Raw genomic sequence first — 144,179 nt, forward strand, 5'->3', positions numbered from 1 at the left:
ACCCATTGTTTCAGGACTCCAATACCTGCGTGAAGAGGGCTATAGTTGAAAAAATGGATGTGATTATAATGGAGTTCTGCTGCTAACAGGGGTCATCAGCTAGGGCCGGAATTTTCTTTACCCGGGTGGTCACCATGGCGGCTCGCGACCCCGCTCTTGCTTCCATCCCGCGGCAGAAATCGACTTTGCACTAATGGGGCCTATTAAGCCTGAGCCTCCTTTGGCACTGCTGCTCAGTCATGTTGAGGAAGCTCATCCTCTGCCTGTATACCCTGTGTTGGCGGTACCGCCTCCGGTGCGGTGCAGTCCTGCGCTGATGCCCTCTGTCCTGTGGCGCATCAGGTGGTTGAGCAGAAGGTTGGTGGTGTTGTTGTTGGGCTGCTGGTATGCCTGGTGTTGGGGCTCACCGTGGTCCGATTCTGAGGACCAAGGTGAGACAGTATAATCGGCACCCATGCTGATGGAATAGATGGCAGGTCAAGTAGAGATAACAGAAGCAAGCTGTCAATGGTGTGATAGGTTCTACCAATGAGGTGAGACTGGATGGCGACTTTGCTGGAAACACTTGCAGCCTGTAGAAAGCTAAATGTGTGCTGACAATGCAGTCAGCAACAGCTTCTGCCTGAGGAAAGTGACCAGCTGTGAGGTGGGAGCTTTTATAGTACATTTCATGCTGTCATCTAATCAGCTGGAGCAATGGCCACTCAACTCCAGCCTCAGGTTGACAGATGTGGTTCCCAAGCTGTGTGAATAATGTGGTCATGCAGGGAAATTTGAAAGGTGGGCTAAGAAAGGCGCTTAAGTGTCTGACAACAAGCTAATAATGATTTCAATTAGGTCGCCCGCTTCTGCTGGTCGGGTCGCTGCCGCACCGGCAAACGCGCCCGAGGGAAAGGCACGTGGGGACGGGATGACAGCGGGTTTCTGACCCACTCCGGCTTATTTCAAATTTCCCACCCGACCCGACTCCGATCGCGCCTGCACGGACCCCAGAAAATTCCAGCCCAGGTGTGCAGTGGGCAGCCCTGGTCTTCAAGTAACCAGCCTTTAACTTGGTGTGCAGGGACAAGCAGTGGGGGAATGGTTGACTGATGCAATATACAAGTGTCATGGCAGCTTCCAGAAAAGTGGGAACGGACGTGTATAATCCACTGTGGTCATCATACACCAGTCGCTCATTCAAGAAGGTGGTTGCATCATATGAAGGAAGTCACAGGAAGACATGGGTGCAGCCAACAGCACTCTGGACCTGGAGGAATCCTGCAAGTTGTGTGAACCGCAATGTCCTACCCTGCTGCTTTCAGATGTCTGTGGAGAAATTGAATGTTTTGCTCTAGTAAACAAGGCATCAGTCACCTGTTTAATATAAGCATGGATTGTGGACTGGCTGTTGTTGCTGATATCCCCTGCGGCAGCCTAGAAGATGCCGGAGGCAAAAAAGTTAAGGGCCATAATAATCTGATTGTAACAGGTTGTGTTAGTTGTATCAGGTGGTTGCAGGTCTTCTTTCAGGATGTGGCACAACTCTGCCGCAGCCTGCCCTGAAACCTGAAGCCTCCTTAAGCAATGTGAGAACTACAGGTATGTTGTTCTGGGCCTAGGAATTCTATTGGGAGCGTAAGGATTTCTCCAAGCAAACACCCTTCCAATCTCTCTGCCTCCAATTGCAGCTCCGTTTACTTTTTCCTCCTCCTCCCCCCAGAGTGGGATTGCTAGAAGTATCTCTGTGGAGAAACAAATACAATTGAAAAGCCTCTTTATAATTCAAAATAACATACAATAGGGACTAAAAGCAATTTTAATAACTTTAAGACCAAAATGCCATTTCAACCCATTAGCACCCCATTTTTAAGCGCAAATGGGGCGGTAAGTAGGCCAAAATCACCCGTCTTGAGTGCTAATATGTTCTCTGTGGGAGGTTTCTGCAGCATTAAAGTTGAGGACTTTTTATTTAAACTGTGCTGGTGATGCCTTAAAATCTTACGTCATTAAATTTCTAACACCAGGTCTGAAATAAAATGTTCACTTTTCATTTAACTGTGGAATGCTGCACAAGTTCATTCTTCTTCTTAGGCAGTCCCTCGGAACCGAGGATGACTTGCTTCCACACTAAAAATGAGTTCTCAGGTGACTGATGAGTCCAATGCGGGACCTACAGTCTCTGTCACAGGTGGGGCAGACGGTGGTTGAAGGGGCGGGTGGGTGGGGTGCTTGGGTTGACGTGCGCTCCTTCCGCTGTTCACGCTTGGCTTCCGTTTGCTCCCGGCGAAGGGACTCGAGGTATTCGGCGCCTTCCCGGATGCTTCTCCTCCACTTTGTACGGTCTTGGGCCAGGGATTCCCAGGTGTCGGTGGGGATGTTGCACTTTTTCAAGGAGGCTTTGAGGGTGTCCTTGAAGCGTTTCCTCTGCCCACCTGGGGCTCCCTTGCCGTGTCGGAGCTCCGAGTAGAGCGCTTGTTTTGGGAGTCTCGTATTGGGCATACGGACGATGTGACCCGTCCATCGGAGCTGATCGAGCGTGGTCAAAGCTTCAATGCTGGGGATGTTGGCCTGAGCGAGAACACTGACGTTGGTGCGCCTATCCTGCCAATGGATTTGCAGGATCTTGCGGAGGCAGCGTTGGTGGTACCTCTCCAGTGCTTTGAGGTGCCAGCTGTACATGGTCCATGTCTCTGAGGCATACAGGAGGGCAGGTATTACTACTGCTCTGTAGACCATGAGCTTGGTGCCGGGTTTGAGGTCCTGGTCTTCAAACACTCTATTCCTCAGGCGACCGAAGGCTGCACTGGCACACTGAAGGCAGTGTTGGACTTAGTCATCGATGTCTGCCCTTGTTGACAGTAGGCTCCCAAGGTATGGAAAGTGGTCCACGTTGTCCAAGGCCTCATCATGGATTTTGGTCGAACTCCAAACCATCGTTAACACCTTCCACGAAACGTACGAGAGCATGGGCCTTACACTAAACATCCGTAAGACAAAGGTCCTCTACCAACCTGCCCCCGCCACACAGTACTGACCCCCGATTATCAAAATCCATGACAAGTTTTACTGAACCAAACAAGCACAAAACAGATTTATTAATCACTTTTCACGACTGCTTGCTGAACTATTTTTGGAGGGTAGGAATCCTCGGAGCAGCATTGTACACCAATGTATAATCAATTTACTCTTTCGACAAATTTACACATTCTTTACTCGGGTAAAAGAGAAGAAAATACATCTCCCTAGAGGATAAAGGATCTCTTTAAGGACATCGGATAATGCCATAAATCAGGACAATGCTAAAACAATTTATAACGTTGTCCAAACTTCAAGGTTAGATTACAGCCTTGAACTCAATCACTGGAATCATTTTTATCATTTCTCTTTCAATTGTTTGTGACATTTTATCTGCTCTTTTTAGGTGTTTTTCTCCCACTGGCAATTGTCTTGTTCGGCAATATGTCTCATGCCCCTGATGTGTAATGATGTTTACAAAAGATTCTTAAAACTGTGTGACATTAACAGAGGGACAATTTTCTTTCTCCAATTTTTTGTCCTTCATCTCTTCTGAAGGCACTTACTCCATTACTGGGGTTCGGTTGCATGGTGGCATTAGCCCTCTAAAGCCTCACCTGAGAGTCCTTGGCAGTGAGTTTCAGCTCTCTAACTGCACATACATTCTGACTGGGGCTTCATTCTGTCCTCATCCATTGCCAACACACATGCACATCCAGCACGGGAAGCTGGTCAACAAAAGGAGCCTGTACTTTGGCCGATGTTCCCTTCCCTAAACCAGGGGTGTTGCAGCAAATTGTAGCATCTCCATAACTTGCTTGGCCATCAGCTCACACAATAAAAAGAGGTTTAACAAGAGCTTACTGTGTGGTAATCTGCCAAAGTTTATCTGAACTCTCCCATCTGCACCCACCCCTCCCCGTGTATTGTTTTTCAATGCTTTTTTGTTATTTTTTAGTAAACATATGCAAAACACCAACACTAAATTGTTGCACAGCTAAACATGATGGCCCTGAAAATGTGCAGGACTGTGATCCTGACAATTATGCCAATCCATCATTCAGAGAGGCCTAACCTAGAAGCAGCTGCTAGAAGAGGACTCTCACTGTTACAAATTTTGGTCCACCCTAGATGCCTTCTCGGGTTCAGTGGCATCAATCATTCTCTTAAGCATTCTGTGGGTCTTACATTTATGAGAGTTGACTCGCACTACTTGCACAACAACATATCTCATGAGGTGTACCAATAATACGTCTTAATGACCTGTACCTAATATCTGTGTCTTGTGGATATGGACTTCTTCAATCTCCGAGGAGGGAGACTGCGATAACACTTGGTGAGATAAGGCTTGATTTGAAATGTTAAGTTTTATTTCACGGCGAGTGAATGTAGAGCAACAGTTATGATCAGGTTCACCTAGTTCAATCGGTACAACTCATCTTTGCACAATGATCCAAAATAAAGAGCATGCCACAACTTCCCCACATCAGTGGCTCACCTGGCTTGACTGAAAACAAGAGGGGGCCAATTTCAGTTTGGACAAACATCAGGCACAATATGGTGGGCAGGAAGCAGGCACATATTTCTGGCCGGAGGTGCACCACCCGCCATATTGGTGCTTGTGCTGGTATCAGGAACACACATCAGGAACATTCAGAAGTAGAAATAATTTATTTAAAGTAGGGTCCTGCACATCTTGTAGCACCCGTTCATGATTTTCGATGAATTTGCACACCACAACATGGCACTAACTTACAAGAAGGCCCCAGCATTCTCACCTTTGGGTCAGAAGGTTGTGGGTTTAAATCACACAAAATCTAGGCCGAGTCTCCAGTGCAGTACTGAGGGAGTGCTGCACTGTCGGAGGTGCCGTCTTTCGGAAGAGATGTTAAACCAAGTCCCCATTTGCCCTATCAGGTGGGCGTGAAAGATACCACGGCACTATTTTGAAGAAAAGCAGCGGAGTTCTCCCTGGTGTCCTGGCCAATGTTTATCCCTCAATCAGCATCACTAAAACCGATTCTCTGGTTATTATCACATTGCTGTTGGTGGGACGTTGTTGTGTGCAAATTGGCTGCCATGTTTCCTACAATAGTGACAACAACTGAAAAGTACTTAATTGGCTGTGAAGCGCTTTGGACGTCCTGAGGTTGTGAAAGGCGCAATATAAATGCAAGTCTGTATTTTTCTTTTCATACTTACAGGAATGTGGAGTTGGGAGGAGCAGGAGTGATGGTGATAAAGTGTGGCTTACTGCAGTGTTGGAATGCATATGAAGCATGTAAAGAGCCGTTTTCTGAGGGCTTAGCATGCAGCCTTGCCATGGTTTAATAGGGTGAGAGGAAGCTCTCTGTGGTATGCATACTTTTGTCTATCTACTTTGTATAGTAAAATACTGGATAGCCTTATCTTGGAAGACTTTCTGAGGTTGTTAAACTTTTTCATCATCTGCACCCAGATCCTTTGGCTATTCAACGTAACATTGACTCTGTCCCATCACTTCATTCCACAGAGTGTATTGTTTTTCTTTGTGGAAGGGTGAGGCCATGGAGGAATTCGAAAGTGAGGATGTGAATCTTATATCCTCTGGGATATGGGGGGCTAGTGGAACTTGGTATTTGCTGGTGACTGCGTAGAATTATTAACATGCAATTTATCTGATGGTTAAGTCCACTGCCCAATCTGCAATGGAGCAATAAAGATCAAGAAACTTCCCTGGTGTGTTTTCTCACTGTGTTATTTTTTGTTAACCAAAGGTATTAAGAGATATGGGGCAAAGGCGAGTATATGGAGTTAGGTCGCAGATTGGTCATGAGCTCATTGACTGGTGGATCGGGCTTGAGGGGCTCAATGGCCTACTGCTGTTCCTATGTTGAGTTTGATCCTAGCCCAGGTGGTGTAAGGACACTAGTGATCCTGGAGTAAAAAGAGGAAAAATCAGCCATGGCTCCCATTCTTGTTTGCTATTAAATGGCTCCTCTTGGAAAACTGTGCATTGACAGGTGAGGACAGGACTGGATTGGCCGTAATATTTTCCTTGCAGTTGATGGTCACTTTGGTGACATACCAGCTGGTGGCCAGCACCTGTAGGACCGTACCTCATCAAGTCAGGACTTGCAGGAGGGAGGGCAGAAAATTGGAGTGGGGTTGGTTAAGAAAAGTAAACTAATGAACTAATTTATGCACTTCAAAAATCTGAAATAGAAGAGAGTTTCAATTTTTTTCAAGTTGGTTTTTATTTACATTTGAGGAATATGTACAATTTGTTCAGACGAATAAAAAAAACTGCTGAGGTTTACACATACATAATATACAAACATCAAGTATTTAGTAGAGGTATGATACACCATGAACTGCAATATACAGTGCAGGCACTCACTAACCAATCAATGTATCAAGTACACGTCATTCAAAAGCTAATAAAACAATGTGTAATCATGTTATTTTCCACCTACAAAAGGAAACTCCCAAGCACTAACTTAAAAAGTACAACATTTAAGTGAACTACAAAACCTAGCAAAACTAGTTTAGAATTAATTTTATTTAAAAATATTGGTTTTGCTGAAATTATTTAATATCCAAACTCCAACTCCAAATTTCCATAGCCACCAAAACACAATTCCAGAGAAAGGTAGCTTTTTTTTTAAAACTAAACAGCAATATAGCAAAGGTTCCCAAATGGGTCACTTAGAATTTGTGGAACTGAGCCATCGAAGAAGGTCCCAAGTATGACTCCTGGTCTGTGCTGAGCCTGGGAGGGAGTAGGGCATTACAATTGAAAAGAGTCTCCTTGCACTAAAAAGGTCAAAAAAATAAGCCAGCAGTCCTGTTCTTCAACACTGTCCACAACTCCTGTTGGAAAGCACACTTGTATGGACAGGATTGGCTTGGCCAAGACACCCCACCCACAGTCAACTGGCTTGCCAACACTCACTGTGCAGATTCATACATGAAGAAAGGCCATTTGAGTAAGGTACTGGAGCTGCCCATTGTCCATGGAACTGTACCAAGCATATTATCACAGAGTTTCTTTGAGGCTTCTCCTGATTGACATTCATAACTTCGGTGGAAGACCGTTGGAAACCCTGATTACACATGGATCTGGGGTTTCCACCAATTTCCCACCAAAGTTACAGCAGTCAATCGGGAGATATTCATCACAACCAATAATTGTTCCTTTCAGATAGAGATCCTTGAGCTATCTATCATCCTATCACTTCATTGTTAGAACATTACCCTGGTATGTTTCAGGTGATGTTTCTCAGCGACTTTATATGGAATCATCTTCTAGAAAATAGCAAAAAGCAGTTGAATTGGATGGATGGCAATTACAGAAAACATCTAGGACTAAAAATCATTCAAAACAAACCAGTTCAAAACCGTTACTTCACTTTCAAATCTTTTACAATTATGATAAAATCATTCCTAAAAAATTAAGAGTTTGAAGCCTCATGCTTGCGTTACCAAATTGTTGATTCCAGTTATTTTTAAAAAAAACGTTATCATTCAACACCTTTGTATGTGAAAGACACAGCAATATCTCACTCCAATTTTCTCTTTTGTTCAGCCCCTCCCCAAAGCAGTCTGGCTGAGAATGGGAACTCATGATGGAGGAATTGAACAAATGCTGCACTACTTAATGGCACCACTCATATATGCTCCAACATACAAAGCCACTGAATAAGATCATTTTCTTTTAGAATATTGCTAATTTGACGGTCCAATAAATAATTATAAAATCATAGAATGAATCAGTTGGGATGTAACTTTTAAAAATGTTCTATACGATTGCAGTATTTAAATGTTGTCACATAATTGAAATAAATGTATGTTGTGAGAACGATAATATTCTTTAAGGGGTACAGCACAGGAGTTACAAATCCCTTGACTCCAATTAAGCTGACACGAATGAAAAAGAATGGGAAATCCTGCAACATAACTGTCAAAGAAGGTAAAAATGGATTTGCTGAATCTAGAGCAATTCTTAAAAGCGACAAATAGCTAAAAATATAAATGGGGTAAACCCATCCTGTATTGACCACATTATGAAGGCCTGCAACTCTCACTAGCTCTATGGTATCCAACCAACTAATGATACCAGTTACAAATAGTTCAGCTCTGTAGTCATTCACGGCTACAACTTTTAGAGAGGCTGGAATTTTGTGTTCTGATGTGTTGTACTCAGTAACCGTTGAAGGTAAACACGATTGCAATACATTTCGAGGTTTGTTTGATGTTCTTGGCACCACAGGTGAAGCAATTTCATTTTCTGTCACTCCTGCAGCTGTCTGATTTTCCTCGTGTGCTCTGCCTTGCTGCGCAGACACAGTTGAGATTTGTTCTATGTTTGTGAGCACAGGTCCATTGGATGCAAAAACATCATCCCTGCGATTAACTTTGGAACACAGCAAATGTATTAGTAAGTACAGGGTGAACTGAAAGGAAATTAATAGGCTATGATTATTCTACATTATAATTTCTAGTCGCTGCACTGGAGAACTTGATCATTTGTAATACGATGAACTGCAGTTAAAATAATTTTCATTTTTTCCCTTTTTAATCCTCAAGTTTTCTATTAAAAGTTAAAAAAAACTTGACATTTTTCACAGCTGGTGAGTAACATAATGATGATGAGCAGTGGTTTTGATTAACGATCAGTTCATTTCAAAATAAGTTGAAGTGGCTCAGTGTAACATATGAGACACTCTCCTGTAGAGGTACAACAGACTTTATGAAATCCTAAATGTATACAGTTTCCTTGAATGACTGCATGGAATGGAAAAACACTGTCAAGCCTGCTTCTTCCACAGGCTATGTGCAATGCAACCTATCACAGACTGTACCACGTCTCTTTACTCTTCCAGGAGAAAGATCTGCAAAATCAAGCAAGACTTCAGAATACCTCTTCATTGCCTTTCTCCATGTTAAACCCTGACCATCTGTCCTTCACAGGTTACACCTCCACCCCAGCAATGCATCAACCATAAGGTCCAGCCTGTAATGAAGGATTTACTTGGTACATAGAAATGCTTGTCACTGGTTATAGTAGCTAATATATGATTCATTAACAGCCTAGTGTGTTGGAAACATTGTTCTATCCTACCAGAAGGTAGAAAAGTGGCTCTTTGCCATACGAGAAGTGTAGCTGGATACATCAGCACTATGAAGATCTAACCATAGCCCTACAATCATGAATGAAGTTGATTCCAGCTATCCCTGTGTGTCTGCCCGAATTATTTAATGGAGCTGCAAGAGCTCCTAAAGTTAAACACCTGGGGGGAAGAATTTGGTTGGTTAGCGCCTCCCCTTAGCGCCTCTGGGGGGCGCTAACGGGGCGCTAGGAACTTAGCACCCGAGCACGGCGATTTTAGCGCCGCTCACGAAATTGACCAGTCATTTTGCGGCAGCACTAAACACTACCGCCACGATCTCCTGCGCCCGCAGATCGTGACGTCAGTCAAGCGTGCAATGCCCCAGTAGCGCCCCAGACCGGATATTGAGTCACGCCCCCTGCCTTAGCGCCTGCCGTTAGGAACGACAGGTAGAGGGGAACATTTTCAAGTCGGGAAGGGGCTGGGGGAGCGCTAAAGGCGCTTCCTGCCTTTTCTTGTCGGCAAAATTTTTGGTTTTATCACTGTCCTAAGGAGTTTTGGCCCTCAGCACCACTTTTGAGGTTCCTAAGCGCCGAGCTCTTTCCCTGGGCCTATCCATTAGTGCTTCCCACACAATTGCTTTTGAGGTCTCTCCAGGCCGAGATTCAGGGCTGCAATGAGCCGGGTGTGGCTGGCCAGCAAGATGGCTCTTCCCCTTTAAGAACTGGACGGCGCCAGTGTGTCTGGCTTCCATGGTAATTCTTCAGTAGTGTTCTGAGATAACGCCTCGCTCCCTGACATTTGCGCCTTGAGAGGTGTGTAGTGCCTGATTTAGTGCTCAAATCATCTCCAGGGGCGATAAAGGCGAATTTTGCAGTCGGAGGCGATAATTAGCGCTGGGCACTAATCTTTCCACCCGGTCGATATTAGCACCCCAAAATGGGCAACAACCAATTTTTACCCCCTGGAATTTCCAGCAGAAACGGCCTTTATCTGCAGAGTTTCTGCTGATCTTCTTCCGAAGTTAGAGCAGAAATTCTACCCCAAATGCTTTAAAGAGGACACCACTCTATAGTCTATTACTAGTCATATTGGCCCAGATATTCTGATCCCTACGGGTGTGTACGCGCGGTGTACCCACCTGTAGCGACATCGGAAATGCCGGTTCCAGGCATGCACAGCGCATGCGCTGAAAACTGGCATTTCCAATCTGTCAAGAATGGTCTTGACAGAACCTTCGGCTGCCCTGGAGAAGGGCCTCTGCGGGCGGATAGTTCTGCTTTTTGGAGACCCTCCGCCCGCAGAAAACCCTTACAATTCTTACGCCTGGTAAAAGCAGACGCAAGGCCTGCTTTTACCAGGATAAGAGTTCAAAAAAGTTTTTAAAAATTTGTTTCACTGATTTATCATTTAAAAATACTTCAAAAAAAACGTAAGTTTATTTTTAGCCCTGTAAAAAACTAATTTTTTTTTCAAAAAATTAAATTTTTGTTTAAAATACTTAATTTATTGTAATTTCAAGTCATTTTAAAAATGTGATTGTTAAAACATTTATTTAAAGTTTACTTTGTTTTTGGGGTGATCTCCATTCATATATTTGACAGGTCTTCCTGTCAAGTGTATGAAGGGAGATTCCCTTCTGTGATTGGCTCCCCATGGCCCATGTGATCCCAGGGACGCTGCGAACTGCCTGCGCCCCTGAGATACGTGGGCCCTGCTCACTTGGAGTTTGGAGAGGCCCAGGAGCGGAAGCGTGTGCGTCCCGGAGCCCTCAGGTAAGGGCGTAGATTTTTCCAGATCGCAGGCCTCCGCCCGCGGGAGGCCTGTGATCGGAAAATACGGGCCATGATGTTTATGTACTTTACAGGAACTTGTTACATATTTTACATTTTATCGGCCCGGAATTTGCAGTCAGCAGCGAAGTGAAGGCGCTCAGTGCTGGCCCCGAATTACGCCTCACACAAGGAACTCACGATCCCTGTGTCGAGAACTTTGGGTTTTCCGACCTTCAATTCAAATCAACGAACTGTAGTGGGGATCCCCTTGTGCGAACTGCCGTGACGTCAAGAGGCTGTCTAAGCAGCCAATCAAAACGCAGCGAATAAGGAAGTGAGTAAGTTCTTAACATTCTAACTTTTTTAAATAGTTAGAGACAGCAAAACAAAGATTGGGGCTCTCGCATGGAGGAAAGGCAAACCTGAAATAAAGATGGACAAATATAAAAAAAAATGAAAAACAATCTTTGAAAAGTTTCTTAAAAATGTAATTTTTTATTAAAGTGGACAAATCTCATATTGCACAAAATTAAAATTAGTTTTCCAGGCCCTTAACAATTGTTTAGCAGTCCAAATGCTGTTAAAACCCCAGTTACATCTAATCCTTTTAGTGGTGAATTTAACAGCGTAATTACTGCAGAAGAGCCGAAGTTTTAGTCAGTATCCCTGATTTGGCTGATTACACATATTGCCGGCTCTGTTGGTGGTAGTGGTGGGGGTGGGGGCGGTGCAAAGCCCAGCCTGTTTCCGAGCTGTCATTGACAGACCGCAACTTCAGGATTTCCACATGCGCTTGCAGGTGCCAAATCACAAAGCTACAGTCAGTTTCAAAGGTGGAATGATGGCGAACACTGCCAACTACTCCCACCCCCCGACCAATACCACAATGCAGTCCTACAATGATCAAGCCATTCCTCTCGCCCACCACCCCCATCGCTTGAGGTTAAGTAATGTCTCACCATTCACTCCAAGTGACAAAGCCACTTCCCAGGTAGCAGGCAAAAATCGACAAGATGGGAAAGTAATGCAAAGAAATAAATATGTGCGTGTCAGAAATATAACTGAAATTTAACATTAACATTTTGTCAAACACCCATGTGCATACGCTTGTGCATCTATGATTGTGTCTTTTTTCATTTCCGCGAGCTTCTACGAGGTGCAACCCCTGTGGCTTCAGCAGAGGTAGAGGCGGATTGCTCACTTCCCTGCTGTGACTGCTTTGACACTTTTGGCGGATGTCCTCTGGGTTTTGGAGCCTGTGAGGGCCCGGCCAAAAACTGCTCATCCTGCAACTGTGCAGGGGCAGATTCAGCCATTGTGATCTGAGGCAGCATGTGGGGCTCTGACTGAGGGGGAGGTAATGGGGGAGAAGAGTGAGCACTTTGAGCAGAGAGCCCCCACTTCCATGTCCCCTCACCATCATCCCTCCATTGGGCCCCCGCACTTCCCTGCTAGCAAGGAGCTGGAGAGCAACTTGCTACACATCAGTGGGGCGATGAACGCCAAAGTCTATGTTGCTATCCCTCCTCGAGGTGAGGTCAATGAGCCTCTGCAATGTTGTTCACAGCAAGCATGTTCTCGTGGACTGGCGCATTTGCTGCTCCATGCAGGTGGCCATCCTTTCCATGGAACAGCACATCGTCGCCATCGCCTGCAAGATGGTGGTGCTGATGTTGGAGATGGACTCCTCCATTTTCTGTAGAGTCGCACACATCGCAGCTGCCAGTGCCTCACGCATTTGTTGCTTCTCCTCCAAGATCACCCTCTTTCTCGATGGCCCCCGAGGCTCAGTGTCTGCATTCAGATCAGCAGAGCTGGGAGTGTCCTGCGCCCTCCGGCGAGGGGTCTCCACTGCTGTCCGAGTCAAGACCAACTGCTCTTCTTCACTTGTGATCTGTGAGACACCAGGTGACAACACTACTCTATGTCTCGCTGGACCCACCGAGGTGCATGAATCTGCGCTGGTGCTGGGTGCTCGTGGGTCTGGAGACGGTGCACCCTCAGAGAGTGGAGCTTCCTCTGAGGAGTCATCTTCCTCCTGCGGCTGTACAGTGAGGGGACGGGGGCACTTGATGGACCTGTGGGAGAGTAAAGAGATAAATTAGAACTGTTATGATAAGAATGTGTAATGTTACCATTATGCACATGATGACATTTCACTGGCTGCTGACATCAAGTCACCATGAGTGACTGTTGTATACCATGTGGCTGTATGAGATTTAATTCAGTCACCAGGTTGCTGGGAGGTCCCCTCTCTCTCTCCCGTCTCCCACCACCAGTAGCTCTGCAACTCCACAGATTACAAGCACCTCCTCCTCTGCTGGAGTCAAGTTGGTGAATACTGGAGGGTCACCTCCGGTTCTCTGCCTCTCCCTATTGTTGTGTGCACTCTTCTCCTGCAAGGAGGGAAAGAAGAGAACTTTGAGTGAGAGTGATGGAATGAGTGTAAGGAATGAATGGGCGTGTATTATATGTATGCAGAGGGTGCTTATGAGGGAGTGGTGTGACATTGCCAAATGGTCTCCTTCTGTGGTGTTACTTGCTATGATTGCAGTAGGATGAAGGTGACTGACAGTGGTGGTTAGTCAGATGGGGATGTGAGTAAATGCATAGACAGAGATGGATGGGTGGACCTGCAAGGTAGATTGCTGTGAGGAGGGACGTGCAGGAGTAGGCTTGGGAAGGCAGGGCGATGGAGTTGGGGTGACACGCACAGCAGGATGTAGTTGAATGTGGCATTGTACTCACCTTTCCTGACCTCATTAGATCATTAAATCTTTTGCAGCACTGGATCGAGGACCGCCTCATGCCATCCCTGCTGCAGACCTCCTCCTCGATCTCCAGCCACGCCCTCTTGGTGTCTCTGGCTGGTCTTTTGTGCCCATCCCCAGGGAACAGGACTTCCCTGCATGCTCTGACTCCCTGGCACAGCACTTCCAGGGAGGCACGAGGGAATCTGGGCGCATTCTTCTGTTGATGTGATTCCAGGACGCACACAAATCTCACTGATATCCAGCAATTTCCACTTCTCCCAAACACCTTTATCTTTCTGCCAACAACCTTCAACTGAGATGTGTGCAAGGCTGCTTTAAATACCTGTGCTGAAAACGAGTCATCGGTAAGGTCAGCAGACCCGCTCTATTTAATTGGGCCGGGAAACCCGCCTGACTGTTTCAATTGATGTCATTGAGTTAAACGCGCAGTGCGGAATGCGCTGCTAAAAAGTTCGGGATAGTGACCCACACACATCCGCCTCGATGCTCAGATAAAGATTCCGGCCGAAGTGTTCATGGGCAAATTACTCGTTTTAAAGTAAAATTTTACCTTATTTAAACCAATTGACATTTTAATTACTTCAACTGAGGCCCCCTTAACTGTCATTCTTTGCTTGTGAGTTGCTTCAGTCACAGATAATGCCCGTTTAATTTTTTTTCACCATTCAGTTCATTTAACCATTACACATTTTACAAATACTGCAGCTAATACCCACAAGCAATAAAATTTCCCCTCTTGTGTCTTATGGTCAGTTGTCAATTTCACTAAGTAAGATAGCCCATTAGTACTGGAGAAACACAGGTTGCTATTTTAAACAAGAACAAATCATGCAAATGAACTTGCAGTTGCTTACCATTAATTATTCCAGTCAGCTGCCATTTACGGAGGTTTTCAATAATGCTCACAAGAATCAGGCAGGTTATGACCAGGGACACAGGAAGATCTGAGAAGGTTGTGAACTGGGGTAAGCCGTGCTGTACCTTTTGAAAAGAGAATGACAAATCAGCACAAAGTATTGAAGCAGTTGTAATCCCCCTCTGACTGAATGACATTTCTGTATTAATGATGATGTAATCTGCTTTCAGTTCAAGCTTTAGTTTTGAAGTTGGTCTGTTATCTGTGCCAGAATAGCACACAAAATCTTATGCTTAGGGCTTTTCTAAAATGAGCAAGATTTACTTAAATAAAAATTCTAACGCCTGTCCACTATTTTTTTTCCAATTATCTTCTGAAGCTCTCTGGTATCTCACCAAAATTGCTGTTCCTCATATGCAAACAGCGACAGCGAGTGTAGAAAGTATCACAGTCAAACAGGACTGTGTCATCAGCGGACAATCACTGGATTACAATCAGGAGTATGAGCCCTTGCTGATTACACTCCCCCTCCCCTGGTCCATGGCGCTGTAGCCAACTTTAACAGCCCTGCTATAAATCCAGTTGAGATCAGCACAGATCAGAAATCAAACCTGGGACCTTATTGGTCTATATGGCTCAGACCAGGCACTGTATTTACACATTTAACCATTTTTTATTTAATCATTGGGAAAGCTCAGTGTATTACTGTAAGATTTAATAACTTCAAGTGCGTCTCCTTTAGTTTTTCTTAAAGTGTTCAATTTCTATGATCATCTGGTGGAAACGGGAACAGTAGCATAGTGATTATGTTACTGGACTAATGATCCAGAGACATGAGTTCAAATCCCACCACGGCAGCTGGGGAATTTAAATTCAGTTAATTAAATAAATCTGGAATAAAAAGCTAGTATCAGTAATGGTGACCATGAAACTACCAGATTGTCGTAAAAACCCATCTGGTTCACTAATGTCCTTTAGGGATGGGAATCTGCTGCCCTTACCTGGTCTGGACTATATGTGACTCCAGACCCATGTCAATGTGGTTGACTCTTAAATAAGAACATAATAGGATCAGGAGCAGACCATTTGGCCCCTAGAGCCTGCTCCGCCATTTAATGACATTGAGCCTGACCTGATTTTGGCCTCAACTCCACTTTCCTGCCCGCTCCCCATAACCCTTGACTCTCCTGTTGCTCAAAAATCTGTCTATCTCAGCCTTGAATATATTCAATGACTCAGCTTCCACAGCGCTCTGGGGTAAAGAATTCCAAAGATTCAGAAAAAATTCCTCCTCATCTCTGTCTTAAATGGGCGACCCCTTATTCTGAGACTATGCCCCCTCATTCTAGATTCCCTGACATGGTGAAACATCCTCTCAGCATCTACCCTGTCCAACCCCCTCAGGATCTTATATGTTTCAATAAGATCACCTCTCATTCTTCTGAACTCCAAAGAATATAGGCCCAACCTGCTCAACCTTTCCTCATAAGACAACCCTTCCATCCCAGGAATCAACCTATTGAACCTTTTCTGAACTGCCTCCAATGCAAGTATATCTCTCCTTAAATAAGGGGACCAATACTGTAAGCAGTGTGGTAAACCACTTTTACCGTTCACTATCGTTACACTATAGTTATCACTGTTAGATCGTTTCCCTATAGTTATCACTGTTCACATTGTTGTATCACTGTACGAGGTCACCTCTTGTCACGCTGCTATACCTGGGCTGACCACTGCCGACTCCGCCCATGGCTCCACCTACCTGCCCAGGTATAAAGGTGGTCGACTGGCTGGTATTCCTCCTTCTTGGATCCGATCACCCACGAGGGTGGGCTCTGTTATTTAGTCAATAAAAACCTATAGTTACTTTCTTAACTCGTCGCTTTTCATTGGACGAATTGATAGGTATATCAATTTTATTGACTAAATTTTAAAATGTCGTCACTTGAGCAGCCAAACAACCAGTCAACGGAGCAGCCAAACGACCAGCCAGACGCCCAGCTACAACAGCCACAGCAGCCGGCTTGGCTGCGAGCCCTCAAACCACCGTACCTGGATCTAAACCCACAAGCAACAAACGCAGCCCTCGACTTCAAACACTGGCTGTGCTGCTTCGAATCCTACCTGGAAGAATCCGGCGTCCCTCAGAGATCCAAACTAAGAGTTCTGACTGCCCAAGCGAGCCCTAAAGTATACGCACTCATCCAGGACATTACTACTTACGAGGCCGCTATCAACCTACTGAAACAGCAGTACCGGAGCCCGGTAAATTCCATGTATGCCAGACACCTCCTAAGATCCCGCCCGCAACAGCCAGGAGAGTCTGTAGCTGAATTTTTACGGGCGCTACGAACACTCGGCAGGGACTGTGACTTTAAAGCAGTATCGGCTGCAGAAAACACTGAAGATAACATCCGCGATGCCTTCGTGAAAGGCCTTCGGTCCGACTACTCACGGCAGAGACTGCTGGAATCAAAGGACCTCGACCTGAACACAGCTGCAGCCTTGGCCTACTCCCTAGAAGTGACCCAGCGGGACCTCGAGGTGTATTCCAGGTACAGTTCGCGACTCTGGGACTCGGGCCCGACCCCAACCGCAATACCCCTTGTAGCGCCGCCCCCGGGACCTACCTCAGCGTCGGCGTCCCGGACCCGATCGGGACCGCCACCCCCGGTACCGGCTGCGACATCGGAGCCCCGCGACCGGGCCGCCGGCTGCTTCTTCTGTGGGCAGGCGAAACACCCGAGGTCGCGCTGCCCAGCCAAAAACGCGACGTGCTCCAGCTGCCTGAAGAAAGGCCACTTCGCGAAGGCCTGCAGAGGGAGAGCAGCAGAGGCCAGCAGTGCCTCATGCAAACTGTGGGGGCGGCCATCTTTTATCAAGGCCACAGATGAGCAATGGGGCGGCCATCTTTGATCCAGGCAACCGACGCCAGCAGTGCCTCATGTGGGTTGTGGGGGCAGCCATCTTCTCCGCCATTTTGCCCCACCTCGTGGGTGCCTCCATTTTACCCACCACGCTCGACCGCCACCTTACCTCCAGACCTGACGACCGCTTCACCTACAGACTACAGCGACCCGCTCAGCCACACACTAGCCTCCGTCACGCTAGACCAAGCTCGCCCGCATCAGCTGTCCAAGTCAATGATGGACATCAAAGTAGACGGCCACGCCACGACCTGCCTGTTCGACAGCGGAAGCACGGAGAGCTTCATACATCCAGACACGGTGAGCCACTACTCCCTCACTGTCCAGCCAATGCGCAACCGGATCTCGATGGCATCGAGGTCCCACGCCACAGACATCAGCGGCTACTGTGTTGTGACCCTGTCGGTTAAGGGCACGGAGTATAAAAACTTTAAACTCCTCGTCCTGCCCCAGCTATGCGCTGCCGTCCTACTAGGGCTGGATTTTCAATCCCACCTCCAAAGCGTCACTCTAGCATACGGTGGACCCCTCCCCCCGCTCACAGTCGACAACAAGCAGCCTTTAAATCGCCCACCGCGTAACACCTGCGGCCTATCCACCCTCAAGGTCCCGCCACCTTCCCTGTTCGCTAACCTCACCCCCGACTGCAAACCCGTCGCTACCAAGAGCAGGCGGTACAGCGCCGACAGAGCTTTCATTAGCTCTGAGGTGCAGCGTCTCCTGAAGGAGGGCATCATCGAGGGGAGCAGCAGCCCCTGGCGTGCCCAGGTTGTAGTCGTTAAGACCGGCAATAAAAACCGCCTGGTCATCGACTACAGCCAAACCATAAACCGGTACACCCAGCTGGACGCATACCCCCTTCCCCGCATATCTGATATGGTCAATCAGATTGCTCAATACCGGGTATTCTCTACCATCGACCTTAAGTCGGCCTACCACCAACTCCCTATCCGCCCCGAGGACCGCCAGTATACCGCCTTCGAGGCGAATGGCCGCCTCTACCACTTCCTTAGGGTCCCCTTCGGCGTCACCAACGGGGTTTCGGTCTTCCAAAGGGAGATGGACCGGATGGTTGACCAGAACGGGCTGCAAGCCACGTTCCCCTATCTAGATAACGTCACCATCTGCGGCCACGACCGGCAAGACGATGACGCTAATCTGGAAAGATTCCTCCGTACGGCCCAACGGCTGAACCTCACCTACAATAAGGAGAAATGTGTGTTTAACACCTCGCGCCTTGCCATCCTCGGCTGCGTAGTAGAGAACGGAATCATCGGCCCCGATCCCGAAAGAATGCGTCCCCTCATGCAGCTACCCCTTCCCCACTGTCCAAAGGCGCTGAAGAGAACCCTGGGGCTCTTCGCCTACTATGCTCAATGGGTGCCGAATTATGCGGACAAAGCCAGACCCCTCATGAAGTCCACCTCCTTCCCCCTTACGGAAGAAGCGCGCGCGGCCTTCTCCCTCATCAGGGGAGACATTGCTAAGGCCACTATGCACGCAGTGGATGAGTCCATCCCCTTCCAAGTGGAGAGCGATGCATCCGACTTCGCCCTAGCCGCTACCCTCAACCAGGAGGGGAGACCGGTGGCCTTCTTCTCAAGGACCCTACAGGGCCCCGAGATCCGACACTCTTCGGTCGAGAAGGAGGCCCAGGCGATTGTGGAGGCGGTACGCCGCTGGAGGCATTACCTCGCAGGCAAGCGATTTACCCTCCTCACCGACCAGCGTTCGGTCGCTTTTATGTTTAATAACAAGCTGAGGGGTAAAATCAAGAACGACAAGATCTTGAGGTGGAGAATCGAGCTATCCACCTACGATTATGATATCTTGTACCGGCCTGGTAAGCTGAACGAACCCCCTGACGCTCTATCGCGAATTACATGCGCCAACGCGCAAATTGATAGACTTCAGACCCTCCACAACGACCTCTGCCACCCCGGGGTCACCAGGCTTTACCACTTCATTAAGGCCCGCAACCTGACCTACTCCATCGAGGAGGTCAGGACCATGACCGGAACTGCCAGACCTGTGCCGAGTGCAAACCGCACTTCTTTAGGCCGGACAGAGCAAGCCTGATCAAGGCCACCCGCCCCTTCGAGCGCTTGAGCATCGATTTTAAGGGGCCCCTCCCGTCCTCTGACCGTAATGTGTACTTCCTCAACATTGTTGATGAGTACTCCCGTTTCCCCTTTGCCTTCCCCTGCCCAGACATGACCAGTACCACGGTCGTTAAATGCCTGAACGACCTCTTTGCCTTGTTCGGGTTCCCAAACTATATACATAGTGACCGGGGCGCCTCCTTCATGAGCGAGGAACTCCGTCAGTTCCTACTAGCGAGAGGCATCGCCACTAGCAGGACCGCCAGCTACAACCCCCGAGGGAACGGCCAGGTGGAAAGAGAGAACGCGACGGTATGGAAGGCCGTCCTCTTAGCCTTAAAGTCTAAGGGCCTCCCAACCTCTCGCTGGCAGGAGGTCCTCCCGGCGGCGCTTCATTCCACCCGGTCACTACTTTGCACTGCCATTAACGCCACCCCCCATGAACGAATGTTTGTTTTCCCCAGGAAGTCGACTACGGGAACCACGCTACCAACCTGGCTGACCTCTCCGGGGCCTGTCTTGCTGCGAAAGCACGTGAGGGCCCATAAAACGGACCCCCTGGTCGAGAGGGTGAACCTCCTGCACGCCAACCCCCAGTACGCCTACGTGGCATACCCAGACGGGCAGGAGGACACAGTCTCCTTACGAGACCTCGCACCCTCGGGCACTCCGGAGACACCACCGCTACCCCCCCCCCACCACCCCCCCAATTCCAGCCCAGGTAGACGGTACGCCGGAACCCCAAGAGCCTTCGCCTACCTCGCAGACGCCAGCATTAACACCGGAGAACGCAACACCGCCGCTGCGACGATCAGACAGGCTTACGAGGCCTCCGGACAGACTGACATACCAGAACTGGTAGTACACTTCACCCCGCCGGACTCAAATCTAAACAAGGGGTGAATGTGGTAAACCACTTTTACCGTTCACTATCGTTACACTATAGTTATCACTGTTAGATTGTTTCCCTATAGTTATCACTGTTCACATTGTTGTATCACTGTACGAGGTTGCCTCTTGTCACGCTGCTATACCTGGGCTGACCACTGCCGACTCCGCCCATGGCTGCACCTACCTGCCCAGGTATAAAGGTGGTCGACTGGCTGGTATTCCTCCTTCTTGGATCCGATCACCCACGAGGGTGGGCTCTGTTATTTAGTCAATAAAAACCTATAGTTACTTTCTTAACTCATCGCTTTTCATTGGACGAATTGATAGGTATATCAAGCAGTACTCTAGGTTTGGTCTCACCAGCGCCCTATACAGTTGTAGCAAGACTTCCCTACTTTTATACTCTATTCCCCTTGAAATAAAGGCCAACATTCCATTTGCCTTCCTAATTAATTGCTGCACCTGCATGTTAACATTTTGTGTTTCATGTACGAGGTCACCCAAATCCCTCTGTAATGTGGAAAACTGCCCAGGTATGTCCTGTCCACAAAAAGCAGTACAAATCCAGCATGGCCAATTACCGCCCCATCAGTCTACTCTCAAACATCAGCAAAGTGATGGAAGGTGTCATCGACAGTGCTATCAAGTGGCACTTACTCACCAATAGCCTGCTCACTGATGCCCAGTTTGGGTTCCGCCAAGGCCACTTGGCTCCCGACCTCATTACAGACTTGGACCAAACATGGACAAAGGGGCTGAATTCCAGAGGTGAAGTGAGGGTGGCTGCCATTGACATCAAGGCAGCATTTGACCGAGTGTGGCATTAAGGAGCCCTAGTAAAACTGAAGTCAATGGGAATCGGGGGGAAAACTCTCCACTGGCTGGAGTCATACCTAGCACAAAGGAAGATGGTTGTGGTGGTTGAAGGTCAATCATCACAGCCCCAGGACATCGCTGCAGGAGTTCCTCAGGGCAGTGTCCTAGGCCCAACCATCTTCAGCTGCTTCATCAATGAACTTCCCTCCAACATAAGGTCAGAAATGGGGATGTTCGCTGATGACTGCACAGTGTTCAGTGCCATTCACAACTCCTCAGATATGAAGCAGTCCATGACGTTCAGGCTTGGGCAGATAAGTGGCAGGTAATATTTGCGCCACACAAGTGCCAGGCAATGACTATCTCCAACAAGTGAGAGTCTAACCACCTCCCCTTGACATTCAACAGCATTACCATTGCCAAATCCCCTACAATCAACATCCCAGGGGTAACCATTGACCAGAAACTTAACTAGATCAGCCACATAAATACTGTGGCTACACAAAGCAGGTCAGAGGCTAGGTATTCTGCGGCGAGTGTCTCACCTCCTGACTCCCCAAAGCCTTTCCACCATCTACAAGGCACAAGTCAGGAATGTGATGGAATACTCTCCACTTGCCTGGATGAGTGTAGCTCCAACAACACTCAAGAAGCTCGACACCATCCAGGACAAAGCAGCCCGCTTGATTGGCATCCCATCCACCACCTTAAACATTCACTCCCTCCACCACTGGCGTACCGTGGCTGCAGTGTGTACCATCGACAAGATGCACTGCAGCAATTCGCCAAGGCTTCTTCAGCAGCACCTCCCAAACTCGTGACCTTTTCCACCTAGAAGGACAAGGGTAGCCGCTTGTAAGAGAACACCACCATCTCCAAGTTCCCCTTCAAGTCACACATCATCCTGACTTAGAAGTGTATCGCCGATCCTTCATCGTCGCTGGGTCAAAATCCTGGAACTCCCTACCTAACAGCATTGTGGGAGTACCTTCACCACACGGACTGCAGTGGTTCAAGGCGGCGGCTCACCACCACCTTCTGAAGGGCAATTAGGGATGGGCAATAAATGCTGGCCTTGCCAGCGACGCCCACATTCCATAAAAACGAATTTTAGAAAAACGCCGCATTCTGTAGGCTTTCTCCATTTAAATAATATTTTTCTTTTCTATTCTTCCTACCAAAGTGAATAACTTCACATTTTCCCACATTATACTCCATCTGCCAAATTCTTGCCCACTCACTTAACCTATCTATATCCCTTTGCAGACTCTTTATGTCCTCCTCACAACTTGCTTTCCCACCTATCTTTGTATCGTTTGCAAACTTGACTACAAAAATGGCTTAGCAAGCCACTCAGTTGTAGAAAACCACTACAGAAAACCATAATAAGAATAAAATCAGACAGACGACCTGGCACCAACTTCGGACACAACAATGGCACATCCAGCCCAGTCGACCCTGCAAAGTCCTCCTCACTAACATCTGTGGACTTGTGTCAAAATTGGGAGAGCTGTCACACAGACCAGTCAAGCAACAGTCTGACATCGTCATATTCACAGAATCATACCTTTCAGCCAATGTCCCAGACTCCTTCATCACCATCCCAAGGTATGTCCTGTCCCATCGACAGGACAGACACTCGAGGTGGCAACACAATGGTATACAGTCAGGAGGGAGTGGCCATGGGGGCCTCAACATTGACTCTGGATCCCATGAAGTCTCATGGCTTCAGGTCAAGCATTGGCAAGGAAACCTCCTGCTGATTACCACCTACCGCCCTCCTTCAGCTGATAAATCAGTACTCCTCCATGTTGAACACCACTTGGAAGATGCACTGAAGGTTGCAAGGGCACAGAATGTACTCTTGGTGGGGGACTTCAATGTCCATCACCAAGACTGGCTCGGTTGCACCACTACTGACTGAGCTGGCCAAGTCCTGAAGGATATAGCTGCCAGACTGGTCCTGTGGCAGGTGGTGAGAGAACCAACACAAGGGAAAAGCCTATTTGACCTCGTCTGCACCAATCCACCTGTCACAGATGCATCTGTCCATGACAGCATTGGTAGCAGTGACCACCGCACAATCCTTGTGGAGATGAAGACCCGTCTTCACACTGAGGACACCCTCCGTCATGTTGTATGGCACTACCACCGTGCTAAATGGGACAGATTCAGCATAGATCTAGCAGCTCAAAACTGGGCATCCATGAGCCGCTGTGGGCTATCAGCAGCAGCAGAATTGCATTCCACCACAATCTGTAACCTCATGGCCTGGCGTATCCCTCACCCTACCTTCATGCCAGCATGCAGCAAGACCTGGACGACGTTCAGGCTTGGGCAGATAAGTGGCAGGTAACATTCGCGCCACACAAGTGCCAGACAATGACTATCTCCAACAAGCGAGAGTCTAACCACCGCCTCTTGACATTCAATGGCATTACTATTGCCAAATCCCCCACCATCAACATCCTGGGAGTCACCATTGACCAGAAACTTAATTGGACCAGCCACATAAATACTGTGGCTACAAGAGCAGGTCAGAGGCTAGGTATTCTGCAGCGAGTGTCTCACCTCCTGACTCCCCAAAGCCTTTCCACCATCTACAAGGCACAAGTCAGGAGTGTGATGGAATACTCTTCACTTGCCTAGATGAGTGCAGCTCAAACAACACTCAAGAAGCTCGACATCGTCCAGGATAAAGCAGCCCGCTTGATTGGCACCCCATCCATCACCTTAAACATTCACTCCCTCCACCACTGGCGTACCGTGGCTGCAGTGAGTACCACCTTCAAGATGCACTGCAGCAACTCAGCAAGGCTTCTTCGGCAGCACCTCCCAAACCCGCAGCCTCCACCACCTAGAAGAACATTTTCCAGTTCTGACGAAAGGTCATCGAACTGAAAAGTTAACGGTTTCTCTCTCCACAGATGCTGCCTGACCTGCTGAATATTTCCAGCATTTTCTGTTTTTATTTCCTCAGTGGCTCACGTGCACTGTGCGGTGCGGTGTCGAGCTATACTATCAAGAAGATTCTAGATTCCAGCCCCTAATCTATGCTGAATTAATTAACTTCAACCAAGGTGGCAGTGAAATTTGAAACATAATGATCTGGGATGTGAAAATGGTAAAGACTGCCGAGGAGAAGAGTGGCAGAGTAGTAGCACGAGTCTAGCATGTGGGATTAGTGAAGGGACAACATCCTCACATGATAACATGCATAATCTGAATAAGCTTTCTGCACATTTTTCCATTGCACAGGAAACATCAAATCACCTGAAGGCATAGGGAATCAGGAGTACAGCAGCTCTTAAAGGGCTGTTGCTCTCTTAAAGTGAGATAATGATTTTTGTTTGAATGCTGACATACCGGAGAACAGGGCTGGAGGAGCTCCCAGAACTGCCTGTCTATGAAAGAGAGCCTGGTGATTTTATTGGCAGAGGTGCCCCTGAAGAAAGTGGCAGCCTTGAGCCAAGGGAAATCTTCCAACTAGAGCCACTGCACACCAAGCGTGGCAGGAGGTGGTCAGATATATGAATGCCATCTCCTGAGCATATCACTCATAGGACAAATGGACAAAATGTTTTCTGGACTGAGGAAGAGTGCAAAGGTAGGAAAACTAATGGATGCCCACTCAAAGGGATGGTAGACTATAACACTCAGCTATGCTGCCACATTTCCCTCTACTTTTCAACAGCACCAAACCTACTTCCATTCAGAGTATAATTACTTCTTTCATTTTTTTTACCAAAATGCATCACCTCACACTGATTGACATTAATTCCCATTTGCCACTATTGCCCCCCATATTCTCAATATCCCTTGGCAGTTTCCTTTGGTCTTCCATTAAGAGTTAACTGTACCTTCTATTTTGATATAATTTGCAAATTTGAATACGACTCTCTAAACCTATAACAAAATCATTGATATACACAGTGAACAGATGTACCCAAGAACTGAACCTTAAAGGGCACCACTACCCACTTCCAACCACTCAAAACATGTGGAGCAGCACAATACGATTACATCTTTTTTGGAATGTTTGTTTATGACTTGTTGGCCACAAAGGACATATCACTGTTGGTGCCGTGGGTAAATATGTATGGATAGTAGTGACGGCAGGGGGATTTGGTCCAGCATGTTAGAATGGGGCAAGTTGACTTCAGAGAGGAACATAGGACTATTCATGTAGAGGCTGCTATTAATTAAAATTCCGGTCAATAACTCTTCCACACACCAGTCTGCCTGGTCAACTTTTCCTTCCAATTTTTCATCCGCCAAAGCCAGGATAGCCATTGGCAGGCCCAATGGAATTCCCTTGCGGAGAACTGTGCTCCCAGCTACTGGGGACAATTGGAGGCAGCAGAATGTTGCTGATGGAGGTATGCACCAATTGAGTGCTGAATTGCAGAGAAAAATAGCAGCAAGCAGCAGAAAAATTAAGTACAAGAGATTTATGAACAGAGGACACTTTGATAAGTCAAAAAGGCAGGAACAATCCAAGTATCAAAAATCATTCAAGTCTTGCTTTAAATGATGGAGTTCAGGGTAAGCAGTGGGGAAGCCTCCCAGTGACGGTTTTACACTGGCGGGCAGTGGATCAGGGGCTACACTGCAGAAGACCACAGGAAATTTGTCTGGGGGCCAATTGTGACGGACATAACTTGGTGGCCAATAATGAAGCCTTCATACACTAGAATCGCTGCCTCAGTAAGTGCCTAAACTTTCATTTCAGTAGAATCAGGAATTCACGCTGTTATAGATTTCGGGTCTGCACAAGATATTCTCTTGTGTTCAGTGTCTTCAGCCACTCCTGTAAGTGAACTCGTCTCCTATGATCAGGAGTTTACCTTTACTTCCCTATATCTAGTCATGTAATAGCATGACCTGGAATCCTTAATATTGAGAGCCATCATTGCATGTACTGAATAATGTAACCTTACATATGCCCTCACATGCATTTCTCCCATCATCTGGGAGGCAAACTGATAGGAGTCGGCAGTCCAGGAGAAGGCAGAGGATAAAGAGCGCAGGAGGCCGAGGACAATGGACCTGAAAGGAGTCTGCAGCACCGGAGAAGGCAGAGGATAATTCAGAGCAGCTGAAGGCAGTTAATAAGGGAAACTAGGCCTATAGAAACAGGCTTTGCAGTGCGATCTGCACTGATTGCGGTTTGCATAGAGTGCTGAGAGTTGGGTGAGTGAGGGAGTTAGGTGGGTGAGAAGTGGAAGGAGGAGCTCCCTTGCTTTGCCTTTGCTTTCCCTAACTTTTCACTCTATAGGAATTGGTTCTTACTTTACACCCAGGAAAGAGTCCGAAAGCAGGAGCAGTCAAACAACAACAACTGCAAAACCACTAAAGCGACATCAAAACCAGGGAAGGAGCTGATTGGCAAGTAGGACCTGGTGAGTATTTCTACAGTTTAGTCATTAAAGTAAAAGTTAGGTCTCTAGTTTAGAGTAAGTAGTGTATAAAGTGAAGTAACGTCCCTAGTATATTTAATATTCTTTAATTTAGAGGAAGTAAAGGGAGTAAATTAAGGGTAGGACATGGCAGGGCAGCTCGGCAGCATGGAGTGCTCCTCCTGTGCTATGTGGGAAGTCAGGGACACTTTCGGTGTCCAGGAAGTGTCTCCAGCTGCAGCTACTCGAAATCCATATTTCGGAGCTGGAGCAGCGGCTGGAGTCACTGGAGCATCCACGAGGCTGAGATCTTCGTGGATAGCACAATTAACGAGATGGTCACACCTTTGGTAAAGAGTGCACAGGCAGAAACGGAATGGGTGACCGCCAGACAGAGTAAAAGAACTAGGAAGGTAGTGCAGGAGTCCCTTGGGTCCATCTCCCTCTCCAACAGATTTTCCATTTTGGATACTGCTGGGGGAGATGGTGTCTCAGGGGAATGCAGCAAGAGCCAAGTCCGTGGCACTACGACTGGCTCCGCTGCATAGGAGGGGAGGAAAAAGAGTGGGAGAGCAATAGTGATAGGGGATTCTATCGTAAGGGGAAGAGACAGACGTTTCTGTGGCCGCAGACGTGACTCCAGGATGGTATGTTGCCTCCCTGGTGCCAGGGTCAAGGATGTCACTGAGTGGCTGCAGGACATTCTGAAGGAGGAGGGTGAACAGCCAGAGGTCGTGGCCCATATTGGCACCAACGACATAGGTAGAAAGAGGGATGAGGTCCTGCAAGCAGAATATAGGGAGCTAGGAAATAAATTAAAAAGCAGGACCTCAAAGGTAGTAATCTCAGGATTACTCCCAGTGCCATATGCTAGCGAGAGCAGAAATAGGAGAACAGACCAGATGAATGCGTGGCTGGAGAGAGTGTAGGAGGGAGGGATTTAAATTCCTGAGGCATTGGGACCGATTCTGGGGGAAGGTGGGACTTGTACAAGCTGGACGGGTTACACCTCGGCAGAACCGGGACCAATATCCTCACAGGGGGGGGTTGCTAGTGCTGTTGAAGGATTTAAACTAGTTTGTCAGGGGGCTGGGAACCTAAGTGTGGGCCCAGAATGGAGAGAAACAAAGCTGGAAGTGAAAGTTAGAAAAGTAATCAGCAAAATTAGTAGGGAGCAGAAACAAAGGCCAACAGCAAAGAGGGTCAAAGTGCAGAAAAATATTAAACAGTGCAATCAACCACCCCCTGGACCGAAGGGTGTGTTGATGCGGGAACAGGAGAACACAAGCACAGTCACAAGATTGCTCTATGAAAAAACAGCAATTAGCTGTGTTTTATTTTAGCAAACAGGGAAAAAGCTTTACCACTGGTTCTTTCTCCAAAAACAATAAGCCAGGGTTGCTTTACCACTGGTTCTTTCTCCAAAAACAATAAGCCAGGGTTGCTGGACCACTGGTTCTCTCTCCTCAGGCTCTGGGCCTCTCCTCACTCAGGACCCCTTTCCCTGGTGCAGAGCCCCAATCCCCAGCCCTGAAGGCCTGCATTAGTTTGCCTTTTAAACTAATGAGCTAATGGGTAGATTTGCCTCAGGTGTGTTGGAGGTGGGTGTGGCCTTCCTGAATTGGAGTGAGAGGGGGACTTTGTCTCCATCTGGTGGCCACATACCGTCCATCCACCAGTAAACCGCCCCCATAGCTCACAATAGGCAACGTTAAAGGCACTTTATCTAAATGCACGTAGCATTCACAACAAGCTGGATGAATTAATGGCACTAATAGAAGTAAATGGGTATGATGTAATTGCCATTACAGAGACATGGTTGCAGGTTAACCAAAGTTGGGAACTGAATGTTCCAGGGTATTCAACATTTAGGAAGGACAGACAAAAAGGAAAAGGAGGTGGTGTAGCGATGTTCATAAGGGATGAGATCGGTACATAGAAATAAAAGATCTTGGCTCGGCAGATCGTGATGTAGAACTGGAATCAGTTTAGGTGGAGCTAAGAAACAGCAAAGGGCGGAAAACATTGGTGGGCACAGTATCAATCAAGAAATTAGAAGTGCATGTAACAAGGGCAATACGGTAATCATGGGGAACTTTAATCTACATATTGACTGGGCAAATCAAATTACCACTAATGGTTTGGAGGATGAATTCTTGGAATGCATGCGAGATGGTTTCCTGGAGTAGTATGTGGAGGAACCAACCAGGGAACAAGCTATTCTGGATCTGGTACTGGGTAATGAGAAAGGGCTAATCAATAATCTTATGGTAAAGGGACCTTTAGGGACAAGTGACCATAATATGAATGAATTTTACATTAAGTTTGAGAGTGATGTAGTCCAATCTGAAACTAAGGTCTTCAATCTAAACTACAAGGGTATGAGGGACAAGTTGGCCATGGTAAATTGGGAGACTACACTAAAAGGTATGAAGGTGGACATACAATGGCTAACATTCAAGGAAATAATGCATAATTTGCAACAAACATATATTCCTCCAGGGCATAAAAACTCAAAAGGAAAAGTGATCCAACCATGGCTAACAAATGAAATTAAAGCTAGTATTAAGTCAAAGGAGGAAGCTTATAAAGTTGCCAGAAAAAGCGGTCAGCCTGAGGATTAGGATCTTTTTAGAAATCAGCAAAGGGGGACCAAGAAATTGATAAAGAAAGGGAAAATGGAATATGAGCACAAACTAGCGAAAAATATAAAAACGGATTGTAAAAGCTTCTATAGGTATGTGAAAAGGAAAAGACTGGCGAAGGTCCTTTACAGTCAGAGATAGGAGAATTTGTAATGGGGAATGAGGAAATGGCAGAGGAATTAAATAAATACTTTGTTTCTGTCTTCACAGAGGAAGACACAATAACCTCCCAGAAATACGAGAAAACCAAGGGTGTGGTGAGAATGAGGAACTTAAAGAAATTATTATTAGTAAAAAACAGTACTAGCCAAATTAATGGGACTAAAAGTCGATAAATCCTAAGGACTGGATGACCTACATCCTAGGGTTTTGAAAGAGGTGGCCATTGGGATAGTGGATGCATTGGTTGTCATCTTCCAAAATTCTATAGATTCTGGAACAGTTCCTACAGATTGGAGGATAGCAAATGTAACCCCACTATTTAAGAAAGGAAGGAGAGAGAAAACGGGGAACTACAGACCTGTTAGCCTCACATCAGTAGTTGGGAAAATGCTGGAATCTACTGTATTATAAAGGATGCAATAACTGGGCAATAAGAAACTAATAGTAAGATTGGGCAGAGTCAACATGGATTTATGAAAGGGAAATCCTGTTTGACAAACCTATTGGAGTTCTTTGAGGATGTAACTAGTGGAGTAGACAAAGGGGAACCGGTAGATGTGGTGTATCTGTATTTTCAGAAGGCCTTCGATAAGGTCCCACACAAGAGGTTGGTGAACAAAGTTAGGGCACATGGAATTGGGGTAATATACTAGCATAGATTGAGAATTGGTTAACAGACAGAAAACAAAGAGTAGGGATAAACTGATCTTTTTCAGGATGGCAGGCTGTGACTAGTGGGGTACCGCAAGGATTGGTGCTTGGGCCCCAGCTATTCACAATCTATATTAATGATTTAAATGAGGGTACTAACTGTAACATTTTCAAATTTGCTGATGATACAAAGCTAGGCGGCAGTGTCAGTTGTGAAGAGGATGTGAAGAGGTTTCAAGGGGATCTCGATAAGCTCAGTGAGTGGGCGAGAGCATGGCAGATGGAATATAATGTGGATAAATGTGAAGTTATCCACGTTGGTAGAAAAAACAGAAAGGCAGATTATTTCCTAAATGGTGAAAGATTGGGGAATGCAGATGCTCAAAGGGACCTGGGTGTCCTTGTACATGAGTCACTGAAAGTGAATGTGCAGGTGCAGCAAGCCATTAGGAAGGTAAATGGTATGCTGGCCTTCATTACAAGAGGATTTGAGTACAGGAGTAAAGAAGTCTTACTCCAATTATTTTGGGCCTTGGTGAGACCACACCTGGAGTACTGTGTACAATTTTGGTCTCCTTACCTAAGGAAGGATATACTTGCCATAGAGGGAGTGCAACAAAGGTTCACGAGATTGATTCCTGGGATGGCAAGACTGTCGTATGAGAAGAGATTGAGTAAACTAGGCCTGTATTCGCTTGAATTCAGAAGAATGAGAGGGGATCTCATTGAAGCATACAAAATTATTACAGGGCTTGATAGGGTGGAAGCTGGGAGAATGATTCCCTTGGGTGGGGAGTCTAGAACTAGGGGCCACAGCCTCAGGATAAAGGTTAAGCCATGCAGGACTGAGATGAGAAGAAATTTCTTCACACAGAGGGTGGTGAATCTTTGGAGTTCTCTACCCCAGAGGGCTGTGGTAGAGAATATTGGGTATATTCAAAACAGAAGTCGATAGATTTCTGACTAGTAAAGGCATCAAGGGATATGGCGATAGGGCCGGTGAATGGAGTTGAGGCAGATCAGCCATGATCTCATTGAATGGCGGAGCAGGCTCAAAGGGCCAAATGGCCTACTCCTGCTCCTATTTCTTAAGTTCTTATGTTCCTGTTTTAATTTATGTGTAGTATGCGAAGAGAATGCTGTTGAGTGAAATTCAATCTAATTCCAATTGTTTTTTGTAACATCAAAAATTATAAATTATGCAAACATAGCAACTGATACAGGCCTAGTTTAATTTTTACAAGTCAGTATTCGCTGAACTGACTGACTCTAACCTTAGGAAGAGCGTTCTCATCTTCTTCGACTGTTTCCACTCCAAACTTCTGCAGACTGACCTTGATCCAACTGAACAAGCTTTCCCTCCTTGTCCTCGTCTGTGCAAACATCATCGCCACAGAAGCTTCTCAGAATCTTAGAGCCACAGCCACCTCAGGCACCCTCAACTGGTTCACCTTCTGCCGTTCTCTCACTCGGGTTCCCAACCTTCTCGGAAGGATCGGCAGATTCCCGGAATCGAGGATATCTCTCCCGAGCTGTGCCTCCAGTAGCCCGGGAGATCAGCGATTTAAATTTCCTGCCGCAGTGCACCCCCACCCCCCGCAGCCACTCCATCATGTCACCAGCTGCTGTTAAAGCCTCGGGCTCGGTGACAACTCCCAAGCACTGCCGCAGGGAGCCGCGACCACCCAGAGACTGAGGTATGGGGTCTCGAGAGGAGAGATGGGGAATGTGGGCTCCGGGAGAAGAGATGGACACTGGAGAATGGGGGCTCCAGGGGAAAGATGGATAATGGGGTCTCAAGGGGAGAGATGGGGAATGGGGTCTCGAGGGGAGAGATGGGGAATGGGGTCTCGAGGGGACAGATGGGGAATGGGATCTCGAGGGGAGAGATGGGGAATGGGGTTTCGAGGGGAGAGATGGAGAATGGGGTCTCGGAATGGGGTCTCGAGGGGAGAGATGGGGAATGGGGTCTCGAGGGGAGAGATGGGAATGGAGTCTAGGAGAGATGGGGAATGGTGTCTCGAGGGAAGAGATGGGGAATGGGGTCTCGATGGGACAGCTGGGGAATGGGGTCTCGAGGGGAGAGATGGGGAATGGGGTCTCGAGGGGAGAGATGGGGAATGGGGTTTCGAGGGGAGAGATGGGGAATGGGGTCTCGAGGGGAGAGGTGGAGAATGGGGTCTCGACGGGAGAGATGGGGAATGGGGTCTCGAGGGGAGAGATGGGGAATGGGGTCTCGACGGGAGAGATGGGGAATGGGGTCTCGAGGGGAGAGATGGGGAATGGGGTCTCGAGGGGAGAGATGGGGAATGGGGTCTCGAGAGGAGAGATGGGGAATGGGGTCTCGGGGGAGAGATGGGGAATGGGGTCTCGAAAGGAGAGATGGGGAATGAGGGCTCGAGAGGAGAGATGGGGAATGGGGTCTCGACGGGAGAGATGGGGAATGGGGTTTTGAGGGGAGAGCTGGGGAATGGGGTCTCGATGGGAGAGATGGGGAATGGGGTCTCGAGGGGAGAGATGGAGAATGGGGTCTCGACGAGAGAGATGGGGAATGGGGTCTCGAGGGGAGAGATGGGGAATGGGGTCTCGATGGGAGAGATGGGGAATGGGGTCTCGAGGGGAGAGATGGGGAATGGAGTCTCGAGGGGAGAGATGGGGAATGGGGTCTCGAGAGGAGAGATGGGGAATGTGGGCTCCGGGAGAAGAGATGGACACTGGAGAATGGGGGCTCCAGGGGAAAGATGGATAATGGGGTCTCAAGGGGAGAGATGGGGAATGGGGTCTCGAGGGGACAGATGGGGAATGGGGTCTCGAGGGGAGAGATGGGGAATGGGGTTTCGAGGGGAGAGATGGGGAATGGGGTCTCGAGGGGACAGGTGGAGAATGGGGTCTCGGAATGGGGTCTCGAGGGGAGAGATGGGGAATGGGGTCTCGAGGGGAGAGATGGGAATGGGGTCTAGGAGAGATGGGGAATGGTGTCTCGAGGGAAGAGATGGGGAATGGGGTCTCGATGGGACAGCTGGGGAATGGGGTCTTGAGGGGAGAGATGGGGAATGGGGTCTCGAGGGGAGAGATGGGGAATGGGGTTTCGAGGGGAGAGATGGGGAATGGGGTCTCGAGGGGAGAGGTGGAGAATGGGGTCTCGACGGGAGAGATGGGGAATGGGGTCTCGAGGGGAGAGATGGGGAATGGGGTCTCGACGGGAGAGATGGGGAATGGGGTCTCGAGGGGAGAGATGGGGAATGGGGTCTCGAGGGGAGAGATGGGGAATGGGGTCTCGAGAGGAGAGATGGGGAATGGGGTCTCGGGGGAGAGATGGGGAATGGGGTCTCGAAAGGAGAGATGGGGAATGGGGGCTCGAGAGGAGAGATGGGGAATGGGGTCTCGACGGGAGAGATGGGGAATGGGGTTTTGAGGGGAGAGCTGGGGAATGGGGTCTCGAGGGGAGAGATGGAGAATGGGGTCTCGACGAGAGAGATGGGGAATGGGGTCTCGAGGGGAGAGATGGGGAATGGGGTCTCGATGGGAGAGATGGGGAATGGAGTCTCGAGGGGAGAGATGGGGAATGGGGTCTCGAGAGGAGAGATGGGGAATGGGGTCTCGGGGGGAGAGAGGGGGAATGGGGTCTCGAGAGGAGAGATGGGGAATGGGGGCTCGAGAGGAGAGATGGGGAATGGGGTCTCGGGGGGAGAGATGGGGAATGGGGGCTCGAGAGGAGAGATGGGGAATGGGGCTCTCGAGGGGAGAGATGGGGAATGGATTCTCGAGGGAAGAGATGGGGAATGGGGTCTCGAGGGGACAGATGGATATGGGGTCTCGAGGGGAGAGATGGGGAATGGGGTCTCGAGGGGAGAGATGGGGAATGGGGTCTCGAGGGGAGAGGTGGAGAATGGGGTCTCGACGGGAGAGATGGGGAATGGGGTCTCGAGGGGAGAGATGGGGAATGGGGTCTCGACGGGAGAGATGGGGAATGGGGTCTCGAGGGGAGAGATGGGGAATGGCGTCTCGAGGGGAGAGATGGGGAATGGGGTCTCGAGAGGAGAGATGGGGAATGGGGTCTCGGGGGAGAGAGGGGGAATGGGGCCTCGAGAGGAGAGATGGGGAATGGGGTCTCGAGAGGAGAGATGGGGAATGGGGTCTCGGGGGAAGAGATGGGGAATGGGGGTTCGAGAGGAGAGATGGGGAATGGGGGTTCGAGCGGAGAGATGGGGAATGGGCTCTCGATGGGAGAGATGGGGAATGGGGTCTCGAGGGGAGAGATGGGGAATGGATTCTCGAGGGGAGAGATGGGGAATGGGGTCTCAAGGGGACAGATGGATAATGGGGTCTCGAGGGAACAGATGGGGAATGGGGTCTCGAGGGGAGAGATGGGGAATGGGGTCTCGACGGGAGAGATGGGGAATGGGGTCTCGAGGGGAGAGATGGGGAATGGGGTCTCGAGGGGAGAGATGGGGAATGGGGTTTCGAGGGAAGAGATGGGGAATGGGGTTTCGAGGGAAGAGATGGGGAATGGGGTCTGGATGGAAGAGATGGGGAATGGGGTCTCGAGGGGAAAGATGGGGAATGGGGTCTCGAGGGGAGAGATGGGGAATGGGGTCTCGAGGGGAGAGATGGGGAATGGGGTTTCGAGGGAAGAGATGGGGAATGGGGTCTCGAGGGAAGAGATGGGGAATGGGGTCTCGAGGGGAAAGATGGGGAATGGGGTCTCGAGGGAAGAGATGGGGAATGGGGTCTCGAGGGGAGAGATGGGGAATGGGGTCTCATAGAAACATAGAAACATAGAAGATAGGAGCAGGAGTAGGCCATTCGGCCCCTCGAGCCTGCTCCGCCATTCAATGAGATCATGGCTGATCATCCAAATTGAGTGCCCTGTCCCTGCCTTCTCTCCATATCCCTTGATCCCTTTAGCCTTAAGAAATATATCTAACTCCTTCTTGAATATATTTAATGAATTGGCCTCTACTGCCTTCTGTGGTAGAGAATTCCACACGTTCACCACCCTCTGGGTGAAGAAATTCTTCCTCATCTCTGTCCTAAATGGTTTACCCTTATCCTTAGACTGTGACCCATGGTTCTGGACTCCCCGGCCATCGGGAACATCCTTCCTGCATCTAGTCTGTCTAGTCCTGTTAGAATTTTATAAGTTTCAATGAGATCCCCTCTCAAAATTCTAAACTCCAGCGAGTAAAAGCCCAATCGACCCAATCTCTCCTCATACGTCATTCCTGCCATCCCAGGTATCAGCCTGGTGAATCTTCGCTGCACTCCCTCCATGGCAAGAACATCCTTCCTCAGATAAGGCGACCAAAACTGCACACAATACTCAAGATGTGGTCTCACCAAGGCCCTGTATAACTGCAGCAAGACATCTTTGTTCCTGTACTCGAACCCTCTCGCTATGAAGTCCAACATACCATTTGCCTTCTTAGCCGTCTGCTGCACTTGCATGCTTACCTTCAGCGACTGGTGCACAAGGACGCCCAGGTCTCGTTGCACTTCCCCTTCTCCCAATCCATTGCCATTCAGATAATAATCTGCCTTCCTGTTTTTGACATCAAAGTGGATAACCTCGCATTTATCCACATTATATTGCATCTGCCATGCTTCTGCCCAATCACCCAACCTGTCCAAATCATATTGGAGTTTCTCTGCATCCTCCTCACAGCACACACGCCCACCCAGCTTTGTGTCATCTGCAAACTTGGAGATATTACATCTAGTTCCCTCGTCTAGATCATTAATATATATTGTGAACAGCTGGGGTCCTAGGACCGATCCCTGCGGTACCCCACTAGTCACTGCCTGCCACTCGGAAAAAGATCCATTTATTCCAACTCTTTGCTTTCTGTCTGCCAACCAGTTCTCTATCCAAGTCAATACCTTGCCCCCAATCCCATGTGCCTTAACTTGACACGCTAATCTCTTATGCAGGACTTTATCGAAAGCCTTCTGAAAGTCCAAATACACCACATCCACTGGTTCTCCCTTATCTATTTTACCAGTTACATCCTCAAAAAATTCCAGTAGATTAGTCAAGCATGATTTACCTTTTGTAAATCCATGTTGACTTTGTCCGATCCTGTCACTGTTTTCCAAGTGCTCTGCTATTACATCTTTTATAATGGATTCTAGCATTGTCCCCACTACTGATATCAGGCTTACCTGTCTATAATTCCCCGTTTTCTCTCTACCACCTTTTTTGAATAGTGTGGTAACATTAGCTACCCTCCAATCCATGGGTACTGTTCCAGAGTCTATCGAATTTTGGAAGATGACCAGCAATGCATCTACTATTTCTAGGGCCACTTCCTTAAGTACCCTAGGATGTAGATTATCAGGCCCTGGGGATTTATCGGCCTTCAATCCCGTCAATTTCCCTAACACCATTTCTCTACAAATACTGATTTCATTCAGTTCCTCCCTCTCATTAGACCCTATGTTCCCCGACATCTCTGGGAGGTTATTTGTGTTCTCCTTTGTGGGGAGAGATGGAGTATGGGGTCTTGAGGGGAGAGATGGGGAATGGGGTTTCGAGGGGAGAGATGGGGAATGGGGGCTCGAGGGGAGAGATGGGGAATGGGGTCTTGAGGGGAGAGATGGGGAATGGGGTTTCGAGGGGAGAGATGGGGAATGGGGGCTCGAGGGGAGAGATGGGGAATGGGGTTTCGAGGGGAGAGATGGAGAATGGAGTCTCGAGGGGAGAGATGGAGAATTGGGAATAGGTGCTTGAGGGGAGAGATGGGGAATGGGGTCTCGAGGGGAGAGATGGGGAATGGGGTCTCGAGGGGCGCGATGGAGAATTGGGTTTTGAGGGGAGAGATAGGGAATGGGGTGCTCGAGGGGAGAGATGGGGAATGGGGTCTCGAGGGGAGCGATGGAGAATTGGGTTTTGAGGGGAGAGATAGGGAATGGGGTGCTCGAGGGGAGAGATGGGGAATGGGGTCTCGAGGGGAGCGATGGAGAATTGGGTTTTGAGGGGAGAGATAGGGAATGGGGTGCTCGAGGGGAGAGATGGGGAATGGGGTCTCAAGGGGAGAGATGGGAATGGGGTCTCGAGGGGAGAGATGGGGAATGGGGTCTCGAGGGGAGAGATGGCGAATGGGGAATGGGTGCTCCAGGGGAGAGATGGTGAATGGTGGCTCGAAGGGAGAGATGGGGATGGGGGCTCTGGGAGAAGAGATGGACACTGGGTAGTGGGTGCACCAGGGGAAAGTGCCCTTTTACCACGTCCTTAATAATAGATTCTAGCCTTTTCCCTACTACTGATGTCAGGCTAACTGGTCTGTAGTTCCCCATTTTCTCTCTCCCACCTTTCTTAAATAGTGGGGTTACATTTGCTGCCTTCCGATCTGCGGGAACTGTCCTAGAATCTATAGAATTTTGGAAAATGACAAACAATGCATTCACTATGTCTTTAGCTAACTCTTTCAAAACCCAAGATGTAGGCCATCAGGTCCAGGGGATTTATCGGCTTTCAGTCCCGTTAATTTCTCCAGCACTACCTTTTTACTAATACTAATTTCTTTCAGTTCCTCATTCTCGCTACACCCTTGGTTGTCCGGGAAGTTTTTTGCGTCTTCTTTCGTGAAGACGAACACAAAGGGCTGGATTTTCATTCAGGTGCGGGTTGGTGTCGTGTAATCCGCATTTCGTGTTATCCACACAAATCTAATTCAATGTGGGAGATTGATGCAATTTTAACTTAATTGCCCAATTGAGTTCCAGCGTGTGGGAACCCATGGCAAATGATTATTTCCAGTCTGAAAGTCGCATAATATGATGTCATTATTGCTGCTGCATTTAAGGTCTGCAACAAGCCTTGCTTCTTCTGCAGGCTGCCAACCTTTTGGCATTTACTGTTAGAGGAACCTGGAGTCACAATGGCCATGACAGACCTAGGGCTGCTCCCAGGTTCGATGACGTTGCCCTGCAGGCTTTAGTGGACGGAGCAAGAGCTGACAAGGAGGTGCTCGTCCCTTCATCAGGGAGGAAGAAGCCTCCCCAGCAGACAAAGGCTGTGTGGCTGCAAGTGGCAGAGGAGGTCAACTCCTTATCATCTACCCGCAGAACCTGGATACAGTGCAGGAAGAGATTGCATGACCTTCAGCGCACTGGCAAAGTGAGTATGAATTTCCCATCATCCTCAATCTGATCCCCATTGCCTTTCCTCACCAGCACTCAGCTTTAGCAAACTCTTCCTCCACATCCCACTTGACACTGACATCCATGCACCCTTACCCATTCCCTCTCTCTCTATGGTCACATTCACCTAACTATTTGACTGTACAGCCCTCACACTCCCTATCACTCTGATGCTATGAAAACAACTGACAACACACAGGGAGGGCCCTTGATCTTGCCACCTCACTCCATCTTTGCCTCCTTCTAAGCATCTATGCTATGGATTCTCTACACTCACTCCTTCATTCTAACTCAACCTCCACTTGTCTCCCTCATTACAGGAAAAGAGAGCTCACAATAAAAGAGAACGAGTGAGGACAGGAGGAGGGCCACCATCAGTAGCCCACCTCACCCCCTGGGAGGAGGCGGTCCTGGAGATCGTAGGACTGGAGGACGACGCGCATGTTGGGGACAGACAGATGGGTGCATCACACCAAGCTGGTGACAGAATAGTTTTCCATCTCTCTCATTGACATTGCATGAGTCGCTGATAATGTTTCGGAAGCTCTAACAGATGTACTAATGATCATCTGCAATATGCAATGTGCATGTAACCTTGGCATCACATCTCTGACTCTTTCCTTTACTCCCCCACAGGACCATCGCAAGCACCCGTCCACACTAGCCACGAGGAACAGGCTGAGCCTCCAGATTCCTCAGAGGAAGCTGCAACCTCTGAGGGCGCAGCGTTAGCAGAATTCAGTGCACCCAGCACCAGCGCAGACACTCACACCTCAGTGGGACCTTCGGAACATAGAATAGTGTTGTCACCTGGTGTATCACAGCTCACAAGTGAGCATCAGCAGATTGTGGAGACAGGGACAGCAGTGGAGAGTCCTAGTCAGAGAGCGCAGGACTCTGCCAGCATGGCTCAGCTGCATGTCGGCCCTCTGCTTCTGGGTCCATAACAGTATCAGCGGTGATGGCACTCCAGGAAAAGATGCAGGAGTCTCTGGCAGGTTTTGTCTCCAGGGTCGCTGAGAGTGTGGAGCGAATGGAGGAGTCCATAGCGAACATGAGTGTAATTATCAGTAACCTGTCATTCTAGAATGGTACACTAGGTGGAGCTGTATGTATATAAGAGTAGGCTACCCAGAAGGCAGTAGTCAAGATGGATGCTGTATAGAAGTCCACATGGCATGAATAAAGTGACTAGCTCAAGCTAGCTGTTCATAATGAAAACGACTAGTTATTAATGAACATAACATGGTACCAGGATTGGTAAAATCTGCTGAATATTGTGAAACGCGACATGGAGCATTTGAAGCCACCAGAGGGTTTGAAACTCACGGGGAATGTCGACTGCAATTGGTGGACTTTCTAACAACAATTCGAACTCTACATTGCTGCCATCAGATTCGGTATGAAGCCAGATGCAAGGAAAATAGCATTGCTGCTCACGGTTGCAGGCCCACAGGCGATAGAGGTATTTAATACATTTGTATTTAATCAAGAGGAGAACAGAAAAAAATTGGACGATGTGCTAAAGTAGTTTGATACACATTGTTCTCCCAAAAAGAATGAAACCTATGAGAGGTACATGTTCTGTTCACAGACACAGCAGCAAAATGAGACTTTTGATAGCTTTGTGACCGATCTGAAACTGAAAGCACAGACATGTAATTTCTCTGAGCTGAAATCATCCATGATTCGTGTCCAGATTGTGTTTGGTATTCATGATAAAAAGGTCAGGGAACATCTGTTGAGAGAAACCGAACTAACATTGGAAAATGCTATGAAAATATGCCAAGCTAGTGAGCTAGCTCAAAAGCACGCGAAGACTTTCAGTAAAAATAATAATAATGCAATTGTAGTAAGTGATAGTGCTGCTGTCGGTGCAGTGTCCTACAAAGGAAAGAAACGTGGGCAGAACAGAAATGAAAAGCAATCGGAGGAAGGAATTTTTAATTGTAAACGCTGTGGTTATAAACACCAGTCACGACAATGCCCAGCATTTGGGAAAATGTGCACAAAATGTCATGGAAAGAATCACTTTGCCAAACAATGCTTTTCAAAAGTAAAAACAAAGAAAGGACAACAAGTCCAAGTCAATGTGATTGAGGACACTGATTTAAGTGAGTCATTTTCTGTAGGAATGGTGTCATGTGACAACATAGAAAAGGATACAGAAAATGTGCAGCCCTCAGGAATGGACAATGCTGAACATAAAGTTAATGCAGTAAAAGAGGACAAATGGATAATGTCACTGCAGGTAAATGGAGCATTAGTTACATTGAAACTAGACACTGGGGCAAAAGCAAACTTAATCAGTATGGGTGACATTAAAAACATGAAAGAAAAGCCCAAAATACAGAAAAAGTCAGCACTACTGAAGAACTATAATGGACAGAAAATAGATAGCTTAGGTGTATGCAGACTTAAAGTGACAGTCAAAGACAAAGTGCATCATCTCATGTTTTCTGTTGTGGCTGAAGGACTTGATTCACTACTAGGTGACAAAGCTTGTGAGGACTTAGAACTGGTCAAGAGAGTCTACCGTATAAACTGTGCTATAAGCAGACCAGATGACTCAGTGGATTCTGTAGTGAGTAATTTCCAGGATGTGTTCAAAGGATTTGGAGTTCTACCATTCACTTACAAGATCCAGCTAAAGGAGGATGCTCAGCCAGTGGTACATGCTCCACAGAGAGTTCCAGCACCCCTGCATGACCGGCTCAAGAAAGAACTGGACAGAATGACCACACTAGGAGTCATCAGGAAAGTCGAAGAGCCAACAGACTGGGTTAACTCCATGGTATGTGTAAAGAAAAAGAACAATGATCTAAGAATATGCATGGATCCAAAGGACTTAAATGCAAACATAAAACATGAACACTACCAGATTCCCAAGCGAGAAGAAATCACCAGTGAAATGTCAGGTGCCAGATACTTCACAAAGCTCGATGCCTCACAAGGATTTTGGCAACTAAAACTGGATGAAGAGAGCACCAAATACCGTACCTTCAACACACCATTTGGCAGGTATTGTTTCCTCAGAGTGCCTTTCGGGATAATATCTGCATCTGAACTCTTTCATAGAGCGATGGAACACATAATTGAAGGTCTGGAAGGAGTTTGGGTCTATGTTGATGACATCATCATCTGGGGCTCCACACTGAAAGAACACAATGAGAGACTGACTAAAGTGCTACAGAGCATACGCCAGAATGGACTAAAGCTCAAAAAAGCCAAGTGTCAGTTTGGCATCCAGGAAGTCACTTTCCTAGGAGATAATCTATCTGGTAAAGGAATAGAGCCAGATATGGAAAAAGTAAACGCCATACTCAAAATGCCCCGACCCACTGACAAAAAAGGAGTGCTATGCATCATGGGGATGATAAACTTAATTGGAAAGTTCATTCCTAACTTGTCAGCCAAGACAGCCTGTCTGCGAGACCTGCTACGTAAAACAAATGAGTTCGCATGGACAGAAAGACATGAACAAGAGTGGATGAACCTCAAAACAGTGCTGACAACCACACCTGTACTCACCTTCTTTGACCCAACAAAGAGAATCAAAGTGTCAATGGATGCATCAAAAGATGGCCTAGGCGCGGTCTTGCTACAAGCAGAGGGTGAAGATTGGAAGCCTGTTGCCTATGCCTCCAGGTCTATGACTGATTCTGAGTGTCGATACGCCCAGATTGAAAAGGAATGTCTAGGCTTGGTAGTTGGACTAGAAAAGTTCCATGGCTACATATATGGACTTCCCACCTTCACAGTTGAGACAGACCACTGCCCACTGGTTGCGATCATAAAAAAAATCTGAATGAGATGTCTCCAAGGATTCAACGACTCATGATGAAGCTGCAAAGATATGACTTTGAACTGATCCACACACCAGGCAAACACATAGGCCCCGATTTTCGGCTTGTGTGGGAAATGGTCGGGTTTCCCCGAATGTGGGGTTTCTGACACACATAAAAAAGTGTCAGCCAGCTCCACGCAATTTTCCCTCAAATGGCCAATTAATTCCCAGCATGTGGGAAGCCTTGCTAATTGTCCAATTTGAGTCAGAAATCCCCACAGTATGATGTCATCATTCGTGGTGCTTTCAAGGTCCACAGCAAGCACTGCATCCTCTGAAGGCATCCAAATGAACCATACAGGATGGCAGAGGAGCCTGCAGCAGCTGTGGCCAGTGCCAGACCCCGAGCTGCCTTCAAATTCGACGAGGCTTCACTGCAGGCATTATTGGATGGGGTTAGGGCACACAGGGAGGTCCTCTTCCCTAGGTCAGGGAGGAAGAGGCCTCCCACTGAGACCAATGCTGCATGGATGCAGGTGTCAGCAGATGCCAACTCGCTGGGAGTCACCAGAAGAACCTTGGCATTACATCTCTAACTCCTTCCTTAACTCCCCTACAGTACCATCCAGAGCCCCCGTCCTCACTGTGGAGGAGGAAGAGGCTGTGCAGCCAGGCTCCTCAGAGGAAGCTCCAACCTCTGAGGGCACAGCGTCAGCAGAAGTAAGCGCACCCAGCACCAGCGCAGACACTCACACCTCAGGGGGACCTTCGGGACATAGGGTAGTGTTGTCACCTGGTGTTTCACAGCTCACAAGTGAGCATCAGCAGATTCTGGAGACAGGGACAGCAGTGGAGAGTCCTTGTCGGAGGGCACAGGACTTTGCCAGCTCAGCTCAGCTGCGCTGCATGTTGACCCTCTGCCTCTGGGTCCATCTGCAAGAGAAGAGGTGATGGATCTCCATGCACAGATGCAGGAGTCTCTGGCAGGTTTTGTCTCCAGGGTCGCTGCAAGTGTGGAGCGAATGGAGGAGTCCATAGCGACCATGAGCAGAGCCTTTGTGGAGTCATTGGCGCGTGAACGCATCACCATGGAAAGGTTGGCAACCTCCATGGAGGAGATAACTCACCAGGGTACGGAAAACATGGTGAGTGCTCATAAGAGAATGACATCTCTTGAGGAGCGTTGGCCATCAGTTGAACAGAAAAACCAGATCTTCATGGAAGTCGTTCTGAGTAGGACTGCCAGTGCAGAAATGGGTCCCCATGGCCCCCTAAAGCGCAGCAAGGTGCTCTCAAGCCACTTCCAAGCGCTGGCCCCTTCTGGCCTGTGCAGCGTCAGGTGAGTGAGCAGCAGCCTGGTGCTCCTGGTGCTCATCCTGCTGTTCCTGGTTCTGCTGCTGCCGCCTCTGCTGCTGGAGATCCTCAAATGGCAAGAAGGGAAGGAAAAAAAGGTGTCCCATGCTTCTCGTAGATGCCTCCGCTGAGGAAGCGCTGAGTGAGGGTGGCAAGAGGGGCTTCCCAGGAGATCGCATTGGAGAAGTGTGTGAGGCTCCAACCTTCCACAGCTGTGCCTAAGCCTTGAAGAAGTAGCCCCAAGCCTTCAGCAACAAGGTCCTTCAACATACAAGTGCTGTCCCTTTAAATCATAGCTTCTCCATTGACCTGCAGCTGACAGCTAGCAAGCCGGCAAGCTACACGCCAGCTCTCAGCAGCGGGGTTCCCCGCAGGCGGGTTTCATGTGGGGAAAGCCCCAAAGTCGCAACGGCCCCGGAAAATCTACCTCAACGAGGTCATTATTGATAATTAGTGTGCCGACAACCAGTCCCGCCAGAGGCGGCCGGGACTGAAGCGGGGTGCGGGGAAACGGCGGTCCGAAAGTCGGACGGGGCGGGGAATCAAGCGGGGGGGGTCCCAACCCGCCTTTTCACTGATTTTTGGCCCCCGGCCGCATGAAAAGCCGTCCGATGGCGACCAGAAAATCGGGGCAATAGTGTTAGCAGATGCACTATCCCGAGCACCCACAATGAGTCATGTGAGCTCTACTGAAGAAGACGCGGATGTTCATGTGAGTATGGTCACTGCTGCGCTGCCCATGTCAGACACAAAATCAAAGCAAATAGCAGAAGAAACAGCAAAAGATACAGGCCTAGAAATTGGGTTGGGGCACCAAAGTGGCGCCAAAGTCGCCTGAGCGCAGGATTTAGCGCAGCGTTCGAGGCTTTAGCGATCATCAGATATTCAGTTTCATTACCCCTAGAGGGAGACGGGGCGAGGCTCGAGGCGCTCCGCGTTCCTCTTAGGACGCTGAAACTGAATATCGCAGCGCAACGTGCTGCAGCACCACACGCTGCGGCACGGCACGCTGCGGTACTGCAGGCCTTCCTCCCATTGTTAAGGGGGAGGGGCCTGCAACAGCGCAATCCCCGCTCGCGAGTGCCGGCAAGCAAGCCCGACACCAAGGAGAAGTGCCGGGCTCTCGGGAAACAGCCGGCAATGCCGCGGGGGGCGGGTGGTCAGGAGGCCGGGGACGGAGGTGCTGCCAGGTGACCACCGAAAAAGGCGGCCGCCCCGCACCTCCACCTTAACTTGCGCCACTGCCGGCACAGCAAGGCCCCGTGAACCGGGCGCGGGTAGCGAACGGCGCAACTGTGGGGTTCGCTACCAAATATCGCGAACGGGATGTGAATGGGGTGCCGCGCACACCAATGACATCATCAGTGGCGGCGCAGCGCAAATGGCTAATGCCACCATTAGCGCCCCTGCTGAATATCGCGGGAGCTGCAGCCAGTGGTGCTACAGCCACTGACTGCCTCTTTAGGCGCTAACAGGTGGCGCTACTCACCCAATTTTCCCCCCACAGTGTTGCAAACAGTAATAGAGAACATTCATCATGGTTGGCCAAAATGTTCCTGTCCAAAATACTTTCACATCAGATCAGAGTTAAGTGTCGCAAGTGGACTATTACTAAAACAGAACAGAATAGTCATTCCACAGGCTCTACGTCAAGACATGCTCAAAAGGATTCATGAGGGACACCTCGGAATTGAAAAATGCAAAAGGAGAGCAAGAGACACTGTTTATTGGCCTGGCATAAATAAGGACATTGAGAACATGATAGGCGAATGTGAGACATGTCAGAAACACCAAAACAAACAAGCAAAGGAACCAATGATAGTAGCTGACTTACCAACAGCACCATGGCAAAAGGTTGGTATGGACCTTTTCATTTGAATGGTAAAGAATATCTAATAGTAATTGACTACTATTCTAACTATCCTGAGATGGCACTGCTCTCAAGCACCACAGCAAGCAGTGTCATAATGCATGTGAAATCCATCTTCGTCAGACATGGAATTCCCAGAATTGCCGTTAGCGACAATGGTCCGTGCTTCAACTGTAAGGAGTGGCAACAGTTTGCAGCACAGTATGACTTTCAGCATATCACATCCAGTCCATTGTATGCTCAGTCGAATGGTAAGACAGAGAAAGGTGTTCAAGTTCTCAAACAGCTACTGAAGAAAGCGACAGAAAGCAAGTCTGATCCTTATCTCGCCCTGCTGAGCTACCGAGCCTCACCTTTAGACTGTGGTTCTTCACCTGCTGAACTCCTAATGGGTCACAAGTTGCGCACTACGCTACCCTGCTGTGCAAAAGAAAAGCAGAGTAAGGAACTGAGACAGAGACTTCAACTGTTAAAGCTGAAACAGAAATCATACTATGACAAGTCATCCAAAACTTTGAAACCATTGACAAGGGATGATGTTGTCAGGATTCAGGATCCAGATGCATGGAACAGGAAAGCTACAGTTCTTGAGGAAGTAGGACCAAGGTCATACACTGTTAGAACTGAGGAAGGACAAATTCTCAGGAGGAACCGCCGTTCCCTCCTGAAAACACAAGAGAATATCCAAGAGCAAATCGATGACAATGCCGCAACTGAATCTTGTCACTCACCACCAGAACAATCTAACACAAACACACATACAGGCTCTCATGAAAACACATCAGACTTAGCTGTGCTGAGAAGATCCACACGAGAAGTAAAAAAGCCTGCTAGACTTAATCTTTGAGTATAAAGTAAAGCTTTGAAAATGTGTTGACTGTTGTGAAAATTTTTATGTTTATAGAGCACTAACAAAATTGTTACTGATATCATCTTTATTGTTTTTCTTGAAAGTTGATTGATATTGATTTTGTTTAACCTCAAAGAAAGGGGGATGTAATACATAGATACATAGATACATAGAAGATAGGAGCAGGAGTAGGCCATTCGGCCCTTCGTGCCTGCTCCGCCATTCGATGAGATCATGGCTGATCCTTTAATTCAGTATCCCGTCCCCGCCTTCTCTCCGTAACCCTTAACCCCTTTTGCCCGTAGAAATATATCTAATTCCCTCTTAAATATATTTAATGAGCTGGCGTACACTGCCCTCTGTGGCAATGAGTTCCACAGGTTCACCACTCTCTGAGTGAAGAAATTCCCCCTCATCTCTGTCCTAAATAGTTTAGCCCTTATCCTTAAATTATGTCCTCTAGTTCTGTTCTCACCCGCCAAGGGAAACATTCCTTCTGCATCCAGTCTGTCTAGACCTGTCAGAATTTTATACACTTCTATGAGGTCCCCTCTCAATCTTCTAAACTCCAGTGTGTACATCCCTAAACTACATAGTCTCTCCTCATAGGTCATTCCCGCCATTCCTGGTATCAGCCTGGTGAATCGCCGCTGCACCCCCTCCATGGCAAGAACATCCTTCCTCAGATGAGGCGACCAAAACTGTACACAGTACTCGAGGTGTGGTCTCACCAGTGCCCTGTACAGCTGCAGCAAGGTATCCCTGTTCCTGTATTCTAACCCTTTTGCTATGAAGGCCAGCATACCGTTTGCCTTCTTGACCGCCTGTTGCACCTGCATGCTCGCCTTCAGTGACTGGTGTACAAGAACACCCAGGTCTCTCTGTACTTCCCCCTCTCCCAATCTATTGCCATTTAAATAATAATTTGCCCTCCCGTTCCTGCACCCAAGGTGGATAACTTCGCACTTGTCCACATTATAGTGCATCTGCCATTTATCCGCCCAATCGCCCAGTCTGTCCAAATCGCTCTGGAGCTTCCTGGTCTCTTCCTCTGAGCCCACCCCCCCTCCTAGTTTAGTGTCGTCTGCAAATTTGGAAATGCTGCATCCGACTCCCTGATCCAGGTCATTAATGTAAATTGTGAACAGCTGGGGGCCCAGGACAGATCCCTGTGGTACCCCACTTGTTACTGCCTGCCATTCAGAAAATGAGCCGTTTATTCCAACTCTCTGCTTTCTATCTGACAGCCAGTTCCCTATCCACGCCAAAACTTTCCCCTTTATCCCATGAGCCTCAATTTTCCATGCTAATCTTTTATGTGGGACCTTATCGAAGGCCTTTTGGAAGTCCAGGTACACCACATCTACTGGCTCTCCCCCATCTATTCTACCAGTTACTCCCTCAAAAAATTCCAATAGATTAGTCAAGCACGATTTACCCTTTGTAAATCCATGTTGACTCTGTCCTATCCTGTCCCCATTTGCTAAGTGCTCCGCTATTTCATCCTTAATGATGGACTCCAGCATTTTGCCCACAACTGATGTAAGGCTTACAGGTCTGTAATTACCTGCTTTTTCCCTACCCCCCTTTTTGAATAGTGGGGTAACGTTAGCTACCCTCCAATCCATCGGCACTGTTCCCGAGTCTAATGAATTCTGAAAAATCATCCTTAGTGCATCCGCTATCTCTAGGGCCACCTCCTTCAGTACCCTAGGATGCATGTTATCAGGCCCTGGGGATTTGTCCACCTTCAATCCCTTTAGCTTCCTTAACACCATATCCTTAGAGATATTGATTTGCATCAGTTCCTCCTTTGCCAATGTCCCTATTTTTCCCGATATCCCAGGGAGGTTTTTTGTGTCTTCCTTCGTAAAGACTGACCCAAAGTATGCATTTAGTTGATCTGCCATTTCCTTATTTCCCATTATATATTCCCCCGTATCTGACTGCAATGGACCAACTTTGGTTTTCACCAGTCTTTTCCTTTTGATATACTTATAAAAGCTTTTGGAGTTAGTTTTTATATTTTCCGCCAGCTTGTTTTCGTAAGCTATTTTGCCCCTCTTGATTATGCCCTTTGCCCTCCTTTGCTCTATCTTAAACTGTTCCCAATCTTCCGCTCTGGCGCTTTTTTTGGCTATTTTATACGCCCTATCTTTGGATTTTATGCTGTCTCTAATTTCCCCTGTTATCCACGGTTGAGTCACCTTTTTAGATTTCCTTTTATGCCAGATTGGTATAAACAATTTTTGCAATTTTGTCATTCTATCTTTAAATGTTTGCCATTGTTTATCTACCTCCAGTCCTCCCAGGAACGTTGTCCAATCAGACCTACTCAGTTCCCGTCTCATGGCATCATAATTCCCCTTGTTTAAATTCAGGACCTTAGTCTCTGAGTCAATTTCTTCGCTCTCCATTTCGAGTGAGAAATCGATCATGTTATGATCGCTCTGACCCAAGGGTCCCCGTACAACAAGATTACTGATTAGTCCCTTCTCATTGCACAGTACCCAGTCCAATATAGCCTGTTCCCGAGTTGGTTCCTCGACATATTGATCCAGATAACCATCCCTCAAACACTCAAGGAATTCCTCCTCCTCATTATTTTTACTGATTAGGCTAGTCCAATCTATATGTAAGTTAAAGTCATGATCAGTAACCTGTCATTCTAGAATGGTACACTAGGTGGAGCTGTAGAGCTGTATGTATATAAGAGTAGGCTACCCAGAAGGCAGTAGTCAAGATGGATGCTGTATAGAAGTCCACATGGCATGAATAAAGTGACTAGCTCAAGCTAGCTGTTCATAATGAAAACGACTAGTTATTAATGAACATAACAATGAGCAGAGCCTTTGTGGAGTCATTGGCGCATGAACGCAACACCATGGAAAGGATGGTGTAATGTATGTACCTTTAAGGGGGAGAACTACTTTTTACAGCTCCTGTATCCTGTAGTACCGGCAGTGACCACACCTGTATATAAACCCTGAGTAGTGATCTGTACAGTCAGTTGCAGTTTGAACCACGTTGAGTAAACACCTGTTGATCGTTCTCTGCAGTCCTTTTCTTATTATTACATGGATGTAACAGATGGCAACCTCCATGGAAAGGATGGCTACAGTAGAGGAGAGGATGGCTACGGCCATGGAGGAGCTAAGTCGCCAGAATGTTGAAAACATGGTGAGTGTTCAGAATAGACTGACATCTCCGGAGGAGCGATAGTCAGCTATTGAACAGAGAAACCAGACCTTCATGGCAGTCCCTCTGAGTAGGACTGCCAGTGCAGATGCGGGTCCCCATGGCCCCCCTGATGTGCAGCAAGGTGCTCTCAAGCCACTTGCAAGCGCTGAGGGGGACCTGACCCATGAGAGGGAAGTTGGTGGCAGACATCAAGGAAGTCGGGGCTCCTCTCCAAGTGCTCACACTTCCATGCCACTGCAGAGCCCTCGGTCAGAGCCCCACCAGAGTACACACTCAAGTGAGATATGCGTCTCAACCCATGCACAGCCGCAGGAGCAGCAGACTGCTGATGAGCCCTCACAGGTTTGCCAACCCAGAGGATGCCAGCCAAAGGTGTCGAGACAGGAGCAGCAAGAAAGTGAGCAAGGGGCCTCCACATCTGCTGAAGCCACAGGGTAAGCACCACGTAGGAGCACGCGTAAGAGAAAGATACTGCACAAATAGTCACAAGGGTAGTCACTTGGGTGAAATTTGATGTTTTATGTATAAAAGCCATCATATGAATCATGTACATAAAATATCTGATGGCTACTGCTGTAGTTGTGGCATGTGTCATTTCGCAAATGGGACTTCCACATTGATGGCTTAGGATTACTTTTAATTGTCAGTATGGTGGTCTAATTGCTAGGAATCAGCTGGTTCGTGGCCACTGTCAATGCTCAGGTAAGATGCAAGGCAAAAGTGCTTGAGTGGCTAGGCTAAGCAAATCTGGCTAAGATCAGTGTGTTCCTTGCATCCCGGGCAGCCATGTTCTCGCATACTGCTGCCGCTGGTTGATGGGCCGCTGCAGGATGATCGTTTTCGCTCTCCTCCTCCTCCTCCTCTTCATCTGAGGAGGATATGTGAGGAGCCACTTGGTCCTCAGGAATCTGCAAGCCACGACGCTGTGTCATGTTGTGAAGTGCACAGCAAACCACGACGATTCTGGAGACCCTGGCTGCTGAGTACTGCAGGGCTCCACCTGATCTATCCAGGCATCTGAAGCGCATCTTCAGCAAACTGATGGTTTGCTCTGGTGGACATGTGGCTGGAGTTGTAGCTCTCCTCAGCTTTGTTGGATGGTCTTTTCAACGGCATCATTAGCCACGTCTTCAGGGGATAGCCCTTGTCTCCATGTAGCCATCCGTTAAGTTGGTCTGGCGGACTGAATAGCGGAGGCACACTAGACTGGCGCAGTATGAAAGAGTCATGGCAACTGCCAGGGTACTTGGCACAAACATACAAAATTTCCTTCTTGTGGTCACACACCAGATGAACGTTAAGGGAGTGGAAGCCCTTGCGATTGACAAAAATACCTGGATTGCGATGGGGTGCCTTAAGGGCCACATGTGTGCAGTCAACGATGCCCTGCACCCTTGGAAAGCCTACCAGATGAGCTAATCCAACTACACGCGCCGTGACACTTGCTCGATCCTTGGTGAAATGGATGTGATTGTGCGCGAGGGCAAAGAGGGCATCGGTTACCTGTGTGATGCAGGTGTGTGCGGCCACCTGGGAGATGTCGCTGATGTCTGCTGCTAATCCCTGGAATGAGCCTGAGGCAAAAAGGTTGAGTGCAGTGGTGACTTTGACGGCCACTGGTAAGGGTTGTCCACCTGGTCCTGCAGGTCTTGTTGCAGCATTGCGCAGATGTCACCCACTGCCTCTCGTGAAAGTCGGAGCCGCCTTTGGCACTGCTGCTCAGACATGTTGAGATAGCTGACCCTGTGTCTGAAGACCCTGTTTGGGGGGTATCTCCTGCGCCGACGGGCTTCCAAGCACTGGCCCCTTCTGGCCTGTGCATCTTTAGGTGGGTGAGCAGCAGCCTGGCGCTCCTGCTGTTGCTGCTGCTGTTGGGGCTGCTGCTCATGTTGCTGCTGCTGTTGGGGCTGCTGTTATTGTTGCTGCTGTTGTTCGGCCTCATCTAATATCCAGAAGGGAAGGAAGTAAATGGCTCCCATGCTTCTGGTAGATGCCTCAGTTGAGGAAGCGCTAATGAAGGTGGCGAGAGAGGTTTCCCAGGAGGTCACACTGGAGATGGGTATGGTTATGCCTTCTAAAAGTTCCCCCAGACCTGAGACTACAAAGTCCTGCCACCTGCAAATGATGGCTGATCAAATCTCCTCTTTAATGGTTGACCTGCAGCTGATAGTCAGCAATCCAATTGTGCTCCCGCCAGGTTTCACTGTCGTGTTTCCCACCAGGCGTGTTTCATGTGGGAAAAGGGTTAAAATCATAATGGCCATTCAAAATGGCATTATAGAGGCAATTTAGAGCTTGTTAAGGGCCTTAACGGCCTATCCCGCCTGTTGGAGGCGGGACGGAGTCGGGACCATTAGACACGAATTTTTGAAAATTGCGTGGAGGCGGGATGGAGTCGGGGTCGGGCCCGCCCGCCAGATTTTGCAATTTTAACCACCCGCACGCCTCCAATCCCGCCTCCACAGCCCAATGAAAATCCTTCCCGAAGCATTTGTTTAATTTCTCTGCCATTTCTTTATTCCCCATTATAATTTCTCCTGTCTCAGCATGTAAGGGACCCACATTTACTTTCGCTAATCTTATCCTTTTTACATACCTATAGAAGCTTTTACAATCTGTTTTTATGTCTCTTGCTAGTTTACTCACATATTCTATTGTCCCTTTCTTTATAAATTTCTTGGTCCTCCTTTGCTGAATTCCAACATCCTCCCAATCTTCAGGCTTACTACACTTTTTGGTAGCATTCTAAGCCTCATCCTTTGATCTAATACTATCTTTAACTTTTCTTCTTAGCCATGGTTGGACCAGTTTTCCTGTGGGGTTTTTGTGCCTTAAAGGAATGTATATTTGTTGTAAATTATGTATTAATTCTTTAATAAAAACAGAAAATGCTGGAGAAACTCAGCAGGTCAGGCAGCATCTGTGAAGAGAGAAACAGAGTTAACATTTCCAGTCGATGACCTTTCATCAGAACTGGAAAAAAGCAGGAAATGGAACAGATTTTAAAGCAAGTGAAGAAGAGGCTGGGAAAGGGGGAGGGGATGAAAGAACAAAATGGAAGGTCTGTGATAGGATGGAAGGCAGGAGAGATTAAGAGACATTAAGAGATATTCAAGGCAAAAGGAGATGGTAATGGAACAGGTTAAGAAACAAAGGATGGCTCTAGATGAAGTGTAAATTGTGCTGGCAGAATGAAAGACAGCTGCCATGTGGGAGAGAAAAAAAGACACAGACAAAAAGTGTGGATAAAACATATACACATGAGATAGGGGCCGAGGTTATGATCTGAAATTGTTGAACTCCATGTTGAGTCCGGAAGGCAGCAAAGTGCTTAATCGAAAGATGTGGTGCTGTTCCTCGAGCTTACGCTGAGCTTCCGTGGAACATTGCAAAAGGCCGAGGACGGTGAGGTCTGAGTGGGAGTGGAGCGGTGAATTAAAGTGACAGGCGACTGGAAGCTCGGGGTCCCCCTTACGGACTGAACGGAGGTGTTCCGCAAAGTGGTCACCCAATCTGCATTTGGTCTCCCCAATATAGAGGAGACCACATCGTGAGTAGCGAATACAGTATACTAAATTGCGAGAACTACAAGTAAATCGCTGTTTCACCTGGAAGGGGTGTCTGGGGCCCTGGACAGTGGGAAGTGGGGAGGTATAAGGGCATGTGTTGCATCTCCTGCATTTGCACGGGAAGGTGCCGGGCGAAGGGGAACGGGTGCTGGGGGTGATAGAGGAGTGGACTAAGGTGTCTCGGAGGGAGCGGTCCCTACGGAATGCTGAAAGGGGAGGCGAGGGGAAGATGTGTTTGATGGTGGGATCACGCTGGAGGTGGCGGAAATGGCAGAGGGTGATCCATTGAATGTGGCGACTGGTGGGATGAAAGGTGAGGACAAGGGGAACTCTGTCGTGGTTCCGGGAGGGAGGGGCAGGGGTGAGGGCAGAAGTGCGGGAGATAGAACGGACACGGTCAAGGGCCGTGTCAACCACGGTAGAGGGGAATCCTCGGTTGAGGAAAAAGGAAGACATGTCAGAAGCACTGGTATGGAAGGTGGCACCGTCAGAGCAGATGCGGCGGAGACAGAGAAACTGGGAGAATGGAATAGAGTCCTTACAGGAGGAAGTGTAGTCCAGGTAGCTGTGGGAGTCAGTGGGCTTGTAGTGAATGTTTGTCAATAACCTATCCTCAGAGATGGAGATGGAGAAGTCGAGGAAGGGAAGGGAAGAGTCGGAGATGGACCATGTGAAGGTGAGGGAAGGGTGGAAATTGGAAGCAAAGTGAATGAAATTATCTAGTTCAGGGCGAGAGCAGGAAACGGCACTGATACAGTCATCAATGTACCGGAAAAAGAGGTGAGGGAGGGGACCTGAGTAGGACTGGAACAAAGAGTGTTCCACATATCCCACGAAAAGGCAGGCATAGCTAGGATGTATGCGGATTCCCATAGCAACACCTTTGATTTGGAGGAAATGAGTGGAGTCAAAGGAGAAGTTGTTCAATGTGAGAACAAGTTCAGCCAGGCGAAGGAGGGTGGTGGTAGATGGGGACTGGTTGGGCCTCTGTTCAAGGAAGAAGTGGAGTGCCCTCAGGCCATCCTGGTGGGGGATGGAGGTGTAGAGGGATTGTATGTTCATAGTGAAAAGGAGGTGGTTAGGGACAGGAAACTGGAAACTGTTCAAGTGGCGGAGGGCGTCGGAAGAGTCGCGGATGTAGGTGGGAAGAGACTGGGCAAGGGGAGAAAAAATAGAGTTGAGGTAGGAAGAGATAAGTTCCATGGGGCAAGAACAGGCTGAAACAATGGGTCTACCAGGGCAGTCCTGTTTGCGGATCTTGGGAAGGAGGTAGAAGCGAGCTATGCAGGGTTGGGGAACAATGAGGTTGGCGGCTGTGGGGGGAAGATCTCCAGAGGCGATGAGGTCAGTGACAGTCTTGGAAACAATGGCTTGATGTTCGGTGGTGGGGTCATGGTCCAGGTGGAGGTAGGAGGAGGTGTCGGAGAGTTGGCGTTCAGCTTCCGCTAGGTAGAGGTCGGTTCACTAAACAACAACAGCACCACTCTTGTCAATGGGTTTAATGACAATGTCGGGGTTGGATCTGAGAGAATGGAGTTCTGCAAATTCAGAGGGAGGTAGGTTGGAGTGAGTGAGGGGAGCAGAGAAATGGAGACGGCCGATGTCACGCCGGCAGTTTGCATGAAAAGATCTGGAGAGGGTAAGAGGCCAGAGGGAGGGGTCCAGGTGGAACGAGAATTCTGAAAGCGGGAGAAAGGGTCAGCCGTGCAGGGGGAAGACTTCTGGCCAAAGAAGTGGGCACGGAGACAAAGACGGAGGAAAAAGAGCTCAGCATCGTGCCAAGCTCAAAATTCATTGAAGTGGGGACGTAAGGGGATGAAGCTCAGGCCTTTGCTGAGGACTGATCATTCGGGGTCAGAGAGAGGAAGGTCAGAGGGGATAGTGAAAACACGGCAGGGGGTGAGATTGGGAGAAGGGATGAGGTCAGAGGAAAGTGAAGGGGAAGAAGGTTCCGGAGGGGCATTGGTGTTCAAGAGTTGATGGAGCTTGTGATCCTTGACATCAGGAAGAAAAAAAGTTTTTTGTTGAAACGTCGGATGAGTGGAAGGATGAAATGGAACTGTGGACCCAGGCAGCTTTGAGATAGAGTGCGTCGGTGCTGCTGAAGAGAGAGGTCGAGAGCGTTCATGTGGCGGCGCATGGCGTTCAGCGTGGATCTCAAGATGCAGCGCGAGCAGTAGTTCGAGGAACGCTGTATATCTTGGAGATATTTGTAATCCTGGGTGGATCCAAAATACGAAGGGTGGAAGTTTAGTTGGAATCCACGTAGAATAAGTCGGAACCAGAGACAGTTGCTGAGGAAAGAGATGTGGCTGTAAAACTGAGTCTTGACAGATACCTGATTAAACATGAGAAGGGAAACTGAAAGCAATGAAGATGAACAAGGTTGAAGAGACAAATGGAAATCCCGTCAGAGAGAAGAGCAGAACTTCTTCAAGGTGGGCATTCCTAGAAGAGAGGTGGCAGTGAACCAAGCACTAATATAATAACAAAATACTGCGGATGCTGGAAATCTGAAATAACAACAGAAAACGCTGGAAAAACGCAGCAGGCCGGGCAGCATCCATCAAGAGAGAAACAGAGTTAATGTTTCAGGTCTGGGACCCTTCATCAGAACTGGAAAAAGCTGGATATGTAACAGGTGCAGAGACAGGAGGGGGGGAAGGAATTGAAGGAATATACTGTGCTTTTGTAAGAGGCAGGAAAGATAATATGTTGCAAATGGGAATGGCAAAATCATACAGCATTTCTGTAAGGACTCTAATCCATTATTCCAGTTTCTCCGTCTCCACCGCGTCTGTTCTGACGATTCCAGCTTCCATACATAGAAACAAAGAAACATAGAAGATAGGAGCAGGAGTAGGCCATTCGGCCCCTCGAGCCTGTTCCGCCATTTAATGAGATCATGGCTGATCATCCAAATTCAGTACCCTGTCCCTGCTTTCTCCCCATATCCCTTTAGCCATAAGAATTATATCTAACTCCTTCTTGAATATATTTAATGAATTGGCCTCAACTGCCTTCTGTGGTAGAGAATCACACAGGTTCACCACTCTCTGGGTGAAGAAATTACTCCTCATCTCAGTCCTAAATGGCTTACCTCTTATCCTTAGACTGTGACCCCTGGTTCTGGACCCCCCCGCAATGGGAACATACTTCCTGCATCTAGTCTGTCTAGCCCTGTTAGAATTTTATACGTTTCAATGAGATCCCCTCTCATTCTTCTAAACTCGAGCGAATATAAGCCTAATCGACCCAATCTCTTTTAATACGTCATTCCTGTCATCCCAGGTATCAGTCTGGTGAATTCTCGCTGCACTCTCTCCATGGCAAGAACATCCTTCCTCAGATAAGGTGACCAAAACTACACACAATACTCAAGGTGTGGTCTCACCAAGGCCCTGTACAACTGCAGCAAGACATCCTTGCTCCTGTACTCGAATCTTCTCGCTATGAAGGCCAAGATACCATTTGTCTTCTTAACCGCCTGCTGCACCTGCATGCTTACCTTCAGCGACTGGTGCACAAGGACACCCAGGTCTCGTTGCACTTCCCCTTTTCCCAATCTATTGCCATTCAGATAATAATCTGTCTTCCTGTTTTTGCCACCGAAGTGGATAACCTCGCATTTATCCACATTATACTGCATCTGCCATGCATCTGCCCAATCACCCAACCTGTCCAAATCATACTGGAGTTTCTCTACATCCTCCTCACAGCACACACACCCACCCAGCTTTGTGTCATCTGCAAACTTGGAGATATTACATCTAGTTCCCTCGTCTAGATCATTTATATATATTGTGAATAGCTGGAATCCTAGCATCGATCCCTGCGGTACCCCACTAGTCACTGCCTGCCACTCGGAAAAGGACCCATTTATTCCAACTCTTTGCTTCCTGTGTGCCAACCAGTTCTCTATCCAAGAAAGTACCTTACCCCCAATCCTGTGTGCTTTAACTTTGCACGCTAATCTCTTACGCGGGACCTTATCGAAAGCCTTCTGAAAGTCCTAATACACTACTTCCACTGGTTCTCCCTTATCTATTCTACCAGTTACATCCTCAAAAAATTCCAGTAGATTAGTCAAGCATGATTTACCTTTTGTACATCCATGTTGACTTTGTCCGATCCTGTCACTGTTTTCCAAGTGCTCTGTTATTACATCTTTTATAATGGACTCTAGCATTTTCCCCACTACTGATGTCACACTTACCGGTCTATAATTCCCTGTTTTCTCTCTACCACCTTTTTTAAATAGTGGGGTTACATTAGCTACCCTCCAATCCATGGGAACTGTTCCAGAGTCTATAGAATTTTGGAAGATGATCAGCAATGCATCTACTATTTCTAGGGCCACTTCCTTAAGTACCCTAGGGTGTAGATTATCAGGCCCTGGGGATTTATTGGCCTTCAATCCCGTCAATTTCCCTAACACCATTTACCTACAAATACTGATTTCATTCAATTCCTCCCTCTCATTAGACCCTATGTTCCCCGACATCTCTGGGAGGTTATTTGTGTCCTCCTTTGTGAAGACAGAACCAAAGTATGTATTTAATTGGTCTGCCATTTCTTTGTTCCCCATTATAAATTCCCCTGATTCTGACTGCAAGGGACCTATGCTTGACTTCACCAATCTTTTTCTCTTCACATATCTATAGAAGCTTTTACAGTCAGTTTTTATGTTCCCTGAAAGCTTACTCTCATAATCTATTTTCCCCCTCTTAATTAATCCCTTTGTCCACCTTTGCTGAATCCTAAACTGCTCCCAATCCTCAGGTTTGCTGCTTTTTCTGGCCAAATTATATGTCCTCTCCTTGGATCTTATGCTATCCCTAATTTCCCTTGTTAGCCACGGTTGAGTCACCTTTTTGTTTTATTTTTATGCCAAACAGGGATGAACAAATTCTGTAGTTCATGCGATCTTTAAATGTTTGCCATTGTCAACCCTTTAAGTAACATTCCCCAATCCATCCTAGCCAACTTGTGCCTTATACCATTGTAGTTTCCTTTATTTAATTCAGGACCCTAGCCTCTGGGTCAACTACTTCACACTCCATTTTAATGAAGAATTCCATCATATTATGATCACTCCTCCCCAAGGGGCCTCGCACAACAAGATTGCTAATTAATCCTTTCCTGTTACATAATACCCAGTTTAAGATGGCCTGATCTGTAGTTGGTTCCTCGACATATTGGTCCAGGAAACCATCCCGTATACACTCTAGGAATTCCTCCTCCACAGTATTGCTACTAATTTGGTTAGCCCAATCTATATGTAGATTAAAGTCACCCATGATAACTGCTATGCACTTATTGCACGCGTCTCTAATTTCCCATTTAATGTCATCCCCAATCTCGGCATTACTGTTTGGGGGTCTGTATACAACTCCTACTAACGTTTTCTGCCCCATGGTATTTCTCAGCTCTGCCCATACAGATTCCACATCATCAGGGCTAATATCCTTCCTTACTATTGTGTTCATCTCCTCTTTAACCAGCAATGCTACCCCAACCCCACCTCCTTTTCCTTTTTTCCTGTCCTTCCTGAATATTGAATACCCCTGGACGTTGAATTCCCAGACTTGGTCATCCTGGAGCCATGTCTCCGTAATCCCAATTATATCATATCCGTTTACATCTATTTGCGCAGCTAATTCATCTACCTTATTAAGAATGCTCCTCGCATTAAGACACAAAGCATTCAGGCTTGATTTTTTAGCACTCTTAGTCCTTTTAGAATTATTATTTACTGTGGCCCTGTTTGATTTACACCCTTGATTTCTCTGCCTTCCACTTTTCCTTTTCTCCTTCCTGTCTTTTGTTTCTATCCTTGCTTCCCTTTTCTCTGTCACCCTGCACAGGTTCCCAACCCCCTGCCATTTTAGTTTAAACCATCCCCAACAGCACCAGCAAACACTCCCCCTAGGACATCGGTTCCAGTCCCACCCAGGTGCAAACCGTCCAGTTTGTACTGGTCCCACCTCCCCCAGAACCGGTTCCAATGTCCCAGGAATTTGAATCCCTCCCCCTTGCACCATTCCTCTAGCCACGTATTCATCTGAAATATCCTTCTATTTCTACTCTATCTATTCCCCTTACAATAGAATCCCCAATCACTATAGCTTTCCTGCTTTTTTTCCTCCCGTCCTGTGCAGCAGGACCACCCATGGGGTATAAAAGTCCCCAGAGACCAGGTAAGGCGTACCAGTCTCCAGTCTGGAAGGAGAGAGGTAAAAAGTAATCTAAGTGTGACGTCACCAGAAAGCGGGTAAGTGATTGGTTGGTGAGTATTTCTCCCTTTTAAGCTTAAATCTCTTTGGCTTATAGTTCTAAGGTGTGATATTCACCATCTAGAATCGGGGCAGAGGATATTTAAGAATAATATTAATAAATTTAATTAATTACATAGAATCGGAGATCAGGTGATGTGTTGCTGCTGCAATATGTGGGAGCTGGTGAACACCATTGATGCTCACGGTGATCACATTTGCAGTAAGTGTTGGCTGCTCGAGGAACTCCGGCTCCGTGTTGAAGAGCTGGAGTCCGAGCTTCAAACACTGAGACACATCAGGGAGGGGGAGAGTTACCTGGACTCTGTGTATCAGGAGGTAGTCACACCAATCAGATTAATTAATTCAGATGTAGTCCGTGGCCAGGGTCAGGATGGTGTGGCAGGTACGGGGATCCAGGAGGTAGTGTTGGAGGAGCCGCAGCCCTTGCACTTGTCCAACAGGTTCGAGGCTCTTACTCCCTGTGGGGACAGGAGCAGGGACTGCAGGGAGGATGAGCAACCTGGCCACAGCACCGTGGAGCAGGGGGCCATTCAAGTGGGGGGAGTTGAAAGAAATGTTGTAGTGGTAGGGGATAGTATCGTTAGGGGGATAGATAGAGTTCTTTGCAGCCGAGAGCGAGAGTCCCGAAGGCTGTGTTGCCTGCCCGGTGCCAGGGTTAAGGACATCTCCTCTGGACTGGAGAGAAACTTGGAGTGGGAGGGGGAGGATCCAGTTGTCATGGTCCATGTTGGTACCAACGACATAGATAGGACAAGGAAGGAGGTTCTGCTGAGGGAGTTTGAGCAGCTAGGGGCCAAATTAAAAAGCAGAACCACAAGGGTAATAATCTCTGGATTATTACCTGAGCCACGAGCGAATTTGGCTAGGACAAATAAAATTAGAAAGTTAAATGCATGGCTCAAAGACTGGTGTGGGAGAAATGGGTTTTGCTTCCTGGGACACTGGCACCAGTACTGGGGCAGGAGGGAGCTGTTCCGTTGGGACGGGCTTCACTTGGCCAGTGCTGGGACTGGAGTCCTGGCGGATCATATAACTAGGGCCGTAGAGAGGGCTTTAAACTAACTAGTGTGGGGGAGGTTCCTAGAGAGCAAATAATAAAAGTGACAACAGAGAAGGTCATAGACTTAGGTAGCAGTGGGGAAATTAAAAACCAGAGCGTGTCAGGAAGGGGCAGAAGGTATGGAGTAAAAGGTAAAGCAATAAAAAGGGCAAAAGCAGGAACTAAGTGTCACAAAACATCTTTGAAAGTTCTCTATCTGAATGCACGTAGCATTCGTAACAAAATAGACGAGTTAATGGCACAAATAACTACATATGGGTATGATCTTGTGGCCATTACAGAAACATGGCTGCAGGGTGACAATGCCTGGGAATTAAACATACCAGGTTATTTAACGATCAGGAAGGACAGGCAGGAAGGAAGGGGAGGTGGGGTGGCTATGTTAAAAAAAGGAAGGAATCACTGTAATACAGAGAAATGATATTGGGTCAAAAGATCAGGATAATGAAACAGTTTGGGTGGAGGTAAGGAATAATAAGGGGAAAAAAACACTAGTGGGCGTAGTCTATAGGCCTCCGAACAGTGGCAACTCTGTTGGATGGAGTATCAATCAGGAAATAGTTGAGGCTTGTAATAAGGGAACATCTATAATTATGGGGGATTTTAACTATCATATTAATTGGACAAATCAAATTGGGCAGGGCAGCCTTGAGGATGAGTTCATTGAGTGTATTAGGGATGGGTTTCTTGAGCAGTATGTAACTGAACCGACCAGGGGGCAAGCAACCTTAGATCTGGTCCTGTGTAACGAGACGGGATTAATTAAAAATGTCCTAGTAAAGGATCCCCTTGGAATGAGTGACCATAACATGGTTGAATTCCATATTCAATTAGAGGGTGAGAAGGTTGGATCTCAAACAAGCCTGCTAAGCTTGAATAAAGGAGACTATGAAGGTATGAGAGCGGAATTGCGTAGAGTGGATTGGGAAAATAGATTAAAGGGTAAGACGATACATGATCAGCGGTGTACATTTAAGGAGTTATTTTACAACTTCCAAAAAATATATATTCCACTGAGAAGAAAAGGGTGTAAAAGAAAAGACAGCCATCCGTGGCTAAGTAAAGAAATTAAGGATAGTATTCGACTAAAAACAAGGGCATATAAGGTAGCCAAATCTAGTGGGAGGATAGAGGATTGGGAAAACTTTAAAAGACAGCAAAAAATAACAAAAAGATTGATTAAGAAAGGGAAGATAGATTATGAAAGTAAATTAGCAAAAAATATAAAAACAGATAGTAAGAGTTTTTATAGTTATATAAAAAGAAAAAGGGTGGCTAAAGTAAATGTTGGTCCCTTAGAGGATGAGACTGGGAAATTAATGGTGGGAAATATGGAGATGGCAAAAACACTGAATGAATATTTTACATCAGTCTTTACAGTAGAAGACACTAAGAATATCCCAACACTGGACAAACAGGGGGCTGAAGGGGGGGAGGAGCTAAACACGATCAAAATCACTAAGGAAGTGGTACTCGGTAAAATAATGGGACTCAAGGTGGATAAATCACCTGGACCTGATGGCTTACATCCTGGGGTCTTGAGGGAAGTGGCGGTAGGGATTGTGGATGCATTGGTAATAATTTTCCAAAACTCCCTGGACTCGGCAAAGGTCCCGGCAGACTGGAAAACTGCTAATGTAACACCCTTATTTAAAAAGGGCAGTAGACAGAAGGCTGGAAACTATAGACCGGTTAGCCTAACATCTGTGGTAGGTAAAATTTTGGAGTCCATTATTAAGGAGACAGTAACAGGACATTTGGATAATCATAATTTAATAGGACAAAGTCAGTATAGTTTTATGAAGGGGAAGTCATGTTTGACAAATTTGCTGGAGTTCTTTGAGGAAGTAACGTATAGGGTGGATAAAGGGGAACCAGTGGATGTAGTGTATTTAGACTTCCAAAAGGCATTTGACAAGGTGCCACACAAAAGATTATTGCTTAAGATAAAAAATCACGGGATTGGGGGCAATATTCTGGCATGGATAGAGGATTGGCTATCTAACAGAAGGCAGAGAGTTGGGATAAATGGTTCATTCTCAGACTGGCAATCAGTAACTAGTGGTGTTCCGCAGGGGTCAGTGCTGGGTCCCCAACTCTTTACAATCTATATTAACGATTTGGAGGAGGGGGCTGAGTGTAACATATCAAAGTTTGCAGATGATACTAAGATGGGAGTGAAAGTAGTGAGTGAGGAGGACATAAAAAACCTGCAAGGGGCCATCGACAGGCTAAGTAAGTGGGCAGAGATTTGGCAGATGGAATACAATACTGGAAAGTGTGAGGTTATGCACTTTGGCAGGAAAAATCGTAGAGCAAGCTATTATCTTAATGGCAAGAAACTGGAAAGTACTGAAGTACAAAGGGATCTGGGGGTCCTGGTGCACGAAACTCAAAAGGTTAGTATGCAGGTGCAGCAAGTGATTAAGAAGGCCAATGGAATGTTGGCTTTCATTGCTAGGGGGATAGAATATAAAAATAGGGAGGTATTGCTTCAGTTGTACAAGGTATTGGTGAGACCGCACCTGGAATACTGCGTACAGTTTTGGTGTCCATACTTAAGAAAGGACATACTTGCTCTCGAGTCAGTACAAAGAAGGTTCACTCGGTTAATCCCAGGGATGAGGGGATGGACATATGAGGAGAGGCTGAGTAGGTTGGGACTCTACTCATTGGAGTTCAGAAGAATGAGAGGCGATCTTATTGAAACATATAAGATTGTGAAGGGTCGGATCGGGTGGATGCGGGGTAGATGTTCCCGATGATGGGTGAAACTAGAACTAGGGGGCATAGTCTTAGAATAAGGGGCTGCTCTTTCAAAACTGAGATGAGGAGGAACTACTTCACTCAGAGGGTGGTAGATCCATGGAATATGCTGCCCCAAAAAGCTGTAGAAGCTACATCATTACATAAATTTAAAACAGAAATAGACAGTTTCCTAGAAGTAAAGGGAATTAAGGGTTACGGGGAGCGGGCAGGAATTTGGACATGAGTCTAGGTTCGGATTGGTCATGGCCCTGTGGGTAGCGGAGCGGGCCCAGGGGCCATGTAGCCTGATCCTGCTCCTATTTCGTGTGTCTAATTCTGTTAGATTCAGGAGATGGTTCAGTGATAGTGGATTGGCGGTTAGGATCAGATCAGCCACACTACAATTAAATGATATACTCATGGGCCCTTGTTTACCAGCACTCCCCGCTACACAACAGAGACCCTAGAAACCATAAACCACAAAAATTAAGTTTGGAAAAATACCAGTGCTTCTGACATGTCTTCCTTTTTCCTCAACCAAGGATTCCCCTCTACTGTGGTTGACACAGCCCTTGACTGTGTCCGTTCCATTTCCCGCACTTCTGCTCTCACCCCTTCCCCTCCCTCCCAGAACCATGATAGGGTTCCTCTTGTCCTCACCTTTCACCCCACCAGCCTCCACATTCAACGGATCATCGTCCGCCATTTCCGCCATCTCCAACGTGATCCCACCACCAAACGCGTCTTCCCCTCACCTCCCCTTTCAGCATTCCGAAGGGACCACTCCCTCCGCGACACGCTAGTCCACTCCTCAATCACCGCTAACAGCGCTTCCCCTTCATCTGGCACCTTCCTGTGCAAGCACAGGAGATATACTTCTAAGTCAGGATGGTGTGTGACTTGGAGGGGATCTTGGAGGTGGTGGTGTTCCCATGCGCCTGCTGCCCTTGTCCTTCTAGGTGGACGAGGTCACGGTTTGGGAAGTGCTGCCGAAGAAGCCTTGGCAAGTTGCTGCAGTGCATCTTGTAGATGGTACACACTGCAGCCACGGTACGCTGGTGGTGGAGGGAGTGAATGTTTAAGGTGGTGGATGGGGTGCCAATCAAGTGGGCTGCTTTGTCCTGGATGGTGTCAAGCTTCTTGAGTGTTGTTGGAGCTGCACTCATCCAGGCAAGTGGAGAGTATTCCATTACACTCCTTACTTGTGCCTTGTAGATGGTGGAAAGGCTTTGGGGAGTCAGGAGGTGAGATACTCGCCACAGAATACCTAGCCTCTGACCTGCTCTTCTAGCCACAGTATTTATGTGGCTGGTCCAGTTAGGTTTCTGGTTAATGGTGACCCCCCAGGATGTTGATAGTGAGGGATTCGGTGATGGTAATGCCATTGAATGTCAAGGGGCAGTGGTTAGAGTCTCGTTTGTTGGAGATAATTATTGCCTGGCACTTTTGGCGCGAATGTTACCTGCCACTTATCAGCCCAAGCCTGAACGTTGTCCAGGTCTTGTTGCATGTGGGCATGGACTGCTTCATTATCTGTCGAGTTGCGAATGGCGCGGAACACTGTGCAGTCATCAGCGAACATCCCCATTTCTGACCTTATGACGGAGGGAAGGTTATTGATGAAGCAGCTGAAGATGGGTAGGCCTAGGACTTTGCCCTGAGGAACTCCTGCAGCGATGTCCTGGGGCTGTGATGATTGACATTCAACCACCACAACCATCGTCCTTTGTGGTGGGTATGACTCCAGCCAGTGGAGCGTTTTTCCCCTGATTCCCATTGACTTCAGTTTTACTAGGGCTCCTTGATGCCACACTCGGTCAAATGCTGCCTTGCTGTCAAGGGCAGTCACTCTCACCTCACCTCTGGAATTCAGCTCCTTTGTCCATGTTTGGACCAAGGCTGTAATGAGGTCGGGAGCGGAGTGGTCTTGGCGGAACCCAAACTGGGCATCAGTGAGCAGGTTATTGGTGTTCTCAGTGTGCTTGATAGCACTGTCGATGACACCTTCCATCACTTTGCTGATGATTGAGAGTAGACTAATGGGGCTGTAATTGGCCGGGTTGAATTTGTCCTGCTTTTTGTGGACAGGACATACCTGGGCAGTTTTCCACATTGACGGATAGATGCCAGTGTTGTAGCTGTACTGGAACAGCTTGACTAGAGGCACAGCTAGTTCTGGAGCACAAGTCTTCAGCGCAATAGCCGGGATGTTGTCAGGGCCCATAGCCTTTGCTGTATCCAGTGCACTCAGCCGTTTCTTGCTATCGGTGGGACAGGACTTACCCAGGGATGGTGATGAAGTGAATCGAATTGGCTGAAGAATGGCTTCTGTGATGGTGGGGATCTCGGGAGGAGGCCGATATTGGTCATCCACTCGGCACTTCTGGCTGAAGTTGGTTGCAAACGCGTCAGCCTTGTCTTTTGCACTCACGTGCTGGGCTCCCCCATCATTGAGGATGGGGATATTCTTGGAGCCTCCTCCTCCAATTAGTTGTTTAATGGTCCACCACAATTCATGACTGGATGTGGCAGGACTGCAGAGCTTTGATCTGATCCGTTGATTGTGAGATCGCTTAGCCTTGTCTATAGCATGCTGCTTCCGCTTTTTAGCATGCATGTAGTCCTGTGTTGCAGCTTCCCCAGGATGGCACCTCAATTTTAGGTATGCCTGGTGCTGCTCCTGGCATGCTCTTCTACACTCGTTGTTCAATCAGGGTTGCTCCCCTGGCTTGATGGTAATGGATATGCCTGGCCATGAGGTTACAGATTGTGGTGGTATACAATTCTGCTGCTGCTGATGGCCCACAGTGCCTCATGGATGCCCAGTTTTGAGCTGCTAGATCTGTTCTGAATCTATCCCATTTAGCATGGTGATAGTGCCACACAACACAATGGAGGGTGTTCTCAGTGTGAAGACGGGACTTCCTCTCCACAATGACTGTGCGGTGGTCACTGCTGCCAATGCTGTCATGGACAGATGCATCTGTGACAGGTAAATTGGTGAGGACGAGGTCAAATAGGTTTTTCCCTCTTGTTGGTTTACTCACCACTTGTCGCAGGCCCAGATTGGCAGTTATGTCCTTCAGGACTCGGCCAGCAGTGGTGCTACCGAGCAACTCTTGGTGATGGACATTGAAGTCCCCCACCCAGAGTACATTCTGTGCCCTTGCTACTCTCAGTGCTTCTTAACATGGAGGAGTACTGATTCATCAGCTGAGGGAGGGCGGTACGTGGTAATCAGCAGGAGGTTTCCTTGCCCATGCTTGACCTGAAGCCATGAGACTTCATGGGGTCCAGAGTCAATGCTGAGGACGCCCAGGGTCACTCCTTCCTGACTATATCCCACTGTGCCACCACCCCTGGTGGGTCTGTCCTGCCCGTGGGACAGGACATACCCAGGGATGGTGATGGAGGAGTTTGGGACATTGGCTGAAAGGTATGATTCTGTGAATATGGCTGTTGCTTGACTAGTCTGTGGGACAGCTCTCCCAATTTTGGCACAAGTCCCCAGATGTTGGTGAGGAGGACTTTGCAGGGTTGACTGGGCTGGGTGTGCCGTTGCCGTGTCCAGTACCGAGGTCGATGCCGGGTGGTCCATCCTGTTTCATTCTTATTATTTTGTTTCGTAGCGGTTAGTTACAACTGAGTGACTTGCTAGGCCATTTCAGAGGGCAGTTAAGAATCAACAACATTGCTGTGGGTCTGGAGTCACATATAGGCCAGACCAGGTAAGGACGGCAGATTTCCTTCCCTAAACGGCATTAGTGAACCAGATGGGTTTTTATGACAATCCAATAGTTTCATGGTTATCATTACTGATACTAGCTTTTTATTCTAGATTTATTTAATTAACTGAATTTAAACTCCCCAGCTGCCATGGCGGGATCATTAGTCCAGGCCTCTGGATTACTAGCCCAGTGACATTACCACTACGCTCCCATTCCCTTTGTGTTAAGCAGTCAATCATATGCCTCCTAGATAACTGTTGGCATGGCAAATTGAATTCACTGATGATTCAACAGGCAGTGTCCTTGAATAATAGCAAACATCACCTGAAGTAGTAGGTTAGCAGAGCAAGAGGACATCAATGTATTTTATAAGCTGCTTCCAGTGATGGTTTGTTTTTCAGTATTGCAGTAACTCAATCTGTAGCAAATCAATTAACTGCCACCCTGTAAACGTAATGTTATTTATAATATCTCCTCTCATGGTGATCGGACAACAATAATTCATTCAATGAACAAACGATCACTGGGTATTATATCACCAATGACAGCAAAACTTTATTTTGTAATGTTGCCTGAATTCTAAATAGAAGCACAATACAAATGACAAGCAATTAAGAGTCCATTACCTGTGAACCTGCAATTATAAACCCAAAGCAAGGTAGTGTTGTGAGAATCAGGTGCATGAGCAAGACTGGCTGCCTGAAACACAAATTAAAAAGACTCTGCTAACTATTAATATTGCCAGAATATTTCAAATAGTCCCATTTCTGTCAGAACTTTATTCAATGGCTACATTTTAATGATTTTTTTTACTGTATAGAAAAATTGAACTCAAATTTTAAAAAAATTGAACAAAAAAATCGCTCCCAACATAAATCACCTTTATATACAAAGCTTTTTAAATTAGTTAATTGGCCTGAAGCTAGATGGAAAGCCAGATGGAAGACAAATCAGTGTAGAAAAAAGTTATTAAATAATGTATATTTGATATAGGATCACCCACTGATCATAGGGGTGAACCATTATTAAAGAAAAATAAATGCTTATGAAAACATGGTTTTAACAAAAATTACTTGACTATAGTGCAATCAAGCAGCTCAGAGACATTGTAAACCATCAGCGTGGATTCTAATTTGATTCCAGCACAGTTAAAAATCGTGGACATTCTGGGGTTCCTCTCTCAATTTTGGTCAATCATAAAATGGGGGACCCCTGCCTTGCTTTTTCAGTTCTGAAGAGAGGTTTCTATCCAATACATTAACCTTCCTTTGCAGGTGCTGATTAACAGTTTTCTCTATTTTTACTGCAACATTCATTGAGCTGCTCAATTATTAGAGCTGAACAAGGAATAATGGGTATTACTGGCAAAATTGTAATCTTGCAGTCTTTACTTTTACTCTTTTTTTTAATAAAAAGAGAAAAAAGGAAGAATTTGCAATTACTTAATGATTTATCATATTGTTAGGATATGTCAAAGCACTTCACAGCTACCTACCTGTTATTTTAAATTGTATTCAGTGTTGTTCTGCAGGTAACACAGCAACTCACAGCAAATGTGATGACTGACCAGCTATGTTTGCTTTTTTATTAATTGAGAATAAGTCACAGAGCCAGAATTTAAAGCTAGGTCCCTGGTGGCTGACTTAAATGGTAAATGTGAGCATAATTAAAGCACAGAAAGCAATATTTGTCTTTCTAGTCAATGTCAGCACAAAGCATTCTCAGGCCAATTATTACATGGTGTTGGCATACATTAAAATTCACCATATCCCACCCAAAAAACAACCATAAATAATAACCCCAACTTCAGATGAACATCTTTAATCATGCAGTATTTCCATTTTTTACACCAGTTGAGACTTCTAATTTAGTGCCAAATTATTGGCAGCTTTACACTCTGGACTGGGAACTGAGCTGAGACCAGCTAACTTCATTTTACTTAGGACCCCTGCAGCCAGTAGAAAGAAAACTTTCATCCCAGCAGTCTGGATTTAAACCGATGAAGATTCTCAACCCAGTTGACTGCCAAATACCCGATATAAAAACATCTTTCCCTGAGAGGCAGATAATAAGTCACCTGTGACTTTGTCTTTCATGAGTTATTTGTTTAGCCTCAGTTATATGTTATTGTAACTGGAATGGATAAAGCAATAAGTATTGAATACTTCCTAAAACTGCATGCCATACATTTCGAATAATTCCAAAATACCTACCATTCTTTCACTTTAGACAGAATGCGCTTCTTGAACATCAGAAACTTCACTGGAACCCAAACGATCAAAGACACACATGCGGAATATGCAACTGAACAGGCCAATATGAGCTGATATGATTTAAGGTCTGCAGGCGAACTCTTTCCCATAACAATGGAAGCTAACCGCTCCGCAACAACAATCGTCGGAATAAATAGAGCAGCAAACTGCAGGATTTCAAACACCGCAAACTTGATTTTCTTTCCTAAAATCATTTTTTTTTTTAATGTGAACTCCGCTCAGCTGTAATGATTGCTCACAATTTGTGCCACTTCTTTGTGCTCTGCCTAAGGTTACTCTGTCTAAGACTATTGCAATGATGGGGCAATAAAAATCTATATTTAGCCTTCTGTGCTATAAATGTTATTAAGTAACTGAAATTGGCAGCTATTCTTTGAAATTTTCAAATATAGAAACATTTAAGATCCTTGAAATATGGATCATCTAAATATTTGGTCTAAAGATTAGGGGCTAAAAATTCGGTATCGCTGCGCCAGGTCTTTAGTGCCCGAAATTTTGCGCTCGCCCGGATTCCCGTAGCGCCCGCCTGAAATTCAGTTGCGCCACCCCAAGACGGAGGCGGGCGCTATTGCAGGGTTTGGCCGCCTCGTTTGGGGCGATGAAAGTCAGTTTCAGGCGTCCAGCTGCCGCTGCGGCACCCGATGCGGTGCGGCAGGCTGGGGTACTGCAGGCCTCCTCCTTCTCTTAAGGAGGAGCTGCCTGCAGCCGTGAGATCGCCGCTGGATTCCCCCGGCAAATGAGCCCGGCACCACGGAGAAGTGCCGGGCTCGCGGGAGTCAGACACCAATGCCGCGGGGGGGTGGTGCAGGAGTCCGGGGAGGGAGGTGCGGCCAGGCGGCCGCCGGCCGCCCCTCCACCTTTATGCGCCGGCCTCTCGGAGCTGCAAGGCACCGTTTTTCAAACGCTGTTTGCGGCCGCTACGGGCGAGGCGGCCGCAACTGAATTTGGCCATCGGCACGGAATAGCATTGGAACCGGGGCGCTGCGCACACCGATGACGTCATCGGTGCCGGCGCAACGCTACCAGCTAACGCCGATGTTAGGGACCAACTGAACTTCCGGCGCAAACCACTCTATAGCCAATAAGTGGGCGCAAACGCGACTGAATTTCTAGGCCAAAGTTTTCAGCTCATTATTGTTCCTGAAAACAAAACGGCCATCTGGTATTATAGATCTCGAAATCTGTAAAACAAGTCTCCACGAGTGATGAAGTGATCTCTTCTTGTAAATAAATGCCGATGTAATTGGAGTTCAGGGTACAAAATTTAAACATTTTAGTAAATGATTAACGATGTTACAGAGAGTATGCCCAAAATGCAATTGGTTTTGGTTTGAATATTAAGGTTTAATGCTGTTTTCTGTGAGTTCAAAATGTTTTAATTTATGATTAAATGCATACTTTACTGCAGGTTAAAGAGGTATTCTTATTCTGGACATTTCTACAATGATATGATCAGGAATATCTGACTTCCAAACCAAAAAATTCTTGTATGGATTTGTAGGGTCAAATTGGAAGACAGTCATTTCAAGCCTTCCAAATCAAATTCAAATTCAAATTCAAATGCTTTATTGGCATGAAAGTTTACAGGGAACCATATTGCCAAAGCTTACATAACAAAAAGTACAGGTTTCCAACATTCTGTAGGTGTCAAACAATTTTGACCTTCGTTGGGTACAGACAGTATTAATTTAAACAGTCGTTGACCCTCGTTGGGCACATTCAGTATTAAATTAAACAGTCGTTGGGTACATTCGGTATTGATTTAAACATTTTTAGAGTATATATGCTATGGGTGTGCTCGTTAGTCACTCACTGTTCCTCAGGTTGTGACATGTTGTTACATATTGGGCACCAAGATATGGTCTGTCTCCTTCCCCCAGGACTATTCTTAATTTTGACAGGTCATCCAATTCTTTGAAATCTGGGGTTGTAAGGCTAAGCTTGTCAAAATATATGTTTCTTGTTTTGTTGAATTTTTCGCATTTTAGGAGGAAGTGCACCTCTGTCTCAACCTCGCCGGCCAGACAGTGATCACATATTCTATTTTCTTTAGGTTGCCAGGATTTCTTGTATCTTCCTTTTTCAATTGCCTGTTGGTGGTCACTTAGTCTGTATCTGGTGAGGGTCTGTCTCTGTTTTGTGTCTCTGATGGTCGAGAGATAGTCTGCCAGTTTATATTCTCTTTTTAGGGCCCGGTAGCATTCTAATCTGCTTTGGCTTTTGGTTATTTTGTTCCAATGTTCAAGGTAGGTTTCTTTGCATTGTTTAATGATTTGGTTCACTCGGATTGGTGTTTGGAGAGCAGTGTTGGTCTGGGACTGGTCAGGGTCCGGCTGGGTAGGAGTACTTAGTTTCAGTAACAACTGACTCAGGGGACTCATTTCTGGGTTCAGCTCTTGGGTCTGGAGGGCTTTAAAATGAAGGGTGCCTGGGGAACTAGATTTGAGGTGATTTAGAAAGTTTAGTGCTCGTTTTTGGATGTTTATTATCAGTGGGTATCTGCCTAGTTCGGCTCTACATGCATTTGTTGGTGTTTTCCTTTGGGTGCGAAGAATGCTTCGGCAAAATTCTGCATGTAGGGCTTCTATTGTGTGTTTTCCTGATTTAGGAGGATTAATGTACTTTAGATAGCAAAAGCTAACTGCCAGCTCCATTGCGAAAGTGCCTCTCTCGACCTCTCTACTGCCTCTGTGCTTTCAGACTGCTTGTCTGACATGCAGTCTTGGATGAGCTGTATTTTTCCTCCATCTAGACATTGGGAGGACGGAAGCCATCGCCCTCAGCCCCCACCACAAACTCCATACACTTGGTACTGATTCCACCCCTGGCCCCTTGGGTGTTTTTCTGTGTTAAATGTGCTATACAAATGCAAGTTGCTGCTCTCCTTGTTGTTGTAGGTAGGTAGCTATGTAGTAGTACTTGAATGCCCAAGTGGTAATATTGCAAATTCTGATAAACAGAATCTTAATTTACCAGCTGATCAAAAGTTGGCTAAAATTATTCAAGTTTATTATCTCAACAAGACATCTTACATATGTAAAACTATACTAACAAAGTAAATGAACAACATCAAGGCCAGGAAAAGTGCAAAATAAAGTAATGAAAGAGCCACCATAATTTACAGAATTCAAGTTGTCTGATCTCATCTTTTTACTTCATCAATTGATTTCTTTAGAGATAAATCCAATGGTACCAACTCCACAAGGGTGAATGTTTTCACAGAACACAAGCCCTGAAAGTAAAGTGAATATTCAAAATTTATTGACTTGGATTGTCAGAAATATTTCAATGTGCTTAAAAGAGAGGCAAGGAGGAAAGTCACATTTAACACACAAAAGTACAGCAAAGAACTGCAGCAAGTAACTCATTCTCTTTGATTTTCATACCATCTTTCCCAGTTTTTTTTAATCCTATTCTCCCAGGAATTTATCTTTTAAAAATTAAAGAAAATATATAAAAATATACAGGCATTAGTGATTTCTGAGAAGGTGCATTTCCCCCAACCCGAGGCATTTCAAAGTAAGTTAGATTGTTTTTAACTTTGATATTCTAGTGGTGGTTGAGGGTTTTTTTGTTTCCTTTTTATTTTCAATTTTAAATATTGCTTTGGTATTTGAAAAAAAAACTTTACAAAATAACCGTTGATGATTCACAAAGCATTGTAATGTTAAGAGGTATGCATATGCGTCAGTTTGACTCTTGGTTACGTGTGAAAACTACTTGGCAAGAAAGTTCGAGACGAAGTTTGGTGAAAACAGTTTGAGGCAAGTCCCTCCATGTGACGTTCTAAAGTTTATTTGTATTAAATGAAGGGAACATGTTTATGCACAAAGAATGCAATCTCTCATAAGTAAATTGAATATGATCCTCATCTTATCTCAGCTCGGCTTCCACACCCATATTTTATTATTCCCTACATTATAAAACAACACTGTGGCTTTAGAACCCAATATACATAGGACTACAGTTCTGCAGTTTTGTTATGTGATTGTACACACCAAGTGACTCAGTGATGTTTGGCACTGATCAAATTCCGCTTCTTTAACTCAATCTTACTTCTTGAAATATTCAAAAATATAATAAACCACACACTCTCTCTCTTTTCAGGGATGATTTACTTGTTTTTGGCATGCCTTTCTCTCTAGACAATTTCTAAACACAAGACCTGATGATCGACAATTTTAGCCTGGAGCTCCACTGGGAGTTTAACATCGGACTGCCTGCTGAACATGAGTTTTTCCTTCTTTAATTCTGACCCCTGGAAGTAGAGGGGCAGTGTCTCTGAAACTTTTCCATGTGAACATGGTGTAGTGATTCACCAACAGACTTGTCAGCCAAACCGATTACTCCTTTTCCCAGGAGCATGTTCTCTGCAGATACCTCATGGGCTTCAGTACGGCTTTTGACAAAGTCCCGCATGGGAGACTGGTCAAGAAGGTAAGAGCCCATGGGATCCAGGGCAATTTGGCACATTGGATCCAAAATTGGCTTAGTGGCAGGAGGCAGAGGGTGATGGTCGAAGGTTGTTTTTGTGACTGGAAGCCTGTGTCCAGTGTGTACCGCAGGGATCGGTGCTGGGTCCTTTGTTGTTTGTAGTGTACATTAATGATTTAGATATGAATGTAGGAGGTATGATCAGTAAGTTCGCAGATGACATGAAAATTGCTGGAGTGGTAAATAGCGAGGAGGGAAGCCTCAGGCTACAGGACGATATAGACGGGTTGGTCAGATGGGCAGAACAGTGGCAAATGGAATTTAACCCTGAAAAGTGTGAGGTGATGCATTTTTGGAGGACTAACAAGGCAAGGGAATACACAATGAATGGTAGGACCCTAGGAAGGACAGAGGATCAGAGGGACCTTGGTGTGCATGTACATAGATCCCTGAAGGCAGCAGGACAGGTAGATAAGGTGGTTAAAAAGGCATATGGGATATTTGCCTTCATTAGCCGAGGCATAGAATATAAGAGCAGGGAAGTTATGATGGAGCTGTACAAAATGCTAGTTAGGCCACAACTAGAATACTGTGTGCAGTTCTGGTCGCCACACTATAGGAAGGATGTAATTGCATTGGTGAGGGTGCAGAGGCGATTCACCAGGATGTTACCTGGGCTGGAGCGCTTCAGCTATGAAGAGAGACTGGACAGGCTGGGGTTGTTTTCCTTAGAGCAGAGAAGGCTGAGGGGGGACCTGATTGAGGTGTACAAAATTATGAGGGGCGTAGATAGGGTAGATAGAAAGGAACTTTTCCCCTTAGTAGAGGGGTCAATGACCAGGGGGCCTAGTTTCAAGATAAGGGGCAGGAGGTTTAGAGGGGATTTGAGGAAAAACTTTTTCACCCAGAGGGTGGTTGGAATCTGGAACTCACTGCCTGAAAGGGTGGTAGAGGCAGGAGCCCTCACAACATTCAAGAAGCATTTAGATGAGCGCTTGAAATTGTAGTGTATGTGTTTTAAGTCAGAACTACTTTTTACAGCTCCTGTATACTGTAGTACCAGCAGTGACCACACCGGTATATAAGCTGTGCGCATGTCTCTGTACCCCAGTCTAGAGATTACCCTCCTCCAGTAAAGACCTGTTACTTGTTTATGTACAGCATCCGTGTAATTATTTATCCACTGAACCACGGATCTAACAGTGGTGACGAGTGTCGATGCGAATCTACCTGCAACATAAAACAAAAACAAAACAAAAAAAAGTCGACTCCAGGAACACGGGCGTTGACCGCAAGCAACCGCCCAGCAGTCAGGCAGAGATCCAACTTCACTGGGGAGGCTGTGGGGAGCCGGGCTTGGTTCCCCAGCCACAACGAGCAGTAAGAGACCGACGACAGGTCCAGAGCAGACCCTTCCCAAGCAGCGGCGGCTGGAGCCGACCGACGGCAGAGAGAGAGAGCCGGGCAGCATCGACGGGGTAAGAAAGAGGGTGAAGAGAGCAGGGCGCAGCCGGGGGTTGATCAACGAGTGGCGTCGAGGAAAAATACTGCAAACCGGAGAGAGAGAGGGTAAGAAACAGCCGGGTTCTAGACTGAGCGGCGTCGACAAATATCAAGAGAAGAACGCACAGAGCACAGCCAGGGATCACGGGCTGATCTAGGTCCGCAGGGTGAAGCAAGGGGAGATGCCATTGAGCTGCGGAGAAACAGGGAGAGCGCAGGAGACGCCACTGAGAAGCAGGGAGAGCGCGGGAGGAGCCATTGAGCCGCGGAGAAGAAGGAAGAGCGCGGGAGACGCCATTTTGCGAAGTCGCAGCGGAGAAGACGGGTGAGCGCGGGAAGGAAGGAAAGCACGGGAGACGCCATTTTGTGCCAGCGGAGAAGAAGGAGAAGCGCGGGAGGCGCCATTGCTGATAGTTAATGCACAACCAAGGATGCCGAAGAGTGGCAGTATCTCTACGTTCGACAATGAAATCGAAGATTGGGCGACATATGTGGAACGTATTGAGGTGTACTGCAGGGTGAATGAAGTGCCAGATGCTAATAAAGTACTGGTTCTGTTAAATTCCAAGGGTGCAAAAACTTATGGGTTACTGCAAAACCTAATAACCCCAGAGAAGCCGGTAAACAAGAATTTTGAAAGCATAGTAGAAATCCTACAGGACCACCTAAACCCCACACTGCTGCTGATAGCAGAACAATTTAAGTTCCATAAAAGGAACCACACAAAGATGAAAGCAATGCCGAGTACCTAACGGAACTGCGCAAGCTATCAAAATACTGCCAGTTTGGAGCGGGACTTGCAGACACGTTAAGGGACAAGTTTGTGTGTGGGCTACAAAGTGAAGGAACCCAGAAACGGCTTCTATCAGAAAAGGACCTTACGCTGGACAAAGCTTTCAGTATGGCAGTATCACATGAAGCAGCCGCAAGGGGCGCTGCAGAGATACAATGGAGACCGCAAGAATATGGCACCAATGAAATGACCTATGGAACAGGGAAGTGCTATCGCTGCGGCAGAACAACACATGACCAGAAAAATTGTTGGTTCAAGGACCAAGTGTGCAGGCAGTGTGGGAAAGCAGGACACATAGCAAGAGTCTGCAGGTCTGGGAAGAAAACCAACAGTAAGAAATCTCCACAGGAGAAGTACAAAAAGGTACACCAGGTGATGGACAGTGGTTCAGACGAACAGAAAAGTGACACAGGCTCCGGAAGCAAGGAGCTGGGTTGTCTGAAACTACATAATGTAACCAAAATGGAGGATCACCAGACTATCTGGGTTACACTCAAGATAGACGGAGTCCAAGTGGAAATGGAATTGGACACAGGGTCAGCTCTAACAGTTATAAATCAAAGAGACTACAAGCGGCTATTTTCACACATACCCTTGAAAGCTACAGAGATTGTCTTGAAGACGTATACGGGGCAAAAAGTCTACCCCAAAGGAAAAATAAGGGTGAAAGTGACATATAAAGGTCAGGAAATACCTAAAATGGATATATATGTATTGCCAAATGGAGGACCACCACTGCTAGGACGTGAATGGATCCGGAAGATACATTTACATTGGCATTCCATACAGGCACTGACAGTGGACGCCAAAAAGGATGACGATGTCACACCTGGACGACTGTCAAAAATGCTAACTGACACAAAAGAAGTGTTCCAGGAGGGACTAGGAACACTAAAAGGGATAACAGCAACAATTAAAATAGAGGATAATGCAAGCCCAAAGTTTCTGAAGGCCAGACCAGTGCCTTATGTGATCAGACCAGCGGTTGAAGCAGAGCTGGAAGGGTTGGAACGTTCAGGAGTACTGTCCAAAGTGGACTGGAGCGAGTGGGCTACACCCATCGTTCCTGTAATGAAGAGGTCGTTGAGTAATATGCCTGGGGAACCAAAGAAGGTCCGCATCTGTGGGGATTTTAAGGTGACAGTGAACCCAGTCCTTCACACGGTGCAATATCCGCTTCCACGAATTGAGGATATTTTCGCCTCGCTATCTGGTGGTAAACGCTTCACCAAAATTGATCTAGCCCAGGCGTACTTGCAAATGGAGGTAGAAGAAGCTTCGAAACATTACCTTACGATCAACACCGATAAAGGTCGCTATCAATACAACCAGCTGGTGTTTGGAGTAGCCTCGGCTCCGGCTATCTGGCAAAGGGCGATGGATCAGGTCCTGCAAGGGATTCCAGGGACCCAGTGTTATTTGGACGACATCTTGGTCACGGACGAAAATGACGGTGATCACCTCGCTAACTTGGAGAAGGTGCTCGCCAGATTAAAGGAAGAAGGGCTACGAGCTAATCGCCACAAGTGCGAGTTTTTCCAGAAACAGATCTCGTATTGCGGCCATGTCATCGATGAAGAGGGGTTACATAAGTCCCCTGACAAGATAAAGGCAGTAGTCAAGGCTCCAGCACCAGAAAATGTGTCACAACTGAGGTCGTTCCTCGGGCTGGTAAACTATTACCACAAGTTCTTACCAAATTTGTGTATGGTATTACACCCACTGAACACCCTGCTGCAAACAGGGGTACCATGGAAGTGGGATGACGAACGTAGACAAGCTTTCCAGAAGTGTAAAGAATTGATCACATCAAAAGAGGTGTTGGCCCATTTCAACGCAGCACTACCAATTCGTTTGGCATGTGATGCATCACCCTACGGCATTGGAACGGTGCTGTCGCACAAATTCCCAGACAGGTTGGAGAGGCCAGTAGCCTTTGCGTCTCGGTCACTAACCTCAGCCGAGCGCAACTACGCCCAGATTGACAGGGAGGCCCTCAGCCTAGTATGGGGAGTAAAAAAATTCAACCACTATCTGCATGGACAGAAGTTCACCTTGCTGACTGACCACCAACCACTTGTCTCCATCTTTAATCCTAAGAAGGGCGTGCCAGTAATGACTGCACAGCGGTTACAAAGATGGTCCCTGTTTCTAGGGGCGAATCAATATGAAATAGAATATAAAGGCACGAGACAGCATGGGAACGCTGATGGGCTATCGCGCCTGCCACTGCCTACTGTGGAGGAAGCACCAGCAGTGGACCCTATCGAGATATTTTATTCGTCGATAATTGAACGATTGCCAGTAACAAACGCGGATATAGAGGAGACCCGCAATGATTCGACGCTGTCACGGGTATATGAATTGACGGTGAGGGGATGGCCAACACATGGCGACTCACTGTTGCCAGCATTCTCATCCAGAAGAGAACAGCTGTCAGTATGCCAGGGGACAGTGATGGTGGATCCAGAGTGGTGATTCCACCCAAGTTAAGGGAGAGAGTGCTAAATGAGCGACATGAAGGTCATCTGGGGGGAGTGAAAATGAAAAGCCTAGCTAGGGCTTATGTGTGGTGGCCGGGAATCTATCAACAAATCAAAAACCTAACTAAGAGCTGCTTAGAATGCCAGAAGATCCAAAATGCACCACCACATGCTCCTCTACACCCATGGGAGTGGCCCTCCTCTCCATGGCAACGGGTGCACATTGATTTCGCTGGTCCATTCATGGACTCAATGTTCTTAATAGCAGTGGATGCTCATTCAAAGTGGCCTGAGGTGATAAAGATGTCTTCAACCACTACAGAGAAAACGATTGCAGTCCTACGGACCATATTTGCCAGAAACGGTTTGCCAGAGCAGATCTGCTCTGATAATGGACCACAGTTTGTGTCCGACGAGTTCCAAAAATTCATGAAAAGGAATGGGGTAAGGCATTACACATCCGCCCCGTATCATCCAGCCACCAATGGATTGGCTGAGAGGTTCGTACAAACCTTTAAGAAGGCGATAAAGGCCATGTGCGATGAGGTAATTCCACTACAGCATAAGATGGACAATTTCTTATTAGCCTACCGAAACGCGACACATGCAGTTACCAACCAGACCCCGGCCATGATGTTCTTTAACCGAAGGTTGATATCTCGTCTGGACTTGCTCAGGCCAAATGTGCAAAGAAATGTTGAGGACAAACAATTCCAGCACATCAACGAGAAGCCGACAAGGAGCTTCAATGTAGGGCAACCAGTCTTGGCCCGGGACGATCGAACAGAGAAGTGGCAACCCGGAACGATATGTACAAGGCAGGGGCCATTAATGTACACAGTGGATGTCGGGGAGAACATTGTGAGACGCCACGTCGATCAGATCTTAGCATCACAGGAATGCGTCAACCCCATGTCTCGAGTACCTGGGGATGAACCCGACATACCGGTAGTATCTACTTCAGACCCAGTAGCAGTGGAACCCGATGAACTACCCGATGAAAGGGGGTCAGAATCGCCTCTGCACCAAGAACAAGAACCTCCGGAAAGGCGCTATCCCGAAAGGGTCAGGAAGCCGCCCCAAAGACTGAATCTATAAATGGACTTTTGTTATTGAATGTACATGTAAAAATGTAATTGTTATTTGAATATTAAGGGGGTATTATTAATCTAAAAAGGGAGGAATTGTAGTGTATGTGCTTTAAGTCAGAACTACTTTTTACAGCTCCTGTATACTGTAGTACCGGCAGTGACCACACCGGTATATAAGCTGTGCGCATGCCTCTGTACCCCAGTCTAGAGATTACCCTCCTCCAGTAAAGACCTGTTATTTGTTTATGTACAGCATCCGTGTAATTATTTATCCACTGAACCACGGATCTAACAGAAATGCCATAGCATACAAGGCTACGGACCAAGTGCTGGAAAATGGGGTTAGAATAGATAGGGCTTGCTGGCTGGCGCAGACATGATGGGCCAAAGGGCCTCTTTCTGTGCTGTATGACCTCATGCTGTGCTCACTTGAATAGAATTGTTGTCACCACAATGGGTGTGAATGTTATTTGGCCCCATATTTCTTTATATTATTTTTTCTCTTGTTTCCTCACATGGTAGCTGTTAATGTTGCTGCCATCATCATCCACACATCATCTAGAGCCATCTTTTGTTTCTTAACTTGTCCCATTACCTCTCCTTTTGCCTTGCACCATCATCCGTTTTGTCATTCAATCTCTCCTGCCTTCCATCCCAACACAGACCTTCCCTTTGTTCTTTCCTCCCCTCCTCCCTGCCCCTGCTTAAAAATCTCTCCTCCCTAACCTTTTCCAGTTCTGACGAAGGGTTCGACCCAAAACATTGACTCTGTTTGTCTCTCCTTGATGCTGCCTGACCTGCTGAGTGTATCCAGCACTTTCTGTTATTTCAAATTTCCAACATCCGCAGCATTTTTTGCTATTGTATTGGTGCGAATGCTTGTTAGCCCATCTGAGACAAGATGAGAATTGCTCAATATCCCTGGTCATCCTGGCTAATGGGCCTGGAACGACACAGTAGATACTCATTGGCCCAAAAATTGCAGTCGGCGGCATAGCTACGGAGGATGCCGCCAACCTACGAAAAGAATAGGAACTTACCTTGTGCGAGGCCCAGAACGGAGGCTTGCTCTTCAGCGTATGACGTCACTGAGCTCAGGGAAGACACGCCCACAAAAGCTGTCAAAACTTCCCGCGGGTGCAAGCCTCCGACCTGCACGTACCTTGCGCGCCGGCCGTGGAGCTGTGGGCCCCCGTGGAATTGCGATCCTGGGCCTCCTCCAACTGCCGGCGTGCAGTGCTTGTGTATCCCAGGTGCGCAGTTAGTTCGATGCGTCCCCTGGGATCACGTGGGCCATGGAGAGCCAGTGGTAGCAGGGAATGCTTCATTCATAAGTTTGACAGGAAGAGCTGTCAAACCTATAAATACTATAAGCCCCAAAACATCACTAAAACTTCAAATAAACTTTAAAAAAAATCACATTTTTAAAATAACTATAAATTACATGAAATAACTATTTTAAACAATAATTTAAATTTTTGAAATAATTAATTACATTTTCTAATGGGGCTAAAAATAAACTTACCTTTCTTTAAAGTATTTAAAAATAATAAACCTGTGGAAAAAATGTTTCAATTTTAATTAATTCACCACTTACCTTGTTAAAAGCAGGCCTTGCGACTGCTTTTTACATGTCTAACTTCTGGAGACTTACCTTCCCGGAGAAACCTGGGCCAATAAGTATTGTGGGCCAATGTTACAAGTCTCACAAACAGGGACTGAAAATGTTGGCCTGCCACTTGAAAGGCAAGTGGTTAGCAACTATGCTTACTTTATCTGTGCCTACAAATTAATCAGCATTGGCCTGCTGAGACAGGATGAAGGCATCAGCCATGGTGGATCTTTGTGTAGAACAGATTTCCCGTTCTCTTCTGCTTAGAAGGGGACAGTGGTGGAGTTCAAATCCCTCCATGGCCTCGCCCCTCCATCACCTCCTCCAGCCCTACAACCCTCAAAGATCTCTGCTCTCCTCCAATTATGGCCTCTTGCACCTCCTCGATTTTAAATCGCTCTGCCATTGGCAGCTATGCCTGCAACTGCCTGGGTCCCAAGCTCTGGAATTCCCTCCCCAAACCTCTACGCCTCTCTCTCCTCCTTTTAAGATGCTCCTTAAAACCTACCTCTTCAACCAAATTTATGGTCACCTGTCCTAATAGCTCATGTGGCTTGGGGTCACATTTTGTTTGCTAACGCTCCTATTAAGCGCCTTGGGACGTTTTACTACATTAAAGGTGCTATATCAATGCAAGTTTACATATTACATAGGCTATACGGCACAGAAACAGGCCATTCGGCCCAACCCGTCCATGCCGGCATTTATGTTCTACTCGCGCCTCCTCCTGTCTTTCCTCATCTAACTATCACCATAACCCTCTACTTTCTTCTCCCTCATATGCTTATCTAGCCTTCCTTTAAATGTATCTATACTGTTCGCTTCAACCACTCCCTGTGGTAGTGAGTTCCACATTTTCACCACTCTCTGGGTAAAGAAGTTTCTTCTGAATTCCCTATTTGTTGAGTCTGTGTTTTCAAATGTAGTTATGCTGAATAACAGGACACAGACTACAGAAATAATTAAACAGGTCTTTAGTGATTGAGGGTCAGGGCTGAACTGGGATACACTTTGCTCTGCAGGGTTTATATACCGGTGTGGTCACCACCGGTACTACAATGTACAGGAGCCATCAAAAAGTAGTCCATCACCTTAAGGTATCCTCTTAAGGTGGTACAGGTTACATACACTACACTATTTGATTTCTTGGAATTGCTCTTCCCCACCAGTGGAAGCACTCTGGCCGCGATTTTGCCGGCGCTCAGAGTTTGGAGGCAGATCAGGGGTTAAATCCAAAATGATTGACGGCGGGTTGCGAACCTGCCTCCAGGAGACTTTCCAAAGGGTCGGGTCTGCGACTCCAGATCAGACCAAGCGGCAGGAGAGGCACTTAAGGTAGTTTGTTAACTACCTGTTTAATGCTATTTTGACAGGGCTTTTTCATTTTGCCACATTTTCACCGTGTTCCACAGTGTTCGACAAACACGCCAGCTGATTGTGTCGGGTCTTCCAACAAGCTGAATAGTTCACAGCTGCAACTGCAACATAAAAGCTAACCTGCCACATCAGTTCAATTTCAAATGCCAGAACTTTCTGATTTCATGATTTGGAAGACATATTTCAGGTGTATTGGGGTTGTAAGTGTGTGTTGTGAGATCTATATCCACTGTGACCTCCTTGGAATACCCTCTCTCCACATTGACTGAACGCTTATAACATATCATCCTCAAGTGATATATATACCAGCAGAATGGGAACCATTTCTACCCTCTCATCATGGTCTTCAGATTCAGAGGACGAGCAGCTGCGGCAGCAGCAGAACCAGGCACACCAGCAGCACCAACAAGAGCGCCAACCTTCTCCCCAGCCACCTGATGCTGCACAGGGCAGAGGCCGTTAGCGCAGGGCTGCACTGCGCCGCAGGAGATATCCAGAACACAGGGTTTACAGGCAGAGGATGAGTTTCCTCAACATGACTGAGCAGCAGTGCCGAAGGAGGTTGAGAGTTTCGCGACAGGTAGACGCTGACATCTGCACAATGCTGGACCAAGACCTGCAGCCCAGAGGAGCGGGTGGACATTCCTTACCAGTGGCTGTCAAAGTCACCACTGCCCTCAACTTCTTTGCGTCAGGGTCCTTGCAGGGATCAGCTGCAGACATCAGTGGCATCTCTCAGTCGGCCGCACACAGATGCATAACGTAGGTTACCGATGCCCTGTTTGCCATGTCGGCCAATTACATCCACTTCTCAACGGATGAAGCAAGTGTTACCATGCAGGCGGCTGCATTTTGCCAATATGGCAGGCTTCCCAAGGGTGCAGGGCGTCATCAACTGCACACATGGCCATCAAGGCACCTCATCAGAACCCAGCTGTATTTGTGAACCGCAAGGGCTTCCATTCCCTTAATGTGCAGCTCGTGTGTAACCACAAGAAGAACATTATGCATGTGTATGCAAAGTACCCTGGCAGCTGCCATGACTCGTTCATCTTGCGGCAGTCCACTGTGCCTCAGCTCTTCAATCTGCCAACCCAACTTTCCGGATGGCTACTTGGATGAAGACGTGGATAATGACACCAACGAGGAGGTCATCAAACGAAGCTGAGGAGCATTACAATGAGAGCCACATTTCCACCAGAAGCATCATAGAGCAAACCATAGGGTTGCTCAAAATGTGCTTCAGATGCCTGGACAGATCTGGTGGAGCCCTACAGTACGCATCAGCCAGGGTCTCCAGAATCACTGTGGTCTGCTGTGCCCTGTACATCACACTGCAGTGGGGCTTACCGCTACCTGAGGAACAAGTGGCAGAGGAGGAAGAGCCGAATGAGGCTGCAGATGAGGAACACCTGGCAGAGGCGGCTGTCCCAGTGCTACCAGCACACGAGCTCATGCTGGCCATGAGGCAAGGGATGGACTAATCCATGCCAGATTTGCCTAACTTTACACAGCACAGACATGTGGCTGCCACATGCACATGAGGGTTGGCAGGACCTCCATTCCACACCATACAGCATCTGTACAATGAACTATGCATCCCTATCACTCTCCCCTAGATGAAAGGCGCCCTCACCCCTCACTGTGCCACTTCCAATTCTGAGCACACATAGGGCAACACATTGAATCATTGACATCGCATTACTTTAATACAATAGAAATAAAGATCACAAATGTAACTTTGGATAATTTGAAAACACCCAAGTGACTACCCTTGTGACTATTTGTGTTTTAGCTTTCTCTTACGCGTGCTTCCCCTGTGGCTTCAGCAGATGTAGAGGCAGCGTGCTCACTTTCCTACTGCGCCTGCTTGGACTCCTTTGGGGTTTGCCCTCTGGGTTTGGGAGCCTTGGAGGGCTCCGCCAAAGTCTGCACCTCCTGCGGCTGTGCAGGGGCAGAGACTGCCATCTCTGTTGGGTGAGGCATCTGGGGCTCTGACCGAGGGCTCCGCAGTGGCATAGGAGTGTGAGCGCTTGGAGAGGAGCCCCCATTTCCTTGTTCGCGACCACACCATCCCTCTCATGGGCCAGCCGCACTTCACTGCTAGCAAGTAGCTGGGGAGAACCTTGCTGCACATCAGTGAGGCCATGTGGACCCGTCTCTGTACTGACAGTCCTCACAACAGGGACGTCCATGTACCTCTAGTTCCTCTCCACAATAGCTGACCATCTATCTAGAAGAGTCACCATGTTGGTTTGTGTCTAGCGATTTATGTCCTCCATGGAGGTTGCCATCCTTTCCATGGCAGCACCTACATTCACCATTGCATGCACCACAGCATTGCTCATGTTTGACATGGACACCTCCATTCTTTGCACACTCAGTTACCATGATTGCAAACCCAGTCAGAGCCTCCTGCACTTGTTCATGAAGCTCCAGCACCACTCTCTTTCTGGATGGCCCCAGAGGCACAGTGTCAACATGCAGCTGAGCAGGGCTAGAAGCACCCTGCGCCCTCCAACGAGGACTCTCCACTGCTGTCCCTGTCTCCACCATCTGCTCCTGCTCACTTGTGAGCTGTGATACACCAGGTGACAACACTACTCTATCTCGCAAAGGACCCACCGAGGTGTGCGTTTCTGCGCTGGTGCTGGCTGCGCTCATTTCTGCTGATGCTGCTCCCTCAGAGGCTGGAGGTTCCTCTGAGGAGTCCTCCTGCTCTTCCCCCTGGGCAGTGGGGCTCGCGATGGTCCTGTGGGGGAGTAAAGGCATGAGTTAGACATATATGTAGGTTGCAGACACATCCTATTGTGCAGATGATCAGAACTCAATTTCTATGATCAGATCCCATATGAGTCACTCATGAATGCAAAATCAGAGTGTTGTAAATCAATTCTGTCACCAGCTTGCTGTACTGCGCCCGTCTCTCCATCCCCCACTTCCAGCTCCTCTGCACCTCCAACGATCTCCAGAGCTGCCTCCTCAGTGTTCGTTAGATGCACCAGGGATGGTGGGCCTCCTCCTGTCCTTCCCCTCTCCCGCTTATTGTGGGCTCTCTTTTCCTGCAATGAGGGACACAAGTGGAGTTTCAGAGAGATTCATGGAGTGAGTGTAAAGAATGGATAATAGAGATGCTTAGAGGGAGACAATGGGGCAGAAATTCCGGTCCCCACGGGTGTGTACTCACCCGTCTGCCCAACAGAAATGCCGGTTTTAGGCATGCACTGCGCATGCGCTGGAAACCAGTATTTCCGATCTGTCAAGAAAGCTCTCGACAGATCCTCCAGCTGCCCGGGAGCAGGGCCTCTGCAGGTGGAGAGTTCTGTTTTTTGGAGACCCTCTCCCCGCAGAAAACACTTCCAATTCTTGCGCCTGGTAAAGGCAGGCGTAAGACCTGCTTTTACCAGGATAAGAGTTGAAAATGTAAAAAAAAAAAAAAATTTCCACCGATTTATATTTAAAAAATACTTTAAAGAAAGGTAAGTTTATTTTTAGCACCATTAAAAACTTTAATTACTTTTTTCAAAAAATAAAATTTTTGTTTAAAATACTTAATTTATTTTAATTTAAAGTCATTTTTAAAATGTGATTAAAAAAAATGTATTTAATGTTTTCCTATGTTTTGGGGGTAATCGCTTCATATATTTGACAGGTCTTCCTGTCAAATGTATGAAGGGAGATTGTTGTGTATGTACCTTTAAGGGAATAACTGGTCTTAGACTGCAGTACCGGCAGTGACCACCCCTGTATAAAAGGCCCTAGCAGGCTTCTGTAGTTTCAGTTTCAAGCTGCCTCTTGTTCAGTAAAGTACCTGTTAAACTGTTCTCCCGAAGTCCGTGTATTACTGAGGCGCGGACTTTACAGTGGCGACGAGTAAGTTCGAACTCACCTGCAGTGTGGCATCATCTCACGGGGATCTCGCCTGAAAGGAAGGTCCTGGAAGGTCGTAGTCTGAGCAACGGGCGTCGACTGAGGGCAACCGCCCAAAGAATCCATCGGTGTTTGGAGAATTGCAGGAGAGACTGTGGTTCCAGCGAATCGTGCTGGTAGCAGGTAGCGCGCTGACCCTTCCGGACTGCGGCAGGCTCAAGCTCGATCGAGCGGCTCTACAAATTGGGCCGCGCAGTGTCACCGGGAAAAGAAAACAAGAGAGAGAGGGTGAAGCACACAGGGCGCGGTCGGTGCTCGAGAACAGGACAGCGGAGAGAAACTAAATGGTGGGGGTAAGGAAAGCGAGGCCTATTGCGGAATTTAATTACCCCAGCTAAACCAATGGAGAAAAGTTTTGAGGAGATTGTTCATATCTTACAGGAACACCTAAGCCCTACACCACTGCTGATAGCAGATTCAAGTTCCATAAAAGAAACCAGCACAAAGATGAGAGCAATGCTGACTATCTTACGGAACTATGCAAGTTATCGAAGCACTGCCAGTTCGGAGCAGGACTGGCAGACACCTTACGGGATAAGTTTGTCTGCGGGCTCCAGAGTGAAGGAACCCAGAAACGACTACTTTCATAAAAGGACCTGACGCTAGAACAGGCTTTCAGCGTGGCAGTATCCTACGAAGCAGCAGCATGGGGAGCTGCGGAAATACAACAGAAACTACAAGAATACAGCACTAACGAAATGGCGTATGGAGCCGAAAAGTGCTATCGCTGCGGCAGAACAACCCATGAGCAGAAGGACTGCTGGTTTAAAGACAAAATATGCAGGCAATGCGGGAAAATGGGACATATAGCAAGAGTCTGCAGGTCGGGAAAGAAGACCAACACGACAAGAACTACTAAGGAACAGTACAGGAAAGTAAAGAAACCGACAGATAGTAGTTCAGAAGATCAAGAGAGTGATAAGGACTCCGGGAGCAGGCGACTAAGTTGTTTAAAGTTACACAACGTGATCGCAAAAGATCACCGAACCATTTGGGTCACCCTCATGATAGCAGGGTCCCCAGTGAAGATGGAATTGGACACAGGATCAGCCCTAACTGTCATGAATCGACGAGACTATGAGCGGCTATTCTCACACATACCCTTAAAGGACACGTCCATTGTATTGAAGACATACACGGGGCAAAAGGTCTACCCCAGAGGAAAAATAAGGGTGCCAGTTGAATATAACAGAAAGGAAACACAGAAACTATACATGTATAGACTACGAGATGGAGGACCACCATTATTGGGACGTGAATGGATCCGAAGACTACAATTGGATTGGCATTCCATTCTGGCACTAACTGTGACTGACAAAAAAGATGATGACGTTGCACCTGGACGTCTGTCACAAATTCTAACTGACGCGAAAGAGGTGTTCCAACAAGGACTTGGGACTCTAAAAGGAGTAAAGGCAACCATAAAGATTGAGGATAATGCAACCCCAAAATTTTTCAAGACCAGACGCGATACGCCCAGCTGTGGAAGCTGAACTGGAGAGTCTGGAGCGTTCGGGGGTGCTGTCTAAGGTGGACTGGAGCGAGTGGGCCACACCCATCGTTCCTGTAATGAAGAAAGCATTGAGCAGCACGCCTGGGGAGCCAAGGAAGGTTCGCATCTGTGGGGACTTCAAGGTGACTGTGAACCCAGTCCTGCACACAGTACAGTATCCGCTTCCGCGGATAGAAGATATTTTCGCCTCACTATCTGGAGGGAAACGTTTTACAAAGATTGACCTGGTTCAAGCGTATCTATAAATGGAGGTGGAAGAAGCATCTAGGAAATACCTCGCGATAAACACTCACAAAGGCCTTTACCAGTACAATCGACTGGTATTTGGGGTAGCATCGGCCCCGGCTATTTGGCAGAGGGCAATGGAACAAGTCCTGCAAGGGATCCCGGGGACCCAGTGTTATTTGGACGACATCCTGGTTACGAGCGAAAATGACAATGAACACCTTGCCAACCTGGAACAGGTGCTCACGAGATTGCAGGAATATGGGCTACGAGCCAACCGTCCCAAATGCGAGTTCTTCAGGAGACAAATCTCGTATTGTGGCCACATGATTGATGAGGAAGGGTTGCATAAGTCACTGGACAAGATTGAGGCTGTAGTCAAGGCTCCAGCACTAGAAAATGTGTCGCAACTGAGGTCGTTCCTCGGGTTGGTGAACTACTACCATAAGTTCTTGCCGAATTTATCTACAATTCTGCACTCACTGAACGCCCTCCTTCAAACTGGTGTAACATGGAAATGGAGTGATGAGTGTAAGCGTGCCTTTCAGGAATGTAAATGCCAAATCACTTCAAAAGAAGTATTGGCCCACTACAACCCAACACTACCGATTCGGTTGGCATGTGATGCGTCACCATACGGCATTGGAGCGGTGCTGTCACACAAATTCCGTGATGGTTCAGAGAGGCCAATAGCCTTTGCATTGCGCTCGCTAACCTCAGCTGAGCGTAACTACGCCCAGATTGACAGGGAGGCCCTCAGCCTGGTATGGGGGGTGAAGAAGTTCAATCACTATCTGCACGGGCAGAAATTCACCCTACTGACTAATCATCAACCCCTGGTCTCAATTTTTAACCCAAAGAAGGGCGTTCCGGTGATGACAGCGCAACGGCTGCAAAGATGGTCACTTTTTCTAGGGGCACATCAGTATGACATAGAGTACAAAGGTACGAAACAACATGGAAACGCTGATGGGCTGTCGCGCCTACGGCAGAAGAAGCACCTGCAGTGGACCCTGTGGAGATATTCCATGCGACCATAGTCGAATGTTTGCCTGTTACAAACGCAAGTATTGAGAAGGAAACCCGAAATGACCCGACACTCTCTTGGGTCTATGATTTGACGGTGAAGGGATGGCCAGCATATGGCGACTCACTGTTGCCAGCATTCTCGCCAAGGAGGGAACAGCTGTCAGTGTGCTGGGGAACCTTGATGTGTGGATCCCGAGTGGTAATTCCACCCAAGTTGAGAGATAGGGTACTCAATGAGCTTCACGAGGGTCATCTGGGAGGGGTAAAAATGAAGAGCCTAGCCAGGGCGTTTGTGTGGTGGCCGGGAATCGATAAAGAAATCGAGGATATGACCAAGAGATGCACAGGATGCCAGAAGGTCCAAAACGCTCCACCACAGGCCCCGCTACATCCATGGGGGTGGCCCTCATCTCCATGGCAACGGGTACACATTGATTTCGCTGGTCCATTTAGGGACTCAATGTTTCTAATCGCTGTGGACGCCCATTCGAAATGGCCAGAGGTCATTAAAATGTCCTCCACCACCACGGAGAAAACTATTGCAGTCCTAAGGACCATCTTCGCCAGGAATGGGTTGCCAGAACAGATCTGTTCCGACAATGGCCCACAGTTTGTGTCTGAGGATTTCTGGAGGTTCCTGAAGAATAATGGGGTGAAACATTACACATCTGCCCCATATCATCCAGCCACAAATGGATTGGCTGAGAGGTTTGTTCAGACCTTTAAAAAGGCCATAAAGGCAATGTATAATGACGACATACCACTGCAACACAAGGTGGATAACTTCCTGTTTGCTTATCGGAATGCGACACATGCAGTAACCAACCAAACTCCAGCCGTACTGTTTTTCAACCGGAGACTAAGATGTCGCTTGGATTTGCTCAAACCAAACATAAGACGAGATGTTGAGGATAAGCAGTTCCAGCACATAAATGAGAAGCCAACCAGGAGCTTCAAGATAGGGCAACCAGTCTTGGCCCGCGACTACCGAACAGAAAAATGGCAGCCAGGCACGATATGCACACAGCAGGGACCACTAATGTACACAGTCGTGAGACGCTATGCTGACCAGATTCTAGAGTCACAGGAACAAGCCAAGCCTGTACCACAAGCATGTGCACCTGGTAATGAGCCCGAAGTACAGATTGCGTCTACCTCAGAAGCAGGGGTATTGGAAGCTGACGAACCAACCAATGACAATGAGCCAGAATTGGCTCCACTGCCAGAACAGGATACTCGAGAAAGGCGCTATCCAGTCCGGATCAGGAAGCCTCTTCAAAGACTGAACTTATAAATGACTATTTCAGTTGATGTATATATTACTGAGAAAATTGTAATTGTAATTAGTTATTATTTAGTTATTAAATGAATGTTATGTACTGTTTATCTAAAAGGGGAGGAATTGTTGTGTATGTACCTTTAAGGGAATAACTGGTCTTAGACTGCAGTACCGGCAGTGACCACCCCTGTATAAAAGGCCCTAGCAGGCTTCTGTAGTTTCAGTTTCAAGCTGCCTCTTGTTCAGTAAAGTACCTGTTAAACTGTTCTCCCAAAGTCCGTGTATTACTGAGGCGCGGACTTTAGAGATTCCCTTCTCTGATTGGCTCCCCATGGCCCACGTGATCCCAGGGATGCTGCAATCCGCCTGCGCCCCTGGGATACGTGGGTCCTGCCGGGAGCCCTCCGGTCCAGGCGCAGATCTTTCCGGATCGCTGCCCTCCGCCCACGGAGGCCTGCGATCGGAATTTCTGGGCCATGAATGCTGGAGGTGCCACTGCCAAGGTCCCTCCCTGTGTGTTGTTAGCTGTTGTCATTGCATAACAGTGAGAGCGAGTGTGAGGGGTGCATAGTAAGATGGTGAAGTGATTCTGTACATAGAGGGATGGGTGAGGGTGCAAGGGATGTTAGGGTGAGTTGGGATGTGCAGTAGGTTGCCAATGCAGAATGATGGGGATGAAAAGAGATGGGAAGCAGATTGAAGGCAAGTGTGATGTTATACTCACTTTCGCTGATCGCAGATCATTAAACCTTTTTCTACACTGCACCCAGGTGTGTACAGACCGACCTTGCAATGACCTCCTCAGCAATTTGCAGCAAGGCTGTCTTTGTGTGCTGAGGAGGCCTCCTCTTTCCATCTGAAGGGAAGAGGACCGCCTTGCGTCCTATTACTCCCTAAACAGCATGGAGGGAGTAATCATCAAACCGGGGAGCAGCCTTTGTTCGTTGTGCTGCCATGCCTGCAGCAACCAGCATTTGGGTGCAGAAAAAATAAAGTAATAATCAATGGGGACATGGCCCCCTCAAATACAGAGGAGGCTCCCCGTGCATCAAATGCGATCACCCGACCCATACCCACTGATTAAGGCCACCGTGCGCGCTGCCCGGCCCAAAGAGGCCAATTCTGGGCAAAATCATTATTGCAGGGCGGCTGCAACCGGCAGCGGGACCGGAACCCGCCAAACAACAGACAGCTTCCGGACGGAAAATCCAGCCCTATGTATTCACTCTATCAAAACCTTTCATAATTTTAAAGACCTCTATTAGGTCACCCCTCAGCCTTCTCTTTTCAAAAGAGACCTAACCTGTTCATACTTTCCTGATGGATATATTCTCACATTTCTGGTATCATCCTTGTAAACCATTTTGCACCCTTTCCAGTGCCTCTATATCCTTTTTATATGGCCACCAGAATTGTACACAGTACTTCAAGTGTGGTCTAACCAAGGTTCGATACATGTTTAGCATAACTTCACTACTTTTCAATTCTGTCCCCTCTAGAAATACCCTAGTTGTTGTTCTAACAGGAAGGTCCTGAAACATCTTTGTAGAGCACACAATTGACTCTACAAATAAGAATTTGATGATTACTTTCTGTTGAACTTTCAACTAGTCACTATCCCAGGTTCAAGGGTCAACCTTGATGGCAGATTTTCCTCCTCCCTTTCCAATGTAGAATACAGTGCAGAGGCCAGATTGTACCGTGTACTGCAGTAATTTTGACACCAGTTTCATCCACTCCCTGTAAACTGGTTCAGATACAGATCAAGTACAGAAAATTCACAGCTTAAGAGAAAACTAGAGTTTCTTCCAAAAAGGAGTCAAAGCAAATAGATAATGCAGGTAAGGAACTCTTTACAATAGCTTTGTTTCAGATCCACATGGTCAAGTTTGCCCACAAACATAAAAGAGGCCAACAAGGGTTTAAGGTTGTATAAATAAAGGCACCGAGTACAAGTGTAATGAGCTAAAGATAAATTAGTACTTTTGTTAGGCCACAGTTCAGAGTAATGGATGCAGTTTTGGACATCTAATTAGGGAAAGAACATTAAAGCCACAGAGAACATTGTGTAGATTCACCAGGATGTAAAACTATGGTTTTGAGGAGAAACTTGAGATACTGGGACTACCTCCACTGGTGCAGGGAAGGTGAAGAGGAGATTTAATAGAGGTTTTTAAAATGATGAAACATATTGTTAGTGAATAGGGAAGATTTGAATAGGGAAGATTATTTCCTCTGGTTTGGGAGTCGATGACAAGGAGTCATCAGTTTAAAATGATCACTAAGAGAGTTAGCAGAGATTAAAAGGAATTTCTTCAGAGGATTGTTGAAGCATACACTGCTTTGCCACAAGGAGTGGTTGAGGCAGAGACCACTGCATCTTTTATGGGAGAATTGGATAATTATTTGATGAGGAATGAGTGGGGCAGTGGGATTAGTTTTGGATTGTTCTAGCAAAAAGCTGGCACAGGCATGAGTTAAATGGCTTCCTTCTGAGTGTAAACTTTCATGGTTCTACCCACTCCACCAATGGCACACTGTGGTTACACTGTGCATTATTCCTGTTGGTAATGGCAGGATGCTGGGCAGCCACAGCTAACTCGCTACAGTGGCAATTCTTAATGGGTGACCCTTTATATGAATTGTCTCCAAGCTTTTTAAAATTATTGTTGTTGGGGTTTGTGAAATACTGCAAAGCAGCTTTTTAGTGTCCACTGCAACAACTCACCAAACTTACTTCTACAGCACCTCTCGAGCACTGCGAGCTCTACCACCAGGACAACTGCAGCAAGATCATGGGAACACCGTCATCTCCGGGTTCCCTTCCAAGTCATACCATCCTAACGTGGACTGCTGTTCTTTCATCAGTGGAACAAAACCCTGGAATTCCCTACGTAACCCCATCAGCAAAAGGCGAGCCCACCATCACTTTCTCGGGGCAACTTTGGATAGGCAATCAAAACAGCTTTGCCAGCGTTACTCACATCCTGAGAACAAATTTAAAAAAAACTTTCAGACGCTTACTACCAAAGCATTTGCTACTTAGGCGAGTTAGCAGAGGGTACCCAGCTCCCTGCCATGGTTGACCAACACTAATCAATGCCTGCAAGAAAGGACGGAGAACAGCGGAAAGAGAATTATTAAACTTTAAAACAATTATATTCATAAGGAAAAGATTATGAAACTTAAAGCTTGACAATACGGAGTGGTGTTATTAAAATATTTATTGTTTGGAAATCTTGATACACAAGCCATGCCAGGACAAATACTATTAAGGCTGTTTCCATTTGATCAAAAAGATTCTCGTACCAATCGCCCACCAGCCTCAAAAGATTCAACTTTTCTGCAGAGATTTCCAGTATTCATTGAATGAACTTCAGAATTGAATGCTTCAGTGCATCTTCATGAACGTGTGCACAATTAGTGCTGTATTCAAGAACCTCAGTATCACATAGTCCAAGAGGTTCTTCCAGTTTAGTAAGTTTCAGGCAATGTATTATTGTTCCATGACATTTAAAGCAGCTCGAAAGGTCCCTCAGGAAAAAAAATAATTTATAGCATTTACAAGTGTAAACTAGAATATCTACAGAACTTTATCAAAAAAACATTTCTACTTTATTAGGCCCACATTTATCAGCACTGCAATCTTCAACTTGCAGAAAAATTTAATGAATTTTGTGTGTGTCTTTTTTTATCCAAGTTGAATAGGCACCTTAAACTAAACCTGAAAATAGATCTCATTAGTTGAAACCAATTTGCTGATTTGACTTTAGGCTGCATGAGTGAGTGAGTAAAGATGACGAGAAAGAAAAAGAGAGAGACAGCTAATTTGCATTAACATTTTAAGTACACTTCTTTAGTTTGTGAAATTTGGCCAGTGACTATGTAATTGCATCAATGTTAATTTAGAATATGTGCATTACCTAACACAAAAACTCAAAAGTTTCAAAAGATTAAAAGTATATTTTTCCTTAACTCAGGATTTTTTTTAAAATTATAATTTCATCTTAATATGGATTTCAAAATAGGAGGCAATCTAGGTCAAGATGTTCTGTTTATTGAGTAAGGAAACACAGATGGAAAAACTTGCATTCATCAACACCTTTCAAGTCCTCAGGACATCCCAAAACACTCCACAGCCAATGACTTATTTTTGAAATGGTCAGTTATTATGCAGGCAAACAAAACAGCCAATTTTCACACAGCAAGGATCCACAAACATAACTGAGATAAATGAGCAGATAATCTGTTTTAGTGATTTTGGCTGAGGGATACCGGTTGGCCAGGACACTGGGAGAACGCTCTGCTCTTCTTGGAATTGTGCCATGGGATCTTTTATGTCCACCTGTTTGGGCAGGGAGGGTCTTGGTTTAATGTTTCATCCAAAAGATGACACTTCCAATATTGTAGCGCTCCCTCAGTACTGTACTAAAGTATCAGCCAAATCCTGGGGAGGGACTTGAACTCTTAGCCTTTTGGTTCGGTGGGAGTGCTAATAACTGAGCATGTAACTTCAGCATCTACTTCTTAGACTTCACCTCCACAGACCTTCCAACAAATTAGTAGAATAAACCTGGAAATGATCAGTTGGAACTTATGTTAACATGTTATCAAACACAACTCATGATAATTGCTCATGAAAATATTCCAATCAAATCCAACTACTATAATAGCAAAATACTGCCAATGCTGGAAATCTGAAATAACAACAGAAAACGCTGGAAACACTCAGCAGGCCAGGCAGCATCCGTGGAGAGAGAAACAGAGTTAACGTTTCAGTTCTGATGAAGGGTCCCAGACCTGAAACGTTAACTCTGTTTCTCTCTCCACGGATGCTGCCTGGCCTGCTGAGTTTTTCCAGCATTATCTGTTGTTATTTCAAATCCAACTACTGGTTAATTTAGCAATGGTCGGAACACTGGATGCCTTCTACTAGTAGAAATCAGCATAAAACACGAGAAACAAGGCCTACTCTTCCTGTCTGAGCACAGAAAGATGGTCAAAAAAAATGGCATCAATTTAGGATATAAGTCTTTACTTCCTTAATGTAACTTGCGACCATATTTATTGACTTTCTACAAAAGTTAATACCATCAAAGCAACAAACTGCATACATCTGTACAAATGCAACAGTGGATCTTAATTAAAGTCACTTGCTAATCTGATTCACAGAAAGTGGCGACCTCACCTTGTCATAATATAAACCAAACTGCAAAAGACTAAGGGGCCTTAGAAGACTGTTTCCAAGCAAGCATAAAACCATTTTGTAGTGATTTATAGTGAAAGCTCACAGAGAACAGGAACTACATTAGAGCACTTGACACAGAAAACAATTTGAATTCATTGAAAACAGTACAGTATCTGATACACTATTTATTTAAACCACTTAGTTGATCACAGGTCAACTGTGAAACTATCTCCCAATGAAGATTACCAGTATTTTCTTTCTCTTTTTTTAAATCCATGACATGCAGTAGAATAAGAAATCTTATGACATGGTCTTCGAATTGCTGCATTGAATTCAGCCAAAATTCAGCCATTCTGTTACAAGTTATTTGAAAGCTAACAAGGTCGAAGTTTATACTAACACACTTTCAAGTCATTTTACAGCTTTTGCTTAGTTTAAAATTTTGTATGCTGAAACATACTTCAGCATTCATAAGCACAATGGTTTTATCATTTTATACAAAGATCTTAACCTCATTTTCTTACGAGTCCCCTCCAAAATGATTTGTGTAAATGGGAAATCGAACACAATCTAACCAGCATTATAGTGTTCTACAATTAGTGTTTAGTAAACATTCAACTAGATTTGTAAAATTATGGACCATTAGTGTACAGTTTTTGCAAATTTAAATTTAAAAACAAAAAAAAAACGATGCTTACATCTGTTAACCTGCATATTAACCAACAGACATTTCCAGTTAAATTACATTTGACCTTGTATGGCATTGCATTGAGCCAACAATGTGATTAGTTTTCTTTCAAAACTAACAAAATATTTACTTAAAGACATTTAAAAAGCTTAAATACAATAAACATTTGCAAATTTCACACCTCCAGATATAGATACTAGATTAAAGGAGCACCATCTTCATGAAAGCTTGTACAACAACTCCTTTCCAAATTTATTTACAAACAGAATGACCAATGATGTTGGAATTGAAATACATTATTGTGTCACTTGAATGCAATACTCTTGCATAAATGCACAGTTTTTGTCCTTTCCTACCCAAGCAAAAAAGGTCTGGCAAGGTAGTGTCTTTAAAAGGAGAGAAAGAGGCAAGGATTATGACAAGCAACTACTTTTTTTTTTTTTAATTTTTTTAAAAAGTCTCCAAACTGATCCCACTGAACCAACATACCAGCCTGAATATGCTGCTCCACAATAACCAGCAAGTCCACTAATGCACTGAAAATAGATAAATATAATATCCCTCAGTGAAGACCTGTAAATGAGAATTAGACTTGAATTCAAAAGACAAATTACAAAATTTCTAAATGCTGCTTCCGACATATCTAAGACCAAGTCCTTATACCCAGAGTACGCCCCCCCCGCCCTCAGTTAATGTTCCCTGTAATTTTTTTTTTATGGGCCGTGCGGCCCCTTTAACGGGCTGCGCGGCCCATTCAAAAGTCCGTGTGTGTGCAGTTTTTTCAATTTAAAGGCCGCTCACCGGCTGCAGGGAACCCCTGGAACACTGCGCGGCCACGCAGCTTAAAGGGAACATTGCCCCCCATTCCTTTAATTTAACAATTTTCAATCAGCTTGGCCAAGAAAAATATTGCCAGATGAATTCTATTACATTCTAGATTTGTCCTCGCCATTTTTTCAACCATCGTTACAGAAGCAATCAGATCCCCCAGTCTCAATCTAGCAAAGAAACCTTGCAATTTCACATGCGTTACTCCAATTATGACCAGGGATCAATAGCAGCTTTTGTTTCAAAGCTGTGTCTTTGGTGGTTAGGCGATAGTACTCGGAGCTGCATGTGAAAAGAAAACTCCATGCACCACCACTGTAACGTCAGAAATATTTACATTTAAAAAAAGGTTTGCCAGGTTCACAATCCAATGGTTGTATTGTTATTCCAGTTTTCATTCCGAATTTTGTCACATTCATTTTACCTTCGAGCAGAATTGTTTTTTCCTTCTAGAAAAGAATGTTTACTAACAACAACAGTAATTTGCTGCCTGCACCCTGAGGAAACTATGGAATGAGGACATCAGAATAGTATTGCTGAACTTTAAACTGCATATAGTTGCAAAGTGGTTCATAAATACGTTTTTTGACCCTTCATTTTACTTTTTAAAAACGTAGACTGCATATAACGTTATTTTATAATACTGCTGTTATGTCCTATTTTCAACGCTAAAGCAGAATCACTGGAGGTGAAAAAGCAGCAAAATAAATGCAAAAAAGTACTGCAATAGCTTATTTACTTAAGAAGTTGTTCTGGTCCAAAGAAGATCAAAGCTTCACTGCAGACATCTGGGAGGTCATTTTTGACAAGAGTGCAAAATGAGACTATGTAGATTTGATTCTTCACATCATATGGACAATGAAACTTTATCTATTTTATATATATATAATATAATATATATATATAAATTAAAATAACTACAAAAATTTGATAATCTAATTTTAAATCCACCATGAATTAATTTCTTTACCACCTGCAACAGTTTATGTTCACATATTTACTTATGGCTATCAAATTTAGCACTAATGCAATAAATCAATGTATGTACACAAAACATAGCTATCAGTTCCATTTTTCTCCACAAAATAGGAGATTACTCTCAGCCTAAATAGCTGTAGTCATTGTGAGAACATGATGCTTATTCAGGGGTAGGTTACCATTTGTACTCCTTTAGCATAAGGTGGTTCTGTTAAAAAAAAAGTTCAGTGCAGTCTGCGCAAATCGATGACTTTTTAATTGCTGTAAATTGCACTACTGCCTGTTTATTCTTAGCCGATGTTAAGGATAAGACGGATGAGAAATATCACATCTCCTATAGAAGTGCTTTCTGGGAGTAAGGGGACTGTTGTTGACTGCTGGACTGTTGGCCATGGGTTGTAGAGGCAACATTGTAGTTTGGCATCTGCTGTCCATTTAGGCCAGTACTCTGGTAACTAGAGATGTCAACATTTGAAGGGGCAGGTTGACTATAGACAGATGCCTGATTTAGGTATGTATTTGCAGGAACAGAACTGCCAATAGCACTGAAAGAAAAAAAAAAGTTAATCATTTATCTTTGCATCACACTAAAATATTTGGGTTCTATTTAACATGCAAGGTAAATAGCTAAAACAGCTTCTTCATTAGGCGACAGTGACTCAGCAACGGAAGTTTCAATTGTGCCATTAAGTGGTAGGATGTTGCTCTGTGCCCACGATTGCCTCCATCAGTTCCTAATCTCAAATGCCACTTTAGGGAGGCTGGGAGTTCCCAGTGTCCCTCTTGGCTAAATAAATTTAAACATCTCCGAGAGGATAACAATCTAATGTGAAGTAATAATAGGCAAGTACAATTTAATGCAATTCATGATAACAATTCAGATTTTCTTAGATACCAGCTATTATTTAGGGTACTTTTAGGAACTCTCACCACTTTAGTGAAAGAACTATTGCAGTGAACAAAACATTATAGAGGCTCACAAGAAAATCACATGACCTGGTAGTCTATATGTGCATATTATACATTTAAGCTGCATAAAAAGAACTAAAGCAATGCAGTTGAGGAAAATTCAATATTTGAATCATAGGAATAGAGAAAGGAGGATTTCTTTCATTTCGTGAGGCAGTACATTAGTATGAAATTCTGGTCACTAGGTTATCAAAGCTCTGATGTGCCATATTTATGCTTGATAAGAAAGCTATGCCTAAAAGGATGTTATATTAAGAATTGAATTTGTAGTTACATATTTTGTTTTCTGTCCCCAAAGAGTTTTACAGCATCAATTAGTGTACTTTAGGTTAAGCGTTGTCATTATATTTTATTTGCATTTGTAATTTCTTTACAAGTAACCCACACATGGCAATCAGCTGGCTGCTAAACAAAGGTTAAGGGCCTGAAAAACCAACTTTAATTTTTTGCAGTGTGAAATTTGTCTATTTCAGGTTTGCCTTTTCCCCCATGTGAGAGCTCCAATCTTTGTTTTGCTCTCTCTAATATTTTTAAAAAGTTAGAATTTTAACAGCCTACTCACTTCCTTGTTCGCTGTCTGAGAATTCTGTGTTTTGATTGGCTGCTTAGGCAGTTTGTTGACGTCACAACAGTTTGCACAAGGGAATCCCCACTAACCTCCGGTGATTTGAATTGAATGTCGGAAAATCCGAAGTTCTCGACAGAGAGCTCGTGAGACCCTTGTGCGAAGTGTACTTCTGGGCCTGTGGCGAACGCCTTCGCTTCGCCGCTGACCGCAAATTCCGGGCCATTGCATTTTACAAGAGCACCCAAATTTGAGCTTATCCAAGACACTGTATAAATTTAGGCTTTTGCTTTCAATTCCAAATCAAAAAGTCTTCTGTGAGTTCAAAAAAGTCAAATGATTATAAATTCCAGTTACTGCACAGCAGTTTCAAATTAGCAGCTAACATGTGCAACTGCTGAAAGTGGTCTACAGATCATTTAGTTCTGCAATGGCCATCAAGAATATTGCAGATGGGAATGGGTCAGCACAAGTGCTGAATGATAATCAGTACTTACTTAGTATAAGATGTCAGAGTTTGCTGGGTGGACAGGGCTGAACTTGCTGTTGGTGGTAGACCAGCTTGGCTGAGTGATGGAATCTGATCTGATGGAATACTGTACCCCTGGACTGAAGCCATCTGAGGCGTGCCAGATACTACATAGGCGCCACTGGGAGGCTGACCTGAATATACCTAGAACAGAAAGAGTTCAAGTATAATTAAACTGCAGCATGATTTCAAATACCGTTGTGATGTTCAAATTTACCAAGAAAAGCAGCAATAAGCTCTCTTTTTTCAACAGAGTGCCATGCTCTCATAGAGGTGTTAGTTTCCCCAGTGAACCATTCTAGTCCAATCAGACTATATTTATGGCAGCAAAGGATCCAAGTCATCAAGTATGATTAAGTTACAAGATTTGTTAGTGTTGGTGCCAGCAGATGTGCCTCATTAGTTAAAAATGGCATTGCTATAAATTGAAAGAACTTAACAGAAAATATGGGCGAACAAGGGAAATTAAAATTCGCGTCAGTTTAACTCAGTTGGCAGCACTCTCATCTGGGTCAGAAGGTTGCGGGTTCAAGGCCCACTCCAGGACTTAAGCACATAATCTGGGCTCACACTTCAGTACAGTATTGAAGGAGTGCTGCATGGGACAAGGTGCAGTTTTTCAGATAAGATGTTGCATCTGCCCATTCAGATGGATGTTAAAAGTTGTCATGGAACTATTCTAAGAGTATGGAGTTTTCCTGGTGTTCTGGCAAACATTCTTCCCTCAACCCATACCCCCTAAATCAGATTAAACAAACAATCATTTATTTCCACTAATTTGTGGGATCTTTCTGTGCACAAATTTGCTGCCACATTTGCCTACAGATCAGTGACTATATTTCAAAAGTATGTGTGAAATGCTTAATATTGTGACCAGACATATATAAATGCAAGTCTTTCTCTTTAAAAGGAGGCTGTAAGATAGATGCAATATAACATGGATAAATGCGAGGTTATCCACTTTGGTGGCAAAAACAGGAAGGCAGATTATTATCTGAACGGCAATAGATTGGGAGAAGGGGAAGTGCAACGAGGCCTTGGTGTCCTTGTGCACCAGTCGCTGAAGGTAGGCATGCAGGTGCAGCAGGCGGTTAAGAAGGCAAATGGTATGTTGGCCTTCGTAGCGAGAGGGTTTGAGTACAGGAACAAGGATGTCTTGCTGCAGTTATACAGGGCCTTGGTGAGACCACATCTTGAGTATTGTGTGCAGTTTTGGTCACCTTATCTGAGGAAGGATGTTCTTGCCATGGAAGGAGTTCAGCGAAGATTCACCAGGCTGATACCTGGGATGGCAGGAATGACGTATGAGGAGAGATTGGGTCGATTGGGCTTGTAGTCATAGAGTCATAGAGTTATACAGCACAGAAAGAGGCCCTTCGGCCCATCGTGTCTACGCCGTCCATCAATCCCTGTCCAGTCTAATCCCATTTTCCAGCATTTGGTCCATAGCCTTGTATGCAATGGCATTTCAAGTGCTCATCCAAATGCTTCTTGAATGTTATGAGGGTTCCTGCCTCTACCACCTTTTCAGGCAGTGAGTTCCAGATTCCAACCACCCTCTGGGTGAAAAAGTTCCTCCTCAAATCCCCTCTAAACCTCCTGCCCCTTACCTTGAATCTATGCCCCCTTGTTACTGACCCCCCTACTAAGGGGAAAAGTTCCTCTTTATCTATCCTATCTATGCCCCTCATCATTTTGTACACCTCAATCAGGTCCCCCCTCAGCGTTCTTTGCTCCAAGGAAAACAACCCCAGCCTGTTTAGTCTTTCTTCATAGCTGAGGCGCTCCATCCCAGGTAACATCCTGGTGAATCTTCTCTGCACCCTCTCCAAAGCAATCACATCCTTCCTATAGTGAGGCGACCAGAACTGCACACAGTACTCCAGCTGTGGCCTCACCAGCGTTTTGTACAGCTCCATCATAACCTCCCTGCTCTTATATTCTATGCCTCGGCTAATGAAGGCAAGTATCCCATATGCCTTTTTAACCACCTTATCTACCTGTTCCGCTGCCTTCAGGGATCTATGTACATGTACACCAAGGTCCCTCTGACCCTCTGTACTTCCTAGGGTCCTACCACTCATTGTGTATTCCCTTGCCTTATTTGTCCGTCCAAAATGCATCACCTCGCACTTTTCAGGGTTAAATTCCATTTGCCACTTTTCCGCCCATCTGACCAACCCGTTTATATCGTCCTGTAGCCTGAGGCTTTCCTCCTCGCAATTTACCACCCCACCAATTTTCGTGTCATCTGCAAACTTACTGATCATACCTTTTACATTCTCATCCAAATCATTTATGTAGATCACAAACAGCAAGGGACCCAGCACCGATCCCCGAGGTACCCCACTGGACACAGGCTTCCAGTCACAAAAGCAACCTTCGACCATCACCCTCTGCCTCCTGCCACTCAGCCAGTTTAGGATCCAACGCGTCAAGGCACCCTGGATCCCATGGGCTCTTACCTTCTTGACCAGTCTCCTATGCGGGACTTTGTCAAAAGCTTTACTGAAATCCATGTAAACCACATCCACAGCATTTCCCTCATCCACACACCTAGTCACCCCCTCGAAAGATTCAATCAGATTGGTCAGACATGATTTACCCTTGACAAAGCCATGCTGACTATCCCCGATTGATCCTTGCCTCTCCAAGTGGAGACTAATTTTGTCCCTCAGAATTTTTTCCAATAATTTCCCCACCACAGATGTTAGGCTCACTGGCCTGTAATTCCCTGGTTTATCCCTGCTACCCTTCTTGAATAATGGTACTACGTTAGCTGTTCTCCAGTCCTCTGGTACATCCCCTGTGGCCAGAGAGGTTCTGAAAATTTGTGTCAGAGTCCCTGCAATCTCCTCCTTTGCCTCACACAACAGCCTGGGATACATCTCGTCCGGGCCTGGGGATTTATCCACTTTTTGGCCTGCTAAAACGGCTAGTACCTCCTCCCTCTCGATGCTAATATGTTCAAGTATGTCACAGTCCCCTTGCCCGATTTCTATGTCTGCATCGTCTTTCTCCATAGTGAACACAGATGCAAAAAATTCATTTAAAACCCCGCCTACATCATCTGGCTCTACACAGATTGCCACTTTGGTCCCTAATGGGCCCTACCCTTTCCCTGGTTATCCTCTTGCCCTTAATATACTTATAAAACATCTTAGGATTTTCCTTTATTTTGCTCGCCAGTGTTATTTCATGGCCCCTCCTCGCCCTCCTAATTTCTTTTTTAAGTATGCCCCTGCACTTTTTATACTCCTCTAGGGCTTCCTCCATCTTTTGTAACTGCCAAAAGCCCCCCTTTTTTTCCTAATGCATTTTTGTATATCCCTTGTCATCCAAGGTTCCCTTTGCTTGTTGGTCCCACCCTTGACCTTTACAGGAACATGTTGGCGTTGTACTCTCTCTATTTCCCTTCTGAAAGTCTCCCACTGCTTTGATGTGGATTTTCCTATAAGCAGCTGCTCCCAGTCCACTTTGGCGAGATCCTGCCTTATCATATTAAAATCGGCCTTCCCCCAATTTAGAACCCTTATTTCCGGGCCGTCTTTGTCTTTTTCCATGACCACCTTAAATCTCACCGAATTATGGTCACTGTCGCCAAAATGCTCTCCTACTGACACTTCCACCACTTGCCCGGCTACATTCCCTAGAATTAGGTCCAGTACCGACCCCTCTCTTGTAGGACTTTCTACATGTTGGCTCAAAAAGCTCTCATGGATGCACTTTAAGAATTCTGCACCCTCTAAGCCTTTCACACTCTGACTATCCCAATTAATATTGGGGAAGTTGAAATCCCCCACTATTATTACCCTATTATTTTCGCACTTCTCTGAGATTTGCCTACATATCTGTTCCTCTATCTCCCCCTGACTGTTTGGGGGCCTATAGTACACTCCCAGCAAAGTGCTTGCCCCCTTTTTGTTTTTAAGTTCTACCCATATGGCCTCATTAGAGGAACCCGCTAATATATCATCCCTCCTTACAGCAGTAATTGATTCCTTAATTAATATTGCAACACCCCCTCCCCTTTTACACCCCCCTCTGTCTCGCCTGAAGATTCTATACCCCGGAATATTGAGCTGCCAGTCCTGACCCTCCCTCAACCATGTCTCCGTGATAGCAACACTATCGTACTCCCATGTGTTCAACAACTTCAGTTCATCCACCTTATTTGCAAGACTCCTTGCATTAAAATAAATGCCTTCCAGCCTTGCCATATTCCCTTTTGCCTTCACATATTTGCTCTGCCTTCCCAGCTGACTTGTTTTTTCCTCCGTATTTGGCTGTAAATCACCCCCTACTATAGTTCCACTCTGTATCCCATCCCCCTGCCAAGTTAGTTTAAACCCCCCCCAGCAGTGCTAGCAAACCTCCCCGCAAGGATATTGGTCCCCCTCTGGTTCAGGTGTAAACCGTCCGACTTGTACAAGTCCCACCTTTCCCAGAAGCAGACCCAGTGATCCAGGAGTTTAGAAGAATGAGAGGGGATCTCATTGAAACTTATAAAATTCTGACAGGACTGGACAGACTAGATGCAGGAAGGATGTTCCCGATGGTCGGGGAGTCCAGAACCAGGGGTCACAGTCTAAGGATAAGGGGTAGGCCATTTAGGACAGAAATGAGGAGGAATTTCTTCACCCAGAGAGTGGTGAACCTGTGGAATTCTCTACCACAGAGGGCAGTAGAGGCCAATACATTAAATATATTCAAGGAGTTGGATATATTTCTTAAGGCTAAAGGGATCAAGGGGTATGGGGAGAAAGCAGGGACAGGGTACTGAATTTGGATGATCAGCCATGATCGCATTGAATGGCGGAGCAGGCTCGAGGGGCCGAATGGCCTACTCCTGCTCCTATCTTCTATGTTTCTATGAAAAAAAGAATTTACGCATTGAAGATAACGAGTTGATGACATGAAAGCATCTAAGTGGCTTAATGCACCACATGATGCAGAACTGAACATACAGCCAGGAAGATCCCATGTTTGGGCTTTATAAATAGAGGCACAGAGTACAAAAGAATGAATAGAGACAACAGCAGGTGCACATACACAAGTCTTTGAAGGTGACAGGACAAGTTGAGAAGCCTGTTAAAAAGGCAGACGGGATCCTCGGCTTTATAAAGAGAAGTATAAAGTACAAAAGCAAGGAAGTTATGCTAAACCTTTATAAATTACTGGTTAGGCCTCAGCTGGGGTAGTGTGTCCAATACTGGGCACCACACTTTAGGAAGGAAGTCAAGGTCTTGGAGAGGGTGCAGAGGAGATTTACTAGAATGGTACCAGGGATGAGGGACTTCAGTTATGTGGAGAGACTGGAGATGCTGGGATGTACTCCTTAGCAATGTTCCCTCTAAGCTGCATGGCACAGAACGGGACCAGCTTTTCAAATGTGAAGTTTCGCACATGTGCAAAACTTTGAATGGGCCGTGCAGCCCATTAAAGGGACCATGCACCCCCCAAAAAAACATAAGGGGAAACATTGCTCCTTAGAGCAGAGAAGGGTATGGGGAAAATTATTAAAGGTGTTCAAAATTTTGCTGGGTTTTAATAGAATAGACAGGGAGAAACTGTTTCCACTGGCAGGAGGGTCAAAAACCAGGGAACACAGATTTAAGGTAATTGGTAAAAAGAACCAGGGGGAAGATGAGGAGAATTTTTTAAATTTTATTTTAAACTCGGCACATTGTTAGGATCTGGAATGCACTGCCTGAAAGGGTGGCGGAAGCAGATACTATAGTATATTCAAAAGGGAATTGGATATATACTTGAAAAGGAAACATTTACAGGGCTATGTAAAGAGCTGGGGAGTCGAACTAATTCTTTCAAAGAGCCAGTACAGGCACTATGGGCTGAATGGCCTCCTTCTGTGCGGTGTGATCTATGATCCCTGTTTGGGCTGAGTTAGTTTATCTCCATCTAGGAGACAGTGGGATTTTATTACAGCCTTCATGTCCTTTTACAAGGCCACCTAGAAACTAATCAAAATAACTAGTCGGGAAAAAAAAGGAAATTTGAGACATTTCTCTTTACTGCAAAATCCAGTATACATATTTTACAGTAATCAATTCAATTTGACCTGGTGAGGCAGTTAGGAATTTGGTCTCTGATATCTATTTTTTTTGTGAATTTTATGACTAAGGATGATTGAGGAATGGAACACATTTCAGTTTTGGCATCCAGTGTCAACATCAAGCACTCCCAGGTCACATACAACATAGCTCAGATGCAGAGCATTGCACTCTCTACTCTGCACCAACAGTGTGCAATATCCACAATTGCAAATAAAATAGAACAATAATCAAAAATGAAATGAACATGGACTGCCTTCCCTTGCAAATGTTCACTGAATGCTTGCACTCCCCTGCTTCTAAAGTATTTGGTCTGCAGAATAATTAGATCGCTTTATTGTTCAATGGGGAAAGCCAAAGTGTTTATTTCAAATGCGACTAAAGAAAACGCAACAAAAACTGCCTGCCAAATTGCTACCATCATATTAAGAACAAGTTCTACACAGAGAAGCAGTTCTGTTAAGAGTACAACAGAGTACATCAGAGAAAACTGTGGAATAATCATTAAAGAATTTCATGATCATTTCTTAACTTTTGTCACTCAACAGTTACCAGGCCTTTCACTTGCTAAATAAATTGAATGTTCCACGAATTCCCCAATCTCCTACAGTCACAATTGCTTTTACTCGATACACTAGACTACATAAAAACAAATCCAAACATTGAGTTTCATGGTTGTTGGCTTAAGTTAAATATTATCCTCAATAATACTATCAACAGGCTTACAAAAGAATGACTGCTGCCCAAGTATTTATACCCAATTTACTCTATGTATCAATGTATGAGTCAGCATTGTGCAAACACACAGTGTCAAATGATCTAATGTGGCATTTAAATGTGTTAATAGTTTTCTTTAAGGTTTTAAGTAAAAGAAATGTACAGGAAGAAGTTTGATTATTGAATATTCTTCTTGCTGCTCAAATAAGAATTAAGTGTCACAATCTATATTTCTTTACAATAAATAACTTGGAACACACCTGAGAGACTGCTACAGAGGATGGTTGCATGTAATACTGCTGGCTCTGGAGTTTAGCATACATGGAATACATAGGATCCTCATTCATCAATTTAGCATACAAGGATAGAGCCTCCATCACTTTCACATTTAGATCTGACAGTTCAGAGTGTTTCCTAAAACCACAGTGAATTAAAACAGGCATAAGAGGTAGCACTGGATGTAACAGAACACACAACGAAAATTCAGTGGGCCTGAAATTCCTCGAGCTCCGTTCCGCTTCCAGAAGTGTGGTGGGGTGGAATTCCCGACCTGCAGTTTGCTCCAGTGTGGATCTGATCACAATCCATGGAACAAGATCATGAGCATAAAGGAGGCAGACACTTGTGCCATTTATGGCATTCTCTGGGTAGCCGCCTCGTGGCGGGGGGAGAGGGAAAGAAAGAGGGGGGGAAACGGGACAAAGAATTTCATAGTGGTATCTTGTTGCTCCATCGGAGGACAGAATAAAAAGCAGAACAAACTTATATTGCTGCTTTTCCAATTGACTGCAGTTAGGAGAACTTGTCTTGTGGGTACTCCACTGCCATCAGGATGATAGCCTGGCAATGCAAAGGGACACAGGAAGCAGAACTGACTAGATTTCTGGCAGGCCATGTCACCCTGCCAGTCCTGCCTCCTCTTCAGGCATCAGTGCTCATCTCAGCCAAGTCACAAATGCTTAAGATAAAGAAAAAGGACCGAGAAATTCTGAGGAACTGGATCTTGCCGCAGATTACAGCCCCCTGCCCAGCTTACACTGCTGTAGCATGCTCACAGGTCCAGGAATTTTAGGGCCTATACGTCAGATATGTGCTAAATGGTACATTGTCAACAAACTCTGAAAATAGGACTTTTACCTGTCAATTTCTTCTAACTTCTGATCTATGAGTGGTCCCATTTGGTGACAGATACCTGGGGGAGTTTTAGAGACAGGAAAGATTTAAATGATTTTGCTTGTTTGGGGGGAGAGGGGGGTGTGGTGGGGGGTGAAAGATAAGTACATGTACATTATATAGATTAGCCTTGAATTAAATAGGCAAATGTGAAAATTAAAAAGTAACTGATTAACTGATCATCCTAAAGTTAAAGAATTCTAAATGTGTTACAGTTCTATCTAAATAAATTAATATCAAATGACACAATAGGGCCCAGTCTACTGTTTCAAAGTTGACTCTTGTTGTGAGGTACACTAAAGGCCAGCACAAATGTGAGCTGGGGTGCCAGAGCCTTCCTGTGGCTCTGTAGATATTTCTCACCTACTTGCTGCTTCTTGGCGACATGATCCGAAAACAGATCGTCAGGTCCCACATGCACACTGATGATATCCAGCTCTACCTCACCACCACCTCTCTCAACCCCTCCACTGCCTCTGATTTGTCATGCTGCTTGTTCAACATCTAGTTCTGGATGAGCAGCAATTTCCTCCAATTAAATATTGGGAAGACCAAAGCAACTGTCTTCAGTCCAGGCCACAAACTCCGTTCCCTAGCTACCGACTCAATCCCTCTCCCTGGCCATTGTCTGAGGCTGAACCAGACCATTTCGCAACCTTTGTGTCCTATTTGATCCCGAGATGAGCTTCCGACTACATATCCGCTCGATCACCAAGACCATCTACTTCCACCTCAATTAACATCGCCCGTTTCCGCAGTTCCCTCATCTTACCTGCTGCTGAAACTCTCATCCATGCCTTTGTTACTTCTAGACTCGTCTATTCCAATTCTCTCCTGACCGACCTCCCATCTTCCACCATCCATAAACTTGAGCTGATCCAAAATTCTGCTGCCCGTATCCTAATTCACACCAAGTCCTGTTCACCCATCACCCCTTTGCTTGCGAACCTACATTGGCTCCCGGTCCAGCAATGCCTCGATTCTAAAATTCTCATTCTTGTTTTCAAATCCCTCCATGGCCTCGCCCCTCCCCATCTCTGTAACCTCCTCCAGCCCCACAACCCCCAGAGATCTCAGCGCTACTCCAATTCTTGCCTCTTGCACTCCACCAATGGCAGCTGTGCCTTCAACTGCCTATGCCCCAAACTCTGGAATTACCTCCCTAAACCTCTCTGCTTCTCTACCACTCTCTCTTCCTTTAAGATGCTGCTTAAAACCTTCTCTTTCTTCAAGCTTTTGGTCACCTGTCCTAATATCTCCTGATGTGGCTCAGTATCAAATTTTGTTTGACCCAGAGTCTAAATTCTAGATCAAATTAATGTTTAACATACAATGCTGTATACATGTTTTTTGTATCATTTGTAAATGTTATATTTATACATACCTTTGTCATATTACTAAAATAGTGTACTAGTGAACTATGGAACAGGGCACTTTACAGAAAACATACAGCTATCCTACCTTCTAGATGAAGTAGTTCTGGTGAGTCTGGTTGACCATCTGTGGGGTTAGCACTCTGCAACATCTGTAATAGATGATCCATCTTTTCCTATTGAAGTAAATAAGAAATGGTAATGGAGAAAATAATGGGACTTAAGATAAGACAAATCTTCATGACCCGATAAAGGTATTAAAATAAATAGGTGAGGAAATTGCAGCTGCATTAGTCATCATTTTCCAAAGCTCTGGATTCAGGGATTGGAAGACTGCAAATGCCACTCCATTATCTAAGAAGAGAGGGAGAGAGAAACCAGGTAACTATAGACCTGTCAGTTTATCAATTGTGGGTAAGTTACTGGAATTGATCATCAGAGATGGAGTGACTGAGCACTTAGACAGGCATCAATTCATCAAAGAGAATCAGCATGGATTTGTGAAGGGTTGGTCACGTATGACTAATGTGGTTGAATGTTTTTGAGGAAGTCACTAACGTGGTGGATAGGGAAGTGACCATGGATGTTGTCTATATGGACTTCCAGAAGGCATCTGATAAGGTTCCACACAAGAGATTATTAGCAACAATGGGTGTGCACGGAATTGGAGGTATCCTTTATGACATGGCTGGTAATTGGTTGGGAGGTAGGAGACAGAGAGTAGGGATAAAGGGTTAATTCTCTGATTGACAGGATGTGACAAGAGGTGCACGAACAAATAAGGTCCGGGTAAGAAAAATGGTAATAAGACAAATAAGGCTATTATACAAAAAAATGTTAAGATGTCTAAAAATGTTAAAAAGACAAATCTAAAGGCACTGTATCTGAATGCACGAAGCATTCGTAATAAGGTAGACGAGTTAGCAGCGCAAATGGATGTAAATGCATACGATATAATTGCAATTACGGAGACATGGCTGCAGGGTGACCAAGGCTCAGAGCTGAATATCCAAGGACATTCGATATTTAGAAAGGACAGGCAAAAAGGAAAAGGAGGTGGGGTGGGGTGGCGTTGTTAGTAAAAGATGAAATCAGAGCAATAGTGAGAAAGGATATTGGCTCAGAAAATCAAGATGTAGAATCAGTCTGGGTGGAGCTAAGAAGCACCGCGGGGCAGAAAAAATTGGTGAGAGTTGTCTATAGGCCTCCAAACAGTAGTGGTAATGTAGGGGATGGCATCAAACAGGAAATTAGAGTTGCATGTAACAAGGGTACTACAGTAATCATGGGAGACTTTAATCTACATATAGGCTGGCCAAACCAAATTAGCAATAATACTGTAGAGGATGAATTCCTGGATTGTGTACGAGATGGTTTTTTAGACCAGTACCAGAGAAGCCAACTAGGGAACAGGCTATCCTAGATTGGGTATTGTGCAATGAGAAGGGGTTAATTAATAATCTTGTTGTGTGGAGTCCTTTAGGGAAGCGTGACCATAACATGACAGAATTCTTCATTAAGATGGAAAGTGAAGAAGTCCAATCCGAAACTAGGGTCCTAAATCTAAACAAAGGAAACTACGATGGTGTGAGGAGCGAGTTGGCTATGATAGATTGGGGAGCTTCATTAAAAGGCATGACGGTGCATAGGCAATGGCTAACATTTATGGAACAAATGCATGAATTGCAACAGTTACACATTCCTTTCTGGCGCAAAAACACAAAAGGAAAAGCGGCCCAACCATGGCTAACAAAAGAAATTAAATATAGTATTAGATCCAAAGAGCAGTCATATAAAGTTACCAGAAAAAGTAGCAAGCCTGAGGATTGGGAGCAGTTTAGAGTTCAGCAAAAAAGGACCAAGAGATTAATTAAGAGGGGAAAAATAGAGTACGAGAGTAAACTTGCACGGAACATAAAAGCGGACTGTAAAAGCTTCTACAAGTGTGTAAAAAGAAAAAGATTAGTGAAGACAAATGTAGGTCCCTTACAGTCAGAAACAGGAGAATTTAAAATGGGGGACAAGGAAATAGCAGAGCAATTAAACAAATACTTTGGTTCTGTCTTCATGGAAGAGGACACAAATAACTTCCCAGAAATGCTAGGGAACCAAGGGTCTAGTGAGAAGGAGGAATTAAAGGAAATTATTAAAAGAGGTAGCCATGGAAATAGTGGATGCATTGGTTGTCATCTTCCAAAATTCTATAGATTATGGAACAGTTCCGGCAGATTGGAGGGTGGCAAATGTAACCCCACTATTTAAAAAAGGAGGGAGAGAAAACTGGGAACTACAGACCAGTTAGCCTAACATCAGTAGTTGGGAAAATGCTAGTCTATTATAAAGGATGTGATAACAGGACACTTAAAAAATATCAACAGGATTAGACAAAGTCAACATGGATTTATGAAAGGGAAATCGTGTTTGACAAACCTGCTGGAGTTTTTTGAGGATGTAACTGGTAGAATAGATAAGGGAGAACCAGTGGATGTGGTGTATTTGGATTTTCAAAAGGCCTTTGATAAAGTCCCACATAAGAGGTTAGTGTGCAAAATTAAAGCACATGGGATTGGAGGTAATATACTGGCATGGATTGAAAATTGGTTAACAGACAGGAAACAGAGAGAAGAAATAAATGGGTCTGTTTCGGGGTGGCAGGCAGTGACTAGTGGGGTACCGCAGGGATCAGTGCTTGGGTTCCAGCTATTCACAATATATATCAATGATGATTTGGATGAGAGAACCAAATGTAATATTTCCAAGTTTGCTGACGACACAAAACTAGGTGGGATTGAGAGTTGTGAGGAGGATGCAAAGAGGCTTCAAGGCAATTTAGACAAGTTGAGTGAGTGGGCAAATACATGGCAGATGCAGTGTAACATGGATAAATGTGAAGTTATCCACTTCGGTAGGAAAGCAGAAAGGCAGAGCATTATTTAAATGGTGATAGATTGGGAAATGCTGATGTACAAAGGGACCTGGGTGTCCTTGTACACCAGTCACTGAAAGCAAACATGCAGGTGCAGCAAGCAGTTAGGAAGGCAAATGGCATGTTGGTCTTCATCGCAAGAGAATTTGAGTACAGGAGCAAGGATGTCTTACTACAGTTGTACAGGGCCTTGGTGAGGCCACACCTGGAATACTGTGTGCAGTTTTGGTCTCCTTACCCAAGAAAGGATATACTTGCCATAGAGAGTGCAACAAAGGTTCACCAGACTGATTCCTGGGATGGCAGGACTGTCGTATGAGGAGAGATTGGGTCGACTAGGTCTGTATTCTCTGGAGTTTAGAAGAATGAGAGGGGATCTCATTGAAACAAATAAAATTCTGACAGGGCTAGACAGACTGGATACAGGGAGGATGTTTCCCCTGGCTGGGGGTTCTAGAACGATGGGTGACAGACTCAGGATATAGGGTAGGACATTTAGGACTGAGATGAGGAGAAATATCTTCACTCACGAGGGTGGCGAACCTATGGAATTCTCTACCACAGTAGGCTGTGGAGGCCAAGTCACTGAATATATTTAAGAAGGAGATCGATAGATTTCTACACACAAAAGGCATCAAGGGGTATGGGGAGAGAGCGGGAATATGTTATTGAGATAGAGGATCAGCCATGATCATATTGAATGACGGAGCAGGCTCGAAGGGCCGAATGGCCTACTCCTGCTCCTATTTTTTCTATGCTCCCCAGGGATCTGTACTGGGGCCTCAGCTTTTCACTAATGACTTGCCGAATGGCAAAGTCGAATATCCAAGTTTGTAGGCAACACTAAATTAGGAGGCACAGTAAGTTGTGTTGATGGGAGGAGGAAGTTACAAAGAGTTACAGACTAAGTGAGTGGGCAAAACTATGGCAGATGGATTGAATGTGGGAAAGTGTGAGGTCATCCAATATGGATCTCAGAAAAACACATTTTCTTAATGGTGAGAGATTAGGGGCTGGATTTTCTCAGCGGTGTCGGGATTGCTTGTTGCCGGGTTCCGGTCCCGCTCCCAGCTGCAGCTGTGCTCTGTCAAAGGGATGTTCCCTTGATTGGTCTTGTTAAGCCCGCCCTGCGGGCTTCCCGGCCAATTAACAGGAAGCGGGTCAGATGGCGTCATTTGATGACGTGTCATCAGCCAGTTTTCTTAAAGGGACCACGGCCACATTGAGTTTGACAGTTGTTCTGTCAATGTTTGACAGCATTGAGGTGCAGCAAACACCGACAAGCACTGAACAAAGGTGGACGCTTGCACCCAGACTCTCCAATGACTCCCTCCATATGCTTATGGAGTCACAACACGCAGGGAGGTTCTCTTGCCTTCCAAGGGCGGAAGAAACATAGAAACATAGAAGATAGGAGCAGGAGTAGGCCATTCGGCCCCTCGAGCCTGTTCCACCATTTAATGAGATCATGGCTGATCATCCAAATTCAGTACCCTGTCCCTGCTTTCTCCCCATATCCCTTGATCCCTTTAGCCTTAAGAAATATATCTAACTCCTTCTTAATATATTTAATAAGTTGGCCTCAACTGCCTTCTGTGGTAGAGAATTCCACAGGTTCACCACTCTCTGGGTGAAGAAATTCCTCCTCATCTCTGTCCTAAATGGCTTACCCCTTATCCTTAGACTGTGACCCCTGGGTCTGGACTCCCCCGCCATCGGGAACACCCTTCCTGCATCTAGTCTGTCTAGTCCTGTTAGAATTTTATAAGTTTCAATGAGATCCCCTCTCATTCTTCTAAACTCTAACGAATATAAGCCTAATCGACTCAATCTCTCTTCATACGTCATTCCTGCCATTCCAGGTATCAGTCTGGTGAATCTTCGCTACACTCCCTCCATGGCAAGAGCATCCCTCCATGGCAAGAACATCCTTCCTCAGATAAGGCGACCAAAACTGCACACAATACTCAAGGTGTGGTCTCACCAAGGCCCTGTGCAACTGCAGTGAGACATCCTTGCTCCTGTACTCGAATTCTCTCGCTATGAAGGCCAACATACCATTTACCTTGTTAACCGCCTGCTGCACCTGCATGCTTACCTTCTGTGACTGGTGCACAAGGACACCCAGGTCACGTTGCACTTCCCCTTTCCCCAATCTATTGCCATTCAGATAATAATCTGACTTCCTGTTTTTGCCCCCAGTGGATAACCTCGCATTTATCCACATTATACTGCATCTGCCCAATCACCCAACCTGCCCAAATCATACTGGAGCTTCTCTACATCTTCCTCACAGCAGACACGCCCACCCAGCTTTGTGTTGTCTGCAAACTTGGAGATACAGGAAACTTTGGTTTATCCGGAGGTTGTATGTCCGGAAACCTCGATCTACTGGCAGAAATCAGGAGCCGTTTTGTTAGGTTTTTTTCTTCTCGTGGCTTTGTTTTCAACAGTCGGGCTCTGGAAAGTCTCTGAAGCTGTTGCTAAGCTACAGAGACGCTTCCAAGGTACGGGCCGACTGTTTACAAGCTGTTGCTAAGCAACAGTGTTTGTTGTTAGATACGGAGTTCAACATTAACTTTGTATGTCCGGCAGTTTTGATAGATCGGCAACAGCTCGGTGCCGGATATAACAAAGTTTCATGTATTACATCTAGTTCCCTCGTCTAGATCATTAATATATATTGTGAATAGCTGAGGTCCTAGCACCGATCCCTGCAGTACCCCACTAGTCACTGCCTGCCACTCGGAAAAAGACCCATTTATTCCAACTCTTTGCTTCCTGTCTGCCAACCAGTTCTCTATCCAAGTCAGTACCTTGCCCCCAATCCCATGTGCTTTAACTTTGCACTTATGCGGGACCTTATCGAAAGCCTTCTGAAAGTCCAAAATACCCCACATCCACTGGTTCTCCCGTATCTATTCTACCAGTTACATCCTCAAAAAATTCCACTAGATTAGTCAAGTATGATTTATCTTTTGTAAATCCATGTTGACTTTGTCCAATCCTGTCACTGTTTTCCAAGTGCTCTGCTATTACATCTTTTATAATGGACTCTAGCATTTTCCCCACTACTGATGTCAGGCTTACCGGTCTATAATTCCCCGTTTTCTCTCTACCACCTTTTTTAAATAGTGGGGTTACATTAGCTACCCTCCAATCCATGGGAACTGTTCCAGAGTCTATATAATTTTGGAAGACGACCAGCAATGCATCTACTATTTCTAGGGCCACTTCCTTAAGTACCCTAGGATGTAGATTATCAGGCCCTGGGGATTTATCAGCCTTCAATCCCGTCAATTTCCCTAACACCATTTCCCTACAAATACTGATTTCATTCAATTCCTCCCTCTCATTAGACCCTATGTTCCCCGAAATCTCTGGAAGGTTATTTGTGTCCTCCTTTGTGAAGACTAAAACCAAAGTATGTATTTAATTGGTCAACCATTTCTTTGTTCCCCATTATAAATTCCCCTGATTCTGACTGCAAGAGACCTACGCTTGACTTCACCAATCTTTTTCTCTTCACATATCTATAGAAGCTTTTAGTCAGTATTTATGTTCCCTGCAAGCTTACTCTCATATTCTACTTTCCCCCTCTTAATTAATCCCTTTGTCCTCCTTTGCTGAATCCTAAACTGCTCACAATCCTCAGTTTTGCTGCCTTTTCTGGCCAATTTATATGTCCTCTCCTTGGATCTTATGCGATCCCTAATTTCCCTTGTTAGCCATGGTTGAGTCACCTTTTTTGTTTTATTTTTATGCCAAACAGGGATAAACAAATTTTGTAGTTCATCCATGCGATCTTTTAATGTTTGCCACTGCCTATCCCCCGTCAACCCTTTAAGTAACGTTCCCCAATCCATCCTAGCCAGCTCGCGCCTCATACCATCGTAGTTTCCTTTATTTAAATTCAGGACCCTAGTCTCTGAGTCAACTACTTCACTCTCCATTTTAATGAAGAATTCTATCATATTATGATCGCTCCTCTCCAAGGGGCCTCGCACAACAAGATTGCTAATTAATCCTTTCTCATTACATAATACCCAGTCTAAGATGGCCTGATCTCTGGTTGGTTCCTCGACATTGGTCCAGGAAACCATCCCGTATACACTCTAGGAATTCCTCCTCCACAGTATTGTTACTAATTTGGTTAGCCCAATCTATATGTAGATTAAAGTCACCCATAATAACTGCTGTGCCTTTATTGCACACATCTCTAATTTCCCATTTAATGCCATCCCCAACCTCAGCATTACTGCTTGGGGGTCTGTATACAACTCCCACTAATGTTTTCTGCCCCTTGGTATTTCTCAGCTGGGAGGAAGAGACCTCCCCAGGACACCACCACAGCCTGGTTGCACATTGCACAGGAGGGAAAAAGCAGGGATGTCATCAGGGGTCCCTAGCTGCAGTGGCGCCAACCTTTCAACGATCTCAGTGGATCAAGAAACATTACTGCAAAGCCACACTTAAACTCACCCTGCTGTGCCACTCAACGCATCCCCATCACTCTGCCTTCCATACCCTTCTCCTGCACATCCTTACTCACACCAACTTACCTTGCACCTCCACCCCTCCCTCTCTATCTACATTATCACTTCCCCATCTCACTAGCCACCCTTCACACTCACCTTCATCCTATTGCAAGCATACCAACTAACAACACACAAGGGTAGGCACTTGCGAGGTTTAGCTAATGTACATGTGATGTTTCTGGTAATGTGTTGTCATAGTGAAATCTATATTTTCAACACTGCCCCTTAGTGGACAGATCTGTGCGCACCTTGAAAAGTGTCTCACTGAGTTCCAGTGAATGCGCACATAACTTCCCCGCCCCCACCCCGCACTATAGTGAGGAGTGTGAATGGAATGGCTTGGACATTAAAGGGATGTTTTACGGTGCTGGTGTGGGATGGTGTCAACCTGGCGCATCATGCGGCAGCCAGGGTTTACAGCGTCAAGTGAAGTAAATCTGTCCATGGTGATGCCATCGCTGGCCTCCCGGAAAGGGCTGATGCCCTGTGCAGCATCAGGTGATGGCGGAGAAGGTTGGTGTGCCTGGTGATGCTGGTGTTGGGGCTGATCGTGGAAGGATTCAGACGACCAAGGTCTGATTTTTTCAAGGGCACCAATGTTGCTGCAATAGATGGCAGCTGCAGGTTGAGATGACAGAAGCTATCGGTCAATGGTGAGAGGTTGTTCCAATGAGGTGGCACTGGACATACAGTTGGCTCTAAACACTTGCAAACTAAAGAAATCTCGATATGTCTTACAAATGCAGTAACCAATAGTTTCTGCGCTCTGAATCTGACCATCTGCAACATGGCATCCTTTACACCACTTCTGCAGCTATCAGCTTATCAGATACATCAGAGCAGACTCAAATCACACCAGGGTGAGCTGGCGTGTTCCCCGAGCACGTAAAATTGGAAGGAAGCCTCAAAATACCATTAAATTGGCTCTTACTAAGCCATTTAATGAGCTCAATTGTCTCCTCCACCGCTTGGTGTCGGGTCAGTTCTCTGCTGACAGACCCAATACCTGGGAGACTCGCGTGGAGGCGAGTTGACAGCGGGTTTCCTACCCGGTCAATCTTTGTTATTTTGACAGCGGACCCGCCTCTGAGCGCCGGCTAAATTCCGGCCTAGGAGTTGTGGAGGAGCAAAAAAAGAATTTAGGTGTCCATGGACACAAATTAATAAAAGCTAGCGCACAGGTACAAGATGTAAAAAGGCTAATGGAATGTTGAATTCCAATCTGCTTGAGATAAAGCTCAACAGTGAGGAAGTTATCACAGAATCACAGAAACCCCAGAGTGCAGATAGAGGCCATTTCGGCCCATCGAGCCTGCACCGACACATATCCCACCCGATCCCCGTAACCCCTACACCAACACATATCCCACCCTATCCCCGTAACCCCACGTATTTAATCCCCCTAACACTAAGGGTCAATTTATCATAGCCAATCAACCTAACCCGCACATCTTTGAGCTTCAGTTGTACAGAGCAGTGGTCAGTTTTGGGTACCAAACCTCAGGAAAGATAATGATGGCCTTGGAAGGGTACAGTGCAGTTCACCAGAGTAAAGCAGGGCTTACAGGTTGCATAAACTTGCCTTATATTCCCTTGAGTTTAGAAAGTTGAGGGGTGATCTAATTGAGGTACTTAAAATGATAAAGGGATTCAATAGGACAGATACAAAGAAACTATTTCCTCTGGAATCCAGAACAAGAGAGCATCATCTTTATTTTGGAGTGAAATCAGGAAGCACTTTTTCACACAAAGGGCAGTGGAAATCTAGAACACTTGCCCTTAAATGGCTATGGATGCTGGGTCAATTGAAGTTTTCAAGACGGAGATTGATAGATTTGGGTTAGGTAAGAATTTCAAGGGTAAATGGAGCTAACGTACAGATCAGCCATGATCTAATTGTATGGCGGAACATGCTTGAGGGGCTGAATAGTCCACTTCCTATGTTCAAGAGGAAAGACATAAGCCAGAAAACCTTTTATGCAGTAAGATAACTCCCTCTACATAGTGCTGGTCCTGTGAGGTTTCTAATCCTTCAGGCAATAAACAAACAGTTTTAATCTCAAATACCTACAAGTAATGAAGTCCTTACACAGGTTACATATACAGAGGAAATGGAATGCTACAAACCAAATCCCTCTACAAATTGAACCATTAGAACTTTTTAAAGGTATTTGCAGGACAACCAAGTTCAATTAGGCTTCATCGACAAACTGATGCTACTGCCACCTATGAATCAGATGAGATGCATCTGCTTTCACTGGAATGTTTGTGGTAAAACAAATGGTTCAGTTATAGTGTATATGGAAAGATAGTATAAACAGCAATTTCACTTCATCTTTCAGGAATCTGACCAACGGTATCCAGCAATATTATGTGCTTAGAATTAGTACAAGGCAGAGCGAATGCACCCATGCTTTATTAATTTATCGAACCGGGCTTACAATTTTCTTGTTTAAGGTTTAGCAATGCATTGTATTAAGAGAAAAGTATAGCACTGTTAAGGCTAGAACATTCTGTTCCTTGGTGTGCTGGGTTGCTTTGAAACAATGTTCCAAGCAATGCACAGTAAGAATTCTCTTTTTTCAGCCCCCTCCCTCAGGGAGGAAGAAGTTGCTAGTAAACGGCTTCCAGGTGCAATTTAACGTGGCCTCAATTTTTGGCTGCATTTCTCCCCAAAGCTGCTCATTTTTGGCCACCACACGGTACAGGCATGCAAACAGGTCAGGGACTTCCTGCTGGACCTACGTCTGGACCCAAAAAAATCTGCTTTCCACTGGATTTCTGGGGTGGTCTCTTCTCACTGCTTTGCTATGTTTAGATCTTTGCTATGTAATTCATTGATCAAACTATGGGCTTGCGGTATCCACCATTTCACTCAAGACTTACTTCAACAGTATGCACCCTAGGATGTGAACTGCATAATCAGCCTTGACAGGAGAATCGTAATACAAACCTGCACTTGAGTAATTTTGTTCTAGATAAGCTGTCTTGTTATTTGATTAGTGGCCTCACCTTAATTTAGGAGGGAACTTGTAGAATGTTGGTTGCCTGAAGGCATCCTGTCAACCTGCCCCAAAATAGGGCTGCTCGGTGCAACCAGCTCTAGGGTCCAGGGCAGTGGAATTGTTCAATTGGCTCAGACTGGCACTGAGGGGGGGGAAAGAGATACAACGATCTTGCTCTTGCAGTTGGAGACCCCTTGCAAAGGAGGAGAGAAATCAGAGGGTATATAAAGACCCATTGCATAAGTTTTCAGTCGGGTGTCTGCTTGCCTTGTGCATAGAAGCAAGTCAATTGTGTGGATGAGGGAAAAGCCTGCAGGATGGATGAGCAAGCTGACCATGGCACCATGATACAGGAGGCCATTCAAGTAGGGGGAGTGAAAGGGAATATAGTTGTGGTAGGGACAGTACAGACAGGGGGATATATGCTGCTCTCTGCAGCTGTGACCGAGAGTTCCGAAGGCTGTATTGCCTGCCCCGGTGCCAGGGTTAAAGACATCTCCTCGTGGCTGGAGAAGAAGGATCCAGTTGTCGTGGTCCACGTTGGAACCAACGACATAGGTAGAACTAGGAATAAGGTTCTGCTGAGGGAGTCTGAAAAGCTAGGATCCAAATTTAAAAAGCAGAACCTCAAAAAGGTAATAATCTCTGGATTGTTACCTGAGCCACACGTAAATTGGCACAGGGACAAACAGATTAGAGGTTTAAATGCGTGGCTCAAAGAGTGGTGTGGGAGGAAGGGTTCCAGTACTGGGGAAAGAGAGAGCTGTTCCATTGGGACAGGGTCCACTTAAACTGGGCTGGGACCAGTGTCCTGGCAAACCGAATAACTAGGGCAGTAGACAGGGCTTTAAACTAATGAAGGGGGGGGGGGGGAGAGGATTCAGGAAAGAGTAAATTTAAAAGCAGCGAGAGAAATGTCAAGGCTCTGGAGCAGAGTACAGTTTTGGGTCAGGAAGGGACAGAGAGAGTAACAAAGGTGACTAAGGTGACGTCAGGGGAAAAAGAGAAATAAGTCAAAGCTAAAGGCACTATATCTGAATGCGTGAAGCATTTGCAACAAAATAGATAAATTAATAGTGCAGATAGAAATGAACAGGTTTGATATAATAGCCATAACGGAGACGTGGTTGCAAAGTGGCCAAGATTGGTAACTAAATATTCCAGGATACTTAACTTTTAGAAGAGACAGGCAAAATGGAAAAGGAGGATAATAAAGGATGGGATAAAGACAGTAGAGAGAATGGGGGAAAAATTCAGTTGGTTTGCACCTCCCGTTAGTGCCTTAAGAGGGCGCTAATGGAGCGCAAAGCAACTAGCGCCCGGGCGAGGCGATATCTGTGCCTCTCGTGGAATTGACCGGACATTTTGCGGCAACGCTAAACAATACTGCCCAATCTCCTGCGCACGCAGATCTTGACGTCATTCGAGCGTGCTACGCCTTTGGAGCGCCCTGGAACGGAAATTGAGTAGCACCCCCCCCTCCTTTCCGCCTGGTGCAACCAACGACAGGTAGACTGGAACGCTTCCCAGTCGCTGTGGGGCTGGAGGGCGCTATTTAAAGGGGGCCTCTTCCTGGCTTTTAGTGTGGTAGACATTTTTGCACCACTCGTTCTGAGAGAGAGAGAGAGAGAGAGAGAGAAAGAGAGAGAGAGAGACTTCTGCATTGAGTCAACGCTGTCTGAAGTAGTTTTGGCTTCTGACCATAACTTTGCAGGTACTCTGGTTTTTGACCTTCATTACTTTGATTGCCAAGATACTATGGGGGCGTCGTCCTGCGCCATCAGATTCGGAGGGCACAGAGACGCAGAGAGTGGCAATCATGGCCAGACGGAGGAGGGCCAACATGCCTCTTCTACAGGAGACCTTACCCTCCCAGGGTATTTCGCCAACAATTCTCCTACATTAATATGTCTGAGGAGCAGTGTTTGCGAAGGCTACGCTTCAGCAAGGAGGTGGTCACTGAGCTCTGCCACCTGCTGCAGCCAGATCTGCAGCCTCAACTGAGGAGCAGGATGTCTCTGTCGGTGGCAGTGAAGAGAACAGTGGCCCTGAACTTTTATGCCACCGGCTCATTTCAATCAGCCACTGGGAACATCGCCAATATCTCCCAGTTCGCGGTGCATTGCTGCATCCGTCAGGTCACAAATGCGCTCTATAAAAGGAGACGAGAGTACATCTCTTTCCCCATGACCCCGGACAAGCAGCAAGAACGCGCAATGGGCTTTGCGATGATAGCGGGCTTCCCCATGGTGCAGGGCGCCATTGACTGCACGCATGTGGCTTTGCGTGCACCGCATGAGAATGCCGAGGATTTCCGCAACCGAAAGGGGTTCCATTCCTTAAACGTTCAGTTGGTCTGTGACCACAGACAGCTGATACTTGCTGTCAATGCCCACTATCCTGGCAGCAGCCACGATGCATTCATCCTGCGCCAGACTACTGTGGCAGAACTTTTCCAGGCACCGCATCACCCAAGTGGTTGGCTCCTCGGGGACAAGGGTTATCCACTGTGCATCTGGCTGATGACCCCACTCACGCCCAACACCCCTGCTGAGCTGCGGTACAACGAGAGCCATCAAGCTACTTGGAACATCGTTGAGCACACAATCGACGTGCTCAAGCAACAGTTCCGCTGTCTGGACCATTCTGGAGAAGCCCTGCAAAACTCGCCTGAGCGAATCTCCCTCTTCATAGTTGTGTGCTGCATGCTGCATAACCTGGCAATCCTCAGGACCCAGCCAATGCCACCAGGCCTTGGAGCACCACCAGAGGAGGAGGATGATCATCAGCAGCATCAAGGCGGGAGGGAGGCACACAATGTAGAAACTGGAAGGGCCGTCCATCAACGGTTGATAGCAAGCCGCTTCTAGGCCCCTGCTGAGGAAATGGCTTCTGCCATTGAGAACAACATGAATGAAACCAACCTGCAGCCCCTAAGCCGGCCAAGGCAGCAATGATTGCAAAGACCAAACATGAACATTTTGAATACAAAAACATTTTTATTTTACAAACTGTGTGCGTGTCATTTCCGCATGAAAAACTAATAGAAACATTAAAAAAAAGTCATTAACATAACTGGTTCTCACAACCTGGAGATAATGTCCAAAACACTAAAAAACATTTGACCAGGAACCTCGGCCTTTAATAAAAAAAAAACAACATTTTGTCACACCTCCTACTTTTTGCCCTCCGAGGGTGATCTCCTTCCCTTGTGCACTTCCCCCCTTCCCACCCTACTGCTCCTACGTAATGGGACCCCAGTGGCTGCAGCAAGGCTGGTGGAAGGCTGCTGATTGACACAACCTGAGACTGCAGATGCCCTTGAAGGACGGCCTCGACCAGCTCTGGGCCTGGAGGGCCCGGCTGCAGACTGCACCAACTCTGCATGGGCGGCAGCAGTCTGTTCTACAGGCGGTGGCAAGTGCAGTGGAGAAGTGACAGTGGTGGCAGCAGGAATGCTGTCCTCTTGAGAGAGGACAGCAACTCCCTGCTCGACCAACACACTGGCACTCCCACGGGGCAGCACTTCAGCATCCGGAGCAATATGCTGGAGCACAGATTGCTGGCCTGCTGCGGCGCGGTGAGAGCCCCGGGGAAATGTGTCCGAACCAGCGAGGATGGCAGCAGTCAGTGCTCACGTGGCCTCAATCTGAGTCTGCATGAGAACAGTCAGAGATGGGGTCATGGCAGCCAGTGACTGAATTGCAGCACTAAACATTTGCGTGGCATCCACCTGTGCTACAGCGAAGTGCTCCACGCTCCTTGCCAGTGATTCAATGCATTCGGACACCCTTCCCACTGCATCCATGAGCTCAGTGTGCATGTCCACCGCCTGGGTGTTCATTTCAGCGATGAACCGCTCCTCCTCTGCGTCCAGTGCAGCAGGTCTTGCTGGCATACTCTCCCTCCGGGGAGAAGGCCCCAGAGCTCCCCTACCCCCATCGCGTTGCTGCAGCCCGCTGGGTCCTGGAGCTTCACCCTCATCAGACCATTCCCCCCTGCTCCCCTCCAGCGAAGGTGTGTTCCCAGTGTGGGCATGGTCTTCCTCGGGAGAGGGTGGCGCCGATGCTCCGGCTTCCTCTTCCTCGTCGCCTTCAGCTTCACTCCCACTGGCAGCTTGAGGGCCCATCTCCTCAGCTGGTGAATCACCATCTGAAAGCAGGGAGGTACAAGAGTGGCTTTAGCGTGAGGACAGGGGGGCAGTAAGGGAGGAATGAGTGCAGCGATTTACTAAGTTGGACTGAAAGTGTCAAAGGCTGGTGTTGTGAGCGACAAGTGGAAGGAGAGAGGAGAAAAAGGTGATGACCTTACCATTGCTGTCCCGAACGGGGTCGGCATCTCCAGTGGCGACGGGACCAATCACCCGGCTTGCCACAATCCTGTGGACGCGCACCTCAAGATCGCTGAGGGGTTGCAGCTGAGGCCGTCCTCCACCCGTCCGTGGCTGCCGTCTCCTATTATGAGATAGCTTGGCCTGCAAGAAAAAGGACAGCGTCTGAGTAAATATACAGCCATGGTCTTGCCTGATGTGCATCCCATAGTTGAATAGCCCTTACTGTATGCAGCCATGGTCTTGCCTGATGTGCATCCCATAGTTGAATAGCCCTTACTGTATGCAGCCATGGTCTTGCCTGATGTGCATCCCATAGTTGAATAGCCCTTACTGTATGCAGCCATGGTCTTGCCTGATGTGCATCCCATAGTTGAATAGCCCTTACTGTATGCAGCCATGGTCTTGCCTGATGTGCATCCCATAGTTGAATAGCCCTTACTGTATGCAGCCATGGTCTTGCCTGATGTGCATCCCATAGTTGAATAGCCCTTACTGTATGCAGCCATGGTCTTGCCTGATGTGCATCCCATAGTTGAATAGCCCTTATTGTATGCAGCCATGGTCTTGCCTGATGTGCATCCCATAGTTGAAAAGCCCTTACTGTATGCAAAGTGTGGAATGCGCGTGTGTGTTTGATGAAAGGGCCATAGGTGTTGGATGAATGTTGGGCATTGGGGCTTTTAAGACCCTCTGGCCATAGAGTGAGGTTGAGATGGAGGGATGGAGAGGTTTTGAAAAGAAGCCACTCACCCTGACGACCTGAGTGAGGTCGTTGAACTTTTTTCTACATTGGATGTGGGCACTGGGCACCATGCTCCTGGAGGAGACGCTCTGAGCCACCTCCCTCCACACTCTTCTGTACTCGCGTGGCAAAGGCCTCCTGCCACTCTCTGGGTACAGTATAGATCTTCTGCGCTCCACCACACCAACCAGAGCCTCCAAGGCCCGCTCGCTGAAGCGCTGTGCTCGCTGTCTGGCCCTCTCGATAGTCCTTGCCTGCAAGATTTAGCCACAGGTCTGTCCAGGCTGAGATTCAAGGCTCCAATGAGCAGGGTGTGGCTGGAGAGCAAGATCGACCCTCCCCTTTAAGAACTGGCTGGTGCCAGTGTGTCTGTGTTCCATCGCTAACTGATAGCACCTGCGCTGCGCCCACACTCTGAGGTAGCACCTGACTTAGCGCTCCAATCACCTCCAGGGGTGATAAAAGCCAAGTTTGCTGTCGGAGGCAATAATTAGCGCCAGGTGCTAAATTTTGCACACGGCCGATAACGGTGCCCCAAATGGGGCGATACTGAATTTTTCCCCCAATGGATCTTAGCTCAGAAAATCAAGAAGTAGAATCAGTTTGGGTGGAGTTAAGAAACAGCAAGGGGCAGAAAACATTGGTGGGAGTTTATAGGCCCCCAAACAGTAGTTGGCAGAGTATAAATCAGGAAATTAGAGGCGCATGTAACAAGGGTAATACAGTAATCATGGGAGACTTTAATCTACATATAGACTAGGCAAACCAAATTTGCAGTAATAGTGTGGAGGACAAATTCATGGAATATATGCAAGATAGTTTTCTAGATCAGCATGTTGAGGAACCAACGAGGGAACAGGCTATTTTAGATCTAGTATTGTGCAACGAGAAAGGGTTAATTAATAACCTTGTAGGTAAAGGGGCCTTTAGGGAAGAGTGACCATAATATGATACAATTTTATATTGAGTTTGAAAGTGATTTAGTTAAATCTAAACAAAGCAAACTACGTAGGTATGAGGGGCAACTTGGCGAAGGTAGATTCATAATGACAATCATAATGACTAATCATGCAAGGAATTCAAGCTTTTGTTATTTGAAAGTTTCCCAATGTTTGTCCACTGTACTATGTGCCAATTATTTTATACAAATTATCTGGATTAGTTTCCTATATTTCTAGTAGAAATTCTTTTTTTCTGGGCAGCTATTTTTATCGTTCCCTCTCCTTATCAATTTTTAGATTAGACCTAACCAGCTGTTTTAGCTATTCCCTTACGTTTATCTACTCGCCCCACTTTATTTCGTAGAACTAGAACCAGCACTGCCTCCTTCCTTGTTGGACTAAAACATAACAATTTATGTTAGAAGTCAGACAATTCCACGTACTGAGCAACTGACAAGACTGCTGAGAAAGAGAAGGAGATTGGCCCGGATTTTACGGGGCCTATGACGGCATATGCCGTAAGTACCCCGCAAGTTCTGGGTTTCAGCATGCGATGCACATGCGCGAAAACCCGGAACTTGCGATGTCAAGTTTCTACTCGACAGATCGTACCCATCCACTACAAATTCACTCGCTGATGCAGAGTTGCTACAGCCCAGCAAATACCCAACAAACCCTTACGCCTGGTAAAAACAGGCATAAGGACTTCTTTTTACCAGCGTAGGGGTTAAAATAAATGTTAAAATATATTATATATATATATTTTTTTAAAACTGATATAAACATTCACTTACATTTAAAATTAGTTTAGGTTATTTTTGTTACATTTAAAAATATTCAAATTTATTTATCAAAAAGTTTAATTTTAAATGTTTAATTAAAGGGTATTTTAATTAATTTTGAACCTGTGATTATTTATTTTTAGTTCAGTGTTGTGAAATTGAATTTATTAGGCAATTTCTATTATGCTGATGAGGATTCCGTAGGTAAATGGAATCCCCATAAGCATCATAGGAATCCCCCTTTGTCATTGGTTGGCCTGGCCCACGTGATCCCAGGGACACTTGTGACCCGCACGCACCCCAGGGAAGCGTGGGCCTGTACGCACGCCTGCAGGCCCAGGACCGCAAGAGTCCGAAGCTCTGGAGACACAAGGCAAGTATGGAGTTTCCTTGCAGTTCGGAGGCGTACGCGGGCACAAGCCTCTGACTACAGTTTCCACGTCGATGTTTATAGAACTGAGTGGACACATCAGGTGCGCAGGAGGTTCTTCAAGGGACAGTTTCTCAGCATAAGTAGTTTGTAAATGGAGATCAACAAATGAGGAAAAATATTGAAGTCATTTAAATAAAATAAGCTTCAGCACTTAAAACACATACTTATAATTCTCCCAATACATAAGCTCTGAAAACTAAGGCCAATAGTGCAAGTAGATCTTACAGGAAACTTTGGTTTATTCGGAGTCCGGAAACCTCGATCTAACGGCAGAAATCAGCAGCCGTTTTGGTTAGGTTTTTTTTCTTCTCCTAGCATTTTTTTTTTTTTTTTTTAAAAACAGTCAGGCTCTGGAAAGCGTCTCTGTAACTTAGCAACAGCTTCAGAGACGCTTCCAAGGTACGGGCCGAGTGTTTACAAGCTGTTCCTAAGCAACAGTGTTTGTTGTCAGATACGGAGATGAAAACCTCTGTATCCTTCAACATTAGCGCTGGTCTATCCGGAAGTTTTGATAGATCAGCAGCAGCTTGGTCCCGTCGGTGCCGGATATCGCGAAGTTTCCTGAATGCTCAATTAATCTTGGCATAGTTGTCCATGAAAGATTCTGTAATGAGCCACAAGTTCCTTTTTGACTAGACCGTGCATTATACAGAACTATAATTGGATTCACATCATCGTCATCAACAACAACTTGTATTTATATAACCCCTTTAATGTAGTAAACCGTCCCAAGGCGCTTCACAGGAGTATTAAGACAAAAAATTTGACACCGAGCCACGTAAGGAGAAATTAGGGAAGGTGACCAAAACTTTGGTCAAAGAGGTAGGTTTGAAGGAGCATCTTAAAGGAGGAAAGAGAGGTAGAGAAGCGGAGAGGTTTAGGCAGGGAATTCCAGAGCTTAGGGCCTAGGCAACAGAAGGCACGGCCACCAATGGTTGAGTGATTATAATCAGGGATTCTAAAGTGGGCAGAATTAATGGAGCGCAGATATTTTGGGGGGGGGGGGGGGGGGGCAGCGGCTGGAGGAGATTACAGAGATAGGGAGGGGCGTGGCCATGGAGGGATTTGAAAACAAGGATGAAAATTTTGACATCAAGGCATTGCTTAACCGGGAGCCAATGTAGGTCAGCGAGCACAGGGGTGATGGATGAACGGGACTTGGTGACAGTTAGGACACGGGCAGCCGAGTTTTGGATAACCTCAATTTTACGTAGGGTAGAATGTGGGAGGCCAGCCAGGAGTGCATTGGAATAGTCAAATCTAGAGGTAACAAAGGTGCGGATGAGCTGAGGCAAGGGTGGAGATGGGCGATATTACGGTTCAGCCTCAGACAGATATTAGGGAGAGGAAGAGAGTCAGTGGCAAGGGAACGGAGTTTGTGGCAGGGACCGAAAACAATGGTTTCGGTCTTCCCAATATTTAATTGGAGAAAATGTCTGCTCATCCAGAACTGGATGTCGGACAAGCAGTCTGACAATTTAGAGACTGTGGAGGGGTCGAGAGAAGTGGTGGTGAGGTAGAGCTGGGTTTCGTCAGCGTACATGTGGAAACTGACGCTGTGTTTTCAGATGATGTCGCCAAGGGGCAGCATGTAGATGAGAAATAGGAGGGGGCCAAGGATAGATCCCTTGGGGGACTCCAGAGGTAACGATGTGGGAGCGGGAAGAGAAGCCGTTGCAGGTGATTCTCTGGCTACGATTAGATAGATAAGAATGGAACCAGGCGAGTGCAGTCCCACCCAGCTGGACGACGGTGGAGAGGCATTGGAGAAGGATGGAGTGGTCAATCGTGTCAAAGGCTGCAGACAACTCAAGGAGGACAAGGAGGGATAGTTTATCTTTGTCACAGTCACAAAGGATGTCATTTGTGACTTTGATGAAAGCCGTTTCGGTACTGTGGCGGGGCGGAAACCTGATTGGAGGGATTCAAACATGTAATTGCAGGAAAGATGTGCACGGATTTGGGAGGCAACAACACGTTCAAGGACTTTTGAGAGGAAAAGGTTGGAGATGGGGAGGTTGGAAATGGGGCTGTCGTTTGCAAGGACGGAGGGGTCAAGGGTTGTTTTTTTTTTTTTTTTTTTTTTGAGAGGGGGGATGACAGCAGATTTGAGGGAGAGGGGGACAGTACCTGAGCAGAGAGAACCGTCAACAATATCAGCTAACATGGGAGCCAGAAAAGGAAGTTGGGTGGTCAGCAGTTTGGTGGGAAGAGAGTCGATGGACAAGATGAGCGCAGAGAGGTCATGAGGGGAGATCGGTGAGAAACTAGAGAAAGATGTGAGTTCAGGGCTAGGGCAGCGGGGAACCTTCGAGGAAGTTTGGCCTGGTGGGCTAGGGGAAGGAAGGGTAGTGACAGAGGCAGCTGAACGGGTGGTCTCAATCTTAGAGACAAAGAAGTCCATGAGCTCCTCTCACTTGTTATCGGAGATGAGGGTGGAGGAGACAGGGGAGAGGGGTTTAAGAAGACGGTTAGCAGTGGCGAATAGGAGCCGGGGTTTATCTTTGCATTCCAGAATGATTCTGGAATAGTGAGCAATTTTGGCAGACGAGAGCAGGGCCCGATAATGCTTTATGTGGTCCAGCCAGATCTGGCGGTGAATGGCTAAACCAGTTGTTCACCATATCCGTTCAAGTCTGCGTCCCTTGAACTTAAGGGAGCGAAGATGAGGGCCGTACCTGGGGGGGATGGCCAGGGTGAGAGAGTAAGGCCTAGAAATTCAGTTGGGCGCGCCAGCCGTTAGCGCCTTAGGAGGAGTAGATCTCGAGCGCTAGGCGCTTAGCGCCCGGGCGCAGCGCGATCTGCGCCTCGCCCCAACTTCAGTAAACATTTAGCGCCGGCGCAAAGTCTTAGCGCGCGCCCTGCTGCGCGCGCAGATCATGACGTCATTTCGTCGTGCAACGCCCTTTGTGCGCCCGGAACCGGAACTTCACTCGCGCCGCCCCATTGTGCACCGGGCGGCCCTAACGACTGTGAAGTGGAACGGTACACAGCCGAGGCGGGCCGCGGGGAGCGCAAATTAAAGGGCACTTACCCTGCACTATAAAGGCCAGCCATTTTGCAGCATTCACTCTTGTGCAACAGTTTTTTGGAGAGAGACCAAGGAGGAGAGCTTACTGCTTTGGCCCAACACTAGGACAGGTATTTTTGGCTCAGGCCAGAGCTTAGCAATTATCTTTGCCTTCATTGAGATCTCAGTGTTTGCCAGCATATAATGGGGGCTGCATTGGGTGCCAACGCTGAGTTTCAGCCTTATGCCGGAAGGGCTTACAGACGCCGTGAGAGAGTGGCAGCCCTGGCTAGACGCAGAGGGGGCAACAGGCGTCGCCAAGTGAGGCCTTACCCACCCAGGGTATACCGCCAGCAGTCCTCCTATCTGACCATGTCTGCCGCGCAGTGTGTTAGGAGGCTGCGATTCAGAAGGGAGGTGGTTGCAGACATCTGCCAGCTGCTGCACAGAGATCTGCGTCCACAGCTGATGCGCAGGACGTCTCTGTCGGTGGCAGTGAAGGTGACGGTGGCTCTCAACTTCTATGCCACCGGCTCCTTCCAATCCGCTGCTGGGGACATCGCTAACATCTCCCAGTTCGCCGTGCATTGCTGCATCCGCCAGGTGACCAATGCCCTTTTCAGAAGGAGACATCAATTCATCTCCTTCCCCATGACCCTGGAGAAGCAGCAGCAGCGTGCAGTGGGATTTGCAAGAATAGCGGGCTTCCCCATGGTGCAGGGCGCCATTGACTGCACGCATGTGGCTTTGCGGGCACCTCTGGAGCATGCCGAGGATTACCGCAACCGGAAGGGCTACCATTCCCTCAACGTACAGCTGGTGTGTGACCACAGGCAGCGCATCCTAGCTGTCAATGCCCGCTTTCCAGGCAGCAGCCATGATGCCTTTATCCTGCGACAGACAACTGTGGCTGACATGTTCCAGGCACAGCCTCACCCAAGAGGATGGCTTATCGAGGACAAAGGCTATCCTTTGTGTACCTGGCCCACGACCCCTGCTGAAGAGGCATACGAGAGCCATCAAGCGACTAGGAACATCATAGAACAAACAATCGGCGTCCTCAAGCAACGGTTCCGCTGTCTGGATCGCTCCGGGGAGCCCTCCGGTATTCGCAGGAGCGAGTCTCCCAATTCGTCGTCGTTTGCTGCATGCTGCACAACCTGGCTATCCGCAGGACTCGGGCACTGCCACCTCACGTTGGACCACCACCTCAGGAGGAGGAGCAGGAGTACCAGCCCAGGAGGGAGGCAGAAGGTCCAAGGGCCGCCCGTCGGCGGCTTATTGACCGTCACTTCTAGGCCCCCTGTCAGGGAATGGCTTGTGCCAATGAAACAACATGATTGCAGCCGCTCCGCAAGCCGTCAGCCGGTTAAGGCAACAAACACTTCAAAGATCAAACATGGACAATGTGAATAAATAAAATGCTTTATTGTACAAACTCAGGGCCCTTCCCACATGAAAACCAAAAACAGGCGAAACCCCCAAAAAACACTCACACACATGACTCACTCCCACAACCTGGGGAGCATTAACAAAAGATGTAAACAAAAATGGCCTTCATCCTTGGCCTTCACAAAACACACATTCCAGAAAACACAACATTTGGACACACCCTCTACTTAGTGGCCCGCGAGGGCGATGCCTTCCGCAAACTTTGGCGGCCCCTGCACGCCCTGCTGCTCCTCCTCAAAGTGAGGCCATTGGCTGCTGCAAGGCTGGGGGCAGGCTCCTGAGGGGCACATGTCGTGACGGCAGATGCCCTTGGGGGTCGGCCTAGACGAGGTCTGGCCGTCGGGGGGCCGGCTGGTGAATGCTGCAGCTGTGGCTGGCCAGCATCAGTCGCTGCAGCAGCTCCTGGCAGCTCCACTGGGGGAGTGGCAGTGGCGGCTGGAGGAATGGGGGCAAGCTGGCGGATGGCAGGCGCTCGCTGGTCGCCTGAGACACTGGCACTCGGCCAGGCCAGCACTGCAGCATGCGCACCAATCTGCCGAGGGACAGACCGCTGTGCTGCTGCAGCGCGCCGGGTGCCCTGGCGATGCCTGGCTGACACAGCGAGTGTGGCAGCAGTGAGTGCCTGTGTTGACCTGTTCAGTGACCGCATCAGAGCACCCAGTGACTGCACGGCACCACTGATCACCTGGCCACTCGCTGTCTGAGCTGCCCCGAATTCCGCCCGACTGGTGGCCTGTGAGGCCCCGAACTCGGTCACACTCCGAGACAGGGACTCGATGGCCTCAGGCAACCGTGCATGAGCTCCGTGTGCCGGCGCTCCGAGTCCGCGGACAAGTCCTCGAGGCAGCGCATCTCCTCGGCGTTGGCCGTCTCCGGACTGGAGGCCGGACTCTCCCTCTGGGGAGAAGGCCGCCGAGCTGGCCGACCCTTCCTGCGTTGCTGGACGCCGCTGGGCCCAGCAATTGGACTCCCCTCCGACCCTTCCCCCCTCTGGGGAGAAGGCCGCTGAGCTTCCACCCCCCCTCCCGCGTTTCTGCAGGCCGCTGGTCCCAGGAGCTACCCTCCCCTCCGACACTTCCCCCACGCTCCCCTCCAGGGAAGACGTGTCCCCTACATTGGCATGGGTTGCCGCGGCTGAGGGTTCCCCTGATGGGCCACCTTCCTCTTGCTCCTCCTCCTCCTCCTCCTCTTCTGAGGGGCTGTCACTGGCAACTTCAGGGACCTCCTCCTCACCATCTGAAAGCAGGAAGGCACAAGAGTAGCTTTAGAGTGAGGAGAGGGCGTCAGCGAGGGATGCATGAGTGGTGGCATTCAGCGCATTGGTCGGACAGTGGCAAAGGATGTAGATCTGATGCGCAAGTGGGACGAGAGAGGTCCAAAAGGTGATGTCCTTACCATTGGTGCCCAGAACAGGGTCGGCATCTCCAGATGCAACAGGGCCAATCACCCGGGCACCCATGATGCGCTCCACGCGATGTTGCAGCTCGGTGAGCGGCTGGATCTGGGGTCCGCCTCCCCCGGTCGCATTCCGGCTCCTCTTATTATTGGCCAGCTTGGCCTGCAAGAGAAAGGACGGCCTCTAAGTACAGTGTGTAGCCCTGATCTTGTGTGCACTGCCTCCCATGGTTGAATAGCCTGGCCAGTGTGTTAAGTGCACAATGTGCAATTGATGTTCATGAGTGTCCCATAGCTGCTGCATGAGGGCTGGCCATTAGGGCTTTCAGGTCCCTTTGCCCATAATGTGAGGTGCACATGCAAGGATGAGGAGGACACTGGAAAGGGTACTCACCCTGACAATCCTGGCGAGGTCATTCAGCTTTTTGCGGCATTGGACACCGCTCCTGGGGACCTCGCTGTTGGATGACACCTTGGTGGCGACATGCCTCCAGGCTCTCCGGTAGACGCGGGCCGGCGGCTTCCTGCCATTGTCCGGAAACAAAATATGGCGTCTCTTCTCCACAGCACCAACCAGCACCCTCAGATCAAGCTCTGAGAAGCGCGGCGCTCGTTCACGGGCCTTCTCCATGGTTTCAGGCGCTATTTGGGTCCAGCAGCAGTGTTCAGGCCTAGCTGCAGGGCTCCACTATCCAGGGCGTGGCAGCAGACCAAGTCGACCCTTCCCCCTTAAGAGCTGGCCGGCGCCAGGGTGTCTGCTGTCAATCAAGAAATGGCCGCACCTGCGCTGCGCCCGGCCTCGGCGCTCTCGCTCAGCACCTCCGGCTTAGCACCTAAAGAGAGGCGTGCAGCGCCAGTTTTAGTGCTCGAGCAAACTCTTAGGGCGAAGCTAATGAATATCGGAGAAGTGGCCTCGAATTTGCGCCGGGCGCAAACTTTAGCGGCCGCCCGACTTTACCGCCCCAAAAGTGGCTATAATGAATTTCTAGGCCTAATTGTTTTAATAGGGACTAGGGCATTAAAGGTGGTGGCGAGGGTGTGGTTGAGCAGATTGGTAGCTGCAGAAATGTCGTGGTGAATGGAGGGCCAAAGGCTGGACAGTTGGGATTTCATAAGTGCAGTTGTAAGAGAGTTGGGAGAAAGTTCTGTGTCCCTCCCTGGAAAAACTAAGTAGTGTTGGGGGTATGTGGGTGGAGAGGGATACAAGGAAGTGGTCAAGAGATGGCTTATCTGCGATTGACACGATGGGAGTAGCGAGGCCACGAGAGATAGCAAGGTCGAGGGAGTGGCCGTGAATATGGGTTGGGGAGTTTACATGGAGGGAGAGATTAAGGGAGGATAGGAGGCTAGTAAACTCAGAGAGCATGATGAATTGAGATGAAGATTGAAAACACAGAGGATGAGAAGTCGTTCAGTGTAGATGCTGAGGGGGGAAAGCAGTGAAGGTATCTCAGTAATAACATTTTTATGGTACTTGGGTGGGCGGTAGAGAATGAGAATTTTAAATGAGATGAGAGGGGTGGAATAAGGTGAGATGCTCACAGGAGGAGAAAGTGCCGGAGATGTAGGGGGACAGACCAAGGTGTGATTAGGTGATGAGAGCCACACTGCCACCATGGCGGTCTGAGCGGGGTAAGTGGTGGAAGGTATAGCCAGGCGGGGAGGCTTCATTTAAGGGTAAGGTGTCATCACCCCTCAACCAAGTTTCCATCCGGGCCATGATTTCGATGCAATCATCCATGATAAGCCCATGGATGGCAAGGGCCTTGTTTGCAAGTGAACGGACATTCTGGAGGAATATATGCAGAGTCGGTGATGGCTGACCCACTGCCAGCGTCCACAGGGTCAGCACTGGGGGTGGGCGAGTTGGACGGGGAGGACATTGGCAAGATTAGCCCCCTGTGGGCGCGCTGGGCAGGAAGGTAGTCGAGAGAGTAGGATGGGACAGTTGGGGTTGCTGCATGTAAGGAGGCAGCGATGAGTGCCTCGATGGGCCCTTCGTAGGATGCCAAGAGTGGCACAGAGGGAAGCTGTAGGCTTAGCTAAGAGGGAGTCAAGCCTGGGCCGGCAGCAGGAGAGTAGGAAGGTCAAAGAGTAATGAAGGATTGGGAATCCGAGAGAGGAGAGGTGAAAGGAGGCAGGACGACAGAAGAGAGCAGTCAGGGAGGGAGAGAGAGAAAAGGAAAAGAGGGAGAAAAAGTGGAAAAATATTGAATGGCTCAGGTCCGGAGCGGCAGCCAAAGTGCGAAATCACAGCGCAAAATCTAAAGTTCAAGTTCCATGGGAGTAATAGTTACTCCAATCTTGGTTCAACACAGTAAGAAGTAAATCATGCAGATGCTGGAAATCCGAAATAACAACAGAAAATGCTGGAAAAACTCAGCAGGCCAGGCAACATCCGTGGAGAGAAATTGCTATCGAAGAAGTAAATCATGTTTTGACCTCTGCTGAAAGCATGACATTCATTTTTCTGAATAGTAGGCTAGCAATTTTAGAACCTTTGTTGATTTTCCCAATTGAACAATCTCTGACCTCTTCCAACCCTGCAACCCTCCAAGATATTTGCGTTCCTCCAATTCTGGCCTCTTGCGCATCCCTGATTTTAATCGCTCCACTATTGGCGGCCGCGCCCTCAGCTGCTCAGGCCCTAAGCTCTGGAATTCCCTCCCTAAACCTCTCTGCCTCGCTTTCCTCCTTTAAGATGCTCCTTAAAACCTACCTTTCATCTGCCATAATATCTCCTTATGTGGTTCAGTGTCAAGTTTTGTTTGATAACGATCCTGTGAAATGCCTTGGGACGTTTTACTATATTAAAGGCGCTATATAAATATAATTTGTTGTGTATTGCTATCATCTACAGCATTGTAAAGCATAGCACGTACTTACTTCATCAACATAAACTGGTTCAGGTTCTGGCTCCAGTGTCTCAATTTTCACCTCATCACTAAACTGTACAGTTTTCTTCTCAATTTTCACTGTGAAGAATAAACCTTACTTTAGTAACAGCCAAAACAGTAAAATCGTACAGCAACTGTTAGTTTTCCAATTGTGTTTAACAAATTGAAAGCCCACTTTCCAAGTTTAGCTCTTAAAAATTGAACTTGAACAAATTGTTTACATATGAAAGTTTGCAATGTTATTAGCCATGGCGAATTAAAATCTCACTGCTTTTCAAATACAAGTGCTACAACTGGATTTACTCAATACATGATCATTACTCACACAGCTCTGGTTCTGCCGTTAGGTCTGCGGTCACAAAATTTGACGGAAACAATCCAATCCCTTGATACGTTTCACCTTTCCACCAATTTGGATCACTATTGAAGGTAGACGAATGGAGGGTTACAGCAGTTCAGTATTAATGCAACTATCTCACATGATTACTCTATTGCATGTTATATTCCATCCAAAAAATGCAAATTGTTCTTTCAACATTTATTCTGTATTTGCTAAGCATCTATTTTTTTTCCTGCATTTTAATTTGTCACTGCAAGTTTTAAGATATATTCAAGACTGCATTTTCCTTCCCTATTTATTGTCGATTTATTTCAATGTACCTGTCATCTAGTACAGTAATGATCTCTCCAGCTTTAAAGGTGAGCTCATTATCTTCTGCAGCTTCAAAGTCATAGATGGCTCGCACCTTCCGTCCTTCAGGTTTGCTGGTTATAAGGCTTGAAGTGCTTGGATACAGACTAGAGACTGTGGTCTGCTGTTGCCTTTGTTCTTTCAATGACAATTCAATGGCTATAAAATATCAGATACTAAAATACACACCTTATTAAAATTATAAATATTGCATTCTCCATACTTGGTCTTTCAACATTAACAGAAAATGATCAGTTTTTTGCAAAAATGCCATTTGTAAGTAAACATTTCAGCTTATAAACACACCTTGTTTTTACGTTCAGCCTAGAAAGCTGACAATAATGAGACATATTGTATTACTGTTTTACGTGTTTGGAGGTGCATGATCTTGAAGGGCAAAGCAAGGATATCAAAGGCATATGATGATTTAGTATTCACAGCCTCAGAGGTAACAAAAAATATGAATTTTCATCTATAGAAGAGGAAAAGGAGGAGGAAAAGGAGAAAGAAAAGACTCGCATTTATATAGCAACGACCACTGGCCGTCCCAAAGTGTTTTACAGCCAATTAAGTACTTTTGAAGTGTCATCACTGTTGCAATGTAGGAAACGCGGCAGCCAATTTGCGCATAGCAAGCTCCCACAAACAGCAATGTGATAATGACCAGATAATCTGTTTTTGTCATGTTAACTGAGGGATAAATATTGGCCAGGACACCGGGGGTAACTCCTCGGCCTAGAAATTGGGTTTTGGCTTAGCCAGGGCTTTAGCGCCGGAAGTTAGTGCCGGCGCTAAGTCCCCCTGCGCGCGCCAAAAATTCAGTAGCGCCGCGCCCAAACGGCTGCCGGCGCTACTGAAGGGTCTTAGCGCCTGGAAAAGGGCGCTAACTGCCGTTTAGCGCCGCAATTCCGGTGCTGCGGCAGGCTGGGGAAGTGCAGGCCTCCTCCTTCCGTTAAGGAGGAGCTGCCTGCACCCGGCCGCGGCCCGCGCAAATCTGTTTAAAAATTAGCCCGGCACCTCGGACAAGTGCCGGGCTTGCATCTGTTCCGGGGGGGGGGGGGGGGGGGGGTAAGTCCGGGGAGGGAGCTGCGGGCAGGCGGCCGGCGGGAAAGCGGCCGGCCGCCGCGGGGCCTTTAATGCGCCGGCGCAAACACATGTTGGACTCTGTTGCCAGAGTCTTAGTTGCGGCTGCCACGGGCGAGGCGGCCGCAACTGAATTTCGGCGCTGGGGCCCGTCAGCATGGCAACCGGGACGCTGCGCACACCAATGACGTCATCGGTGCCGGCGCAGCGCTACCGGTGCAACGCCGCTTTAGGGCCCCAGGGAATTTTTCAACTGGCCATAACTCTGGCGCTAGTCCCTCTAGCGCCTCAAAAGCGGCGCTAAGGCTAGTGAATTTCTAGGCCCTCATCTCTTCGAAATAGTGCCATAGGATCTTTTACGTCTACCTGAGAGAGCAGACGGGGCCTTGGTTTATTGTCTCATCCGAAAGACGGCACCTCTGACAGTGGAGCACTCCCTCAGCACTGTGACGGCCTAAACTTTTGTGCTCAAGTCCCTTGGAGTAAGCATTCCATTGTACTAGTACATATGGTAAATAAAATTGAATTGAATTGAACTGAACCCATAACCTTCTGACTCAGAGGTGAGGATACTACCAACTGAACCACGGCTGGCACAAGCCAACAGATACTTCTTCAAGCTAACAGAGTGCACATTATGGTCTGGTATGCAAAAGGGCATTTCAGAAGGTACTGAGATGTAAAAGTTTACCTGCTAGCTGTGTTCATTGTTTAGTAATAGGCATTAATTGGATTGCTCTTTGAAGACAGTTGTGACAATACCCATCTCACAGTTAAAGTGGAACAGATCAGACTATCCAGGCAGATAGGAGGAGCGCGGCGGACGATAAAAGCGGCAGCAGCGAGCGAGGCCCGACCACAGCGGCGGACCTGGGAGTGGATTGAGGAGCGCGGCGGAGAATAAAAGCGGCGGCAGTGAGCGAGGCCCGACCACAGTGGCGGACCTGGGAGTGGATTGAGGAGCGCGGCGGAGGATAAAAGCGGCGGCAGTGAGCGAGGCCCGACCACAGTGGCGGACCTGGGAGTGGATTGAGGAGCGCGGCGGAGAATAAAAGCGGCGGCAGTGAGCGAGGCCCGACCACAGCGGCGGACCTGGGAGTGGATTGAGGAGCACGGCGGAGAATAAAAGCGGCGGCAGTGAGCGAGGCCCGACCACAGCGGCGGACCTGGGAGTGGATTGAGGAGCGTGGTGGAGGATAAAAGCGGCGGCAGTGAGCGAAGCCCGACCACAGCGGCGGACCTGGGAGTGGATTGAGGAGCGCGGCGGAGAATAAAAGCGGCGGCAGTGAGCGAGTCCCGACCACAGCGGCGGACCTGGGAGTGGATTGAGGAGCGCGGCGGAGGATAAAAGCGGCGGCAGTGAGCGAGGCCCGACCACAGCGGCGGACCTGGGAGTGGATTGAGGAGCGCGGCGGCAGTGAGCGAGGCCCGACCAATTCAGCAGCAGGAGAGGTAAAAAGTAATCAAAGTGTGACGTCACCAGAATGCAGGTAAGTGATTGGTTGGTGAGTATTTCTCTCTTTTTAAACTTTAACTCTGTGATTTATAGTTACTAAGGTCTCTCTGGTGTAGCGGGGACTGTTGGTAAACCATTTAACTGTAGTGTAATTAGTGGGATTGATTGAGTTAATTTAAATTCAATTAATTAAAGGGTAAGTCATGGCAGGACAGCCCGGCCACGTGGTATGATCCTCCTGCGATATGTGGGAACTCAGGGGCACTTCTTGTGTCCCTGACAACTACGTGTGCAGGAAGTGCATCCAGCTGCAGCTACTGACAGACCGCATTGCGGCACTGGAACTGCGATTGGATGCATACTGGAGCGTTCGCGATGCTAAGGACGTCATGAATAGCACGTTTACGGAGTTGGACACACTGCAGGTACAGGTTGAACAGGCAGAAAGGGAATGGGTGACCAACAGGCAGAGTACTAGGCGCAGGCAGGGATCCCCTGTGGACATCCCCCTCTCAAACAGATACACCACTTTGAGTGCTGTTGGGGGGGGGGGATGGCTTACCAGAAGAAAGCAGCAGCAGCCAACTTCCTGGCACCAGGGGTGGCTCTGCTGCACAGGACGGGAGGAAAAAGAGGGGTAGAGCTATAATAATAGGGGATTCTATTGTAAGGGGAATAGATAGGCGTTTCTGCGGCCGCAAACGAGACTCCAGGATGGTGTGCTGCCTCCCTAGTGCAAGGGTCAAGGATGTCTCAGAGCGGCTGCAGAACATCTTGGAAGTTGTCGTGGTGCATATAGGCACCAACGATATATGTAAAAAGTGGGATGAGGTCCTAAAAGGGGAATATAGGGAGTTAGGAGGTAAATTAAAAAACAGGACCTCAAAGGTAGTAATCTCAGGATTGCTACCAGTGTCACGTGCTAGTCAGACTTGAAATAGAAGGATATTTCAGATGAATACGTGGCTAGAGGAATGGTGCAACGGGGAGGGATTCAAGTTCCTGGGACATTGGAACCGGTTCTGGGAGAGGTGGGACCAGTTCAAACCGGACGGTTTGCACCTGGGCAGGGCTGGAACTGATGTCCTAGAGGGAGTGTTTGCTAGTGCTCTGGGGGAGGGTTTAAACTAAAATGGCAGGAGGTTGGGAACCTGAGCAGGGAGACAGAGGAAAGGGAAACAAGGATAAAAGCAAAAGATAGGAAGGAGAAAAACAAAAGTAGAAGTCAGAGAAATCAACGGTTTAAATCAAACGTGGCCACAGTAAATAATAATTCTAATAGGTCTAAGAGCGTTAAAAAAAACAAGCCTGAAGGCTTTGTGTCTTAATACGAGGAGCATTCGTAATAAGGTGGATGAATTGGCTGCGCAAATAGAGGTAAAGGAATATGATTTGGTTGGGATTACGGAAACGTGGCTCAAGGATGGCCAAGGCTGGGAACTCAACATCCAGGGGTATTCGATATTCAGGAAAGATAGGCAAAAAGGAAAGGGAGGTGGGGTAGCATTACTGGTTAAAGAAGGGATTAACACAATTGTAAGGAAGGATATTAGCTCTGATGTGGAATCTGTATGGGTAGAATTGAGAAATACTAAGGGGCAGAAAACGTTAGTGGGAGTGGTATATAGACCTCCAAACAGTAAGGCGGAGGTTGGGGATGGCATTAAAAGGGAAATTAAAGAAGCGTGCAATAAGGGCACAGCAGTCATCATGGGTGACTTTAATCTACATATAGATTGGGCTAACCAAATTAGTAACAATACTGTGGAGGAGGAATTCCTGGAGTGTTTACGGGATGGTTTCCTGGACCAATATGTCGAGGAACCAACCAGAGATCAGGCCATCTTAGACTGGGTATTATGTAACGAGAAAGGGTTAATTAGCAATCTTGTTGTACGAGGCCCCTTGGTTCGGAGCGATCATAATATGATCGAATTCTTCATTAAGATGGAGAATGAAGTAGTTGACTCAGAGACTAGGGTCCTAAATTTAAATAAAGGAAACTACGATGGTCTGAGGCGTGAGTTGGGTAGGATTGATTGGGGAATGTCACTCAAAGGGTTGATGGTGGATAGGCAATGGCAAACATTCAAAGACCAAATGGATGAACTACAGAATTTGTTCATCCCAGTTTGGCATAAAAATAAAACAAAAAAGGTGACTCAACCGTGGCTAACAAGGGAAATTAGGGATAGCATAAGATCCAAGGAGACGACATATAAATTGGCCAGAAAAAAGCAATAATCCTGAGGATTGGGAGCAGTTTAGGATTCAACAAAGGAGGACAAAGGGATTAATTAAGAAGGAGAAAATAGAATACGAGAGTAAGCTTGCAGGGAACATAAAAACTGACTGTAAAAGCTTTTATAGATATGTGAAGAGAAAAAGATTGGTGAAGTCAAGCGTAGGTCCCTTGCAGTCAGAATCAGGGGAATTTATAATGGGGAACAAAAAATGGCACACCAACTAAATACATACTTTGGTTCTGTCTTCACAAAGGAGGACACAAATACCCTCCCAGAGATGCCGGGGAACATAGGGTCTGATGAAAGGGAGGAACTGAAAGAAATCAGTATTTAAAGGGAAATGGTGTTTGGAAAATTGATGGGACTGAAGGCCGATAAATCCCCAGGGCCTGATAATCTACATCCTAGGGTACTTAAGGAAGTGGCCCTAGAAATAGTAGATGCATTACTGGTCATCTTCCAGAACTCGATAGACTCTGGAACAGTACCCATGGATTGAAGGGTAGCTAATGTTACCACACTATTCAAAAAAGGTGGTAGAGAAAAAGCGGGGAATTATAGACCGGTAAGCCGGACATCGGTAGTGGGGAAAATGCTAGAGTCCATTATAAAAGATGTAATAGCAGAGCACTTGGAAAACAGTGACAGGATCGGACAAAGTCAACATGGATTTACAAAAGGTAAATCGTGCTTGACTAATCTACTGGAATTTTTTGAGGATGTAACTGGTAAAATAGATAAGGGAGAACCAGTGGATGTGGTGTATTTGGACTTTCAGAAGGCTTTCGATAAGGTCCCGCATAAGAGATTAGCGTGCAAAATGAAGGCACATGGGATGGGGGCAAGGTATTGACTTGGATAGAGAACTGGTTGGCGGATAAAAAGCAAAGAGTTGGAATAAACGGGTCGTTTTCCAAGTGGCAGGCAGTGACTAGTGGGGTACCACAAGGATCGGTCCTAGGACCCCAGCTGTTCACAATATATATTAATGAAATGATCTGGACGAGGGAATTGGATGTAATATCTCCAAATTTGCAGACAACACAAAGCTGGGTGGGAGGGTATGCTGCGAGGAGGATGTCGTGAAACTCCAGTACGATTTGGACAGGTTGGGTGATTGGGCAGAAACATGGCAAATGGGCAGAAACATGGCAAATGGGCAGAAACATGGCAAATGCACTATAATGTGGATAAATGTGAGGTTATCCACTTTGGTGGCAAAAACAGGAAGGCAGATTATTATTTGAATGGCAATAGATTGGGAGAAGGGGAAGTGCAAAGAGACCTGGGTGTTCTTGTGCACCAGTCGCTGAAGGTAAGCATGCAGGTGCAGCAGGCGGTTAAGAAGGCAAATGGTATGTTGGCCTTCGTAGCAAGAGGGTTTGAGTACAGGAACAAGGATGTCTTGCTGCAGTTGTACAGGGCCTTGATGAGACCGCACCTTGAGTATTGTGTGCAGTTTTGGTCGCCTTATCTGAGGAAGGACGTTCTTGCCATGGAAGGAGTGCAGCGAAGATTCACCAGGCTGATACCTGGGATGGCAGGAATGACGTATGAGAAGAGATTGTGTCGATTGGGCTTATACTCACTGGCGTTTAGAAGATTGAGAGGGGATCTCATCGAAACCTATAAAATTCTGTCAGGCCTGGACAGACTAGATGCAGGAAGGATGTTTCCGATGGCAGGGGTGTCCAGAACCAGGGGTCATAATCTAAGGATAAGGGGTAAGCCATTTAGGACTGAGATGAGGAGGAATTTCTCCACCCAGAGAGTGGTGAACCTGTGGAATTCTCTGCCACAGAGGGTGGTGGAGGCCAGTTCATTAAATGTATTCAAGAAGGAGTTGGATATATTTCTCAAGGCTAAAGGGATCAAGGGATATGGGGAGAAGGCAGGGACAGGGTACTGAATTTGGATGATCAGCCATGATCTCACTGAATGGCGGAGCAGGCTCGAGGGGCCGAATGGCCTACTCCTGCTCCTATCTTCTATGTTTCTATGATAGTCAATCCATTCAATTTAAATACGAGCATCTTTTGAGTGGCTAACTTCCTAACGTAGTTATGACTCAAATTTTAAACATAAATTTCTCTAGGATCTCTTGAAAGAAATTTGGAACTATACCTTGGTTTGTATTAAATTAGCTCACCAGCTCATGTGGCATCAGGAACACAAGGCAAATCACAAACCCCATTATAGTGTCTAACCACATTGGCAAGGAACTTCTTTTATGTTGAGTCCTAGCTCTTTGGTCAACATTCCATGGGAAATAACGTTTGCAATTACTGTAAACGTACTTAGCACTGTTAATTTACCCATTCAATAAATCTGTCTGGTGGTTTGTAGCCTAAGCCATGGGAGTATTTATTCTTCCGCCTACCAAAGTCAAGGAGGTCACGTGGTGACATATTCCAGGAGTTCTCTATACAACTCTTGGGTCTCACTAAATATATCTAGACATTGGCAGGTGAAGGCAAACACCACAACATAAGGAGCAGGGGTTTTCCTTAGAGCAGTGGTTAATGATGCTGAACCCAAGTACCTAGTATAAATACCCCAAAACTAACAGCCTTACAGGTCCAGCATAAACAGATATCAGTTAGCAAACATTTAACAAGCTTACAAAAAATTAGGTCCGAATCCTTTTGTCAGTACTGTTGACTTTTGTAGCAAAGTTTGTTGGAGCAGGCAGTTTTAAAACAAACTCTAAAAGTTTTGGAACTATAAGCAAACCAGAATTTTAACATTTGACATGTTCACAATGAACCTTCACCCTCCTCCTCCTCATGTTCACCCATGGTTGCCCCATTTCCAACCTCCCCATTCTCTCAAGAGGTCCTTGCAAGTCATCGCAACAAAATTCTACAACACATCTTTCCAAATCCCTTTAATCTTGTTTCTGTCCCATCCACAGCAGTAAAACTGCCTTGGTCA

General features: G+C 46.7%; 2 protein-coding genes across 6 annotated transcripts in view; both read right to left on the reverse strand.

Annotated features, from left to right (window-relative positions):
• Positions 1–6,218: 6,218 nt before the first annotated feature.
• On the reverse strand, positions 6,219–69,208 carry LOC147117131 (transmembrane protein 236-like). Its single transcript, XM_085987855.1, has 4 exons — positions 68,908–69,208; positions 67,321–67,393; positions 14,493–14,619; positions 6,219–8,392 (listed from the first exon to the last, which is right to left on the reverse strand). The coding sequence occupies exons 1-4, from the start codon at positions 69,159–69,161 to the stop codon at positions 7,767–7,769; spliced, it is 1,080 nt and encodes a 359-aa protein (XP_085843981.1). The 5' UTR covers positions 69,162–69,208; the 3' UTR covers positions 6,219–7,766.
• A 24,234-nt stretch (positions 69,209–93,442) lies between these two features.
• Positions 93,443–144,179, reverse strand: part of LOC147117132 (signal transducing adapter molecule 1-like) — a 113,696-nt gene continuing 62,959 nt past the window's right edge. For 3 of the 5 annotated variants that reach the window (XM_085987860.1, XM_085987856.1, XM_085987859.1), the window contains 8 exons: positions 136,430–136,619; positions 136,095–136,189; positions 135,759–135,847; positions 109,404–109,491; positions 107,907–107,961; positions 107,030–107,183; positions 99,950–100,125; positions 95,283–98,463 (listed from right to left, as the gene is read on the reverse strand). In XM_085987860.1, coding sequence (XP_085843986.1) covers positions 98,253–98,463; positions 99,950–100,125; positions 107,030–107,183; positions 107,907–107,961; positions 109,404–109,491; positions 135,759–135,847; positions 136,095–136,189; positions 136,430–136,619 — 1,058 coding nt within the window. In that variant the 3' untranslated portion in view covers positions 95,283–98,252. Of the gene's footprint in view, positions 93,771–95,282; positions 98,464–99,949; positions 100,126–107,029; positions 107,184–107,906; positions 107,962–109,403; positions 109,492–135,758; positions 135,848–136,094; positions 136,190–136,429; positions 136,620–144,179 lie in introns of those variants that run through there. The other 2 variants (XM_085987858.1, XM_085987857.1) reach the window with 2 other exon arrangements.

The sequence above is a fragment of the Somniosus microcephalus genome, chromosome 5, assembly GCF_052327205.1.
Source record: "Somniosus microcephalus isolate GS21.2 chromosome 5, FLI_Smic_1.0, whole genome shotgun sequence".
Lineage (NCBI taxonomy): Eukaryota > Metazoa > Chordata > Chondrichthyes > Squaliformes > Somniosidae > Somniosus > Somniosus microcephalus.

Coding starts and splice junctions, on each gene's coding strand:
- LOC147117131 (XM_085987855.1), bottom strand. CDS start 69,161: ATGATTTTAGGAAAGAAAATCAAGTTTGCGGTGTTTGAAATCCTGCAG. Junction 67,394..68,907: donor CTGTCTAAAGTGAAAGAATG/GTAGGTATTTTG, acceptor TTTGTGTTTCAG/GCAGCCAGTCTTGCTCATGC. Junction 8,393..14,492: donor GCTGACTGGAATAATTAATG/GTAAGCAACTGC, acceptor TGTGTTCCAAAG/TTAATCGCAGGGATGATGTT.